The sequence below is a fragment of the Gadus macrocephalus genome, chromosome 8, assembly GCF_031168955.1.
Source record: "Gadus macrocephalus chromosome 8, ASM3116895v1".
Taxonomy (NCBI): domain Eukaryota; kingdom Metazoa; phylum Chordata; class Actinopteri; order Gadiformes; family Gadidae; genus Gadus; species Gadus macrocephalus.
In genome coordinates this window covers 22,931,672-23,075,850 of record NC_082389.1, presented here as the reverse complement: position 1 = coordinate 23,075,850, position 144,179 = coordinate 22,931,672, and the positions used below count along the sequence as shown (strand labels likewise).

Below are 144,179 nucleotides of genomic sequence, written 5' to 3'. Positions count from 1 at the left end.
TCCACAACAGTTTGCAGTAGACCACCACCACTGCCTCGGCAGCGGGGGACAATGGCGGTCAATCCCTTTCTCCTCCATGTAGCGGTTCATGTACCTCAGGGAGTCAAAGCCAAAGTTCCTTTCCCCAATTCCATCTCAACCTTGGCTGAGATAACTCCCACTACGAGTCTAGTTGTGTAAGTACCAGAGATGTCAGAGAACCTGACGTGTTATGCGCCATAACACCAACAGCAGAACGGTTATCCAAATAAGGTGTACAACACTTCCGTTACAGTGTGTGTATTCACACACGTGGCACCCTCACAGTCGTAGCTCGTTGGGCCAAGCAGTGAAAGAGGAGTTAACATATCCCCATATGATGACATACGGGGGAAAATTCCAAATGGTTCGCCTGAGCTTTGTTTTTTCAAAAGGCAGAGCAATTGCACGCTTTACACCTAAAGCCATTTCTAGCTATTGGGGGGAAAATAGGCAGGCTAGGGGAACTCATGTTAGAAAACCACTGTAGCACTTTGAGATCATTGAATTGATATAAAGTGCGTCATAAATAAAATGTTGTATTATTATTATTATAAAACCCAAAGGTGAAATTTTCATACCATGGGACCTTTAAAGGCCCACTATGCAGGATCAGCCATTTCTTCGCTGTTTTTTCGGTTTGCGCTCACACTTTAATCTACTCAGCTCCCCCTACAGCTTCTGAGTAGATATTTTACACTGTCCTAACAACTCATTGACACCCTTCCACACCCACTTCTACGCTAGCCATGTGCATTTGTTTTCAAAGAAGCCGGCGAATGCGTGGAGCCATGTCCAAGGTAGGTGTTCATAAAGAGACAAGGTTATACATTTTTTAATTGTGTATGTGTTGTGTTACATTAAACATAAACCCATCCTTTTTTATAGTTGACGGTGTGACGACCAGCACTCGAGTTGAGGGAGGATGGCATCCCCCTTTGGAATTAAAATAATCAAAATGATCCGCCTTCTGAAACAGCCATCCCCCCTTCCCATCCCCTGTTGTTTCATCAATTAATGTGGAAATATTACCGCTATTTCATTATAGCGGTTTCCTTTTTCAATTCGGCGCAGGGTTGCCGCGGTGTGGAGATTTTCACACAGAGTAATACACTCGTGTCAACACCGGTATTACAGAGTATAAACGGTATAAACTTTGAAACTATGTCAACCGCCATCTTCTCAGTCAACTCTCCTCTCACACTAGTGTTGGCTCGTTCGTTCGCGAACCGGTTCAAATTAACGAGTCTTTAGGACGAAAGAATCGAACCGGTTCACCCTTCGATTCACCGGAAACTCGACTGAACAAACGAACGAGTTTCCGGTAGCACTAACTGCACTGAGCCTGACTGACTCAGCTGAGAACCATGCAATGCCGTGCATTCCATGATGCGATTCACCGTTACCGGAAACTAGGCTGAATTGCGAACGACTCCTCCACGTTCAGTCGAGTTTCCGGTGAAATCATTCACCGGAAACTCGACTGAACTGGGAGGAGTCGTTCACGAATCGTATGTTTGTTCAACCTGGTTTTCGGTAGGGGTAAATCGCGTCATGGAATGGACCCCATTGCACGGTTCACAGCTGAGTCAGTCAGACTCAGTGGAGTTAGTGCTCCCGCCTCCCGGAAACTCGACTAAACGAACGAATGAACGATTCGCGAACGACTCCTCGTGGCGAACTGAATCACGCGAACTGGGTCACGCAAACAAATCATTAAATCCACCACTATCTCACACTCTGTGACAGCGTCTGGCAGCGTGCCAATTCTCGGTGACAGTGGCTGTGTCCCAAATCAGGGGACGCATCCTTCGAAGGGTGCATTCGAAGGGCGATTGCGTCCCAGCCGCTTCACACTCGGCCGCCAGCCGATCCAGTGAGTGCTGAAGGTCACAGGCCGATGATCCAATGAGGACCACATCATCTGCAAAAAGCAGTGACGAGATCCTCAGACCAACGAACTGCAACCCCTCCCCACCACGACTACGCCTCGATATCCTGTCCATGTATATCACAAACAGGATTGGTGACAAGGCGCAGCCCTGGCGGAGACCAGCACCCACTGAGAACGAAACTGACTGGCTGCCGAGGACGCGAACACAGCTCTCGCTTTGGGGGTACAGGGATTGGATGGCCCTGAGGATAGACCCCCTTACCCCATGCTCCCGCAGCACCTCCCACAGTTTCTCCCGGGGGACCCGGTCATACGCCTTCTCCAGATCCACAAAACACATGTAGACCGGATGGGCATACTCCCAGGCCCCCTCCAGGATCCTTGCGAGAGTGAAGAGCTGGTCCGTAGTTCCACGTCCGGGGCGAAAACCGCATTGTTCCTCTTCAATCTGAGGTTCGACGATCGGCCGAACCCTCCTTTCCAACACCTTGGAGTAGACTTTACCAGGGAGGCTGAGAAGTGTGATACCCCGGTAATTGGCACACACTCTCTGGTCCCCCTTTTTGAACAGGGGAACCACCACCCCGGTTTGCCACTCCTTTGGCACTGTACCCGACTCCCACGCGATGTTGAATTGGCGTGTCAACCATGACAGCCCCTCAACACCCAGAGCCTTTAGCATTTCTGGCTGGATCTCATCAATCCCTGGGGCTTTGCCACTGCGGAGATGTTTGACTACCTCAGTGACCTCCACCAGGGAAATTGACGACGAAACACCATCAACCTCGAGCTCTGCCTCCAACATAGAGGGCGTGTTATTCGGATTCAGGAGTTCCTCAAAGTGTTCCTTCCAACGTCCGACGACCTCCTCAGTTGAGGTCAACAGAGTCCCATCCTTACTGTACACAGCTTGGATGGTTCCCCGTTTCCCCCTCCTGAGGTGCCGGATAGTCTTCCAGAAACACTTTGGTGCCGACCGAAAGTCCTTCTCCATGGCCTCTCCGAACTTCTCCCACACCCGCTGCTTAGCCTCCGACACGGCAGCAGCTGCAGCCCTTCGGGCCTGTCGGTACCCTGCAACCGAGTCAGGAGTCCTCTAGGATATCATATCCCGGAAGGCCTCCTTCTTCAATCGGACGGCTTCCCTGACCACCGGTGTCCACCACGGTGTCCGAGGGTTACCGCCCCTTGAGGAGCCTAAGACCCGGAGGCCACAGCTAGCCACCGCAGCTTCAGCAATGGAGGCTTTGAACACCGCCCACTCCGGCTCAATGCCCCCAACCTCCACAGGAATGCCAGAAAAACTCAGCCGGAGGTGTGAGTTGAAGATACCTAGGACGGGGGCCTCCTCCAGACGTTCCCAGTTCACCCGCACTGCTCGTTTGGGCTTACCAGGTCCATCCGGAAATTTCCCCCATTCCCTGATCCAACTCACAACCAGATGGTGGTCGGTTGACAGATCCGCCCCTCTCTTTACCCGAGTGTCCAAAACATGCGGCCTCAGATCAGATGACACGATCACAAAATCGATCATTGATCTTCGGCCTAGGGTACTCTGGTACCAGGTACACTTATGAGCACCCTTATGTTCGAACATAGTGTTTGTTATGGATAATCCATGACTAGCAGAGAAGTCCAATAACAAACGACCGCTCGGGTTTAGATCAGGGAGGCCGTTCCTCCCCACCACGCCTCTCCATCGTTGCCCACGTGGGCGTTGAAGTCAACCAGCAGAACTACGGAGTCCCCTACTGGAGCCCCATACAGGACTCCATTCAGGGTCTCCAAGAAGGCCGAGTACTCTGAGCTGCTGTTTGGTGCATACGCACAAACAACAGTCAGAGTTTTCCCCCCTACAACCCTTAGGCGCAGGGAGGCAACCCTCTCGTCTACCGGGGTAAACTCCAACACCGCGGCGCTCAGCCGGGGATTTATGAGTATCCCCACACCCGCCCGGCGCCTCACGCCCTTGGCAACTCCGGAGAAGAATAGAGTCCAACCCTTATCCAGGAGTACGGTACCAGAGCTGAGACTGTGCGTGGAGGTAAGCCCCACCAGATCTAACTGATAGCGCTCCACCTCCCTCACAAGCTCCGGTTCCTTTCCCCACAGCGAGGTGACGTTCCACGTCCCCAGAGCCAGCTTCTGCCGCCCGGGTCTGGTCCGTCGAGACCCCTGACCTTCGCTGCCACCCATGTGGCTGCGCACCCGACCCCAACGGGTCTTCCCACAGGTGGTGGGCCCATGGGATGAAGAGAGGGGGGGTGCCACGTAGTTTGTTCGGGCTGTGCCCGACCGGGCTCCGTGGCAAACCCGGCCACCAGGCGCTCGCCATCGAGCCCTCCGTCTGGGCCTGGCTCCAGACGGGGGCCCCGGGCTTCCTCCGGGCCGGGTCACATCTCCTCTTCTTTCGTTGTTCATTGAGGATTTTTGAACCATTCTTAGGCCCAATCTCAATACTTCCCCTTACCCCTTATCTTCCCCCTTACCCTTGAAGTTGCGCGTTCATGTGAGAGCTAGTGGTGTCTCAATACCCAATTTGATCAAGATTAAGGGATAAGATTGAGTGCTATGTACCCCTTATTTTTAAGATGATTTGAGAGCTCACTTGCTCCTCCAAGGGCTATCCCAGAGCACATAGCGAAACCGGGAATTTTAAAAAAAACATGGCTGCTTGATGCGAGGAATATTTTACAGCTATCTACACAACTTTTTATATGTTTATAATGACTCGGTTTGATCTGAAATGTGCTACACGGACGATGCATAGTATTGTAGGTCTTAACTGAAGCTTTCAAACTGTAGTTTTAGGATACAATTAGCGTGTATACCACCACTCCATTGGCTTATATGGTAGCTTGCCAGCTAGATGCTAGGCCTGCTGCAGCGGATTCGAATTGTATCCGAATCCGTTCGGTTCGTTTACCACAGTTCGGAGCATTCTGGAGATCCGCGGATTTCGGTTTCATGAAGGCATTGCCTTATGTAGAGTATTTTGCCTACTGTAGCCTACGTCCGATACAAAAAGGGTGTTTAGGACCCAGCGGAATGCATTCTCTCCAGTGCTGCCCGAGCCAATGAGACTTTTCCCGCCCCTCCCTTCAGCCTGTCAGCGTTCAAAACAAACTGGGCTTTAAACTTCGTTGCGCTCGTCGCCAGAGTTCTAGAGTTATCCCTTACATGTTACAATCAGTGCACCATGTTTTCAAATGCATTTAGGGGAACATTTATTGCACAAAAAAGCCTTGCAAGTTGTCTGATTGCAGTCAATTAACACATTGCAAATAGCCTGTGGGTCTCATTCATTTTTGTGTTTCTCCCCCAAACCCTCCGTCAAAAAAAAGTCTGCCTTTTTACTATCACGGACATGATCCGAACCGTATCCGAAACCGAGGCCCAAAACGGTTATCTGAACCGAACCGTGGACACACTGATCCGTTTCACCACTATGCTACACACACCCTCAACTCTTCAACGATGGCGGCAGCATCTAAGATATATATATCGCTCTTCTTCTCTGGCTTTTATTGGCGTTTCGGCGCTCTGGTGACGGGGCAGCCAGCTGGCGACGATGAATAATGACGTACCCGAAACCGAGTGGCGTCTCATTTCATTGGGGAAAGATCTCAGCCCTTGGCCCTTACACTTGCAAGTGCTAGGGTTAAGACAAAGACAAAGACAAAGCAAAAGGGGCAAGGGGAAGAATCGAGATTCGGCCTTAGTCTGGCCCCTCACCTGAGACCACTCTGCCATGAGAGACCCTACCAGGAGCACAAGGCTCCAGACAACACAGCCCTCAGGTTCACAGGGACACGCAAACCTCTCCACCACGATAAGGTGACGGTTCCAGGAGAGGTATATAATTGTATTATACATAATATACTTATGTTATGTGTTCAAAGCACTGGTAGATTGTAGGTATATATGAATGAATGAATCAGATCAGTTAAATAATATATCCAAATAAATACATGTTTATCATCTCTTTCTTTGTCTTTTTCCCCCTGCATAATAGTAATCAACCGTACTTTAAATGTGATGTATGATTTAAGTTCTCAGACAATTTCACTTAGTTTTATAAAAATGTAATGGATTTTTTTTTTAATAAAGACGATTCGATCAACCGCAACAAAGCTTTTGTGACTTCCTCAACGAGGCTCCATGCAAAGGAGACATGACCGCATTCATAACAGACAAAAGTCAAATAAATATCGATCAGCTTGATTGCTGCCATGTTTTATTCATAAGCGCACATGTGTTTACAAGCGCAAACGCAGTATTAAAAAGCGGAAGCGCTTCCACACTAGCAAGTCGTTCCAAAGTCCGACCGCTAGGAAGCACTCGAGCTAGCACTCTAGTCTCATCTTCATAGGACGCGACTAGCAAGGTCGCGTCCTAGCAAGGCTGCAGACTTCACATTGGGAAACAGCCCGAATGTATCCTTCACGGCCCAACGTATCCCAAGATTCATTGCGCGTTGGATTTTTTTCAGTCAGAGAGAGCGGAAGCGGCAGTTGCAGCAAATTACATTATTCAATGACAAAACTATGTAAAACATTTTTTTTGTATTAAAATAAAGTTGGGACTATTTTAAATTTGTAACTTTATTGTCAAAGTTCAATTTCATTAACACAAGCCATATAACGTTAAACTAATTAACGTTATATTTTAAATAATTATTATATAACCGAATCAGAATCAGAAAACGTCATTGATCCCCGGGGGAAATTGTTTTGTTCCAGGTGCTCCGTACAAATAGAAATTACAAGCATAGAAGATACGATTATAAAAAATAGAAAATTATGAATAAAATACAATAAAATAAAAGTAAGAATATAGTAAGAAGTGGACATCTAAGTGAAAGTGGACATCTCTGAATGGGTTACATAAAACGGCTCCATATTTCTTCTCTGCCGTCCGGTTTGAACCGCAGCTGTCAGGGTTGCTAGGTGACAGGAGCGACGCGTCATCACGCAAGGTAAAGGGTGTTAACGGCTTGTTACGCAAACTTGAAATGCTCCGTAGGGCAGACCGTCTCATTTAAAAACGTTTGTTCGGCCTTCGGTCCGGCCTTCACGGTCTACGAAGGCCACACCTTCATGGACCGCGTCCTTCTAAGGATGCGTCCCCTGAATTGGGACACAGCCAGTGTCTTATAACGTTCTTTATACAACGGGTGGCTTGAATCCAGCGATCTGATTGGTTCCTAACTGTTGTATAATGAGCGTATACATAACTGCTATGACGCAAACTTTCACAAATCATTTTGTGAAAGTTTGCATATCACTCCGCGCCTGGAAGTAGAAACAGTTACGAAGTAAATAATATGTTGAATGATGGAGAGGGTGTAAATGTTGTTACTCTGGGAGTGAGCAAGGCGATGGAGAGACTAACGAAAGCTTAGGCACACGGCGAGTGAACTGCTCCATAGGATAAATTGCCGGCGAGCCTTCTCTCGGAGGGACGCTAAAGTGTGTTACATAGCGACCGTCGTGCATTTTGAAGGCAGCCAGGAGGGACTACTTTTTTGTATTCTTTAATAAAACAGCTACTTTGGCATTCTTGTTTTTTTTTTTAAATGTAGTGTGTCTATGACTTTCGTTTTGCCACACTAGTAACCGTTGTATAAAAGCAATAGATCACTTCAGTCAGTATTATGTGCTCATTATACCACTGTGAAGGGGGTCGCCGGCCCCTCCGCTGCGCGTCGGGCCGAACAATGCCCCTTAACAGTGGTATAATAGATAAGATAGATAGATAAATACTTTAATAATCCCAGAGGGAAATTATTTTTGTCACGAACTCCAGATATACATACACAAATAAATAAATATTAAGAATAAAATATAATATAAAATATAACGTATATATCCATATATATATATATACACACACACATATGCATGTATATATATACATATACATACAACATAAATACACATACACACACAAAAGATAAAAGATACAACCTAAGAAAAACAAATAACAAATTTAGGGACAATATAAATATATATACAACACCATATATACATACATATATTGTGGTAACCCGGTCCTCGGTTGGACCGGGTTCCACGGACAAACGACACTTTGGTGTGAAGTATAAGCCATTTCAGGCATTTATTAACACTCACTTCAAATCAGACAAACAATGAAGGAGACGCGGTCTCTAGGGCTGTTTCCCAAAGTGAAGGCTGCAGCCTTGCTAGGACGCGTCCTTGCTAGTCGCGTCCTATGGAGATGAGACTAGAGTGCTAGCTCGAGTGCTTCCTAGCCGTTTGTAACGTCTGACTTTGGGAACGACTTGGTAGTGTGGAAGCGCTTCCGCTTCCGCTTTTTAATACTGCGTGTCCGCTTGTAAACCATGTGTAAACACATGTGCGCTTATGAATAAAACATGGCAGCAATCAAGCTGATCGATATTTATTTGACTTGTGTCTGTTATGAATGCAGTCATGTCTCCTTCGCATGGAGCCTCTTTGGGGAAGTCACAAAAGCTTTGTTGTGGTTGATCGAATTGTCTTTATTAAAAGGAAAATCCATTCAATTTTTATAAAACTAAGTGAAATTGTCTGAGAACTTAATTCATGCATCACATTTACAGTGCGGTTGATTACTATTATGCAGGGGGAAAAAGACAAAGAAAGAGATGATAAACGTGTATTTATTTGGATATATTATTTAACTGATCTGATTCATTCATTCATATATGCCTACAATCTACCAGTGCTTTGAACACATAAGTATATCATATAAAATACAATTATATACGTTCATTAAAAATTACAAACATTGCAAATGATCGGTTGTGCATTAATTTTACAACATTGGATAGTGGCACTATCCCTTCCACCGGTAAACAAATGTTTGTGCGCCACCCTAAGGCGCACAAAAGCCTCCGTTTGCTGGGCTGACCCTAAAAAAAACGATTCAACACAAACATAGGTATACATAAATAATGTAATCTTGTGAGCGAGTAAATTGACATTGGTGACAGTGGTGTTTAACACCAGCTACGTCCATGCAAAATATAGCAACGTATCATTAAGTTGCAAAAACGTTTGAAAAGTGGCACAGGTCTTTAGGCTTGATTATTTGCATTAACATGATGAATCTATAAAAAGCAATACGGCACAAAATATTTCTGAAAACGAATATAACTTCACTTCATTTGAACGTGTAGGCCTACTGCTCTGCCATTTTCAAGAACCCGCCCAGTGAACGCAGAGGATTGTGGGTAGTTTTGGCTCGTCTAGGATGCAGCGATGCATCCTTGAAAAATCTCGGAATTCTCAAAAACAAAGGACGCAAAAATGGCGCGGCTTTCTAGTGTCCTCAACATTGGAACAGTGCTTGTCGGCGTTCTATGACGTAGCGTCCTTAAAAGGGCGGCCGTTGAGCATGCTTCCTTGACATTGGGAAACAGCCTAGGGCCTCCGTGGGCCTCTAGGCTCTCTCCTTGCCACGAGCCCTTCCTTCCTGCACCCGACCCGTGCTGTGCTGTGCTGTGCCTCCTTTTAAAATGGCTCCCGTGCTTTCAGCCAGGTGTCCCCCAATCACCCTGATTGGGGTACCGAAAGGGCTGCTCTCCATCGCCGGCTGGTGGGTGGGGGTGGTACACTCCGTCCTCCACGGTACCCCGGGCCCGTCCAGGCCGAGGACCACGTGGCGGGATGCCACAATATATATACATATACACACATACATACATATATACATACACATGTATATATACATATATATATACATACACATACATACATAAAAGACAGCACTGTACAAAAAGAATTGTACAGAATTGTAGGCCTACGGTATAAACGGTATAGAAGGTACACCATTTTGAATTTGCGCTACGGTATGGATTTTGACATTACCGTGAGACCGGTGTGACCGGTAGACAGTGTTGTGTATAACGCGTAACAAAGTTAGTAACGCGTTAATACAGTAACCTAACTACTTTTTCACGTAAAAAGTAAAGTTACGCGCAACTACTGAAAATATGAAACATAGTTCCTTTTTCAATTCGGCGCCACGTTATTTTTCCCAGGGACAGATTTGACAGCGCTACTGCCTTCTCAGGCAGTATGCTATTGCGCAAGCACGCAGGTGCGCAGCAAGCGCTCCTGCGTGCTTGCGCAATAGTCCCTTCACGAGCTCTCATTCCACAACGTACGAGACAGACGCTGATAGAGAAGCTGTCTCTGCAATCAGACATTGCTTCCGCCGGCATTTTGAAAGCCAGTACTTACGTCAAAATACCAGCGGTGGAACGAGATAACAAACGCTGTCACTGTTTACCTGTCAAAGGACATGGTTCCCTTTCAAAATGTCGATTGAAAGGACTTTAAAGAGATGGTCAAAACACTCGATCCCAGGTACGCGTTACATGCCCGCACACACTTCAGCCAAATTGAGATGCCAAAACTATACGGCAAGGTCCGCAAGCAAGTGGAAAAACTAATCCATACTATTAAACAAGTGTTTTTCAGAGATGGAAGTAACTTGAGAAAAGATTTTATTTACCCCTTCAGAGGCATTAATATCGAAATTTGAAGATAAAATTAACATACCGTGATATAATACCGTTACCTTCATACCGTGATATACATTTTAGTACATACCGTACAGCCCTAATTTGAAGGAACTATATTGTGTTAAATTCGAGGTAAGTCAAGCTTTTTGGAGCAAGAACAACAGCTATTTGTTTGCTTGATTCAACTAACATTAGCTACCGCTTTTTTGATGTGATATAATTTACAATAATATTGTATTTTTAGGACAGAGTCAACGCCGAGTATTGCACGAATGTAGACCTTGCATATAGTTAGTAAATTCTAACAACAACATAGGGCTATTTAGATAAATAATCTGGAAAGGGTGTTGTCCTAGGCTAATACACCAACAGCAAATTTCTGTATAATAAAGGGCTACATTTTTCGTCAAAATCTTTCAGTAGAAATCGTTCCATTGTATTGTGTTCTACAACCTCCATGATGAATATTCACACTAAACCCCGCCCGGGGTAGCTCAGAATTCGAGTAGCCGTATATCTCGAAACACCGTTCAGACCTTGGACCGATGATTTCCCCCCCCCCGACACTTGCAGCTTTTTTACTCTGAGGAGTTTGCAGGTCTGTTTATTAGGTAACCCATCTATTATTATATCTATCTATTATTATAAAAATAGTATTTTCTTAATTATAATTATATTATTAATTTCTGCAGATTTTTTTTTTTATTACTGGAACAATAAATAAATAATAACTATTTGTTGCTGGTGTGCAACTGTTGTCCTCAACATAGGTAATGCCGTATACCGCGGCAACCCTAGCGCAACGTTACTTTTCCCAGAGACAGATTTGACAGCGATATTGCATTCTCGGGCAGTATATGTGCCCGAGAAGGCACTATTGAAGGCACTTTTGCATAAGTACGCCTGTTGCCAAGCACACAGGCGTATTTACGCAATAGTGCCTTCACGAGCTCTCATCCCACACCGTACGAGACAGACGCTGGTAGTGTGAAGCTGTCTCTGCATCTCAGAGATCGCTTCCACAGGCAACTCTGTCCCCTTTTCTCCCTTTCATTCCAACCCGTGAGCAACGCTAGTCTCCCTACTCTGCAGAATGCATTTTTGAAAAAAAAGAATAAGAATCAATTTTAAAAAATCCTTTTTTAAAAAAATTTAAATTTTAAAAAATCCTTAAAAAATCCTTCAATTTTAAAAAATCCTTAAAACGATCCTCCGAATCGTTTTGGGGATCAAATAAGAGCGATGACATGACAGTAGTCATCGCTCTTATTTTATCCCCAAAAATATATAATGATAATAATAATAATAATAATTATTACACCGTTGGTCTTCCACCATATGCGCTGTCATCAGCACAAATGATCAGTCCCTAAAAGTTAAAATCCACCATCCCCCCTGGCTTTTTTTTACAACTCGACCACTTCTGACGACCCAGTTGGGTCTTTGACCCCGCCCCTGCTGTGTGTATGCCTGTGTTTCTCTCCCTGCTAATTAGGAGATTGTTGGCAGGTGTGGGATGGACCTAGCCTGGTCCTACCAGACCATCGTACTTAATTTCATTTGTACAGAAGGTCTGGAACTGCTCAATTGACAAACGTTCACTCACTTGGAGGCGGGTGTCTGTAGAAGTTTTTAAATGATTGGATCTGCCCAGTGCCACTCTAGATCTGCCATAACCAATCGCATAGCGTTTGGTCGAGACGTATATCATGCGACGGGACCGGCTCCTTCACCACTAACGGAGCCAGCTGGAAAATCAAACTTTTCCCGAACCCGGTGGGGAGAAGCGCCACAACATCATTGCCACCAACAAAACTCTGCAAAGCTTGTTCTTGCTCCGGCTTTAATTGATCGATTTTCGGCAGCGATCCCACAACAGACCGAATAGCTTCTCTCGTATCCTTCTCCATTGTCTTCCTCTGACTACAACTGAAACTGGCGCGCGACCTAGACGTCATCGTTCTCAGCCACTCCCTCTGTTCGATGATTGGACCGCCAGAAATCTGGTTTACATGGAATGCATTTACATTAAGCAGACAAGTATTGAAGTGAAATGAAAATTGAGCGGAAGTAGGTAGGTGGGCGGTGCCAGGCTAGGATGGACCTAGCCTAGAAATCTAGTCGCCCCTAGCGGCAGCAAATTTAATTTGCAGCCAGGGAGGTCTAGCCTTCTGTCGTCGTTTTTCGCTGCTGGAAACAGAAAATGGGACAGGCCAATCAGATCGTGAGGGGCGGTATCAAGCCGAATGACGACAGAGCTGCGACGGTTCCGTGTTAAAGGTAAACAATAATGGCTGCTGCTGCTGGCGAACAGCTGTCTTTCGGCTCGGCTTTGGCCGCGACTCTTCAAGACTTGAAGTTATCATTTTCTTTGAGAAGTGAACAAAGAACTGCACTGAAGTCTTTCCTGGAAAAGAAAGATGTATTCGGAGTTTTGCCGACCGGATACGGTAAAAAGTTTTGTCGTTGGTCTCCATTCTCTCAATCCACCGGGACTCTCTAAATCGACGCCACTTCGCCCGGGGCGAGACTTTACGTCCTACATCACTCGCTATGGGTGTGCATGTGTGCGCGTAGCCGTCACTCGCGATGGGTGTGCATGTGAGAAAGGTTTTGGCTTTTAGTGTCTATGGGTTGGTAATAACGATTCTGATGATTTTTATGATGGAAAAGTGTCTTTTATTTAGATAATCTTTGTTCAGTGAACGCATAAACCCGTTTGTTAGTTAGCAGTTGAACAAAATGCGATCTCTTTGTTTACAGTTACCAACGACCAACGTTTAAAGACTGATGATTGGGAGTTCGATTCCCTAGTGATGCAAGGTTTTTTCTTTCATTTTGGACTGTGTTGGGAAAAACGGTCTGTCTAGCTACTGGACCAGATAAAATGAGACGGAGAGGTAATAAAGTCTATCGGCACGAGGACCTTGGATTTATTAAGTAAAGTGGCAACGGTTATACAGAGTCATAAAGCGTGAGAAATCGAATATGTCTAAGTCCCTAATCAGCGCTGATGGTTCGTCTGGAGCTTCGCCTCCGTGGAAGGTCTGCTTCAGAAGAAGATGAAGAGTCCCTGTGTGATGCAGTCTTATGCTGTATCCTCCTCTCGATGAGGTGTGTGCGTTTGAGGTGTGTGCGGTTCGGTGTGTTTTGGCTCCCAGGCCCTGAGAGGGCTTCGTAACAGGGAGAGTTCCTCGTGTCTCCGGTGTGATAAATTAAAACGGGGAGTGCCCCCCTGAAATGTCTCGTGTGTGGTAATTTAATGTGGCTCTGAGGCCCTGGTATGGGCAGGTGTATCTCTTGGTTCCTCCTAACGGGGCAGAGCTCTCAAAATGTCTCCTGTGTGATAAATTAATGTGGCTCTCAGGCCCCTAGTATCTGCATGTGTTCCTTCTAGTGGGGGAGAGCTTCGAGGTGTCTCCTGTGTGATAAATTAATGTGGCTCTCCCGTTCTGGAGATGATACTGGTGCATTGTCTGAGTGTCCACCATCTGCCTGCCTGGGAGATGGGGCCTTCAGCTCCGGCCTTGACCTGACTATATATTATCATGTTTGTGTTATGTGTTCGTTGGGTTTAGAGCAAGAGTCGACTATATATTAATGTGCCTGCCATATGATGTGCTCATCAGGTTATTTTTCCCAACATATCCCCCTCAAGACGACTTTTACTCATTAGGGGTACGAGGGATAGGACTCCAGCGCGGGACTACCATTATAACACCATTAGAAATAACAGAAAGAAGGCAAAATGACCATAAAAACAAACAACCATGAGCATGGGACTAAAACAACTTGCTGGACCGGGCGTATGGGGAACCATGTGGGAGAAACGCTACCCATGCTTCAGACATGGGTATGCCATACACACCCCACCTAGGGGGTGGCATCCACCCCGGCCTTACATCGCGAGCAGACAATACCAACAATACTGGCAGCAGATGATACACAACAAAACCAACACCAAACCATAACAACAACAACAAAATGCAACAATAAAACTACCAGTAAACAATAACGATATAAACAAAAATGCAACAATCACACAAACACTACACAATAACAATCACAGGAAAGAAATGCAACCCTGAAACGTGTCCCTAAATAATAATAATAATATCAGAAAGACATGAGGTAAACAACGAATGGCAATCCCCCTCAACCCATCCCTAGATGACCACACACTAAGGATGTGAGGAGGAGTTAACTGGTCGTGTAACAATAAGCAATCACACGCATGGGGTATTCAGGGTAGGCCCGGGGCACGGGAATAACTGAAACCACGGAATAGTCCTGAGCGTCATCACGGGCAGGTGGTCGCAAGGCGCCACCTGTGCATTAGACCCTTTTATTCAACTGCGTTCAGGACCTCATCTGATAAACGGGCAATCAAGGCCCCTGGAATCTCGACCGTGTGTATCCCCGAGCTCCATCTAGTGGGACAGTGATATAGACAACAACATTTATGTTCCCGGCGTCGGTTGCGTAGACGCGGGCATAGATATGGGAGCGGCTAAAAACAGTGAAGCGTACAGAAGCGAATACAGCCAGGGGTGCCCTCAAGCCTTAAGGGAACGGGACGCAGCCCCTGGTACCGGAACGCAGATCCCTGGTCCGGGCGACGTGGGTGCATCAGGTGGGAGGGGGGTGGTGCCGTTGGCGGGGACGGGAATGGGGCAGCCCACCTGGAGAGGTTACTAGCACGTCACAGGCGGGGGGGAGGGGCGTGGTGGTGGGGTTTCAGCATACGGTGGTGGAAACAGGACGCCGGGGCCGTGCACCTGGAGAGGCCACTAGCACTCACGGGTAGATGTCCGGCTCGGCGGGGACGCAGTCGATGGCGGGGGTTGGGAGTGTGTAGGGGAGCTCATACTCAAAGTCAAAGGTTGCAGGGTGAGGGAGGCCATACTCACAGTCAAAGTTTGCAGGCGCTATCTGGTCGTCCAGGGGAAACTGGTCCGGGAAATCCAGCAGGGGCATGAGGGGGGCTGCTTCGGAGTAGGGAGGGGGCTGTTGTTTCTCCTTTTCGAGGGCCGTGGTGATGAGGCGCGAGCAGAGGGTGCGGGCGCAGGGGATGCAGCAACACCCGCAGCAGACCACAATCCCGACAAAGCAAGCCAGGGATGACAGGACGGCCATGAGAAGGCCCTTCCACTTGCCGAACATGTCAGTCATCCATTTCTCCATTGGGTTGTCGACCCCAGAGTCCTCTGCCATCTGGACGGAAAGAGCTCGAAGGCCGGCCAGGGCCTTTGTTACTGACCCGTCAGGGGCCGTGTTGTTGGGAATGAAGGTGCAGCACTGAGCCCCAAACATCGAACAGACCCCCCCTTTCTCGGCTAACAACATGTCCAGGGCTAGACGGTTTTGATACGCCATTAGAGAGGTGGCGGCCAGTTGTGAGGCCAGCCCTTCTACCGCGTCGCGAGTCAGGTTGGATAGGCGCTGGACGTTGTAGTGAATGTAATTAATGCGATCTACGTTTTTGTTGGGGGTGATTGGAAATATGGCAGAGATAAGGGGTATGTTCTCGAAACCCGCGGCTATCTGATCTGCTAACTTAAACTGGTTTGGAACGCCCCGGGGAATGCCTATGCTATCCATGTACGTGGGGGTGTTCTTGGTTAGGTCAAAGTGAGAGCGGTGAGAGCGGTGTCGCGGCAGTGTCGAGAGGTAGTTTGGTTATCGGGCCCGGGCGAACCCCGGGTAAAGAGCGTGACGGGCATAAGTAGGCGCACTATAATGCAGGTTCCGGACCATTGTGCCGGGAGTGTAAGTCTAAGGGTGAATTTGTCACAGGACCAGAATAGGTCTTGGCGTCCTAGGCCCGGTTTGGTCATGTTGGGCCAAAGCGTAACGTTCGTGATGGAGTGGCACCACGACGGTGGTACCGCCCCAACATTTACCGTACCGACCCTGGTGATGCAAGAGTGGGTGTACTCCCCAGGGGAGTACACCGGGGGAAGTGAGTTGTTAAGGCCGGGTGGAAACAGAGAGCTAAGGAGGCCGCAGCCGCCCGGTTTGCGGGTAACAAACAGAGCTAACATGCAATGAGAACCGATGGGGTCGCTGGTAAAATCGAACAGTACCGGGGTCGAGATGAGATGGGGGCGAGCTGACGCACAGGCTACGCAGTCGGACAGCCCCTGGAATCGGATCGTAGCAGCAATCCAGCTGAGCCATGCGTTATCGTCTGCGTAGCCGGTTGCGAGCGCGATGGAATCGTGGGTGGGGAGCCGCCCCACGGAATCTAAATCAAAAATCGTGACCGGGCCGTCGCGAGTCATTATGGGTCGGACGGGGGGTTTAGGAGTTGTCGTGTTGGCCCTGGAGGCTGGTGCGGTGAGTGTGGTGGGGGCCATTCTGAAATTTATTTTCAACAAGGCCAGCGTGTCCGGGCCGGAATGGGACACCCCGAACGCGAGATAGGCAGAGTCAGTGTCCACACCGCACACCCGAATCGACCCAAATTTGGGGTTACCCCATCCTTGGTACGGGTTGCTGGTAATGTTCCTGAGGGTAAGGGTGATTCTGCCGTTGCCTCCCGAGAGGAAGCCATTCGCCTGTAGTGCGGCCGTCGCGTCAGGCCTGTGGAGAGTCTGAGAGCGGTTAGTCACATAGTACCCCTGGTGCTTCCCTGTCATCCATAGTACATTCCCCCACCCACTACACCAGCGCTGGCTTATGCTGTTGTCCGGGGACATCATTACCCCGTTGCCCTGGACTCCCGCTAAGGAACCCTTGGGTTTATCGCAGATGTATGCATCGTATTTTTCCCAGGCTGCGGGTCCGCCTACGCACGAAACGACGTCGCATAGGAGGAAGGTATAGGCGGCGCTGGAACCGTAAGTATAGGTTAAGGATAGCCCACCGTATCGGCTGAGGCAGGGGTCGCTGGGGGACTTGACGGCTTGCAGGGGTGTCTGTCTCTTGTGGCGGTGTGGACCCTGGGTTGGGGGTCCCGATGAGGGTTGTATCGTCGTAGACGGGGGCTCGATGGTGGAGAACTTCCCCGGGATGGCTGTATGGAAGTCCATTCCCCACAGGATGAAGAAACCCATCATGACTCCGGTTATTCCTACCATGCCGATGATGCAACGTCTATTGGTCCGGGCCTCCTGTGGCGTCAGTGGTGGCCTCATGATGCAGCCGTGCGAGGTCGCGTTGAACGGTAGCCAGGGTGCGGTCATGTGGGTTGTCGGCCTTGCGGGTGGTAGACAGATGGTGCCAGCGGGCGCCGCTCTTTCCTGAAAGGGAGACAGAGAAGGGGGTGGCCAGAAGTACCTTATAGGGGCCTTCCCATCGGGGCTGAAGGCACTGTCTCTTGTGGACCCTGACCCAGACCCAATCCCCGGGATTAACGAGGACGGGGTTGGGATCTTCGGGGGTCGGGAGGGAGGTGACCTGTGTGTACAAGGCTCGGGAGGCGAGAGTCAGGGCCTGTACATATTCTAAGAGGGCTTCATCATAATGGTCTAGTACCGGGCCCCTGGGGGGAGAATGTGGCCCGGGCATGGGCCTACCTGTCACTAACTCGAAGGGGCTAAGCCCGCACCGGGAGCTAGGATGGGAGCGCACGCTGAACAATGCCAATGGGAGAGCCTCTATCCATATCCAGCTCATCTTTTTCTTAGAGGCGTAGCCCGCTAGCTCTTCCTGCAGCAATTGTTGCTGCTGGGGACCGGTGTCCCCAGGGTGAACTGCCTTCGCGATCACGCTTTTGAGAGTCCGGTTCGCCCTTTCCACCAGTCCCTGGCTCTGGGGATGGTAGACGGAGCCAAACCGGTGTGCTATTCCTAACGCGGCCTCTACCTCCTGCAATTTGGCGTTAGAGAAATGGGACCCGTTGTCTGAGCAGAGTAGCTTGGGGTAGCCCCAACGGGGAATGATGTCATTTAGCAAAATTTTGACCACGGACGCGCTGTCTTCACGTTTGGTGGGGAAGGCCTCTACCCATTTGGTAAATCTATCGACGATCACCAGGAGGTAGCGTTTCCCCTGGGTGCGGTTGTCCAGCCCCATGTCGGTATAGTCTATGTAGAGTTCTTGGAAGGGTAGTTGGGGAACAGGGAAAACTCCTCTAGGGGGTTTGTGGGCTGGGCGTGGGTTGTGTATTTGGCAGGCGTGACAGTCTCTGATCACTTCCTGGATGCTGGCCCTCATTTCGGGGTGCCACCAGTCTCGCCGGATTGTCTCCATTGTCGCGGTGGTGGACTGGTGGGTACGGGAGTGGGCGTGTTCTTGCATCTCGCCAAGGCATATCAGGAAGTCGCTCATGCTCCTCGGGTGTGGCCCCTCCCCTAGGGGGTTCATCAGGGACAGGACTAGCGGCGGTGTGTAGCCCCCCGCCTTCTTGGCGGCCGCATCGGCGGCGTTGTTACCGCGGGTGACCAGGGAGTCTCCTTTTGTGTGGCCCTGGCACTTGATGATGGCCACAGACTCTGGTAGCTGAATGGCGAGGAGCAGGCGGACGACGAGGTCCCTGTGCTTCAGGGGCGCCCCTGTAGAGGTCAACATACCCCGCCTTTCTGCTTGGGTAGCGTTCAGATGGCAGAGCTCATACACGTAGTTGCTGTCGGTGTAAAGGTCGAGGCGTAGGCCCTTCGCGGCTTCGAGGGCTACGACCATGGCCGTGAGTTCAGCCCTTTGGGCCGAGGGATACTCCGGGAGTATCCCTGAGTGTCTGGTGTGGCAGACCCCTGTCGTCCCCTGTTCCACCACCGCCCAAGAGGCGATGTTGGTTCCCAGGGCATCCTTGTAGCAGCAGCCGTCGGTGTACCACACTGTTTTGGGTGTTTCTAGGGGTGACCCTTGGAGGTCTGGTCGTGCTCGGAGTTCCGACAGGATGCGAGGCGTGCAGTTGTGGGGGGTGCCGTCCGTGTCTGCGGGATACTCTCCGGTCATATTCACTCCTTTCGTCGAGTAGCTCACCGAGGGATCCGTCAGGGCCTCGGTCAACCGGATCTGGGTGATGGCGGTCGACAGGGTGAAGAGTGAGCTCTCCACCGCAGCCTTAACTCCGTGGGTGGTGTGCACCACCGTGGGGTTGTTCATGGTGAGGAACTGTGTTTTTCGTAGGGCGATGGCGATGGCCATGAGATGTCTGGCGCAGTGAGGGAGTCCTAGGGCCGGAGTGGGTAGGGCCGAGCTGTGGTAGAGGAGGATCCTTCGGGTGCCGGCCTTTGCCTGCCAGAGGGTGGCCGCTACATTTCCGTTCCTCTGTGTGACGTCCAGATGGAAGGGGGTCGTATAGTCGGGGGCTTGGAGGGCGGCGGCTGAGTGGAGGGCCTGCTTCAGCTGATGGAAGGCGGTGTCTTTTCCTGGGTCCCATTCCAGCGGGGCCCGTAGGTGTCGGGCCCCGGCTGTGGTGACCATCTGGCGGAGTTCGGACGTCCGCTCTGTGAATTCCGGGAGGTACTGGCGGCTGTAATTGCACAAGCCCAGGAAGGCCAACATTTGCTGAACCGTGGCGGGTTTTGGGTAATTCAGGATGGTTTCTCGGGTGTCCTGGGTCATGTCTCTGGTATCTCCTCCGACCAACCTCCCCAGGAATCTCACCATGGGCTGGACAGCCTGTAGTTTGGGCCGCTTGACCTTGTACCCTGCTTTCCCTAGGGTCTCGAGCAGGGTCTTGGTAGCGTCCACACAGGCTTGTCTGGTAGGCGCAGCGAGCAGGATGTCGTCTACATACTGGACCATAACCACTCCGTCGGGAAGTACAGTGTCCTTGAGGTCCTTTCGCACACAGTCGTTGAATATGGTGGGGGTCTATCGGTACCCCTGCGGCATTCGGGTGTAGGTGAGTTTCTCTCCCTTCCAGGTAAAAGAGAAGATGTCTTGTGAGTCTTTGTTCAGGGGGATGCAGAAGAAGGCGTTGGCCAGGTCTATTGCAGAGAACCAGAGGTGTTCGGGGTTAACCACGTGGAGCGCCACCTGCGGGTTCGGCACCCTCTCTGGGGGTCCTTCTGTGGCGTCGTTCACTAGACAGAGATCGTGGGCCATCCTCCATGTGAGTCCGTCCACCTTTTTTACTGGGAGAATCGGGGTGTTCCAAAGGGACTGAGAGGGTCGGAGGACTCCTGCCTCTTTGAGTCCCTGTATGGTGGCTGTGATCCCTGCTTCTGCCTCGGGTCTGACCTTGTACTGGGGCTGGTGAATCGGGGTTTGGTCGGGTTTGAGAGGTATTTGGATGTTGTGCTGGGGGGTAAACCCCATGTCGTAGGCGCCGGTGGCCCAGAGCTCCGGAGGGAGGTCGTCTAGCATGATCTTTACGTCGGGATCTTCGGCTTCCAGGGGGCTGGGGGCGTTGACATCCTCGGGGGCGAGCGGTCGTTCGCGCTCCACTCGTTCTGCCACCCCCCAGGAGGCCGTCCGGGGGAAGGAGACTCGGATCAAGCCTTTGTCAGGGGCTAGGTGTATGTGGGGGTTGTCGGTGGGGGCCCACTCTCGTACTTGAGTCGCTCGGCAGATCATGGGCCCCAGCTTCATGGCCGTGTGGTGCTTGGCTACTGCCAGGGTCACGTGTGGTCGGGACTCGGGTTTAAGACGGTACCAGTATTCTTGATCCGGGGTGAGGAGGGTGGGGGCCGCCACCCCCTCAGGTCCGACGTACATTGCTTCGTAGAGGCATTTCTGGCCGGTTCCCTCCATGATGCGGCTCCATTGTTCGTCGTAGCTTTCGTCTGGGTCACGAAGGACATTGAGGGTCGTGTGGAGGGGGTCGTGCGGTGGGTAGAAGTCCCCCTGTTGCTGGATCCAGGGGGCCCACTCTTGATACGTTTCTTCTAGGGGCTTGAGTCCGTCCGTGGTAGTCATGTTCCGAATCCAATATACGTCTGACGGGGGGCTCAGGGGCGGGGGTTCATGCACCAGCATCATCTGGGGGGGTTGGTCGGCTTCTGTCGTCATTGAAGTTCCTTCGGGGGAACAGCTGATGTGGCAGTTGATCTTGCTCAGGATGTCTCTACCCATGAGGTTGGTGGGGCACTCGGGGGCATATAGGAGGGAGTGGTAGAAGGTTTGCCCCAGGATGGTGAGCGGCAAGGGGGTGGTGAGGGGGTTTGTCTTTTCTATTCCCGAGAACCCCATGGTAGTCAGGGTTCGAGTGGAGAGGGGTGGGATTTCATGGTTCAGGTCCCCGATGGTGGATACTGTGGCTCCGGTGTCAACCATGAACCGAATCGGGGTCTGGTTTACGAGTCCGTCCACCATTGGGGTTCCCGTTCCCAGGTTCACCACCTGGGTCCCTCTCGAGGCTCTCGGGTCCCGTCAGTATTGGCTGTCGTATCCCGGGTCCCTCCAGAGAGGGTACATCGGGGTTCCGGGGTTTGAGGCCTGCGTCGATCCATTTCCAGGGTTACCGTAGGGCGGACCGGGTCGCGGTTGACGATCATGTTGGTCGTGTTGCATCCCCGGCGGTCCCGACTGGGGGCATTCCCTCGACCAGTGTCCCACGAGCCCACAAATGAAGCAGGGGTAGGACCGGGTTGGGTTTGTGTTTGGGGTCCGGCCCCTCCCTCTCCATTTGGATCCGCCTCTATATCTGGACTGATGGTTCTGGTACATCCCGGGTCCCACCTGTGTTGCTGGGTTCGAGGGTGGGTATGGGTACGGGTACGGCGGGGGTTGGGGCCCCCACACTTGAGCGGGAGGGGCTTGCACCTGGGTCGGAGGAGGCCCGCCTGGCTGGACCAAGGGGTTGGGGGTAGGTGGCGGGGCCGGGGGCGGGGCCACTTCGAGGGGCATGATCTCGGAGGCGTGGTCTTTGTTGAGCTCCTTCTTGTCCCGGTTGTGTTCCTGGGTTGCTTTCTTCACGTCCATGCGCAAGAGTCGTTTCTTCAGGTCGCGGTCTTCTTTGACGTCTTCGTCTTCCCGGTCTTGCTCCAGGTTCACGTGGTGTGTAATGGCCTCCTCCCAGTCCATGGCGTTCATTCTTCCGAGTCCAATCACCGTCTTGAGGGCTTCGCGGATCTTGGTGCAGAGACCCGTCTCAACCGCGGTCCGGAACATGGCTTCGGTGGCGTCGGAGGCTCCTGGAAGGGTTCCAAATCCGTCTTTCCATCGTTCAGTGGCTCTTGTAAGGAATTCGCCCGCTGATTCACTGGGTTTTCTTTTCAGGCCGGTCATGCATGCTGCTGAATTCTGGGGGGGGTAGAGGCCCCTCAGGGCCTCCCACCATATGGGGCGGTAGGGGTCGAAGGGGGCGTTGTCCGGCTCTCTGGTGGTTCTGGCCACGTTTTCCACGTCGTTGACTGCTCGGGGTCCTTCTCCTCTCATGAGGACCGCTCGGATGTCCCCCATGGTGAGCCGGTCAGCTGTGGTCAGTCGCTCAAGGTTTCTGATCCACTTGCCCGCCCCCAGTTTGATCGAGGGAAGGTCTTCCAGTAGTCCCTTGAGGTCGCGGTGGGTCCAGGGAACGTACATTGCTTGTCCTGCAGGGGTGTCCATTAGTGGGTACATTGATTCTGGGCCTTCATTCTGGTCGCGGTCCATCCGGTGGCTGGGGGCTTGGTTCCTTTGGGACCCGGACTCTTGTGGAGTGCTAGTGGTGGCCGTGGTCGTGATCGGGGTTTCGATACTTCGGGCTTGTGATCTGCCCGGGCCAATTGTCCCGCGGATTGCGCCTCTTCCCCACCTCTGGTCTCTGCCTTCGTTCCTTTCCCGCAGCTGTCGAGACAGGAGATGGACTTCTGACTCGATGCTGTGGGTCATTCTTTCCAGCGCTTCTTCTTTCCATTTTGCTCCCAGTGGGTCCCATTCCAAGGTGTCTGCATCATCATCATCTGTTTCCTCGTGTCTTGCGTGTCTCCCTTGGGGAATTCCGGAGTGTCTTCTCATTTCTTCTGTTGCTCCTGCTACTTCTGCTTCTTCTTCTTTAGACGATAGGTTGATCAGGAAGGAGGCCAGGTCCAATGCGCTGGCGCCAGGGGCGCCGATCCGCGTCCGTATCCTTTCTGCTTTCGGCTGGGCTCGCTCTGGTGGTGGTAACCTGGTTTCGGGGGCCTGGGCTTGGCTGTAGTTTGAGGAGGGGGGTGTCGAGTTCTCAGCGCTGGGTGGTTCTTGCCCCAATGGCCCGGCTCTTCCTGGTATCATCGGCCATGGGGAGGAAGCCGTCGTCGGCTTCAGGCTATCCTTGCTTTGTGGATGGTTTCTCTTTGTGAAGTGGACCCCTTTTTTGGCTCGTTCCGGTTCCAGGGGGGCGGGGTTTTGCCAGGTCACCGTGACCGGGGACTGAGGTGTGGCGTGGGTTATTTCGATAACTGGGTACATGAGATGGGGGGGCGCAGGGACCTGGGGAGGACCCATCTCGGTGCCACTCACTCCATCTGCGGGTACCTGGGTGGGCAGGGGCGGGAAGTTGGTCGGGGCATAGGGGAGGGAGTGGGTGTACGGAGGTGGGCGGGCCTGTACGTCGGCCCTCGGTAGGGAGGGATAGAGCGGGGCTGTCGGGCTCGATTGGGTAGGTGCCGGATAGACTGGGGCGATCAGGTTCGGTTGGGCAGGGGTTGTAAGGTCCGCTAGGAAGGGATTCCTGGTGGAGGGGGCTATTTTTAGGGTGTGGGGCGGGAGGCAAGAGGCCAATGCATTTAATACTAAGATTCTCTTTTGTTTTATCCGGTCTTGGGCTTCGAGTGCATCCGCTCGTCCCGCCTTGGTTCCAGCGTTGTCGCGGCGGACCTTCGCCTGCTCATACTGGCTGCCAATGTGCGCGTGTATGGCGGTCCGGCCGGTCTGGTCGAGGGGTCCCATTCGGATCACGCCCTCTCTCTGCCAGGTTTTAATGTAGACATCACATCGGTCCTCCCATTTCTTCCGGTCTTGGCCTTTCAATATTTCCCCGGTTCAGCGTTGAGGCACAGCCAGCCCAGCGCTCTGGTTCGTTGCTCGTCCGACATGGTGGGCGTGTTTTTTTTTCGCTTCTTCTTACAGCAGCCTGGTATGGGGGTGGTCGGGGTTGTGGACGCCCTTGCACTGAAGGCAGGGTGCGGGGAGGTTTGTCTTTTTAGCTTTATTAGTAACTGGGATAATTCTTCTAGCAGGGGGTGATCGAGAGTCGGGGTTGGGTTGGTATTGACGCTGTTCAGTAGGGGGCGGTGTAGTTGGGGAAGGGCAGTGTTGGAGTGGTCCAGCAGGGGGCGGTGTAGTTGGGGAAGGGTAGGGTTGGAGTGGTCCAGCAGGGGGCGGTGTAGTTGGGGAAGGGTAGGGTTGGAGTGGTCCAGCAGGGGGCGGTGTGGGGAAGGGTAGGGTTGGAGTGGTCCAGCAGGGGGCGGTGTAGTTGGGGAAGGGTAGGGTTGGAGTGGTCCAGCAGGGGGCGGTGTAGTTGGGGAAGGGTAAGGTTGGAGTGGTCCAGCAGGGGGCGGTGTAGTTGGGGAAGGGTAAGGTTGGAGTGGTCCAGCAGGGGGCGGTGTAGTTGGGGAAGGGTAAGGTTGGAGTGGTCCAGCAGGGGGCGGTGTAGTTGGGGAAGGGTAAGGTTGGAGTGGTCCAGCAGGGGGCGGTGTAGTTGGGGAAGGGTAGGGTTGGAGTGGTCCAGCAGGGGGCGGTGTAGTTGGGGAAGGGTAGGGTTGGAGTGGTCCAGCAGGGGGCGGGGTGACTTGGGACTGAGTGAGAGAACTCAAAAAATGGCGGCCGTGATGCTATAACTCTGTGGGGCCTGTCTACCACACGAGAGCGGATGAGAGACTAGGGGGTAACTCTTGTCACTCTTGGAGGAGGAGAACGAGAAAGAAGGAGGGGGGGGGGGGGGGGGGGGCAAAAAACAACAACAGGGCCTAGAGACGTTATTCAATACATCCAGAAATTCCTCATAGCCTTAAGTCGTTATCCATCATTGTCAATTTATTTATTTCCGCAGGTTAAGCCATAGACCAAAACAATACGTCAGAGAGACATTATTCATCATTATCAATCTATCTATTCTTTCCTTTACCCGTTTTAACGGGTAAAGATATAGCGGACCACTGATTCACTCACAGATTCTCTCTTTCCCTCTATCCAGCTTTCTCTCACGCAAACGTACACACCCAAACGCATGTTGACGCATACTCGCTGGCACGCACGTACACACTGACGTACACACACATGCACGTATACGGTCTCACTCACTTTCTCTGTACTGTGTGTTAGTGTGTCTCTCTGTGCTGCCTTAATGGTGTGGGTCAACAAATGGGGGTGAAATGTGTTCTCTCTCTTTCATTCTTTCCTCCCCCTCTTGGGGTCAGGCTGCACTTAGGACCGTTAACAGATAAACCTGGAATGCAACATCCTGAACTATCCATCATGGAACAAGGCCTAATAACTATCTCTCACACACAAAAAGATCCTTCTGTCCCTTCATTCATAAATAACTTTTCACTTTATTATATATATAATAATAATAATAATACATTTTATTTATAATGCACTTCGTATTCAAGAATCTCAAAGTGCTTAGATATAAGCACTATATATCCGGATTAATTCCCGGATATATAACTTAATACTGCTCCCCCTTTCCAAATTTCTATATACACAAAACTACGAGGCTGACCACCGAAATTGGTACAGGCCTCGTCAGGCCGAACCAAAAACACTCTCACAGGTTCTAACTTCCATACAATTCTAGGGAGGGGAACTACAACATGATGTGGAGTAGAGGACTTCAAATATGGTGGACGGGGACCTCAAATGGGAGGACTACACATATGGAAAAGGGGATTACACTCTGGGCCTGAAAACCATACAGAGTCCCTTCTCGTGGTCCTGAAACCACCGTTCATTGTTAGAAAAACACGCACTCTATCGCTACCTCCAACTGTCTAGAGGGAAAATGGTCCCTCTCGATCGTCCTCCGACTTTAGCTCTCCTAGTCTATCTCTCTCGCTATCTCTCTTGCTCCCTCTCACACAAACACACACACACACACACACACCTAAACAGACCTTTCTCATTCTGTCTCCTCCAAACGCACACGCAGAAACATCACCTCTTGCGTACACGCGCACAGAGACGCACACAGCCTCTCTCACTCTGTCTCCTCTAAACGCACACACAGAAACATATCAACAGACTTCTCGTTCTGTCTCTCGCAGATGCACCCAGAAACATATCAACAGACTTTTCATTCTGTCTCTCACAGCCTCTTACACACACAGAAACATCACCTCTTGCGTACACGCGCACAGAGACGCACACAGCCTCTCTCACTCTGTCTCCTCTAAACGCACACACAGAAACATATCAACAGACTTCTCGTTCTGTCTCTCGCAGATGCACCCAGAAACATATCAACAGACTTTTCATTCTGTCTCTCACAGCCTCTTACACACACAGAAACATCACCTCTTGCGTACACGCGCACAGAGACGCACACAGCCTTTCTCTCACTCTCACGCGCATACACACTGTCTCTCTGTCTCTCTCTTTCACCCATGCTCTCCTATTCTTCCACCCACGCCGACTCTCGTTCTCGACTCCGTACACACGCACTTGCTCTCTGGTCGTGAAGGTGGGGGTGAGAGGTCTCTGCTATCCCTAGTCTGCGTCAGTTCAGGTGTCTGTCCGTCAGTCCCCGCATATGCAATGAATATATGGCCAAGAAATCGTTGTGCTTCCTCGGGCGCCTCAGATTCACTTTATCAAGGGCGGCGAGCCTTAGGCCTCGAGGGTGTTCTTTCACCACGCAACGAGCCTAGTTTTATCTTATTCTCTCTGTGTGTCACTCATGCCCTAGGCACCGTTTCCTCTGCAAAGGGACTCTAACCCTGATAAAGGACTCTAACCTTCTTACCACATAGAATTATTTAATACACATACAAAGAAGGGGACTCTAACCCCCCTTGAGACATGGGTGGGGACTCTAATCCCACCCGAGGGACCCTAACCCCCTTAAGACATAGTTGGGGACTCTAACCCCCTTACCACCGAAATTATTTAATACCTAAACAAAGAAGGGGACTCTAACCCCCCTTTAAGACATAGGTGGGGACTCTAATCCCACCCGAGGGACCCTAACCCCCTTAAAACATAGTTGGGGACTCTAACCCCCTTACCACCGAAATTATTTAATACCTAAACAAAGAAGGGGACTCTAACCCCCCTTTAAGACATAGTTGGGGACTCTAACCCCCTTACCACCGAAATTATTTAATACCTAAACAAAGAAGAGGACTCTAACCCCCCTTTAAGACATAGGTGTCTCCATTACACATCCATTACGTGGCCATCGGTAGTCTTGTATCACTATGCCCGATTCTTATAGGCCCTATGGTCTCGAGGGTATTCTTTCACCATGCAACGAGCCGATATTCGATGTGTCACGCGTTCAGGGTCAATCGGATTTAGGGGGAAATACTGGGATGCAGTCCTATTCGTCCCCACGAGATATCCCGTAGAGAACCGCTCTCACAGTCTCACCTCCTAATGATTCCTATATAACTATGCAGAGTTTGGATTTTATCAACAGGTTCTGCCTACCTTTTGTTGGGCGTGCACGAGGTGAGACTGCAGGAATCGGTCCGGTGCTCCGGGGTCCCGAGGTCGTGCCGCTCTCCGTCTCTCGTTTCCCAGTTGCGTGTTCAATTCAGAAAAAATCACGTCGTGGGTCACCAAATTGTTGGGAAAAACGGTCTGTCTAGCTACTGGACCAGATAAAATGAGACGGAGAGGTAATAAAGTCTATCGGCACGAGGACCTTGGATTTATTAAGTAAAGTGGCAACGGTTATACAGAGTCATAAAGCGTGAGAAATCGAATATGTCTAAGTCCCTAATCAGCGCTGATGGTTCGTCTGGAGCTTCGCCTCCGTGGAAGGTCTGCTTCAGAAGAAGATGAAGAGTCCCTGTGTGATGCAGTCTTATGCTGTATCCTCCTCTCGATGAGGTGTGTGCGTTTGAGGTGTGTGCGGTTCGGTGTGTTTTGGCTCCCAGGCCCTGAGAGGGCTTCGTAACAGGGAGAGTTCCTCGTGTCTCCGGTGTGATAAATTAAAACGGGGAGTGCCCCCCTGAAATGTCTCGTGTGTGGTAATTTAATGTGGCTCTGAGGCCCTGGTATGGGCAGGTGTATCTCTTGGTTCCTCCTAACGGGGCAGAGCTCTCAAAATGTCTCCTGTGTGATAAATTAATGTGGCTCTCAGGCCCCTAGTATCTGCATGTGTTCCTTCTAGTGGGGGAGAGCTTCGAGGTGTCTCCTGTGTGATAAATTAATGTGGCTCTCCCGTTCTGGAGATGATACTGGTGCATTGTCTGAGTGTCCACCATCTGCCTGCCTGGGAGATGGGGCCTTCAGCTCCGGCCTTGACCTGACTATATATTATCATGTTTGTGTTATGTGTTTGTTGGGTTTAGAGCAAGAGTCGACTATATATTAATGTGCCTGCCATATGATGTGCTCATCAGGTTATTTTTCCCAACAACTGCACACACATCGCGACAGATACGTGCACAATGTACACACATCACTGTCTTTACAATTTCTAGGCAACCGAAGTTTAAAGATTGTCAAGTGGTTAACTCTTGAATCACATGTACTAAGACCTGATGGGTTAGTGGTCAGGGAACAACTCATTAACGCGGGGATAAGGGGTTTGATTCCTTAATGAAGCTAGCTTTTTTCTTTCATATTGGACTGGATGTTTGCATGCCATTTTGCGGAACTTGTAGTTTATGATGAAGAAATGTTACTGTATGAAATGTCACCCACGGAAACGGCTACGCGCACACATGCACACCGATAGCGAGTGACGAAGGACGTATAGTCCCGCCCCGGGCGAAGTGGCGTCGATTTAGAGAGTCCCCAATCCACCATTCGCAACACTTCCCCATGGAAATTTCCGTCGCTCTGACTACGTCAACTTCTTCGTTGCTCTGATTGGTTGTAGCGCTATCCTATTGCGTGCCGAGGGAACTTGGAAGACAACCGTTTATCCCGCCCACACTGCCACCGTACGAGACCAGACCCAATATCTTTCCGATATGGTTCTGGCTTGCCAGGCTAGGATGGACCGGTACTGCAGTATAAAGAGCCTGCCACAACAGACCTAGGGTCTCATTTATAAAACTGTGAAAAAAACGGGACTGAAATTGGTGTACGTGACTTTCCACGCCAAGGTTGTGATCTATAAAAAACTAACTTGACGGGAGAATGTGCGCAGCCCTAAGCAAACTCTGACCCATGCGTACGCATGGTTTGGAGGAAAAGGAGAATTCGCGACACAGATGGTGTGGTGGTGAACTGAAGTCAGACAGAAGAATTGTAGAGTGAGAAGAACGATTATGTTTTATCATCGCCCTTCATAAATTTAATTTCAAGCCGTATCATGCGTTAAATCTATGTAATCAGAATAATTTAAGTCAACTGTGTTATTTCTCAGTTATAACTCCAGAAACATCTCCTTAGAATAGAAATGAAAAAAAAATCTATATTTAATCCCGTCACTCCATACTGTCCACTGACGGCGCGACTGCATGGAATAAAGCATCTGAACAACATGCGTCAATAACATAATATTTTTATGTGACACTGTAAACACATAATCAAATGTCAATTAAATCCCAAGTGTGGAAAACCAAGCCATATACTCCTCATCACAATCGTTATATTATTGTCCGTTCCTCTTGATGCTTTTCATGACAAATCAAGCATCAAAAAGGGGTTGTGTTCAAAAACATTTTGCGTGGGTGATTACAAACTGTTTATCCAAGGTGTTCTCGGTCAGTCTTAATACGTAACCCTATAAATACAGCGGTGAGCGCCGTGGTAATGCTGCACCATGGCACTGCTGGAGGTCATGCAAATGGCAGGATTCGGAGGGAGAGGGTCTTCAGGGACCATAACGATTTATTGGTGCATAAAAATATGTACCTTTATGTCAGACCACTTCTTTTTTAATCCTGGGACTGTGCGCTCCGTGCCACTGACAGAGTTCACTGCTGCAGCAACATGTTGCTACTCACTCTGCTTTTTGTTGTTAGTGATCCCAATCCTGTGACCGCCGAACAAAACTACTTTTCGGGCCTCCACCTCACCCACACGTGTCTGGGTGTGGGTATGGCCTTTTGCCATTGTTTCCGACAAGACATATTACTTGCATCTGAGTCTGTTTTATATGCAGACCACATTCATGAGGTTGTTTGCATTGACCATTTGGTGCCATGCCGTAATTCCGACGCCTCATTGTTCCGACGTCTCAATGTTCCGAAATATTTCCCATTAGATCGACATGCCACTATTCCGACGGTTCAATGTTCCGAAAACGAAACCCATTGGTCCGAAGGTCCGTTAGTCCGACTTTTCGAAAAGGAGGCGCATTAGGCCGACGGTTCAATATGCCGAATAGGAAAAATAGTTGTATACCTCGCTCGCTCCCTCTCCCTCTCTCTCTCACTCTCACTTTCACTCTCTCTCTGTCTCCAAAATACAACCTAGGCCTACATATCACGTTCACGATGAATTTTGGAGGGCAAAAAGACAACGCTTCACTTCATTTCGTGAAGAACCGTCGGCCTAATGCGCCTCCTATTTGAAAAGTCGGACTAACGGACCTTCGGACCAATGGGTTTCGTTTTCGGAACATTGAACCGTCGGAATAGTGGCATGTCGATCTAATGGGAAATATTTCGGAACATTGAGACTTCGGAACAATGAGGCGTCGGAATTACGGGCAGGCCCCGACCATTTATGGTTTAAAAAGGGGCGTATACAGGGCGGAACGTGAAGCTGATTCAGCTGCGCACACTTGTAGGCACTCTGTGATTTATAAAGCAAAGATTGCTTAGAGGTGTGCGTACGCAGGGTTTTATAAGTCAGAATATTTTTTGGCGCATGCAAAACTTGGCTTTTGGGCGTACGTACACCTTTAGTAACGATCCCAGGCACAGCTTTATAAATGAGACCCCAGGCATCTCCCTCCTCCCAGCATTTGATTGCCTTTGTTTGTAACACATGGACTGACATGAACTTTTTGGTTACTTACATTTATACTGACTTGCACCACACTTCTTATTGTTATATAATAATAAAAAACCCAGTTTATGTTGCATGCATAGAGCCAGCATGTCACATATGGGGGCTCATCCAGGATGGTTTCTGGAAGTTGGTCTTGTGGCCCTGCTTGCTGTCCCTTACAGCACCTATTAACCCCGGGCGGTCACCCATCAAAGTACTAACCAGCCCCGACACTGCTTAGCTTCTGAGATTAGACGACAGCGGGCGTGTTCAGCGTGGTATGGCTATATGGTTGCTTGTAACCAAATTGCTATGGGCACACCGAAGTTTAGAAGAAGTTAGGGCTGTGTTCTATACGGATCCAGTATCCTGCCATTATTCAAACCTGAAAAAAAAGTTTCAATGGCTTGTAAGTCTGGGTTTGAAAACTCAACACCTTGTAAAAAAGTTTTGCAACACTGAAAAAAGAGATTAGAGCCTGTAAAATAATTAAAAAATCTGCAAACATGATTTTGTGTTCTATTTTATCTTCATCATTTTCACCAACACATTTAGTAAGTAATTTTTTTTCCACTAACATATTTTCAAAGTTCAAACAATTTCACCAGCGCATTTGCAGAGCTTCAAATCTATGGAGCCAGTTTCCTGCCATAATTCAAACCAGTCCACCGCCCAGACTCCCCCATCCGCCAACACCCGCATGGGGATAAGGGAGGGACGAAGGATGTACATGTGCCGTTCACCGGGCTGTGCGTGATTGACAGTACTCTGCCGATGACAAGAATGTGATTGGAATGTACGTCAGCCGAGAGCAACCAATAGGTTTAGAGCTAAATGGTCCCGCCCCCAGGAATGTTTTTTTTTTCTTCAGACTTTGACTGTCAGGAGTTTAAAAACGAATGCGCGACAGAACACTGCCAATATTCACGTGACTCAAAGTTTGCGCCTGTGTGGTCAAATCTCTGAAAAGTCAGTGCCGAAAAGTCAGTTCTGAAAAAATACATTGCAATGGCGTAAACGTACGCCTTTACAAGTTTTTAAAAATAAATATTCAACCTTTCAAGACTTATTTCTCAATGTATGAACACCTGTTTGCAGAATCCCATTTACAAGGTTTCAAAACCGGGAAACAATGGATCTCTGCAAATGCGCTGGTGATATTGTTTGAACTTTGAAAACATGAACAAACAAAAACAATACTTTGAAAATGTGTTGGTGAAAATGATGGAGATAAAATAGAACACAAAATCATGTTTACAGATGTTTGAATTTTTGTTTGAATTTTTTTCAGGTTATAATCTCTTTTTTCAGTGTTGCAAAACCTTTTTTACAAGGTGTTGAGTTTTCAAACCCAGACTTACAAGCCTTACAAACTTTTTTTCAGGTTTGAATTATGGCAGGAAACTGGCTCCATACAAATCGGGCCCTGTTCTAACAGTGTATTTCATTGTTTCCCGGTTTTGAAACATTGTAAATGGGATTCTGCAAACAGGTCTTCATACATTGAGAAATAAGTTTTGAAAGGTTGAATATTTATTTTTAAAAACTTCTAAAGGTGTAGATTTACACCATTGCAATGTATTTTTTCAGAACCGACTTTTCAGCACTGATGCCTCGTTTCCACATACGTACATTCTCGTATGCGATCCAACCGTCTCAGACCGAAAGTCCATTCATTCCTATGTGATTCTCCGTAATGTCAGTTTTTCCTCCGAGACTCCTCCCCTCCGTAAAATTTCTGTCCGGTATGTCCATAATATACGTTCAAAAATGTTTACTTCGCTGTCGTTTTACGAAGATACCGTATGAAAGTTTGTATGTTTTTCGCAAAACATGTAAGTACCTGGCAGGCCAAAATCCTCACCGATCTCTTTCCAAGCCTGGTTGGTTTTGTTTTTATCTCTGTATATGTCGATCCTCATGTTCCAAAGTACCGGTCTCCTAAAAACGGCCATTATCCAGTGGTGGACGAAGTAAACCAATTGTGTACTTAAGTAAAAGTACAGTTACATTGCATTGAATATTACTCAAGTAAAAGTAAAAGTATTCACCTCATTTTTTTACTTGAGTAGAAGTACAAAAGTATCTGCCTTCAAAAATACTTAAGTATTAAAAGTAAAAGTTTTTTTTTTTTTTTTTACTGTCACATCAAAACCCCTACTTGAACAGGTGATCAATGCTTTACATTTGCCTAATCAAACAAACAAATAATATTAATGATCTCTCTCAATGACCACACCACCTTGTGCTTCCAGCTCCAGCGTGACTTTGCAATTCTACAATCAGGACGACACCTGAGGTGCGTTCAAGTTCAGCGAACATAGGCGAACGTTCGCAACGAACGCGTTGACATTAAACAATTAATTTTGAACGATTTTTGAACACTGTTCTAAACAAACTGTAAACGAAAAAAATGGATACGAAGGCCATGGTATTAGCGGCAGCCTCCATGTTAATGGAAGAGTTTACAGAAGAGGGTTTGCAAGTGGTCGACCTCGTTGAAAGCCTACTGCAGACAACCAGTACGGAAAATTCAAGAATAGAGGGCTACGTCACCGAAGTTGTACCCACTTACTGCGATATAACGTTCAAATCGCATTTTAGGATGCAAAAGACAACAGTTGAAGTAAGGGTGTAGATAGGCTATATGAAACGTTTTATCTATTGCTTTCTGTGTAGGAAAGGAGTAAATGATTTCAATATAGTTTAGTTTAATGCCATGGCAACGAATGTCACGTAGCCGAAGAGAGCACCGCGATCCATCTCTGTTTGTGGAGAACTACCTCTTCAGACAGTTTGCCTATGTTCGTAAACGTTTGCTTGCTTATGTTCGTTTAACGGAAAATGTTTAAAATCGTTCGCGAACGTTCGCCTATGTTTGCGATTCTGAACGCACCTCTGTTGTTAACTTCAGCAGATAATCGCGCGCTGGGCGCTGCCGCTGATTGGATATAGTAGCGATACACTTTGACCTTTTGGTATTTTATTAAAAATAAAAAAGGAACGAGTAAGGAACGAGTGTTTCTGTAAATGTAAAGAAGTGAAAAGTAATAATTTTCGCTTTAAATGTAGTGAAGTAAAAGTATAAAGTCTTACCAAATAAATGTACTTGAGTAAAGTACAGATACATGGAAATGTTACTTAAGTACAGTAACGAATTACATGTACTTCGTTACTGTCCACCACTGCCATTATCATACACTCCCCCATCTTTTGTCCGTAAATAAATTCATGTCCGTACGTAAAACACTAGCGACTCCTTCCGTCAATTTACGGAAGCACTGATACGAAAAACATACGTATGTGGAAACGAGGCGTGACTTTTCAGAGATATGACCAAACAGGCGCAAGCTTTGAGACATGTGATTATTGGCAGTGTTCTGTCGCGCATTCGTTTTGAAACTCCTGACAGTCAAAGGTCTGAAATGTCTGAAATCGTGAGAGGGGTCTGGCTCATGGACATATCATAAAATGACAACGGATTCCAAAATGGCGCACATTCATTCCTATGTAAACTGCTCAATGGCGGAGTAGGGTCTATCTCAAGCCCCCAGGAACAGTGCATACTTCCGCAATCCACCAGTGCTCAGCGGCCAAGCCTGGTATTGCAGCTGTTTAAGCTGGCTGTGGACGGGTCCCTCGATTCATAGAGCCCAGAAGTAGATATCTCCGTTCACTCCAATACAAGTGGGGAACAGAATGTGTCTCCGCAAAAAATGTCTGGATAACAATCAAAGGCTCATAATTATCTTTATGCCATGTCCTAAAACAATAGTTCAGTGCTCCGTTAACGTGTCCGATTTTGGTTCAGTTGCTGCTCAATAACTCTCACGGTCCTCTGCTTGCGATCATTGTGATTCACCATTGATCCATTTATTCAAAAGATTCAAAGACAAAGAACAGGTGCATTACGGTATCATTTTATATTATTGTTAATAGTCTAATTAACATATCAGTAGCGTTGGTATTAAATTTTTCATTTGCTTGTTTAGCTATGTATGACACATAACAATGTTGGTGTATTACAATGTGTGTAGGCCACTCCAACTTCGTTGCTGATTGAAATGTAACCATTTATTTGTACATAAGTTATTGACTGCATTTTTCGTAAATAGTTAGTTGGAAGCAGGGCTCTACACTAACTATTTTTTTCAGGAGCACTCGTGCCCCTAAGTTAAAAAATTTAGGAGCACAGGAAAAAAAAATGGGGGCACAATAGGTTTTTGTTTAGAACATTTATTAGCGTGCAGAAATTGCACACACCAACAGCACCAACTTACTAAAGCAAAATGAAGACAAATAAATAGACAAGATTACATTTAGGCTACACAAACCAGCACCAATTTCGGCTTCCACCGTACCAGGGTTATTGGGCTGGGTGCGATTTATATAGAAATCGGGACAGCGAGAATGCCTGGTTGACTCGATGTGTTTCACCACAGCATCGCGTTTCAGATTAGGGTTCCCCGTTATAAACAGAGAGGAGCCTGCCATTGCTGATGGGGCTCCCTTACAAAATGTACAGAACATTTTCATGTTCTTAGCATCATAAACTAGCCACCCGAAATCCTTCAACCAGTCGGGGGTTGAATTTGTAGACATTATCGACTACAGTAACAGCATTAACTTTCTCCAGTCTATTCATAAAATTGTAATGACCAAGGAAGAGGCAGTGAATGAAGTATTGATTAGACAGCGATTTAGATACCTAATAAACGTTGGAACACACAAGACTGGTAACCATAGCAATGTAGGTAAACAAACCCGCTAAACCCTCCCGCAGCGCTACGGCCATCCGGAGGTGCACAGAGCTTTTGGCCGTGATATTATATATACAATACAATTATATTAGATTATATACTATTCTATATAGAGCTCGGGGAGTCGCAAACTGCAAAAAATCACTTTCTCCTCCATGCTGCGGTTCACCCCGGACTGCACTGCAGGGAACGGTTGGCCGGTTGAAAACTGATTGGTTGTTACGTTACGCACGTCACTCAGTGGCGACGCTGTTGAACGCTGATTGGCTGTCATCACGCGAATGTCGCGGCAAAGTTGAAATATTTCAACTCGAGCAAAAGTGGCGTGCTGCAATCCACCTGAAATCCACGTGAACGCGCTCGCCCGTGCCGGGCAAAAGTGTCGCGCTGCAAATGGAATCGCTGCTTTCGCCCCTTCGCGTTTGGTGTGAACGCACAGTATAGTGCGCTGTGGAGAAGTCACTCGCACGCGTGCTCCTGTTTTGTTTTTCTCGTTCGCACGCCGAAATATTCACTCGCAAATGCGAGTGAAATGGGCGCACTGTAGAGCCCTGGTTGGAAGGAATCTGTTTCTTAAGCAGTGTGACAATTTGAGCTTGCATGACGGAGCACAAGTTGGCACAAAGCACTCAAAATAATTGTAATACACCAACATTGTTAACAGTCATACTACATAGCTAAACAAGCAAAAAATACCAACGCTACTGAAATGTTAATTAGACTATTAACAATAATATAAAATGATACCGTAATGCACCTGTTCTTTGTCTTTGGATCTTTTGCATATATGGTGAATCACAATGATCGCAAGCAGAGGACCGTGAGAGTTATTGAGCAGCAGGCAGCTAAACCAGTCTAAAAATCGGACGCGTTAAAGGAGCACTGAACTAGGCCCTCTCGGACGCCAGGTCGAAACAACATTTGTTTCTCTACGACTCCTTTCAGCTGCACACCCCTCCTTCTCCAGAATTTTTTTTTTTTAGAGAAAACGGCTAATAAAACGCTTGAGGTGGCGTTTTGAAAAGAAAAAACGTACATTTTTTTAGGACATGGCATAAAGATAATTATGAGCCTTTGATTGATATCCAGACATTTTTTGCGGAGACACATTCCTGTTCCCCACTTGTATTGGAGTGAACGGAGACATCTACTTCTGGGCCCCTTGAATCGAGGGACCCATCCACACCCCGCTTAAACAGCTGCAATAGCAGGCTTGGCCGCTGAGCACTGGTGGATTGTGGAAGTATGCACTGGTCCTGGGGGCTTGGTAGAGGCCCCAGCACCTCTGTGTTTGGGTGCGGCCCTCTTATTTACCCGTGTAGAACGTTGCTTCGCATTAGTTCCGTAAAATCAGTAATATCATAATTGTTTTAATTGGTCAGCATGGGGGGGGGGGGGGCAGGGACATGTCTAAAGGGGCAGGGGCCCCCGTAGGCCCCCTTGTAGAACCGCCATTGGTTACAACTAAAGCCCTCCACCTGCTAACATGACCCTATCCCCACCGCCTTTTTTAAAACTGTGTTTGTCTAGAGGTTTTCTAAGGTCTAAGTGTTAGCGATTGTAAATAACTCCCTACTGTATTTTCCCCATGCCACTAAAAACTATTATTGTGAAAGCTCTCCTTAAAGATCCCATGCCATGCTATTTTATGGATGCTTTAATATAGGTATTAGTGGGCCACAAACACAGTATTCAAAGACGTCCCCGAAATTCAGCCGTGGTGCAGAGTTACAGCCACTCCGAACCAGTCGCACATTGAGCTTCCCCCAAACGCGCTGTTTCGGTGGGCGTGTCAAGGCAGGTCAAGGAGGGGGGTGGGGGTGTGGCCCTGAGCAGCTTGTAGCCACAGTACCATGCGCTCTGTTTACGGTGGATGTATCGCAATGGCTCGTAGAAACCCATATTATACATAGATATCTATATCATATAATATATAATATATATTATCACCTGGCCCTGAGCAGCTTGTAGCCACGGTACCATGCACTCTGTTTACGGTGGATGTATCGCAATGGCTCTTAGAAACCCATATTATACATAGATATCTATATCATATAATATATAATATATATTATCACGGCCAAAAGCTGTGTGAGCCTCCAGACGATAGGCTATTATGAATCTCAAACGACCGCGTCTACTTCAGATTGATGTGGAAGTGGAAGAACCAGAGACGTCGGAGAACCCGACGAAGTCCTTTGTGATTCATTATATCGTCTGGACGTGCACACAGCTTTTGGCCGTGATAATATGTATTATTTGATATAGATATCTATGTATTATATGATATTATTTAGATATAGAGCTCCAGGACTGTAACGCAAGTGTTGTACACTTCCTTGTTATTTGGATAACCGTTCTGCTGTTGGTGTGATGGCGCATAACACGTCGGACTCTCGTCTCCCACTACGAGACTCGTAGTGGGGGTTATCTCAGCCATGGTTGAGAATGAATTCGGGGAAAGGAACTTTGGCTTTGACTCCCTGAAGTACATGAACCACGACATGGAGGAGAAAGGGATTGTTGGCCGCGAATGTATCCCGCTTGAGCCCTGCTTCCCGCCGCCTCGGCAGCGGTCAGCGCTAATCACCGCCTCCTGAAGCCAAGGCGGTGGTCCATCGGCAGCGAGGCTCCGGCGGGAGACGACCGCGGTCAACAATCGCTTTCTCCTCCATGTCGTGGTTCATGCCTACTTCAGGGAGTCAAAGCCAAAGTTTCTTTCCCCCAATTCATTCTCAACCATGGCTGAGATAACCCCCACTACGAGTCTCGTTGTGGAAATACCAGAGACGAGAGTCCGACGTGTTATGCGCCATCACACCAACAGCAGAACGGTTATCCAAATAACAAGGAAGTGTACAACACTTGCGTTACAGTCCTGGAGCTCTACATCTAAATAATATCATATAGCCTAATAGGCCTACATAGATATCTATATCAAATAATACATATTATCACGGCCAAAAGCTGTGTGCACCTCCAGACGATATAATGAATCACAAAGGACTTCGTCGGGTTCTCCGACGTCTCTGGTTCTTCCACTTCCAAATAAATCTGTAGTAGACAGAACCGCGCGCTGCCTGCTGCCTGCTGCCGGCGCGAAGCACCACCGCCCGGCTGCCCGCTGCCGGGCGGTGGTGCTTCGCGGCGGTGGTGCCTCGCGGCAACCGGCGGCAGGCAGCATGTCGCAGTTCATGTACTTCGATGTCGTTCTGCCATTGCATTCAAAATTCTGTAACTAGCCTGTTACTACGAACTTAGCAACTACCGTACACGTATTAGCATTTAGCACTAGCTCAATCACGACTCCTTCAGAATTTCTGTGGGTGGTTACTAGGGCTGTCAACGAATATTCGAAGTTCGAATATTTGTTCGAAATGAATCAAAAAACACGAATTCGAACGTGAAAATTAATATTCGAATGTGAAAAAACACTCCCGCGGTACAAGCGCCTCTATCTGCTTTGTGAATGAGCCTCTGTCTGTTCGCGATGTCCCTCATAATATTCGAATTCGAAAACACTCCCGCGGTACAAGTGTAACAGACTAGTATTGTGAAGAGCGAATGTATTTTATCCCCTCGGGGTTTCCGTACTTGGATATAGGTATTCCAGCTCTCACGCTGTGACTGGGTGACTTCTGATATGTACTAAGTAAACGAGACTATTTTCCCTTCCACGCTTGTGTCATTCTTGTCATATAAATATCTAAGTGCCAACGCTCGGTTACACAAGCGCCTATCTGCTTTGTGAGTGAGCCTCTGTCTGTTCGCGATGTCCCTCATAATATTTGAATGTGAAAAAACACTCCCGCGGTACAAGCGCCTAACTGCTTTGTGAATGAGCCTCCGTCTGTTCGCGATGTCCCTCGTTTTAAAGTAAGGAAATGCCCAGCAGGAAGCCGCCGCCCACCAGCACTCTCAACGAGACGTATATATATATATATATATATATATATATCCCACTAATTTGAACCATGGTTTTGTCGCATTATTGACATATTGACGGCAACTGCGTAAAATAGGCAACCAGATATTCGAATAGTTCGAATTCGTGATTTTTTTCCAAACGAACATTCGAATGTCATTTTTGAGCAATTTTGACAGCCCTAGTGGTTACGAACCAACCAACCAAGTGGGGCAGGGCCATGAATAATAATTTGACAACGCTACGTAGCAGTGTCACCTTATCCAGATCGGCTCATTTCTTCTGCCTTTTTCCTTTCATTGGCTATTGCATACAGCAGACAAACTGCATAGATTTCAAACTTACCACAGGTCACAAACTTATTCTGACCTATGTTATTTAACAAACAATAGGAAAAATGTGATTTTAATGGCATGGGCTCTTTAAGAAAAGTTACCTGGATTCTTCAGCGCTACACAATTTTAGGTCAATTGCAAACCTTGTTTTTTAAGTAAAATCCTTGAGAAACTAGTATACAAACAGCTCAACGATTATTTACATCACAACTGATGACAAGAAACTCAAAATATTAGTACTTTTAGACTTAAAGGAACACTCCACCCATTTGCATTAAGCTTTGCATTGTTAGAAACCCAGTCATACTTTTGAATGGTCATGCAACACTCTGTATTTACCACTTACACTTCCTTCTGGCAATGACGCCAAAATCGTTGTTTTGCGTCATTGCTAGAAGGAAATAAAAGAGGGGGGATTTCTATTGAGACTACAAGCACTAGTCCCCCCCCTTTCAAACCTGCCCATAGGGGGTGGGACCCAATGCGCTAACAGATCTATCACAGGTCAGTGCCAGTGCATTAGACTTCACCTGCAGAAAACATGGCCGAAGGTACTGAATACGCAGACAGACACAATATGGAGGATTGGGATTTTGAAGAAATTATGGTAGAAACTGATGTTCTTGGCTACCTTTATGAGCCCCAATATAGCATTGAGAAGCTGAGGACTATGGAGGAACTGCGGAAGGCTGAAGCTGCCGCCGCTACAGCCGAGGCAAACGAACTGCCTGTCGCAGACGAGGAGCCCGCAATGGCTTGAGCTGGGGCGGATTGGTGGTGCCTGTGCTCTCACTGTGCGCCAATGGACACAGAACAAGAGTCTGTCTGCTGCCGTGAATTCCAGCAGTGCCAATTTCTTCCGGACGAATTCACGGAATCGGAAGATGACACAGACGTGTGGTTGTCGATCACCCGAGTTTCGCACCCCAGGCTTTACGCCTCATCTGAACAGGGTATTGGATACATATTTCCAGACCCAGAAAGTGTACTGGAAATGCCAGGCAAAGCCCGCCAGGAGAAACAGACGTCTGAGCATAGAGTAAGTGTTTGTTTTTTTACCAACACATTGGCTACAATAGTTATGAGTCCCGGGGAACGTGACAATGTAGCTATCTGAAAGTAGCCGATCTTATTGCCAGATCATAGGCTACGTTACGTTAGCTTGTAAGTCTGTGTAATGCTGGATAGGCTACTCAAGGCATAATTTATCTTGCTTTGCTAATGTTGTTCTCTTTCTTTCTTAGACAGTATCAGCTTCCTCTGTTGTCCAGGCCATCAGAGCTCATTACCCAGTACAAGACGGGCAGTACCGTGGTTACCAGGAGACAGTAGATGCTCAAGATGAGCTGTGACTATTTTGACTCTAGCAAACACACACTACACGTTTTTTTTTTGTGTAATGTTTTTATGCTGTACAGCATGGGCGAGACTAGCACCTTTTTAGGGGTGCTGAAGCACCTCTAATAGGGGGCTCAGCACCCCTAAAACTTGGACTAAGGAATGTTGTTATTCTAAAAAATGTGTTTGTCTTTGACAATGTCCAAAACATACTCTGTTGTTTGTTGTTTAAAATGTATATGTTAAGGACGAAAATGAAAACAGCCCGGCTTAGCAAATGGTATTGTAGCTACCCTGGGACATTTAAAGAGTTTGTGTATTATGTGTTGCTTTGTATTTAGTGGGTGGGGGCTTGCGTTGAAGGGACCGGGTTGGGGGTCGGGCGTTGCCCGGGTAACCGGTTGTTGTTGGTGTGGATTTTTGCTGTTGGTTACGGGTTTTCAGTAACCAGGTTTGTGACATTAAAGTTCCTACAAGTACTTGTATGACTGGACATTGTTATGTCGCTGGCGAGGTCGCTACAGTATCATCCTCTTCTCACACGCTCCTTCTCCTCTGTACCTGCACCGCTCCGCAGCCCGCCCGTCGTCCAGCGCGACTCACGCAGAGTGAGATCCATTTAGTTGTAATGTTGCGAATCAACTAAGTAACTTGCTCCAAAGCTGTGCCTCACACTTCTTTCCTTTACCTAGAGTTGTTTAGATTCCGATACCATATCGGTGAGTGCTGGAGTCCAGGCACCGTTTACCAGTTAGCTCCGTTAGCCTGGTTAGCTCCATTAGCACCGCTACAGTCGAACTGGAGCGATCCGTTTATTCAGCAAAAACAGCAGAGCCACAAATACCTGTGTAGTGCGTACGTGTGTCTCTGTTGTTAAAGTTTATCGTTACTTTGAGACTCATTTTAACAATCGGGAGTCATGTCAACATGACGTCAGGCGCGTCTTTTCTGGTCCGTCGTCATGGAAACATGACGCCATGCCAGTGGTGCGGCGTTTGAACCAGAGTGAAAACAAACGTGTGTACGAGCTGAAAAACGAAACGACATATAGCACCAGTATGTGTGAAAACACTCACTGTGGCATTTTTAATTAATTGTTATTTTTTCCTCTCTTTCTTTTTTTATATCTTTAATTTCTAAGTATTTTCAAGATCTTTGGACTTTTTGGGTTTACCTCCTTTTTTTTTTTTTTTTGCTCTTGATGTGAAGCTTGTTTTATCATTAATTATTGATGATTTATATTGGTTTATAAAAGTTCAGACAGGTGTGCAACCAAGTAGATTAGAGATTCCCATTTGTAAATAATTGACAGAAGATGACTTGCATTTTGTTGTCCAAGTACCTGTTACTTAGTTCTATGACAATAAAGTTTAATCTAATCAAATCGAATGACTGTTGATACAAAAGGAGGCACATGAAGCTAACGGTCAGGAAAACCAGCTGAGTGAAGAAGGTTTTGTGTTTGTTACAGGGGGCTGTCTGTGTGAACTGTCACAATAAAGCTGGTGTTCTGGAAAGGGCTCCAAAAAAAAAATCAGGATTTTGGAGTTAGTTGAACCAATGTTAAAATGCTAAAGTTATTTTTCAATAGATATCATTTTTGTTTTTGTGTGAAAAAAAGGGTGGGTGGTGGCTTGTTTTGCAAAACGGCGTTGGAAACACCAGGGTATTGGCTCGGGATATGTAATAGGCCTACTAATACACACAGGACCAAGAACAGTGTTGGCAATTTAACACTTATCTTGACATCAACAAAGTTGACCAGATAAACAATGCCAGACTGTAAAGGGGGTACGAAATGAAACGAGGTACTGAGCATCAGCCTTTTGAAGACGAGCAAGGGCTGCTGGTAGCATATGTTCTGCTGCATTCAAAAAAACAAGCGCCCAGAGGATAATTGCATCTGCCAAATCCTGACCACCAGTAAACACTTGCGAAGGACCAATGTAGACTTCACTCGTTGCAACATCATAAGCAAATTGCCCGCAAATAAAATCCCCTACAGTTTAGGATAAGCACACAGGTTATGCAAGAACATATTTATGTCAGGATAGGCCTACCAGGCTGCAGGCTCCAAGTCGTCACATATCTCAATCAGACAAAACAACTATAAACGCATTGGCATAGCAATCGCACCGTGTGTAGCTGCTACTAGCTGCAATCTATACAATGCATACTAGCTGGAGCACCACCCAGAATCAGATCACAATCGCTTAGGACCGTGGATAACCTTTGGCCAGGTCATCACGAGCAAACAGAACCAGCAGCAAAGTTTACGTAAACCAATTCCTTACCTTATGTGGCCCTCCACATGCAGGCTAGATGATGTATCCATATCGTGTCACAAACATGCTTTTTACAGGAAGCAAAAGGACCGGCTATTTTCTGAATAAAAATGTCAATTTTGGCTGTCTATCTTGAAACATCGTTCACAGCAAACGTGACGGGGCAACAAGATCCCATACAAAGTGAACGTATAGACGGGTATCGGACAGATTTTTTTGATTTGTTTTGATTTGTCGCGCCACACTTTCGCCGTGCACCGACAAATTCGCTCGAGATGAAATATTTCAACTTTGACACGAATTTCGCGTAATGACAGCCAATCAGCGTTCAACAGCGTGGCCACTGACTGACATGTGTAACGTAACAGCCAATCAGCGTTCAACCGTCAAACTCAGTGCAGTGCAGTCCGGGGTGAACTGCAGCATGGAGGAGAAAGTGATTGTTGCCGTTTGCGACTCTCGGAGCTCTATATATAATAGTATATAATATAATATAATTGTATATATAATATCACGGCCAAAAGCTCTGTGCGCCTCCGGATGGCCGTAGCGCGGGGAGCTCATAGGGATTGGGCTTCTCGGGAGTCGGGGTTTGTTTACCGGCGTTGCTATGGGTTCCGGTCTTGTGTGTTCCAACGGTTTATTAGGTAGGTCTATCTAATAAATGATGTCTTCGTGCGCGCCTATCGCATGATTTTAGACTCGACGATTTCGGTTGAGTATGTGGGAATTTTTTCAGTCGCAATTGGTTTGCAAATTTTTAAAAGTGGTGGGGACAAAATTCGTATTTCAAAGAGTGGGGGGGACATGTCCCCCCCGTCCCCCCGTAATCGACGCCTATGCCTGCTGTACAGTAATATAAAAATGATACGTTTGAAAAAACGAGGGCAGAAGTCTTAACTAGTCAACGTATCACGGGGATATGTTTACTAGGGCTGTAACGATACGCGTATCAAACCGAAAATCGCGATACTCAAAGCCACGAACCTGTCTCGCGGTGTGAGAAGGCAGAAGCGCGATATGCCCTTTCTAACTCTTCGGTCAAATTGTCCGATTGAAATTTGCTAATAATTTGTCTAAATAATAGTCTGCTGACAGCGCCCCCTCCTATCGATGCCGTAAATATGTGACGAGATGCCCTCTCTGTGATCACAGCTCTCCGTGGCTACGGAGGATTGCATTTCTACACAGCGGTCGAAGTCCTCATATGCGATATGAACGACATTTATCCGAGTGGGCCAAGCGCGAAAAAAATTGCCTGTGTGATCCTGTCTCTATTGTTTTGTGTGATTTGACTGGCAGTTTGTCTGCTTATAGGTCGGAATGAAGCGGCCACCGATTATTGACAGGATGGGTACTTTATTCTACCGGACTCGTTCGCTTCTTCACTAGACACACGCGCTACCGCTCGCTCTCCTCGCTCGTCCACTCACTCGCTGACGTCACTCACACACGCATACGCACACTGCCATTCTCCCGCACACACATATGCTACTCGTAACACTATGCCTCGTTATTGCGACGTTCATGTTTTTCCTCATCTATTGAAAGTTAGGCTATTAAACATGTTGCATTCTATACGGCCTGATTATGTCATTATTTAAGCTACATAGCCTAATAAGAAGCGCTAATAAGGATATTTGAATAAACCAACCAAACAGTTAAAGGGGCTCTATTATGCCTACCAGCAAAAAGCATCCTCCAACTGCAATCTTTGGTTATTTCTTTATTAATTTAGCGATACTTTAATAGTATTCTTTCGGTTCAAATCTGTTCAGTGTTCCAAATTATTTGTTATTAAATGTTACATTAAGATAATTGGTATTTAAGTGTTGTTTAAATAAAATGCTTTTTAAATTTAAAAGAATCGTGGGATGTATCGAACCGTGGGTAAAAAATCGTGATACAAACCGAATCGTGAATTTGTGCATCGTTACAGCCCTAATGTTTACACAAAGTTTGCTCGCGCTAGCACTCGCGCTAGGACTCATGTAGGACCATGGGTCCTTTCCCCTCCAAACTGAAACAGGCGGGCGGTGCAACGAGCGCAATGCACTGTGGTAGTTGGAGGATTTCTTACTTTTGAGCCAGAAAGACAGTTTCTGCCTTTTATCAGGCTAGGATGAACTGATTTTTTTTTACATTTTTATTTATAATGCATATGATTATTTACTTCATATAACCTTCAAAATCTCCACCAGTGAAGTATCCCTTTAAACTGTGATTCTGAAGAAACAATAAATGATATCGAAATTCCGTTTAGATATTATTGAAGAAACAAGTGTGTAGATTTGTGTCATTTTTTGAAAGAAGGTAAACGGTTGAAAAATGATTTAGTTACGAACAGAAGCGGCCCGTACTATTAGGCAAATCAGGAATTTGCCTGGAGCCCCGGGCCCCATAGAAGTCCTTAGGGGCCCCCAAAATGCCCTCTCTATATTTTTTCCCCGTATTTATAGTTTTTATAAAAATGTATTCACAATAGTAGCATCGGGATGTCTATTACCCTAATTATTTACTGTTTTGAAGGTCTTTCCGTGTACACCCCCTTCAGTCTGCACTACATGGACTATTCCATGTTACGCGCATCACGCGTATGCGGAAATTATGTAAAATTCAAACAGTAAATAGCGATCAGAGAGAGAGAGAGAGAGAGAGAGAGAGAGAGAGAGAGAGAGAGAGAGAGAGAGAGAGAGAGAGAGAGAGAGAGAGAGAGAGAGAGAGAGAGAGGCAAAGAAACAGTGAGACTGAATGCTGATATCTTAGGTTAACAGTCAGTGTAATATGTGTCCCCAATATATCTTATTGTTTTGTATGCTTTTTTATTTTTTGCAGGTGACACAAAATAGACCACAATGCCCTGTCCAACCCCCTGCTGTGACCTACTGGAAACCTAAGGTAAATAAATAATGAACAGTTTATGAAAGAAGGGTAGAGACTTTTGCTCATCCCTTGTATGGAGTATCATATATATCAGTATCATATAGTATCAAAGCTCCATCAGATTGGAACAACCTTCCCTCCTCACTTAGGTCTATTACTTCTTTCCATATCTTCAAATCATCTTTAGTTTTGCATTATAAAACATCCTGCTCTTGTTTCTGATCTATCTTACCTTTTCTCTCTAGGACTCATTCTACTCATACCTGCTTTCCTTTTGTCCACTATACTATTTACATGTGTGTATCTGGGTTCAAATATGTACTGTATATTCTACTTGTGCATGCAAGAAAATGTATTTATTGTATGTAATGTATATAAATATATTTGATTGTACTCTGTGTAATACTGGCTGGTAGGGGGTGGGAGGGGGGGGGGGGGGGGGGTAGCTATGGGGAGCATTGTTGGAGTGTGTGTGGGTGTGTGAGTGTGCGTGCGTGCGTTTGTCCTGTGTGTTTGAATTTATGTTTATAACTTACTTTTCACTTTCATTGTATTGTCATTATTGTAAGGACCCCCTCGAAAATGAGATGATACATCTCAAGGGGCTATCCTTGAAATAAAGAAAGAATAAATATCAGGAACTAGGGATCGACCGATTATCGGCGCTGATATTCGGCATTTTGACGCATGTCGGCATCTGCCTTTTTTTTTATCTGACGGCCGATAGGAGATCAATTAAAAACGTGGTTATTTTGGCTCTGATGCAGCCACGCCTCTCTGTCTGCTGTCACTACGCTGTCTCCAGCATTGTCCCACCAACAGCACCATCTGAATGGTTACACTCTGGTTACACGCAGAGCCACGACGGGTAACAGCCAATCAAGCAGTGAAAGCTGTGCATGCAGAGTGCTCTCACACACACGGCGGAGAGTTGAAAAGGTTTTGTCTGGTTTGGTTTCGAGGTAAGTTTAGGCAGCAGACTCTCGCGAAATTGTAATAAACATCCCAGTCCTCTACAACTCACAACTACTAGTAACATTACTGTGAGCTAGGGCTGGGCGATATGACGATATATATCGTGTGATGATATAAAAATGTCTATCATATTATCCTCTATCGTTTATATCGTCTTGTCGCAAATCACACTCTTTACGGTAATATTTTACGTCATTTGGACGACGCTTTACATTCTTCCACACGGCACATGAATGCAACACAAACAAACATGGAGGAGAGTGAACGAGACAATTCTGAATAGGAGAAGGACTCCCACGACCAGCCAAGACAAAGTGAGCTCGTACCTAAAAGAGGGGCTACGAAATAGGCCTTTCCATGTGGTCACTTTATATAAACTACCGTAATTTTTGGACTATAAGACGCGCCTTTCTTTTTCTTTTTTTCGATTCTGCGGCTTATATAACGGTGCGGCAGAGGACAGCTGATTTGGAACGGAACAACAGCTGTTCGCTTTCACGGGGAAAAACTAAGGAACTTCAACGTACTTAGGCCTACTAATTAACCTTCAAAAGCTATTAAATCTTCAACAAAATATGCAGATACTGTCAAAATCCGTTCCAGGGAGTATATAGGGATTATTAATGTTGTTTATGATGGTGTTTTTTTCTGGAACGAGTATTCGAATATTCGCTCGGAAAAACCAACGAGTATTCGAAGCCTGAAAAATGGCATTTGGGCAAGCCCTAATGGTAATTAAACATTAAAACACCTGCGGTTTTGTTAGGGGGTACGGAACGTGGAGACCCAAGCGCAGACACAGGCAGAGACGAGGTAAGGGGAACGGGGTTTATTGGAATGTAGACGAGTCGGACAGGCGGGGAGTCAGGAACCAGGAGGAGCGTCGGAACAGGCGGAGAGTCGGGAACCAGGAGGAGCGTCAGAACAGGCGGGGAATCAGGAACCAGGAGGAGCGTCAGAACAGGCGGGGGATCAGGAACCGGGAGGAGAGTCAGGCAAGCAGGAGTTCGGCGACCGGGAGTACTGAGAGAGGAGGGAGAGTGTTACCACGGGGACAGATTGCAGGAAAACTTGAGAATACTAGTAGGACCGATACTGACTGTGCAGAAGTAACGACGAACTGGCGCTAACTGGCAGGAGATCTCCAACTGAAGAAGGAACTGGTGATGAGCTGATAGCACACAGGTGTGGAAGGAGAAGAACCACCGGCGCCAAGTGGCCACTAGGTGGAGGTAGTGGACCGCGTAGCAGGACGCTGCGTGACAGTACCCCCCCCTCTACGGACGCCTCTCGGCGGACGCCCAACGCCAGCAGGATGACCTCGGTGGAAGTCCCGGACGAGCGAGGCATCCAGGATATTCTTCCGGGGAACCCAAGAGCGCTCCTCGGGACCGTACCCCTCCCAGTCGACGAGGTATTGAAGGCCCCGCCCGCGGCGCCGAACCTCCAGGAGGCGACGGACCGTCCACGCCGGATGGTTGTCAATAACCCGGGGTGGAGGTGGGGGCGGGGCAGGAGGAGACAGCGGGCTGGAGGAGACGGGCTTGACCTGGGACACATGGAAGGTCGGATGTATACGGAGGGATGGGGGTAGCCGGAGACGAACGGCACAGGGGTTGATGATAGCCTCAATCTCGAAAGGTCCAATGAACCGGGGGGAGATTTTGGGAGAGATTCCCTTCAAGGGTAGATCCTTCGCCCGAAGCCAAACCCTCTGGCCGGGGGCGTACAGGGGTGCAGGTAGGCGGCGCCTATTGGCCTGTAGTTGGGAGCGGGAGGATGCGCGGACCAGCGCAGCGCAAGTACGCTTCCAAGTACGCCGGCACCTGCGCATGTGGGCCTGGACAGACGGGACCGAAATCTCCTCCTCCAGCTCGGGGAACAGGGTTGGTTGATAACCAAGCGAGGCCATGAACGGGGATAAACCGGAGGATGCGTTGACCAGCGTGTTGTGGGCGTACTCGACCCAGGGGAGCTGAGAGTTCCAGGATGAGGGGTTGGCGTGAGAGATACAGCGGAGAGCTGCCTCCATCTCCTGGTTGACTCGCTCTGACTGTCCGTTGGACTGGGGGTGGAATCCGGAGGAAAGGCTGGTTGTGGCCCCTAGCGCAGCGCAAAACGCGCGCCACACCTGAGAGGTGAACTGAGGACCCCTGTCCGAGACGATGTCCACCGGAATGCCGTGAAGGCGGAAAACGTGCTGGACCAGGAGGTCCGCGGTCTCCCTAGAAGAGGGGAGCTTGGGGAGCGCGATGAAGTGTGCGCCCTTGGAGAAGCGGTCAATCACGGTGAGGATGGTGGTGTTACCCTCGGACGTGGGCAGACCGGTGACGAAGTCCAGGGCGATGTGAGACCACGGTCGACTAGGAATGGGTAGAGGTCGCAGCAGGCCGGAGCGGGAACGAGTAGACGTCTTATTCCGGGCGCAGGTTGCGCATGCTGCAATGAACGCGCGAACGTCCGCATCCATGGACGACCACCAAAAACGCCGGCGTATGAAGTCCAGTGTGCGGGTGATTCCTGGGTGACAGGTAAGCCTGGAGGAGTGAGCCCAGAGCAGAACCCTGGACCGTACGGCGTCTGGAACGAACAAGCGATTCGGAGGACCGGTACCGGGGTCTGGGTGCTGATCCTGTGCCCGGCGCACCGTGGACTCAATCTCCCAGGTAAGAGTAGCGACCAGGCAAGCGGGGGGCAGGATGTTCTCGGGGTCAGAACAGCGATCCTCGGGGGAGTGCAGGCGGGACAGGGCATCCGGCTTCCCATTCTGGGAACCGGGACGGTAGGTGAGGGAGAAATTGAATCGCCCAAAGAACAAGGCCCACCTGGCCTGCCGGGAATTCAGTCTCTTGGCCGACTGAATGTACGCCAAGTTACGGTGGTCGGTCCAAACAATAAAGGGCTGGTCCGCGCCCTCCAGCCAATGCCGCCACTCCTCCAACGCGAGCTTGACGGCCAGAAGCTCACGGTTCCCAACATCATAGTTCCTCTCAGACGGAGACAACCGGCGGGAGAAGAAGGCGCAGGGGTGGAGCTTGTGGTCAGGGGGGGAACGCTGGGAGAGGACCGCGCCCACTCCGGTGTCAGAAGCGTCGGCCTCCAGCACGAACTGAAGAGCGGGATCAGGCTGCACCTGGATGGGCGCAGAAACGAAGCGGAGCTTGAGGCTCCGAAATGCGGTCTCCGCCTCCGGAGGCCACGAAAAGGGGATCTTAATGGAGGTCAAGGCCGTAAGTGGTGCCGCGACCTGACTATAGCCTCGTATGAACCGACGATAAAAGTTGGCGAATCCCAAGAACTGCTGCAATCTCTTGCGGGTTGGGGGGGAGGGCCACTCGGCCACCGCAGAGACCTTGGAGGGGTCCATGCTGATTCGGCCCTGACCGATTATATATCCCAGGAAGGCGACGGATGGCACGTGGAAGACGCACTTCTCCGCCTTGACATATAGCCGGTTCTCCAGCAGTCGCTGTAGGACCTGCCGGACGTGGACCCGGTGCTCCTCCACAGACCTCGAGAAGATCAAGATGTCGTCTATGTACACGAACACGGAGCGGTTCAGCATGTCCCGGAGGACATCGTTAACTAGGGACTGAAAAACAGCGGGGGCGTTGGAAAGACCGAAGGGCATGACCAGGTACTCAAAGTGACCCAAAGGAGTGTTGAACGCGGTCTTCCATTCATCTCCCTCCCGGATGCGAACCAAATGGTAAGCGTTGCGAAGATCTAGCTTCGTGAAGACCATGGCACCGTGGAGGGGGACGAAGGCGGAACTAATGAGGGGCAAGGGGTACCTGTTCTTCACCGTGATGTTGTTCAACCCCCGGTAGTCAATGCAGGGACGAAGTGTGCCATCCTTCTTCCCCACAAAGAAGAACCCTGCTCCAACCGGTGAAGAGGATGGGCGGATGATCCCAGCAGAAAGAGATTCCCCAATGTACTTCTCCATCGACTCACGCTCGGGCCGAGAGAGATTGAACAGACGACTCCCTGGGAGGGGAGCCCCGGAAAGGAGGTCAATGGGGCAGTCATAAGGGCGGTGGGGGGGCAGGGACAAGGCGTGGGACTTGCTAAACACCTCCCCGAGGTCGTGATATTCCTCCGGAACAGGGAATAGGTTAGGAGGCGTGGGGGCCGGCTCGAGCTCTGGTGCTCGAGGTGACTGAGCGGACCGTAAACACTGGGACATGCAGTGGGTACTCCAGGACATCACGCGACCTGTTCGCCAATCGATCCGGGGGTTGTGAGTCCTCAGCCAGGGGTAACCCAAAACGATCGGGGAGAAGGGGCTGGTAATCACCATAAAGGAAATGGACTCGTGGTGATTCCCGGAAACGAGTAGGTCTACCGGGACGGTACGGTGCTCCAGTGTCCTCCCGTCTAGTGCCTGGGTCTCGATGGGGGAATCCAGCGGAACCGTGTCGATCTTCCATCGCAGGACCAACTCCCGATCAATGAAACTCTCGTCGGCCCCAGAGTCCAGGAGGATAGAGAGCGGGAGGACCTGATCCTGCCACAGGAGAGCAGCCTCCAGGAGGGGACGGGAGACCGAGGGGTTACGGGAGCGGCTCGCCAGGATCCCTCGGCTTACTGGCAAGCCCGATCTTTTCCCGAAAGCGAGGGACAGCCTGACCGGAGGTGGCCCGAAAGACCACAGTAGAGGCAGGAACCGGAGCGCAAACGGCGTTCCCTCTCCGCGGGGGAGAGATTTGTGCGTCCGATCTGCATAGGCTCGGGGGAGTGTCCCCGCTCGCGGCGAGGTGGAGCGGAGAACGAAGCGGAAGGTCGAGGTGTTGCGTGCGGCTCGAACCCGTGCGAGACTGGGCGTGAACCTCTCTCCCTGCGGCGTTCGCTCAACCGGTTGTCGAGCCGAATAGAGAGAGCGATCAGCTCGTCCAGATCCGAGGGTCCCTCCCGGGAGGCAAGCTGGTCCTTGATCTCATCGGATAGCGCGTTCAGGAAAACCCCCTGCAGGGCCTCCCCGTTCCAGCCGCTCTCAGCTGCCAGGGTGCGGAATTCCACAGCGAAGGAGGCGACGCTGCGGGATCCCTGACGGAGATGTAGAAGGCGCTGAGACGCCTCCCTTCCCCGGACCGGGTGGTCGAAAACCATCCGCATCTCCGCGGTAAAGGCGGAATAGTCTCTACAAACCGCGGAACCACGTTCCCACACGGCAGTAGCCCAAGCGAGCGCCTCGCCTCGCAGGGAACCGATGAGGAAGGCGATCCGTGACCCGTCGGAGGGGTAGGTCAGAGGCTGTAGTTCGAAGACCAACGAACACTGGAGAAGGAAGGACCGGCAGGATCCCAGGTCCCCCGCATAGCGTTCTGGTGCAGGAATGTACGGCTCCCGGGGCGAAGCCGATGAACCCGGAACAGCGACGGATGGATCCGGCGAGGGGGCGCTCAGTGACTGTATAGCCACGGCCATCTCACGAAAGTTGGAGGTCATCTCCTTCAGGGTGTGTGCGTGCTGACCCAGGAGATGTCCTTGATGGGAGACACTCTGGCGGAGTGACTCTGCGTCCGCTGGGTCCATGTCTTGGCCAGTTCGTACTGTTAGGGGGTACGGAACGTGGAGACCCAAGCGCAGACACAGGCAGAGACGAGGTAAGGGGAACGGGGTTTATTGGAATGTAGACGAGTCGGACAGGCGGGGAGTCAGGAACCAGGAGGAGCGTCGGAACAGGCGGAGAGTCGGGAACCAGGAGGAGCGTCAGAACAGGCGGGGAATCAGGAACCAGGAGGAGCGTCAGAACAGGCGGGGGATCAGGAACCGGGAGGAGAGTCAGGCAAGCAGGAGTTCGGCGACCGGGAGTACTGAGAGAGGAGGGAGAGTGTTACCACGGGGACAGATTGCAGGAAAACTTGAGAATACTAGTAGGACCGATACTGACTGTGCAGAAGTAACGACGAACTGGCGCTGACTGGCAGGAGATCTCCAACTGAAGAAGGAACTGGTGATGAGCTGATAGCACACAGGTGTGGAAGGAGAAGAACCACCGGCGCCAAGTGGCCACTAGGTGGAGGTAGTGGACCGCGTAGCAGGACGCTGCGTGACAGGTTTATAGTCCAGTGCGGCTTATATATGTACACATCATTCAATTTAGCTGCTGCGGCACTCTGGTGCGCCTTATAGTGCGGAAAATACAGTACTTATTCATTGAATTTACAGTAAATGTGCTATATCGTGATGTAGATCGTTATCGGGATATGAATGACCTATATCGGGATATGATATTTTGGTCATATCGCCCAGCCCTACTGTGAGCCCATTAACGTTATCAAAACATGCTCTGGACTGAATTGAGTTTATTAGGTTTTTACTCTCTCCCTCACACACAGACTCCTACTATCACAGATTATTTCCATATGGAAATATTCTGTGATAGTCTGCTCGCTCGCAGTCCGTTAATCACTCGAAACAAGGTTGCTGATAATATCGATATGGAAATAGTCTGTGATAGTAGAAGTCTGTGTGTGAGGGAGAGAGTAAAAACCTAATAAACTCAATTCAGTCCAGTTTTATTGCAGGGAAGCACGTTAAGCAGTGGTTATACTTCTACAACTGTGTAATGCGCTATCCAACTGCGTAACCATGGAGCCCCTCGAACCCGGCTTTAAGGTGAAGGCTGATTAGCTTTTAGCGTAACGTTAGCCCAGCGGTCCGCTTTCTCCTTCTCTGGCTCTAGACGCTCAGCAGACTGTAGCAAAACTCTACAATTCACGACTACTAACGTTACTGTGAGGCCCAATACGTTAGCAGCAGCTGTCTGTTCCTATGATAAACACTGATTATTAAAGTGAAGATGCTGTAGGCTATTTAGTGTTTTTAAACGGTTTAATCACTTGAAACAAGGTTCCTGATAATATTGATAGGGAAATAGTCAGTCATACAAGTAAGAAGTCTGTGTCTGTGTCAGTAGCGGTTCCTGGCCGAGCTCACCAGGGAGGCAAACATGAACGCGCATTCATGAACGCGCGCAGTGCACCCGCACATGCATGTCTTTTCTACACAACTTTAAAAAAAAATAACATACTCGCGTGACGCGTCGTTTGGAGGCGTCGTTAGAGAGGATAATAACAAAAATTAACTAGACACTTAGCAGTGTATCAGCAGAGTACAATGCTTCTAAACTTTTAATTAAACGTGCAGACAAAGTTCAACTTCATAAAGTTAAGTTCATTCATGGTGCGAGCGTGCTGCTTAAATGCAATGCATGGCATGGCAGCCTACAGGGTCAACGACACGTATCTTCCAATCACATAAATAAAATATTGTGGAAATTGCATTAAATGGAAAGAGACAATTCCTCACGTTTGGCACATGAATGCGTGACTCGTTTATTTCGTTAGAAAACCAAAACAGTAAACTAACATTTAATGGGACAGCCATCCCTGAACAACCAAGACAGAGTAAACGATATGCATACAACAGTGTAGATTATATTAATTTCTCCTCCGGATTGTACTTTCTTAATGTTCCCGTTACAACTTCAGTTAAAGCCGCGGCATCTCTTTCTGCACTGACATCCTCAAATCCTAAGAATCGTTCGCACGCATTCCCTTTCTCATTCACATTATCTAAGGATGACAGAGATCTTACACTGGCAGGACACATCAGTTGTATCGTCAGCTTGCACGGCGATGAATGGAGCTGCACTAATTTCGCGATCGATGTCTGCCTTAATCACCATTGCTATGCTATGAATTATGTCGTTCTTTATGGCTTTTGATGTCCCTTTGAAAACTGTGGCTGATTCTAGATGTTGAGCTAGCAGGATCTACCTCACAGTAAGACTCCACCAATTCAACGTAATTCCCCTTATTAAGGCTATTCAGCTGACGCATTGTGCCCACGGAAGGCCTGCTCTTGCTTCCCAAGATATACCACTGCAATAATCATTTTACGTAGTATCTCCCGATTTCTTCTCACAAGTCCATTGTGGCGCTGGGTAGCGATGCTAGCTGCCTGGCTGAAGGCTTCATCAATCTGCACACGTCCAAACAGTTTCAACTTTAAGTTGGAATTAATGTGGCTCTTTGACTTGCCATGTCTCTCCATGGCTCTTTGAAAGTTCTTCTTTAAGTCATCAAATCCAATGCTAATCCATGGGTTAGGTGTAGGTGATTCATCAAACAAAATGCAAGGCCAGCAGAATAATTTCCGATCAGAGCCAGCTATCCATTCCGTCCGAGCGTAGTTCTCCTCCTTGAAGCTTCGTGAGCCACCTGCTTTTGTGGTCTGGATCAAGTTCAGTCTCGGTGTTGTTCTTCCATTCTCTTTGTGCTCAAACTGTAGCCTCGAAAATTGTGTTCTTGTAGATATTGAATTATATTCTCCTCCATGTTGATATCGTTGTTAGTCGTAATCTTTCTCAGCCGCGGCAACTGACTAGAAAGAACGAATTTGCTCAGAACATTATTTAAAAAAATACTGATTTGTGATTGGTTGCAAGGAGTAGATGAGGCTGGCCTCCCTTCCTATGTTTAACATGGTATAGATGATTTACCTCGCAACAGTGAAACTGAATTGTGATTGGTTATTTTTTATTCTCAAAGGCGGCAAAAGTGAGTTTTGGCCTCTTTGCCTCTGTCACGTTAAAATTGTACAGGGGGCGAAAATTGTACCGGCCTACGTCATCGTTTGTTTACATCCTGACAACCTGACAACCTGCCCGGCAACAGACGACGCGATGCAGAAAACATGTTTCCAAACGACGAAATAACATAATACAGATAGCGGATCGCTATCTGTATTATGATAGATAGCGATAACACTTGTTTTTACTTTATATTTGTATTGTATTTAATTGTTTAATCGAAACAATAAAAAAAAATTCCCGCGAAACGGGCGATCGCGTCAAATGACAAATGTTTTGCCCGTGAAACTGGCGATCGCGTCAAATGACGTAGGAGGGTTCTTGAAACATAATACAGATAACGGATCGCTAGATAACACTTGTTTTTACTTCATATTTGTATTGTATTGAATTGTTTAATCGAATTTAGCTAGTAAACTGAGTGTTTTAAGCAGGTTTCATAGTCTAGAATGTTCAAGAACCTTCCTACGTGATTTGACGCGTCATTTGACGCGATCGCCCGATTTGCGGGCAATTTTTTTTATTGTTTCGATTAAACAATTAAATACAATACAAATATAAAGTAAAAACAAGTGTTATCGCTATCTATCATAATACAGATAGCGATCCGCTATCTGTATTATGTTATTTCGTCGTTTGGAAACATGTTTTCTGCATCGCGTCGTCTGTTGCCGGGCAGGTTGTCAGGATGTAAACAAACGATGACGTAGGCCGGTACAATTTTCGCCCCCGGTACAATTTTAACGTGACACCTCCGCTCCCTTCAGTGGTCAACCCTGGACACAACAACAACATGCTGAGAGTAACGTCGGCCAGCCTCCGCGCTTGCAAAGGCACTTCGCAGTTGTTTTTTAACATTTTCAAAATGTCATAAACACACATTGCACAGTGTTTCCCATACATAGACCATTGTGTGGCGCGGCGCCACAGAATCAACCTCGAGCGCCACGAATTGATTCTGTCTTTTTTTATTTTATTAATAATATTACTATTATTTATTTATTTATAACGCGATTTGGAAATCTAAAAATCGTACCGTCCATTCATCTCCGCATAGCACTCGTTCTCCCTGTCATTCTCGTACACACACACACACGGAGCGAGAGCGACGATACGCTAACACATGAACCCACCGATGTCACCCGTCGCTTAGCAACCGGACACGCTGGGGTTGATAAGTTACTGGACTACTGTAACTACTACGGAGTGGTAATAACTAAGACGTGAATCAGGCAATAAATCCAATTTCCTTGACAGCGGTAAAGTTCGGTGTGCATTAAAGTACAGACGGAGTGGACCAATTGCGAACTACTGCAGCTGCTCTAAGTTAAACCCCAAACTAATCTGAATAAGTGTTTATAGCGGACTACACCACCTCTTCTATTCCACATTGAATTCTATTCCGAACCGATTGAGGCGTATATATATCAGGGCTCTAAAGTGCGACCAATTTGGTCGCACATGCGACCTAATTTCTCAATGGTGCGACTAAAAAAAATCAGAGGTCGCACCGGTGCAACCAGCTGTTCAAAAAGAAAAAACCTCCAAGATAACCACCATTGCATGTCTTTACCTTTTGTGGAAGAGGGAGGGACAGTTTATTCATAATATTGTAATGACCACAGAAGAGGCAGTGAATGAAGTATTGAATAGACAGAGATTTATTAGATAGGCCTACCTAATAAACCGTTCGAACACACAAGACCGGAAACATAGCAACGCTGGTAAACAAACCCCGAGAAGCCCAATCCCTACGAGAGCTCCCCGCGCGACGGCCACCCGGAGGCGCACAGAGCTTTTGGCCATGATATTATATATACAAATATTATATTATATACTATTATATTATATATAGAGCTCCGGGAGTCGCAAACGGTAACATTCACTTTATCCTCCATGCTGCAGTTCACCCCGGACTGAACTGCACTGAGTTTGACGGTTGAACGCTGATTGGCTGTTACGTTACACATGTGACTCAGTGGCCACGCTGTTGAACGCGGATTGGCTGTCATCACGCGAAATTTGCGTCAAAGTTCAAATATTTCAACTCGAGCGAATTTGTTGCACCACAAATCCTCGTGAACGCGCTCGCCTGTGCACGGCGAAAGTGTTGCGCGATAAATCAAAACTTGTCGCCGGTTTTCTCTCGCGAAAAATTCGCCCGATACGCGTCTATACGTTCACTTTGTATGGGATCCTGTTGCCCCGTCGGGTTTGGTGTGAATGTGAACACACAGTTTAGACAGAGAGAGTGGATGTGGAGGAGGGTGACCAGACATCCCCGTTTTGGGTGACCTGTCCCCGGTCAAAGTCCCTGCTCATAAATGGTATGTTGTGTATGAACTTATTTATCGTGTGTGTGTGTGTGTGTGTGTGTGTGTGTGTGTGTGTAGTAACGTTAAAGTAAGTTGTTTATCTGAACTGAAGACCTAACGTAACGTTATAAAAGTCAGTGGACGTTAACATTATGAAAATGTTTTCATATCTGTCATTAGTGACGCTGTAACGTTAACGTTAGCATGAGATTACCAGATGATGACATTGTATGTGGCTCTGTTTTGGAAGAGGGGGAGGTGGAAGACTGCTTTGGTAACATATGATTTTCCTGTAGGCATAGGAACATGAGACTGTTAAAAATAATAAATTAATTAATAATAAATCAATGGTTGATAGTTGTGTGTGTTAGGCTAACTTCTGTATTTTGTGTCGGGCTGTGTGGGTAACTAATGACTGTAGTAGTTATAAATGCAGACCATCTGATTAGCTGATGCCCTGAGTCATGTAGCCTATAATATTAATATACTCATATGTTTTGACTTGGTCATTATTATTAATTACATCTTGATGATATTTACGATATTTATTTATGATAATATTTAATGATTTTTCACAGCGTGTTTTACGGCATGTGACTGCAATTGAGGATAGTCCATAAGACATAGAGCCATGAGATGTTCAGTTTGAAGTTTCAGTTTAAAACACTTGCACTTTTAATTTAGATTTTCTTTTTATTTCATTTATCTTGAGATGTTTTTAGTTAGATTTCAGCTCAGTGAAGCACTTTAAGCACCAACATTTTTCAGTGAAATTACCTTTCTTGTGCAAACATTCAAATAAAGAACTTTATGTTGACCAGATTCTTAGTTCATTTACTAGTCAATAATGCCCATATGGGCAGCTATTTAAAAAACGTGAACCTGTGAAACTGCAGTGTTGAATGCGATAGGTCGAAAATTTGGGTGCACCTAACATTTGTGCTGGTGCACCTAAGAAAAAAAGTTAGGCGCACCAGTGCAACCAGTGAAAAAAGTTAGTTTAGAGCCCTGTATATGATACTTTTCTATTCCGATTGAGCTGTTCTTCCACATCTATGCGGATCAGATGTGTCCGCATGTAAACGCAGAGTTACATGCACACTCACTGACGGCTGATTCGCCCGCTCCTCCTGTCCACGCGCAATGCTTGAGGTCAATGGAAAAATATATTTGGCACAGAGAAGACGGTCTGCGACATTTGCAGTTTACCAAAGGTTAGTATGATATACTGTGGTCTAACACACCTGCCCAAATTTTTTGTTAACTCAGAAAAGGTAATATTAGCTTTATGAACTCAACGTTATTGATATTGAACATCCCGCACCCGTCATCATAGACAACGTCGTTGGTAACGCAGCGAACACTGCGATTAAGATGAAATACGGTTATAGTTTAGATAGGCCTATACGGTGCCCATATCAAAAAGAATAGAAAACATTTATTACATTCTATTCTTAATATTATTTTATTCTGACTCTGAATGTTTGTTGCTTTAATCCAGATGAGTATTGAAAAGTTTTTTCTGCACCAAAAAAGGCCTCGTCCAGACGACGCGGAGCAGCTTGAGGAGGTAGTTAGCTTAGTCTGAAATCAAGTTGAACAGTCAAATGGCTGTGGCTAGTAAGTGTTTATTAAATATATAATAAATTCATTTCGAATGTTCCTAGGCATCAAACAGTGCTGAACAACCCAGTGCTTCTCAGGGGCCGGGCTGTTCAGGAGAGATACTGATTAATATAGGCCAGGAGGACAGCAGACAAAATGTTGCTGAGAGGTGGAAACAGATTAGTGTAGATTTTAACTTTAAAAAAATAAGAGTAGGGAAAGTAATTTCGATCCTTCTGTTCCTGGTAGAGAAAATTTGCTGATCTGTTCATTGTAGGTCATCCAACCCTACATTACTGGCCTGGAGACCGAACTGAAAAGGAGGTTCCAGGAGCTGGACATCCTAGGAGCCTTCCAAGTCCTTATGTAACCGGTCTGGCTCTGCGTTGTGTGTTGTGAAATGGAGTAGGACACAGGGACTTGGTGTGTCACTTTAGCCGAACTGTAGCGACAGTGGCGTATTTATTTCTGAATTAAATAAATGCACAAATAATGCAGCAGCATTAGTACACAGGACACTGCAGCACGTCAATCTCCTCACAGCATTAAAACAACAAGTGAGCTTGGCCAGAAGTGCCTTACAATACATATATTCAAATATATGAAGTCACAAAAGTTCACAATACAGACATACATTCAAATCCACCTGAAAACTATACACCACCGGCTAATTAATATTTTATATTAAAATAAAGTACAACATGGGAGCAACATTAACATACCTGAATGAAATAAATGCACAAATAATGCAGCAGCATTAGTACACAGGACACTGCAGCACGTCAATCTGAAATGGCGGGAAACGAACAATGAACAGGCTGCCGTCACTGTGTGTGTATCCTCAAGTGCTGCTAAACAGTGCGCTAGCTAAATAGTTCGCTAAAACACTCAAAACTCTTGCTAAACAAATACACAGGAACACATGAACAACACCAACAAGCACAGAATCACACCATAACTCTATCTCACCGTTTACACTGGTTATTTTCTCATTAACAATTTTAGAACAGAAAGCTGCACAGAGCAGAGGAAAAACACTCACCTCCTCACAGCATTAAAACAACAAGTGAGGAATGGCGAGCGCAACGGAAGAAAATGACGTCACGATCGAAACTTCAAAATAAAATAACAAAAGCTCCCAAACGATCTATTTACAGAGAATATCACGAAATAAAAGTAATAAATAAAACGAGGGAATTTTGGTGGAATGCATACATACATCTTATGTACCTGCTACACTTAGACCTCAGTCGGCTGCCCTCCCTGACAATATGTGCATTGCATTCATTATTTTAGTTAGTTGCCTTGTTGTACCTAGTAGTATATTGTTACTATTTATTTTATTTTTCCTAAAAAAGTTAAATATTGATTCAGGTAGGTCTTGAGATAATTTGTACTTGAAATAAAAACCTCCAGCTTTAGTTGTCTGTTGCAATTCATTCCTTGAATGTCACAGAATCAAAAGTTCTGGTAAAAACTAAACTTGTGGGCTGACGCCGCCGCGTCGCCGTGCCGTGCCGCGCAGCCCGCCCGCCCCAACCCCCCCCACCCACCCCCGCACCACACATTGGTCCTTGGTCTGTGGGAAACGCAGGATAATTTTGAAAAATAAATATTTTTTAATAATAATTTATTTTAATTTTTTTACAAAAATCACGAGGAGGCGTTGCCTCCTCTAAGGAACCGCCACTGGTGTGTGTGTGTGTGTGTGAGAGAGAGAGTAAAATTCAGTTAGTTTTATTACAGGGAAGCACGATGAGGGGATGGCTAGAGAATTGTGTGTGTGTGTGTGTGTGACTGTGTGTGTGTGTGTGTGTGTGTGTGTGTGTGTGTGTGTGTGTGTGTGTGTGTGTGTGTGTGTGTGTGTGTGTGTGTGTGTGTGTGTGTGTGTGTGTGTGCGCGCCACATGAGAAACTAACAGCAAAGCACTGTCTGTCTGAGAGAAAACTGTCTGGCAATAATGGCTGTTTAACTAGGGAACTATTTATTTATTTAAATTTTCAGTTGTAAAAGATTAACATCTCAGTTCAGGAAAATTTTAGGGAGCCATTTATTTGTTTAAATGGTGTTATGTTGCAAATCTGATAAGCTTTTGTGTTTATTAAACATATGCTTAAAGGTTAAGTGGTTAACCTTAAAGGTTAAGGTTAAGTTAAGTGTTGGAGTTTGTATTATTCAAAAGTTTGACACCAATATTTTCCCTTTCTCTGTAAATTAATATCGGCTCAGAATATCGGTTATCGGCCCCCTTGACTACTAATCATAGGCGTCGATTACGGGGGGGACATGTCCCCCCCATTATTTGAAATACGAATTTTGTCCCCACCACTTTTAAAAATGTGCAAACCAATTGCGACTGAAAAAATCCCCACATACTCAACCGAAATCGTCGAGTCTAAAATCATGCGATAGGCGCGCACGAAGACATCATTTATTAGATAGACCTACCTAATAAACCGTTGGAACACACAAGACCGGAACCCATAGCAACGCCGGTAAACAAACCCCGACTCCCGAGAAGCCCAATCCCTATGAACTCCCCGCACTACGACCATCCGGAGGCGCACAGAGCTTTTGGCGGTGATATTATATATACAATTATATTATATTATATACTATTATATATAGAGCTCCGAGAGTCACAAACGGCAACAATCACTTTCTCCTCCATGCTGCAGTTCACCCCGGACTGCACTGCACTGAGTTTGACGGTTGAACGCTGATTGGCTGTTACGTTACACATGTCACTCAGTGGCCACAAAGTTGAAATATTTCAACTCGAGCGAATTTGTCGCGCCACAAATCCTCGTGAACGCGCTCGCCTGTGCACGGCGAAAGTGTGGCGCGACAAATCAAAACAAATCAAAAAAATTCGCCCGTCTATACGTTCGTATGGGATCTTGTTGCCTCGTCGCGTTTGGTGTGAACACACTAGAGAAGTTTCAAGATAGACAGCCAAAATTGACATTTTTATTCAGAAAATAGCCGGTCCTTTTGCTTCCTGTAAAAGGCATGTTTGTGACACGATATGGATACATCATCTAGCCTGCATGTGGAGGGCCACATAAGGTAAGAAATTGGTTTACGTAAACGTTGCTGCTGGTTCTGTTTGCTCCTGATGACCTGGCCAAAGGTTATCCACGGTCCTAAGCGATTGTGATCTGATTCTGGTTGGTGCTCCAGCTAGTATGCATTGTATAGATTGCAGCTAGTAGCAGCTACACACGGTGCGATTGCTATGCCAATGTGGTTATAGTTGTTTTGTCTGATTGAGATATGTGACGACTTGGAGCCTGGTAGGCCTATCCGGACATAAATATGTTCTCGCATAACCTGTGTGATTATCCTAAACTGTAAGGGATTTTATTTGCGGGCAATTTGCTTATGTTGTTGCAACGAGTGAAGTCTACATTGGTCCTTCGCAAGTGTTTACTGGTGGTCAGGATTTGGCAGATGCAATTCTCCTCCGGGCGCTTTCTTTTTTCTTATATATTTTTTTAATGCAGCATCACATATGCTACCAGCAGCCCTTGCTCGTCTTCAAAAGGCTGATGCTCAGTACCTCGTTTCATTTCGTACCCCCTTTACAGTCTGGCATTGTTTGTCTGGTAAACCTTTTTGATGTCAAGATAAGTGTTAAATTGCCAACACTGTTCTTTGTCCTGTGTGTATTAGTATTACTTATCCCGAGCCAATATCCTGGTGTTTCCAACGCCGTTTTGCAAAACAAGCCAAAACACAAACTGTGTATTCAACTTATTGTTCGAATAGGATTTTCAACACCTGACTATACACTGAGCATATTGTAATGCAGCGTTGAATGGATGAATAGCTTACATAAGGGTACCCAGCACTTTTCAAACCACACTCAAGCTTATGGTTATTGTCCCCACCACTTCTAAAAACAAACTGACGCCCTTGCTACTAATCATCGGTATCGGCCCTGAAAAACCATATCGGTCTATCTCTATTAGGTACATTAGACCGGTAGATGCAGGGGCCCCAAAATTACTGTTCGCCTGGAGCTCCCAAAGGCCTAAATTCGCCACTGGTTACGAATGTCTTAAGTGTCAGAGGTGGGCCAGACGGCTTCAATGGGCTAACTCGAAACGCAGCCGATATTAAACTAAAACTGTTATTCTGAATAAAAATCTGTTTATGGTTCGTTCTTTGAATATTCCGATTTAAAACAAAATCAGAAAAAACAATTAACAGTCGTTTTTTGGTTTTTATGATTTGGTTTTGAAGCCAAAAAAAGGCAAAAGGAATATACAAATAAACTGTATTTTTCTGTTTTTTAAATCAAAACGGGAAAACTGAATAATCCAGTTTCTTGTTTTGTTTGCGTGATATTTAGATAAAACCGCAATGAATGCCAGGAAAAGGGCCCGCGGATTTAAAGAAAATACATATAAAGACTGTAGGAGCCATATATATGTTTTGTTCATACTTCGTATTGGTTTGGTTTCACATATTGGAAGCAATAGGTATTGGACGTTTAATTTGTATTGATTATTTCTAGTTGGAACAGTGTGTGGTCACGTGAGTGTGTATGCCCCCCTGTAGGTCAAGGGGAGCATAAAGGTGTGCCAAACCAGGAGAAGGAGTGCCCGGTGCTTGCGCATACCATCATTGACGACAACGAAACCAGAAACACAAACACTTAGAACCACAGTTTATCGTACTTTTTACTGCTTGATTGTTCAACAAAATACATCATCAACCCGATCAATAAACGTCTCTTGGTTTTCGAGTCAAGATAACAAGGCACCGGTACACCTCGGAAGTGGTGAGAAAGATATCAGAAGCTGTGTTAATAGGAACAGTCGAAAAACATCTTGTTAGCCACTACAAAGACGTTTCAAACGTTCCATCGAGTCTCTCGCATTCTACAATGGCCAGCTTTATTGTGTTCCGTGGGAGCCGGCGACTTAATAATAATAATAATAATACATTTAATTTAGAGGCGCCTTTCAAGACACCCAAGGTCACCTTACAGAGCATATAGTCATCATTCAAAACTATGTAAAACGAATAAAAGGAAAACAGAGGTTAAACATGAATAATAATAATAATTAATAACACTCAAAGACGCCTAAAGTGAAGGGGGGACCTCACTAACCACCACCAATATGTAGCACCCACTTGGGTGATGCACGGCAGCCAATCGGTGCCAGAACGCTCACTACACACCAGCTTGAGGTGGAGAGTTAGGGATGAGGTGGAGAGTGAGTGAAAAGAACATATTTAAACACTATCGACCATATTTAAACACTGTCGATCACATTTAAACAATATCGACCACATGTAAACACTATCGACCACATTTAAACACTATCGACCATATTTAAACACTATGGACCACATGTAAACCCTATCGACCACATGTAAACACTATCGCCCACATTTAAACACTATCACCCACATTTAAACACTATGGACCACACGTAAACCCTATCGACCACATTTAAACACTATCGCCCACATTTAAACACTATCGCCCACATTTAAACACTATGGACCACATTTAAACACTATGGACCACATGTAAACCCTATCGACCACATGTAAACCCTATCGACCATATATAAACACTATCGACCACATTTAAACATGTAAACCCTATCGACCACAATTAAACACTATCGACCACAATTAAACACTCGACCACATTTAAACATGTAAACCCTATCGACCACATTTAAACACTATCGACCACATCCAAACACCATCGACCACATTTAAACACTCTCGCCCACACCTACACACTATCGACCACATGTAAACACTAGCGACCACACTCAAACACTATCGACCACATTTAAACATGTAAACCCCTCTCGACCACATTTAAACCCTATCGACCACATTTAAACCCTATCGACCATATTCAAACACTATCGACCACATTTAAACTATCGACCATATTTAAACCCTATCGACCACATTTAAACACTATCGACCATATTTAAACACTATCGACCACATTTAAACCCTATCGACCACATTTAAACCCTATCAACCATATTTAAACACTATCGACCACATTCAAACACTATCGACCACATTTAAACACTATCGCCCACATTTAAACACTATAGACCATATTTAAACACTATCAACCATATTTAAACACTATTGACCACATTTAAACACTATCGACCACATTCAAACACTATCGACCATATTTAAACACTATCAACCATATTTACACGCTATCGACCACATTCAAACACTATCGACCACATTTAAACCCTATCGCCCACATTTAAACACTATCGACCACATTTAAACCCTATCGCCCACATTTAAACACTATCGACCACACCCAAACACTATCGACCATATTCAAACACTATCGACCACATCATGTAAACACTAGCGACCATATTTAAACACTCACACAATTTGATACATATCACCATATAGATATAGATTTGTGCTGATTATATTATTACGATCTATCCTTGTATTTAAATTGCGGATCCCCATAAAGGGTATAAATTGCCATCCCCGTATTGGGTTCCAATAGGTTGACTGACTCTCCGTCCATCCTTCGTATCATCTGCTGTTCCAGCGCCAGACAAACGGCGGTGACACTACCGACGGAAAAAGCCGTTACGTCCCATTGTTTGGAGTGAAAGCAGTTTCTCCCTATCCATATAATATATATATATATAGATCTACACATATAAATAGTTTATAAAAGAGTTAAAAGTTTACAAAAACACACTTAAATTACTTAAATTACTAAAAACAACGCAACACGCACGGAGCTACTGGATAAGCGTCCTACTCGCGTCGGCGCCATGGCAACCGACGCGAGTCTGCGAGTGGACGATCTGAAACTAAATCTGAAACTAGATTTCTTCTTCGAAGGTCGTGCTCCACACAGAACCTCCTCACCGTCATAACGGAGCACTTCGGGGCACCAGATTGCTTTAGAGCGGTACTGATCGCGTCGTGTGTCATTCCAGTGTCAAATAGTTCACGAATAAAATCACCATAAGGTTCAAGTGCGGCCATAACTACACTCTAAAAAGTATATTTTTGAAAAGTTGAAGTAAAGCAGTTTTGAATAAGTTTGATTCAGATTTCTGCTTTAGCGACGGCACTGTACTTTTGTGTATTATATCAAATTGAAATTGTACTTTATTACATTGACCTGCTTTTCTTATGCAAATGAAAGCGCTTAAATTAGGTTTCCCTGTCTAACGTCATGACGTAGACGTTTATTTGTTGAACGTCAACGTCTTTTCCAGCCAGATTTCTGTAGCTGAAGCTGACATTTTTTCTCCTCGTCAATCTCATCATCCACGCGGTCAAGGTCACTCTGAAAAACGGTACGTTTAATGTAGACAAAGTCATGTTTTACCAATTTTATTTGTCAGATAACAAATGTTCTGCCTGTATGGGTCAAAAAATGTACGTCTTAAGGGTTAACTTTAGTTAACGAACTGGACCGGACCAGCTTGTTAAGGTGCCATGCCTTAATTCCGACGACTCATTGTTCCGACGTCTCAATGGTCCGAAATATTTCCCATTAGATCGACATGCCACTAATGCCGACGGTTCAATTTTACGAAAACTTAACCCATTGTTCCGAAGGGCCGTTTGTCCGATAAGTCAAACAAGAGTGTGACGACCCCGCCTACTTATTGACTACCTATCTTCATTAAGGTGATCAGCTGATGACATCAGCTGGATCTGGAGCACCTGGGACCGGTGCTCCAGCCGAATAAAAGAGCAGCTGATTGCCTGTTGTGGGCGCTACTCCTTGGCTCCTTGCAGGCGTCCACACCTTTTGGGGTTTTCGTTGGCAGTTTTGTTTAGTTATGTTTTGTACGGAAATAAACCTTTATTTTATATTGGTAAATGCACCGTCTCTCCCGTTTTTGTCATCGCCGTTGAGCCGGGTTGTGACAAATGGGGGCTCGTCCATTCGGTTTGCGCAATAGTTGAGTGTAGATTTTGTTTGGCCTTTGTTTGTTTGCCTTAAGGGTAAAACGGTTGTTGCTCATTTTGCGAGTGTTTTTCCGTAATTAAGGGGAGAGTTCATGGTGCATATGGGCTGACGGATCAGGGTGAGTATCTGGGTCGCTCATTTAATTTATGCCATTAACAAAAGCCGGTTGACAAGTGTTGTCCTCAGCGTGTGGGTCTTAGTGCGGTGCGGAGTTTTCCCTGGTAGGCATAGCGGCGTTCCCCTTTGGGTTCGTTGCGGGGGTCGTGGTAGTGTTGTGGCGGCATAGTGGTTAAAGCATTGTCTTGGGAGCATGTCCGTGATTTCGGGGGAGTTGCTGGCTTGCTAGTCGCTTTCCCGGGTCAGCGGTCTCTAGTGCATAAGTACCCGCCACTGCCCGCTGCATGAAGACTAGCCGGGAGTTTAGTTAGGGGGTTGATGTTTAGTTAGCGGGGAAACTCCAAACTGGCATCCTCTTAGTGCGCACGGGGACACTTCGCTGTCTTGCTGGTCCGGTTCGGGCATAACGGTGTGTTTTGCTTGGTCCTAGTGGGTGGTTTTGAGATGGCTGAATGTGAAGCGTTTTTGAGCGTGTTTCCGCGGCGAGGGGTTGGTCTGATGAGGACTGTGCTCTGCTGCTCCAGTGCGTCCTCACGGGTAAGGCGCAGGGGGCATATTCGTCTATGAGCGCGGCTGATGGCAGTAGTTACGTTAAAATAAAATCTGCAGTGCTGAAGGCTTATGAGCTTGTGACTGAAGCATATCGCCAACGTTTTCGGGCTTGGGAAAGGGAAAGTGGCCAGACCAATGTTGAATTTGTTCGGGATTTAACTACCCATTTTAAACGTTGGTTGGCTGCGCTTGATATATCTGCTTTTGATGAGTTGTGTGAGTTAGTAATTTTGGAGCAGTTTAAGAATACGCTACCTGGTTTGATTGCGACCTACATTAGTGAACGGAAGGTTGCCTCTGCTGCAGAAGCGGCTGTGTCAGCAGATGAGTACGTGCTGCTCCATAAGGGCGATGTGAGAGCGCACACCCGGCCGCAATGATTCTGGCTGGGGTGGAAACAGGCGAGGTGTTGCGGCGGCTGACCAGATGCGTTCCGGGGGCTGACCAGATGCGTTCCGGGAAGTCTGGCATGCTTAGATCCGAGTCTCACTCACGGAGCAGTTTTGACAGCAGTAGAAGCTGTAACTATTGTCACGAGGAGGGACATTGGAAGGCAGATTGCCCTGCATTAAAGGCTAGGCACCAGGTATTGTGAAGAGTTGGTTGGTATGGAAAAGGGATGGTTGGTCGGTATGGAGATGAGTTGGTTGGTATGGAGATGAGTTGGTTGGTATGGAGATGAGTTGGTTGGTATGGAGATGAGTTGGTTGGTATGGAGATGAGTTGGTCGGTATGTGGGAGGAGGTGCGGCCCTTGTGGTTTACACAGATCATAATCTTCTGACCTTTTTAAGGTCATTGCGGTGTCCGAATCAGGGGTTGATGAGATGGGTTTAGTTTCTGCAGGGATATGATCTTGATATTTGGCATATCAAAGGGGTGGATAATGTCATTGCCGACGCGCTGTCAAGTGCTCCTTTGCCATGAGTGAATGTGACTAGTGGTGCCATTTCATGCTGTTTGTGTTGTGTTCTTCTGTCCGGTCTGGCACATTATAGGCCGACGGTTCAATATGCCGAATAGGCCTACATAACCGTCGGCCTAATGCGCCTTTCCAATGGGAAATATTTCGGACCATTGAGACGTCGGAGCAATGAGTTGTCGGAATTACGGGCAGGCCCCCTAGTTAAGTCATGCTAACTTTAGGTTAGCTTAACATGTTCGATGCATTTAACGGATTTTGTGAAATGTGTTAACCATATGTTCAAACCACTGGTGTGCTAAAGGTAATGTGGCATTAAAAATTATAGTGATCGTTTTGCTATTAAAAGATCAGTAGCAGCAGCGCTCTGCTGCTATTTCATTTAGCATTTTTCTAAATTAATGACATGTGCAAGTAACTTCCACGCGGGGCTCTCCTGGTGTAATATTGTTACTGAAAGTAGTCTTAAGTTTATGTATGTCATACTGTGTACTGGTTAAGCTGCTTATTTGCACATTAACACAGATACATTTAGGCTTACATGTGTTTGCAACTGTGCTGCGCAGTTCTGTTAAGATGTGTGTGGGGGTGGGTGTTTTATTGCCGCCATCGTCTCCGTTAACGTATTTAGTGAGACACAGGCGACGAGAGAGGGTGCATTTCGTTCTCATGAAGCACAGTGGTGAATCCGGCCGCTAATTAAACAACACCACTGCTCTGCTGCTATTCCTTTTAGCATTTTTGTCAGTTTGCTAGCGGAGAGTTGGAGTAAACCTTTGGTTAGTAACCTTGTGCGAGGTAGTCTTGTGGTGTAATACCGTTACTGAAAGTAAACGCACACAAGTCATGTAGTTTACTGGTTATGCTGCTTATTTGCACATCAGCGTGGATACTTAAAGGCATTTATTTTACGGTCAATGTGGTTAACCCCTATAAGGGACGTCGGACTTGTGGGCTAGCATCGGAGAAATGACATGAATCGAATTTCTCACTCGGACAATTGCAGTTGTCCAATTGAGGAGCAGAGTCGAACTATGGCTGTAATCGGATTAAAATGTGCATGTTAACGTACTGAATGACGAAGCCCTGAAGCAGAGCTTCGGGCCAACTACATTGGCTGGCTGCTCATGTTGCATTGTTTTCTCCCTCTTTCCCACATTTGCGGAAATTAACCTGATTGTCAAGCTCAACACTGAATTGAAACATCACCACTCCCTTAATATTAATTCATTTTCTATTTGCTCTTCATGATTCTTTCCCTGATTGGTGGTGGTTACATCAGCCCTGGACACAACTCATCAAACTACCCAAAGGTAAGTTAAACTGCAGAATTAGAGTGCTAAAGACAGTGATTTTTTTATGGCTTTAATGTCATGAAATGTTTGGTCATACCATCTGAACCGAAATCAATTTCAACAGTTAAGGTGGAGTGCAAATTACTTCCAATGGGCATGTGTGTATTTCCCTTAAGCCAGACTTGATAACTGTATCCCTTAAGGCACAGTTTCTCAATCCTCTTAAAAAAAACAATTCAGCATCATGAATACAGAGATATGTTATTGCCAAAAAACTATTGAAATATGTTCTGTAATATTTAAACAATACCTGCATGTTGTGGAATTTATTGTCATTTATATTAAGGTGAATGGTAGGCTATTACAAACTACATTTACACTGTTGCTGTCTTTGATGCCTCAGTCAGATAGGAATGCAGTTTCATATTTATCATACCATTTACAACGATCACCTTTTACGCAGTCCGTGTGAATAAATATTAATTTGCATGAAGGACATTGTTGATCTGGTCGTCAGTCCCATTCAAACCCAGGACTCCATTGCATATCTTGATTTTAAGATCTCTGAGCACAGAATTAGATTCCAAGAGGTTTTCCCAGACTGTCACCTTAAACCAAAACACAATTTCTTAGAGCATTACCCATATTTGATCCAACAGTTTGGTCCACTAGTTTCCCTATGGACGATGCGTTTTGAAGCAAAGCATAGCTTTTTTAAAAGAGTTGCCAGGAATATCAGGTGCTTCAAAAATGTGCTACTTTCCCTTTCAGAGAGACATCAGTATCAGATTGCCCATCATTTGCATGCATGTAGCTTTACCAGACCTCTATTGGAAGTGACAAATGTTTCCACTGTACACATCGATGTTCTTAACAAGGACATTTCAAATGCTCTGAGACGGATGTCTTCAGATATGGACACAGTGGGCTTGGCCAAAAGCGTGACATATGATGGACTAAACTACAAGTGTGGAATGATCTTGATCCAAGGCTCACTAGGAGGACTGCCAGAGTTTGGTGAAATCATCCAAATGGTGATACTGCAGGACAAGTTGATCTTCATTGTGAAGAAGCTCATTGGATGGTATATTGAACACTATAGAGCTTTTGATCTCAAACCATCCCCAGTCGAGAAAGTGGATCTTATTGAGCCACAAGAACTACATGATACATACCCACTGGCAGACTACAAAATTGGAGGGATGCGTCTTGTCACATTGAAAAGATATATCCATGTTTAAAGGATGAGCCCTCTCCATGTAATCTTGTTTTATTTTGTTCTCAATACATTTTATTTTTCATACCGAAAGCCAAATGTGGTCCACTTACAGAAGGTAAATTACAGGACATCAATTATAAAAAAATGTATTGATTAAAAAGGGATAGTTCAGTATTTTTTTATTTGCCTCACACCTTATTGTGCTTTTGCTCTCTTTTCAGACTGCCATGGCTCATTCCACAACTGCCAGACTTAAAGTGATTTTGGGGGACAACAACATTGAAAAACTGACACTTCCCAATGGAATACCAGAGTCACTAGATGACCTCATCGGCACGATAAAGAGTACGTTCGGATTAAAGTGCAGCTTGAAACTGCAGTACATGGACCAAGATTTTGGCAATGACTTTTTCAATCTGAACTCTACTGCTGAACTCCAGGATTTGGGGACAATCAAGGTCATCCAGCAAACAACGTTGATCAGTGCCACTGCAGCCTCTGCTTCTGTTTCTTCCGAGTCGGATGACTGTGTTTCACTGGCATCAAACGACACTATACTGCTTTCATCCCCTGAGTCTCTGTCATCTCGAACCAAGCAGTGGCCAGAGGAATTTCCAATTCCTCAATTTTCCTACGACACAGAGTTGCAGTTAGTGAAAGGTAATTCTGAGTGCCAGGTTGGAAACAAGTTTTTGACCTTGAGCTCCCGAATAAAATCTGATATCTTGAATAGAGTAGTTGAAGAAATTTACCGATATAAGGCCTACCCGGAGGATGCACATTTCTGCACAGTTGCAGAGGCCTTAATCAAAAAGCACCCTTGTTTAAAAGAGCCTGGCTCATTCAATGGCTGCTACGGCTGGAAACAGCGACTGAAGTACAAAATGGGAAACTACCGGACTCAACTCAAAGTGCTGGGGTGTCCAGAGCTGTCAGTAAATTCCCTGAGATCGAAATCAACGATGGATGCTTTCCCTGCTAAAAAGGTGAAGAGGCCAAAACGAGCCAAAGCCAACTTCTATCCATCCTTCCCTACTGGAGAAACTCAGGACAGCATGGAAAAAGAGAGAATAGAACTTCTGACAGATGTCAAGATAAGGAACAATGAAAGGGTAATCACGGACAAAATGGCTTGCACGTTTGCCTACAGACGACAAGAGGTGGTCAACCAAGAACCCAGCATTCAAGACATTAAAGACCGGTGGTCTGCCTTGTTCCATCAGAAAGAGGTATGGTAACAATGGAACTGAAATGACTCTTGAATTGAACATTGTTTATTGACAGAATTTACATATTCAGTTAAACTTTTCGGTGCATTGACATTTTGCCTGTTGTGTATGCAGGCTTCAGTGTTTACGTTGTTAAAACTGAGATTGTATGTGAGGTAATTTGCATTTCCTTTTTATTTATTCACTGTCATTTGTTTTAGATCAATGCAGAGTTCCTGAGGCTCATGGCTGTTCCTCTTGAGGATAAGTTCTTCGCCCAGTTAGACATCCACTCAAGTCAGCTAATCAGAGTCATCCGTGCCAAAGGTGGATCAACACGCCAAAAGAATGCTGACATCATGGACATTTTGGACCAGGTACATCTAGAGCATCAAAAGTAACAAGTTTCCTTGGTTGCTTAGAGGGTGTCACAGTACCCCTATCTATTAAAGATGCATCATCCGGATTAGCTTAGCGCCGGTAGCTAAGGGGAGCAATAAGCGTGCCTCCGCTGGCAGCAAAGAAGATGAACTAAACTAATCACTACACGCTCCTGTTGTTTATTTACCAAGTTATGTTATGCTCGTTATTTCTGGCACGTGTTATTTTAGAACCAAATGCATACCAGTAGGAAACCGCATGGGATGTAAACAAGACGTCAGTGACTATAAGGAGCAGAAGAGAGGTTGCTGTGAAGATCCAGAACCGTTTAGATTTATACATTTTCAGTTAGGGGCCACAGTGCTCCTAGTGAAAAAAGTTAGTCTGGAGCCCTGACCTGTCTTCAGAGATTTTGAAGATTAAATTAATCAAGATTTTATTGTCCTAGACTGAGGACATTCATCTTCGAAGGGAGTGTGTCCTGAAAGCCCTCATCATCTTCCTCGGCGAGGATGCAGATGACCTGATCAAGGAATATCGTGTACGTTTCTACAGCAATTTGCATTTCAGCTCATCTCATCATTTTTATCCTGTAAAACATAGACAATTTTGTCAACTATAATTACTGAAACCTGTTTGGATTGACTACATGTTGTATTTATAATATATGTAGTGATTCTTGCGTAGAGCTACTGGTGAAAAGGTCGGAGTCCTGCAAAACATCAAGACACAAAGTACTTGACCCTGTCATGATACCAGGCTTGGCCAATAATGAGATGTGTGGCTGAGCCTATAAAGGGCTCCAATCCATAAAGCACTATTCAGTGAAATGAAGTCGATGTGATTTTGCAGTTGTCTTTTACTGCGAGGCGTGAATAAAAGTGCAAAGTGATGACAGTGATGTTTTGTGTCATGTACTTCAGGACTCTGGACCAGAGGACATTCAAAGGGATCTGGAGAATCTCACTGTGGCAGTGTTTGTCATTCGAAAGGACGGGGAAGGACCGCAGGAGCCACCTGAAGACATAGGCATTGTCATCGAGGGCGTGAAGGTGTTGCATGGACTGACTTCAGTTGCCTCAGCTTGTGCCCTGCTTCTAGGTTTGCTATATGCACTTAACCTTGCTTATCCCAAACCCCTTCGTTTTACTTTCGAAGTGCTCCAGAAAATCATCATGCACCTTGAGCAACACAAGATGTCTCCCAAAGTCCAAAATCTGTATGGCAGACTTCAAAGCTCGCAGTAATGACACACATCACAATTGATTCCTTTTCTGGACCCAAAAATGGCCTAGGGAAGAACAATGTTAAAGGATAAATCCGGTGTAAAATGGATCTGGGATATGTTTAATATGATAACGAGATGGTATGTTCGTTTGGGTGAAAAAACGCATGTAGACGCATTCTTAAGTTGGCTGTTTTCAGCCGATTCTACCATCGGTAGAATCCACGCTATAAACTTGGAATCATGGGGGCATCGTCTCATGGTAAAAATGAAATCGCTATTTTAAACCACTTAAAAGGCTAGAGGTAGCCCGACACTTCTTTGGTAGTATAATAAGGGTCTTAAAATATAAAACAAGGCACTGATAACTTTGTAAGTGTACAGATTGTTTATTAAAAATGACATTTTATACACACAATACCATCAGTAGTTCATCTTTCGACGCCATTTTGTATTTAAGACTAAGTATCTTGGCGAACATGGAGCATGCGTATTGTTCACGGATGTCACAAGCTCTGTGTTCGTCAATCGACCTATCGAGTCTTAAATACAAAATGGCGTCGACGGGTGAACTACTGATGGTATTAAGTGTGTATAAAATGTCATTTTTAATAAACAAACTGTACACTTACAAAGTTATCAATGCCTCTTTTTATATTTTAAGACCCTTATAATACTACCAAAGAAGTGTCGGGCTACTTCTAGCCTTTTAAATAGCGATTTCGTTTTTACCATGAGACGATCCCCCCATGATTCCAAGTTTATAGCGTGGGCTAAAAACTTAAGAATGCGTCTAGATGCGCTATTTTGCTCCCAAACGGACATACCATCTCGTTATCATATTAAACATCCCAGATCCATTTTACACCAGATTTATCCTTTAAGACATGGGGCCTGTGAAACTCGAGCCTCTTATGGTTTTTTTGCCTTTGTGTTTAAAGAGACAAATATTCTTCAAACCAAAAGATGATACACATTGATTTTGTTGCAGGTTTATCGTAGAAGAGTTTTCTTCATTTTCTGTTCATGTTTCCATGTGTTTTCAAAATAACAAAAAATACAATCTGTTAATGCTTAGAGCTCAAATACCTTACTGAGGTGTTACTGTTAGTGTCATCCATCATTCAAATGTATTTTCAAAATATATGATAAAATTGCGTTATAATAACTATAATAGGATTATTTTTTTGGTGTTCTATAGAGGTGTTCTATATGGTTAAGCTAACCCAATGCATGCAGTTACAGGAATGGTTAAGCAATTGAAAATGACAAAAATATTTTTGTAGTATAAACTGTAAATTTTACCTGTATGCATTTAATGTGAAATGTGTTGGAAGATATCGGCATGTTGTGTTTTATACTTTCATATAATAAAGTATTTAAAAAAAAAAAAAGAATTGAAAATGTGATCTTTTTTTGAAAGCCAACTTAAAATTTTAATTGTAAGAAAGTATTTCAATTATGTTGAGTAAACTTACATTTTACATTAAGGTTACTTTAAAAATATTCTTAACCTCAAGTCAGAATATTGGGTTCTAAGGAAGCAGTATCTTACTTTAGGATATAGCAAATAATTGAGTTGGAAAAAAAGGAAATTTTAATTTGTTGTGCATTAATTTTAAGTTTGATTGATGCAAATTGTTTATTTGAAAACTAACATTTTAGTCATTTGATCCGACTTAAAACAATTGGGTTAGTCGAACTTGCTATTTTTATTTGAATAAACTTAATTCATTTACGTGTTACCAATTGAAGTAATTCAATTAAGTTGATCCAACTATTTTCTTTTTACAGTGTAAGGCTAAATATAATTAGACAGTCTATTGCTGGTTTAGGTGGTTGGCTCTTTTTTCTTCGCTGCGTTCTGCCTTCTGGTGTAGCCTATAACTATAAATGTATCTATTTTTGTTTTTCTGTTTCGGGTTTAAAAAACCAACACACAAAACACAAATAAAATGCTGATTTTTTGTTTATTCCTTTTGCCCTGAAAACGATATCATTTTTTTTGTTCTGACTTTATTCTCAAAATTCTGACTTTTTTCTCAGATTTCGGACTTTTATCTCAGAATTCTGAGAGAATAAATCAGAATTCTGAGATTAATGTCAGAATTCTGAGAAAAGTCAGAATTCTTAGTATGTTAGAACAAAAAAAATTATACTATAGTTTTACTATTATTTTATTAGAATTGTACTGCTGTATTTTTCTAACTGTACAGTTAAGCACCTTGTATTGCAACTTTGCACAAAAGGTGCTATATAAATAAAGTTTGTATTGTATTTGTCAGACACAATTGGCGTCACACGTTAAACAATTGTTAAGATTGAGATTTTTCTGTTTGAAATGTTTTCTCATCCTTAAAATTAAGCATGTTTATACCATATCTTTGTATAATTGTATCGTTCATTGTACGTAACTACCCAAATTTGTATGTTCCAATACTTGAAATACCTTGCCAACCAATGTTTACTCTTTGTCCCGTCCATTACCATTTACTTTTAGGACATTTAGCAGACGCTGTATTTTCTATCATTGCAATAAAAAGATGATATTGACTCTTTCGCCCATTCAAATTGTGGTTGGGTGCAAGCAAGGATTTTGCAAGGGGCAAACAAGGTTAAGAAAGGTTAAAAGCCATATAAGCTTACAAATACATTTTATTTTCTACAAAAAGGAGCCTGTTAACAATATAGATCATAGGAAGATAAACCGAAGATTGTTCTGGTGAAATAACGCCTTTTGTCAGCAGAAAAAAAAAGTCATGGCTGGTGAGTAATGAGTGACTTAGTTCATCATGTCACAATTTAGAGACGTCTTATCTTTATACAATATATATTAATAATATATACACCTTTATATTTATGAAAAATTCTGCTGATACACCGTTGTCGGATTATGAATGTGTGTATAAATGAGAGGCAATAATTGTAAAGCCCTTTCGGTGGCCGCTTGTCTAAAAAGCGCTATATAATGCAGTCACTACCATTATCCTCTACAGTATTGACAGCTAAAGACTGGTAAATACTTAGCTGAAAGTTTGGCTATGGTCAGGAAATAGACAAAACAAGATGTGATGTAACGGTTTCAACACAACACGTTTGCATTTAGTTCCCCAACATACTTCCCCCTCAAGGGTTTTTCAGTGCTCTTTTAACAATTGTTGTTGAAATGAACAAGTTTTTTCATGCCGACAATCGGCTAGTTACTATTTAAGGAAATGTTTGTTTGAATCACATACAAACATATCGCCTTGAACAAACTTCCTTATTCATAAATACATGAGCCAACAAACGAAGGCCAGAGAACAAAAACACCTAAGCACTTATGTTTATGTGTTGAATAACACCAATCTAAAATAAAACATGCACAGCATTGTTTTGCTAGAAACACCTGTTCATTATTATAATCCGCCATCAGCAGCCTCTTGATGCTGTATGAGTGAGCTATTTCCCGCTAACAACACAGAATGTATTTTCACCTTCAGAGCTGTAGTCACCCAGTACTCACATAAAGTATCCCTATTTCATTGTGGACAAAGTAATGTTTACACTCTTGTCTGTCCTACTTTTCTCCTTGTGAAGAATAAAAAGCCTACTCAACAGTTTATTTTTGAAACAAACAAATGCACACACACGAGCGCAAAAATGCAGACTTGCACACACTAAATGGAGTTGTCAGGCAAAGGCTCCCTTGCATGGATATGTATTGAAAAAGTAAGGTCTACAAAGGAGAGCCAGTTTGGCTGCCGTGCAATACATCCTCCCTAGAAACCCAGAGGTCCTCTGCTTAACCAGGGGGTCTGTCGCTACCTTCCACAGATCATAGATGTCCTCTATGTGACCATGGGACGTCATCATTTGATCGTAGATGCACACGTGATAGGGTGCCTTGCCTTCCCCTGAGAAGTACAAATGTTCCTGTGGGGAAACGCCCATGGAGTGGGCGCATATCCCCATGAACACGTCATCTATGTAGATGGTGGCATTGAGTTTGAGAGTGGCCTGATAGATCTTCTCCGCCACATCCCTGGAGACCACATACCCGGCCCCTGCTGTGTAGTCTGGGTAGGTGGGCCACGGGTACATCTCGTAGGGCACATAGTACTTGCTATCCTTGTCACGAATCGGCGGGGCCCCCCGGTGCACGCGGCCGATCCAAAAGTCTTTGACCTCTTTTCTTGCCTTTTCCTGCAGGTAGCCTACCAGGTTGGGCATGTGAACGAAGATGTCGTCGTCGGCAGTCATGACGAACCGGGCTTGGGCGCAGCGGGTGTGCGCCCAGTGAAACTGCTGGATGAGCTTCAGGGTCAGATTGTGAAATGTGTCTGCGAAGTCTTGCTGGATCAAATCTCCATTGAGTCTGTCCTCTTTGACGAGCTTGTCCTGGACTATGGCTTTGTGGCTTTTGGTCGCGAAAGACCCCGCTTCTTTGGTCCCAAAAGACCCTCCTAGGGTGGTCCCGGGGGCCCCTAGCACAAAGACCACCTTCACGTCAGCCCCGAGGGTTTGGAAGATGTAGCTCTCGTTGCCCCAGGTGGAACGGATTGCCTTGCGCCTCTTGGTGTTCTCCGGAGAGGTTTTGACAAACAGCAGGAGGAGGACATCCTGGTTGGCGCACTTATCCTGGTGGTCCAGCAGGTAGCGGTAGTTGCTAAAGCTCAGAGCCTCCTCCTGGGGAATGGTGAAGCTGTCTTTGATGAAGGTGAAACGGTTGTCCAGGAAGCGGTATGAGTAGGACTTGACGTGGCTCACCAGACTTTGGTCCAGCTGTTCCCAGCACACCATCATAAGGGATAGCACCAGGCACATGGTCAACAACTGCACACGCTGGCACCTGCGCATCTTACGAAAGTTCATGAACATCCTGGAATATTTTGGGTTTTCCTCTCACTCACTCTGCATAGGTCTTGTCAGGTCCTGGAGGCAGCATTAGGGATGATGACCCCGGTGACGCGTGAATCGCGGCGTGTGCGTTGCCGATTGTGGTGAATCGGCCTGCTCTCTGAGTATTCCATCATAAGTTTGGCACATGCGGCAGTAGATGGTTGTTGGTTTACACTCCGATGGGGGTGCATCTTGAATTAATTAGCCTCCGTTTCCATGGCTCTGAAATTGAACACAGAGTGCATGTTTAGTGGGGATTAAATTTAAAAGTGGAAACAGCTATATCTTATCAGGCTGTATCAATAGCCAGACAAGCCACACTTCAACTGTCATAGTGGAAGTGACTTCAAATCAGTCATTTGAATTCATCTCACCATTTCAATTAATAAGTAATCAATAAAGGCTGAAAACTATTTCAACACAACTTCATAAAAACGCACATTAGTGAATCAGCCGTACCGATAACAATAATTCCAAAAAATCAGCTTAAGAGTGGAGGTTAAACAATGCGACCCGAGACCCGCCACTCGTAGGGCGTTACACCGTGACACAGCCGCAGCATAAGCTGAGAGAGCCAAAAGTCAGGGGGAGCAGTGAATGCAACAGCCAACACAGCAGGGGCAGGCCATAATAGAGGGCTTTAAAGGTACGCAGCCCATGAAATCGCTGAGAGCTATGGAAAGCTTTTGGACTCAATGGAGGATGGCAGAATAGCTCCGGGGGCCACAGTACAATGAGAATAGCCTGCTTCCGCCCAGGCCCTAGGCTAAAAACTAGGGGGGTGTGGACCTGGTGCCTAGGACTCCCAGCGCACCCTGAGTGGCTTGGCACTAATGGGGTCATTGGCTTAGAATGTCTCTTTCTCTCTTTCCGTCTTTTTCCATCCTACTCCCCTTCCTCTCGCCATCTCTCTCTCTCTCTCTCTTTTTTCTGTATCCAGCCCTCCATTTCTCTCTGCTCAGCTTCGTAATGAGATCAAGATAGGTTGCCTACTAACCTTTGCTTCACATCATCACTCATAAGCAGAGTAATCCACAGTCGGCCCCGCTGTAGGTTGAAATCACTCATTTGTTCTCACAAACGATGACACTCTTGCACAATACTGCTGATATACATAACGATAGACCAACCATCGACACCAGTCAGACTGGGACCAAAGCAGTGTGGATGTTCTTGTCTTTGACCAGTGTGGATCTCAGAAGCTGTAAATGGGTGTATAGGCAACATGGTAGATAACAGCCGACTATACTATTGGATAGTCAAGACACATCAGTGCTACATGCTCCAATACATGCAGGTGATTCCATCAATGCTATCCTTTCATGATGGGCAGAATGTTGTTCAGCCAATATTCATCATGGTACGGATATAAAGTGGTAGCACGAAAGCAAATTGTAAAGCACTTAAAAACTTTAAATAATTAACAGCATGAGTTAAAAAGTGTCTTGGACTTTAGGTTGAAGCTTGAGTCGACAATGATCGAGTTTGTTTACTTTGCCTTCAAGAGAAGATAGGGATGACGAGATTGGTTGGTTAGCCACCATACCACCCTGTTGATCCTATACCATCTTCATGTTAACTCGTTGGATCAGCCTGGGTTGGAGGCCAAGGTTGAAATCTATTTTAAAGCGTGTACGTTTTTAGAGCTGTTTGGGCAATTGGTTTAAGGGGGAAAGATGGTGATCGCATCACCTCACGAAACAGGTGCTAACGGTCAACTGACACCAATGTTAAACATGTCATTTGACCCTCCCTTGTTCTACTCTGAAGCGCAACACTTTCCATAGGGTCAAATGTTTCATATTTAACGCTTCACCGCTGATGACGCGAAGTAGGTAATATACATTTCTGAAAATGTGACCCTGATATTCTCTTGAAGGAATTAACTCCTGACTGTTACTCACCGAGAGGCAGGCTACTTTCAACACTGAACTTCAACTTAACATTCGCTTCGGTAGAAGCACACGTAGAACTGAACTGAATTTAGCGCTATGCTATCATTTCTTCTTTCCAATTGGGTCACAATTTAAAAGGTTTCCTTGTATAAAGGGTACAGGCTATATGAGCGCAGGGTGCTGTGTGGTCCCAGAAACTGGTTGGATCAGTCCCATTACTTTTAAACAAACAATCAATACCTCCAACCTGAAAAGCCTTCTAGTGTATATTGTACCAACCCCCCATCCCTTCCTAGCCTTTTAAAGTAAAGAGGAACGATCCCCAATCGCATAGCATTTTTCCAAAGTCACAAGTCAACTTGTATGCCTAGACGGGCGAGAATGGAGAACGGGGAGCGGAGAGAGGACAGGAGAGAGGAAAGGGAGGAGGAGAGAGGGGGGTTAAGACTTCGATCACTCACCCGTTAACCTGTTGTCTGTGGTCCGGGGATCCGAGCGTCAGGGAGAGGAGAGCCTGTGGGATGAACGGTCTTCTTAGTCTTCGTCCAATCTGCGGTCTTGATGAGGCGGAGATCAATATCAATTATTCCTTGTTTGTCTGTAAAGATGGCATGTTTGTGAGTGGTTTCGAAAGTTTGTCGGCAAGTGTAGGCCTACTTGCAATGCCCTGAGTTTGCGTATGGGCATATGTGTGTGCGTTGGGAACGAGAACTTGCTTCCAAATGACTTTTCCCTGTCTCTCTCTCTCTCTCTCTCTCTCTCTCTCTCTCTCTCTCTCTCTCTGTCTGTCTGTCTGTCTGTCTTTTTCTCGTCAGGAAGGGAGGAGGAAGCAGGGGCGTGGAAAGGGAAGGGGCTGGGTTGCTCATTGTTTAGTCACCAGTGCCGTGTTCTGATATCCATATTTCCATGAGTACACTTAAACGAAGTACACTATCCGCATTCACTAAGTGCGCTAATTTTCAGATGTCAGTGCTGTTCGAAATCGAATATTCCGCGGTGCACTAACCGGAAATTACGATCACGACTGCCGCCGCGGCTCCTCCCCCTCAATAAACATCCGGCTTCGAATGGTGAACTCTCTACGCCTAGCAGCTATACAAAGCTATAACAACTACAAAAGGACTCAATTAATGCAGGCTATTGGAAAATGCGCCGACTTTGGCTCAGCCTGGCTCCGCCCTCTTCCGCTACGTAGCTGAGTGGCTGCCGTTGAGTACGAAAAGTGTACATCGCCATATGTCCATGATCGCCACCAAGCCCCAAGCATGGACCCCAAGCCACCAGGAACAGTGCATACTTCCGCAATCCACCAGCAGTGTTGCCAACTCTTCAGTAAGAAAATTATCTATTGAGTTCCTGCGCCTGTCGTCATAGTTGCTGGTCACGTGCCGAAAAACGATAGGCGTAGCCATTTTGGCAGTAATCGCGTCAGTTATCTGGCAGGCACTGGGTGTGTTCGAAACCGCCTACTTGCTTACTGCTTACTACCTACAAAATATTTGGCTTACTTCTCGAATCCTTAAATAATGATTGAGTAATCCATTTGAGTAATCGACGTTCAGAAGACCGTCCTTACTTAACCACCTCAGATGACGTGAATCAAATGACGTGTCAATAACCTACCGACCGGGCGCCGTTAATAAACATTATAAATAAATATATAAACGTCACATTTAACGTTACAGTACACCTTCAACCTAAGGATTTGCGGTGATATGTTAAAACAATTGTTAAACAATTATTAAAAGCACTGCTGCTGCGGCTCCCCGTTTAGCGCCATTGCTTCCACTGTTCTTTTGAATAGACGCAGTGCATTCTGGGGCAGTTTAGTACGTCTAGTAAGCTAGCGATGCTTACTCAAAATCTTTCCGGAAGTAGAAGACATTCGGATACTACTCGCTTACCTAAACTCGCTTACTAAGTTCTCGCTTACTCAATTTGACGTCATAGTTAGTAGGAGTAGTAAGCAAGTACGCGGTTTCGAACACACCCACTGACTGGCTGTCACGGTGACACAGTGACACTTGACAGGATGGTTGACAACTGTTGTGCACCAGGTTGCCGAAACAGACGAGGGAAGAAGAAGGGATGTTCGTTTTATCGCATCCCAAAAGATGCAGCGAGGAGGGAAATGTGGTTAAGTGCTATTAAAAGAGCCAGGAGCCAACAGAACAACAGTGAAAGGTGGGACCCGCCGGCCGTTGGATTTCGGTTGTGCAGCGAACACTTCATATCAGGTGGGTGACGAATACAGTACAATGTTACAAAAAGTTTCTGGTCAGTTTAATTTTACCTAAGTACTTGAATCATACCATCCAGTTATTATAACTAGCGGACATAGTGACGTCCCTTTTTCAAGATATGGTTCTGGCGCAGCCTACCCAGTTAGCAAATTAGCTTGTAGTAAGCTAGTGGTAAACAAACCCGTGTTGACATTCCTTTTTATTTTGTAGGGAGAAAGAGTGACAACCCTTTATGTCCAGACTTTGTGCCATCGCTTTTTAGCTATCTTCCGTCTCCAGAGAAGAGGAGACGGAAAGCTAGACTGGAGGTGTTCAACAGGAGGCAGAAGGCGAAATTGCAGAAAATAGAGCAGGCAAAGCTATGTGCAGAAGCCACCCGTCTAAGGTGGGTAAAACTAGTTGTTAGATCAAGCCCCCGTCTGATTGATTATTTTCATGTTGGGTCTACTTGTGATCGGTGTTCAAATAGGTAACTGCCATGATATGGTTATAAACAAAAACATCACACCAGTCATTTAATGAAGGATAATGTCATGTGATTTCCATGAAACATCCCAAACTGTAAACGTGTAAACATGTCATTGTCATCAGTATTGTATGCATGATAACTTCATTTGCTGCTTCTGTGTTTTCATCAGGGCATCAACTGATTGTCCCCAAAACAATGCAGCAACAGAAGACCAAACCACAGAGCCCTCCATCACAGAAGACCAAGTCATAGAGCCCCCCATCACAGATCCTTTGGAAGACTCAGGTGATGAAGATCCTGTCCAGCCTGATCCAGCAACACCACCATGCACCTCTGAAACCTGTAGTAAGCGCATCAAGTCTCTTGAGCTAGAATGCCAAGCTCTAAGAACTGAAAATATGTTGTTAAGGGACAAAATAAGTAGGAAGACCCTGACAGAGATAAGTTTGCAAAATGATGATAAAAAGGTGAATGTCCTCACTGGGTTAGCAACCTATACATGTCTGATGACCATCTTTCAATATTTGACTCCATTTCTCAAACTTAAGGCATCGATAACATGTTTTCAACAATACATGTTGACTTTGATGAAGCTGCGAATGAACTTGACATTTGACTTTTTAGGTTTTTATTTTGGCATTGACCCAACTACTGTCTCCAGACACTTCAAACACTGTGTTAATTTGATTTATTGTAGACTGGTGCCAAGTCTAGTGGTGTGGCCTGAAAGAGAATCTCTAAGAACATCTCTTCCATATGTATTTAGAAATGGCGGCTACGAGAAGACTGTATCATAGATTGTTTTGAAATATTTCTAGAGAAACCAAGTAGATTGCGACCCAGTGCACAGTGTTACTCAAAATACAAATCACATCACACCATGAAATATTTAATTGCCTTTTGCCCTCAAGGTACAATTTCTTTCATTTCTACTGGATGGGGAGGTCGCACCAGTGATAAGTTCATTACAGAACACAGTAATTTTTTACCCAATATTCTCCCAGGAGATGTTGTTTTGGCAGACAGGGGGTTTCTGGTGAAAGAGTCTGTTGAAAGGTGTCAGGCTGAATTAAAAATTCCAGCATTTACTCGTGGGAAAATACAGTTAGATCCTGTTGACATAGAGAATACAAGATCTCTAGCCTCTTTAAGAATTCACATTGAAAGAGTCATAGGAGTACTTCGTCAGAAATATACTATCTTACAAAACACTGTGCCAATAACTTTCACAGATATAGAGACAGAAAATGATGTTACTTATCTTGATAAAATTGTGAGTATGTTGTGGACTAACAAATGTACCAGATTCTGTGGTGCCCTTTGAGTGATGAATTTGTGTGCCAACAGAAAATAAACCTTTTTGATTGCTTCTCACTTGTTTGTTGTGACTACTTTTCTCACTCACTAGATTTGAATGATCTATCCATGTTTTATGATCGCTACAGATACTACTACAGACAGTCAGACACAGAAGAGAACAACATTGGCTTAACAGTTTTTATTAACCAATTAAATATTTACATTGCATCAGCTAGTTCATATTCACACATTGTGTAATTAAGTAAGACTAAATAATTAAGGTTTTTTTTTGGGCATTGATTAGTTTCCTACAGCTTGGACACACCCACTGTTTCGGTACCCTTTTCATCCGAAGGCAGGTTTGGTGGAACTTCTCCACGGCACAGAACCCTGAGGCACAAACAAGCATGTTCCCTGCCGCAGGTGCGCGGCAGTAGCACCACTGTTGCTGGGGATTGGTGTTTGCAGTTGCTTGTTTTGGTGCAGAAAACCATTTGCCTAACAACTCTGGGATTATACATTTTATAAAGAAGGTACGAGCAAGTTCAAGTTCTTTTTGGAAGAATTCTGAGTCGAATGTAATGCGTTCCACAAAGAGTGAATCATCTTTTTCTGTCCACAGAATAAAATCACAGTAATCACATTTCGTAACAAATAGCTGCATCTGGACTTGGTGGAAGTATGCTTAACTGGTCTCGCTTAACTTTAATTTTTCCTTGGGAATCTTGTTCCAGGCAAAAGTGTCCAACAGACTGTACAGCTTCACTGATAGAAAGGTCCTTTGCTGAAAATGGACACTTAATTTCTATAACCCCTGTACCACAGCAGCTGCAGGAAACATACCCATCCGGTGAGGCCCCAATAAATGGGTGGAGAGTTGATATTTTAAATCCGGCTGGTCTAATCAGGACATCTCTGTGTGATAGACGATGTTGCATTTCGTAGTATTTTCTGGCTAGTTCTTCATTCTTGCATCCCCAACTGAAGAAAGAATGTAAATATTAGGTTTTGACAATAGTAATGCCCCCCACATTACTACTTCCCTGCCCTTAACAAAATGTTTACTGCTGTACTTGGTTTACCCTTCTGCTCTTTTTTTTTTAAAGAATAGCCTAGTACTTACTGCATTTACCCTCTCTGTTCATTCACCTCACAACTTCTCTATGCTCATGAATACCTGGTAGCCTCACTGCTGAAAACATGGGACTTTGGGTCACATATCTGTCTTATGAGAGACACTGCTGGCTTTCTTGGTTCTGTTCTTGTTGCTGCTCTGAAGGTAGATCCTGTCACCCTACCACTCCTCTGATCAAACCAAATTCTGGACTTGGACTGGGCTTGCGTCTCCTCCTCTACAATATCACTCTGAAGAAAACATGCCAATCCAGTTACTCAGTTACTCATTTACATTGCAAATTAGCAGCACACACAGAACATGTGCACATAACATGGTAGATCTTAGATTTCAGTCAATAGTAAAAAGAATATGTTCTCTACCTGTTGTTCAGTGACAGTCAAGTCATCAAATATTCCTTCTGCACGCTCTTGTAATTCAGCCAGGCTCAGGTCTCTTGCCTTCTTGTCGTACAAACTGGTAAGGGGTTCAGGTAAATCAAGCTTGACAGCCTTTGGTACATAGGTTGTGGCATACCCGGGAACAACTGACAGAACAGCAGGTCTGCAGGACTTCCCATCTTGAGTCCGGCACTGAGAGAGGTTTTGGTAGAACTGCGCTTGCTCAGCAGCAGTCAGGGGTGGGAAAGATGGGGGCGCAGATGTACCCTTGGTGGAATTCCCCTTTTTATTTTGTTGACTACTGTTGAATATGATGTCCTTTCCCTGTTGGTACTCCACATTCTTCCCAGCATCCTCACTGGGAGAGGTCCACTTGCATTTTTTGGACGTGCAGCTGATCTCCTCATGCCTTGCATTGTTTTTTTCCCACAGTCTGAAGAGCACAGCTGACACATGAGAACAACTCTCCCCAAGTCCTGCTGTGCAGTTACAGTGGGCTCCCATCACTACACCGTCGTTCCTCACCACCACCCATGGCTTCAGTTGACTGTCATTCAGCCGTTGGGAGTGATTAACCTATGTATGAAATTCAAAAAATATAAATTAAGGTTGAAAATGACAGCCACTTAGGTTGGGTACGTTCAAAAACACAAACTAGCAAGTTACAGATGCACTGCAGTAGCTACCCAAGATAATAAACAAACATGCTAACGTGAAACTGCCGTACCTAGTCAAGCTAATAAACAAACAATGCTAACGTGACACTGTATCAAACTGGGATAATTTAATACTTACCCTTGCAGTGATGATACCGAAGTCTTTGGATGCAAGAAAAAAAAGCACCCCAGGAGCGTTATATGGGTCACTTATATTTAAGCGATGTAATTTTCCAGTATAAAAACGAATTTCATCTAAACTAAAATGGCACGTATACTCGCTCGGTAGGAACTCTTGAAGGCTGCTGGCGCTGGTCGTCATGTTTACTGCCAAAATGGCGTCCGACAACCAAAAGTCACGTGACGCAGGAGCTCAATTGGCTCTCCTAAAAGTCGCTAGAAGACGCTAGATGACGTCTTCGCATAATTTGCATAACTGGAAGTAAAAATCCCATTCATTTTCTCCATAGCATAGCCATTATAAAACATTATTAGCCCTAATTTCATCACCATCCAAGGGAGACTTAAAAGACTTGATATAAGGCCCTGTACATGACACAGTTTGCAAAACATAGTTTATGGCACAGAAATCTACCTTGCAATAGTGACAGTATGCTTGTGTGTCGTCTCCAATAAACGGCTTTAACCAGCCCTTAAAAGCTTGCTTCCCACTCTTTTCTATATTTGTGTTGGTACAGTTTTGACTGCGACATGGTAAAGACAGTTTGTGTAGCCTATTTGTCACAGAAAGGCACACACACACACACACAGTGGACGAGGTGAGGTGAGTAATGCCGCTTTTCCACTGCATGGTACCAGCTCGACACGACTCGACTCAGCTCGCATTTTTTGCGTTTCCACCGCGGTACCATGGTATCTGGTACCTGAAGTGGCTGCTTTTTCTAGTACCTACTCGTTCTAGGTTCCAAGCGAGCTGAGCCGATGCTAAAAGGTGACGTCGGCAGACGGCCGGCGACTGATTGGCCAGAGAGTGTGACGAAGTCACGAGAGCGACATGGCAACCATGCTGGTAACATCCATAGCAGCGCCGCAGCCAACATGTTCCACTTCTCCAACTTCTTCAACATGCCAGCTAATAATAGTAATGCGATCGATGTCCTCCATTGTTGTTATGTGGGTTCTGTCCATGTGTGGGTTGCGTATGTGTTGTTTGCGTCGCGTACACAAATACGTCACGGCCCTTTCGCGCAGCCGACCCCGCCCACGTCCAGGAGGTACTATTTGCGGTGGAAAAGCACCCGTGCTGCTACCGTGTCGAGTCGTGTCGTGTCGAGTCGTGTCGAGTCGAGCTACATGTGCGGTGGAAAAGCGGCATAAGTGACTGAGCCAGTGTGAGTCAAACTGTGACACAGTGATTTATTTAGTGCAGTGATTTATTATTTTATTTAAACAAAGAAAATATGACATTATCCTGCCCTGACTGTACGTCAGGGGGCGGGATCAGTCGGCGGCGGCTTGCTGGCCGGGACGAGGATTCATATGCAGCCCGTATGCCGAGGCGTGAACGTCTCCTGTTAGCTCCTGCTAACAGAGCAGCTGGGAGGGACTGCTGCGCGAGGACTGGGCCGCCTGTAAGTGCTTTGAGAGGGGGAGGGGCCGCGCAGGCAACCGCTGCTCGTTGTGAAGAGATAATAGCGATACGTGCTTTCACCTCAAAAAGTCGCCAAAAGTCACTAAAACCAGAAAAACAAGCTAGATTTGTCGCTTTAAAAAAAAAAAAAAAGTCGCCAAAGGGGGCTGAAAAGTCGCTAAATATAGCGACAAAATCGCTGAGTTGACAACACTGTCCACCAGTGCTCAGCGGCCAAGCCTGGTATTGCAGCTGTTTAAGCGGGCTGTGGGCTGTGGACGGGTCCCTCAAATCATAGAGCCAGAAGTAGATATCTCCGTTCACTTCAATACAAGCGGGGAACAGGAATGTGTCTCCGCAAAAAATGTCTGGATAACAATCAAAGGCTCATAATTATCTTTATGCCATGTCCTAAAACAATGCAAGTTTTTTCTTTTCAAAACGCCACCTCAAGCGTTTTATTAGCCGTTTACTCTAGGATACTTGCACAAGCACTTCCTGATTCGCCGTAATACAGCTCCACAGCTTCCGGTTCCAAGATGGCAACGTTATACACCCGTGTTTACAAGAGCTGCCGACAATAAATATCACTGATGTACATCGTTTATGTAGGGAAACAAAAACTCTGACAAGCAAATTGGAGAAGGGGTTTAGGCTGTATGCTGTGACCTATATTCACAGCTACGAAGGTAAGAAAACTACGTCTAACAGACGCTAGCTACTGTCAAAGTCTAATCTGTCAGTTAACTGTCACTTTCTAACGTGTATTACGATGCAGAAACAGGAAATTCCAACAAGATTTCTTAACCAGTGTTTTATATCAGCCCTGATGTTTGCCTGTTATGTTGAGTAATAATAGTTTAAGTATAGCCACGGTTTTGCGTGTATAAAAGTAACATTACTTAGCCACCTAACGTTTCTTTCCATGTAGTAACATGTTATAGATGTGATGATGCGAGTAACCCAGTACAAATGAAGCTTAATGAATTATGTTATTTCATTCAGTGTCCAATAAAGACAAGCTGACAGTGCAGGTCAGCGTGAGAGCCTTGTGCTACAGGTCGATGGGGAAGAGCGAGGCTCCACAGTTTGAGTCTAGGCAGGAAGCTGTGTTCATCCCTGTTCAGTGGTGTTTGTTCGGTTAAGCAGTAGCTAAGTGTAGTCCTCAAGGGCCACCAACTTGAATGTTTTTCATGTCTCCCTGTTTTTCCACACACAATTTAATATAGTCAAGGTAATGAGTACAAGACTATAACTTTTCAATATTCAAGATATTTATTGTCGTTTGCACAGCAGAAGTACAGGTACATTGGAATAATTGTGTGATTCTTGGAGTCCGCTTTAAAAAAAAAACACATCTTTATTTTAAGAGGGAGAGAATATATAACACGAAGCATTCAGGATGGTAGGCTTTTTCTAGCACAGTTTAAGTACTTACCTTCATAAGAACCAAGTTGTTTTTTAAACCCATGATGCTGAGGTTATATTTCTAAGGATTTACCCTTTCTCTTAGATCAAGCTTTGTGATTCATCACCAGTGATGAAAAAAGAAAGTTAATCTATGGGCTGGAGCAGCTGTCTCAGAGGAAAAGAAAAAAGTATAGCTCAAAAACAACAAATACAAATGCAATGGCATCACGTATAATTACATCTGTAACTACTTATAAAGTACTGTTGATGCACGTGCAGTTGCGACAACTTCTTTTTTCTGGGCAGCTGATTTGGCTCTGGAAACACGGACCATCTTGTAGAGACAAGGCTGAATCAAAGACCAAAAAGGTATCAGATGGTTGTAGCTGGCAAATCTATTCACAAAAGACATCACATAAACATTTTCCATTAGAAGTGTACATCAAAAGTATACCTTGTTACCAAAATAATGTCAACAGTAACTACTAAGATTAAGATTTTATCGTGTATATATATATATATACACATATACATATATATATATATATATATCAGAGCTGTCAGTTAAACGCGTTATTAACGGCGTTAACGCAAACCAATTTTAACAGCGTTAAAAAAATTATTATAACGTCGTGCAAGCGAAGAGAAGGAAGGAAGAAATCACAACGACACGTCGGTAACACTCTTAGCCGGCGCGGTGTTTGGATTTCGCTACGCAAAGGTATTAACTTACAAACTGCTTTTATAGCGGTCGAGGGAGAGGCACTGCTCTCAGAGCCAGCGACAAAGCAGAGTACAAACAGTGAAGTGGAGCAGAGCACATCTTTAAAAAAAAAATCGCGCAATTAACGCAATTCTTTTATAAAAAAAAAAAAGTTTATTTTTTTATTTTTTGGCTCAAAACAAAGAAGCAGTAGCCTGACTGCTATGTTCAAATGACATTTGTTCAAAGCAGTCGTTTAATTGCACTATAGAATCTTTTTTTATATCGTCCTGTTTTGATCAGTATATGCCAATGTTGTTATCAATAAAAAATCATTTGCACAAGGCAAGCCGATGCACTACACCATGTTGATAAGAGAATTAAAATGAAAATAATTATGGGACAAAGAAATCAAGGGATATTTAGCATAGAAAAATAATTTGCGATTAATCGTGAGTTAACTATGACGTTAATGCGATGAAATATTTTAATCGCTTGACAGCTCTAATATATATATATATATATATATATATATATATATATATATATATATATATATATATATACACACACACACACACACATACATACATATACATATTAAGGCTGGGGGTAAACGATTATTTATCAAACGATTAATCGGGCGATTATTTTATCGATTAGTCGACTAATCTAATGACCAATTGGACGTTTTTTTTTTTTTTTCTGTTGCTCGATTAATACAAACCATAATGTATCTCAAATAAATACCAAAAAATTCTTAATAATATACTTTATTTAATACGGAACCCGTAAAGGGACATGAAAAAAATGTGCTTGCGCTCCGCCTCCAACTACGAGATGGTTAGTTACATCTTTCCTGCTGTCGGCTCCCAGACCGAGGAGCACAGGTGATACGTTCCCTCCAGGTCCGATGCGCTCTCGGGGGCATGACCCTTCACTTTGACCGACAGTGAGTCTGCTTATAGGTCGGAATATGATGGAATGAAGCGGCCACCGATTCTTGACAGGCTGGGTATTTTATTCTTACACACAACCGGACTCGTTCATGACTTCACTAGACTGACACGCACGCTATCGCTCGCTCGTCCACCTACTCGCTGACGACACACACACACACACACACACACACACACACACACACACACACACACACACACACACACACACACACACACACACACACACACACACACACACACACACACACACACACACACACACACACAGCCAGTGATAGGCGCACGATGTTTCCCCATGCTCATGAGATACTTTCTCGTGCGCACGAGATACTTTCTAATGCGCACGAGATACTTTCTCGTTTGAGATGCTCCAACATTGCTGTCGTGCTCTTGTGATATGCCAACTCCATTTGGCAAAGAGTGCAAATCACAACACCTTTCCGTTTAGGACTTAACTTGAAGTATTTCCATACCTTTGATGATTTCGTGCGCGGACATTTTCCTTTATTGTGACTTTCGTCCATTTCTCAGTCGAAAATCGTCGACCGAGAAATTTGACGTCGACGAATTTTTGACGTTGACGCGTCAACGTCATCGACGCATCGCTACAGCTCTAATACATATACATATATATACATATATATATATATATATATACATATACATATACATATATATATATATATATATATATATATATATGTAGCAGGGTGACCTGTATTTCTCCCATATACCTGTTTCAGCCTCAGACACAGAGCCTCAGACTCCCTTTTACCTGTATTGTGACTTGTGCCACTACGCAACGGTTGCTCTACCGGATGGCGTCGTACTCGTAACTAATCCCTGGCACTCAGCTGACAGGTTTGTTTAGTTTCAGGGGTTGACATTAAGGTTTCAAAAGCACTTGCCCATCGGGCAAGTACAGGTCAGGTTCGACTTGCCCGAATGTGATGTTCACTTGCCCAAATTATAATCAGAATCTTGAACAGGCCTCTTTTTGCCAGGCATGCGGCCTGGTTTTGGGGGGGCTCAGAAAAATCATCCAAGCTCAGACTGAAGCTGAATGTTAGCTTCAACACATGTTGTGTTTAAAAAATAACAAAATTCCCTTTGTTTACTTATGTATCGAGCGGTCACATTGTGCCATGAAGTGATTTCAGTCCACCGTTGCAACCTATTAAAGCTATCGCCAAGTTATATGCAGGGCTCCAGAGTGCGCCTAATTTGGGCGCACATGCGCCTCGAATTCGGGGTAGTAAGACCAAATATTTTATTTGGGCGCACCGGTGCGACTGAAAATGTATCTGGTATAATTATTATTATTTATTTTTTTACAGAGGAGTCTATTCATAATATTGTAATAACCACGGAAGAGGCAGTGAATGAAGTATTGATTAGACAGTGATTTATTAGACACCTAATAAACCGTTGGAACACGCAAGACCGGTAACAATAGAAACGCCGGGAAACAAACCCGCGAAGCCCAATCCAGGGGCCTGTACTACGAAGCTCGATTAGAGGGTTAGCGAGGTATGTTGAGCTGAAAGCCTGGGTTAGCTGTACCATGAAAGTCGATCTCTTTAAGCGTCGCTGTATCACCATGGTGACTTAAGGTACGGCCACACCAAACGCGTCACCTGCGTACCACGCGTATAAAATCGGCAATTTTTCCATAGGGAAGCATTGGTGTACGCGCGTATGAGGTGCGTACAGCGTATCATGCGTACCAAGCAACATTTTACTCGCTGTAGGGGCGTATGAGGCGCGTACATATACGCGCGTATATATACGCGCGCACATATACGCGCGCACATATACGCGCGTACATGTACGCGCGTATATATACGCGCGCACATATACGCGCGTACATGTACGCGCGCACATATACGCGCGTACATGTACGCGAGGAGTTCAAAAAATTGAACTTTTTATGCTCATACGCGCCGCAATAGCCAATCAGCGTTGAGCTTGACCCGACGTCACTGGCAGAGAGTAGTGAGCTTGGACAGAAGCATACGGCCGACATCTTTCTTTATTCTGTGTGGAAATAGTAACATAGTTACGCCATTAAATGCTTTTATGGAAACATTTCTAGCGAGAAATGTGCATTTTACTTTCATAATGTTCGCTCGGTGAATGTGAAGGATGTTTGGTTTGATAGTTATGACGAAGAGGGAACGCTCCGTTCACTTGCATGGACAGAGTCTCTGGTTACTAAAGCAACCTCAACGTCTTGGCGGACTATATATCTGCTGATCAACACTACGAATGCTGGAAACACACCAGACACACCATGTGAAGTTATTTAACCCGATTATTGTTATTTATATCCGAGATTACTTAATCTAACCCGATCTAAACTCTATCACCCAAACACGGCGACGTTTGGGTTTCCTACCTCGGACTCCAGAGCAGCCATGTCCATGGCAGCCACGGCCGGCAACTTTCTTTATTCTGAGTGGAAATAGTAACATAGTTACGCCATTAAATGCGTTTATGGAAACATTTCTAGCGAGAAATGTGCATTTTACTCTCATAATGTTCGCTCGGTGAATGTGAAGGATGTTTGGTTTGATAGTTATGACGAAGAGTGAACGCTCCGTTCACTTGCATGGACAGAGTCTCTGATTGCTAAGCAACCTCAACGTCTTGGCGGACTATTTCTCTGCTGATCAACACTACGAATGCTGGAAACACACCAGACACACCATGTGAAGTTATTTAACCCGATTATTGTTATTTATATCCGAGATTATTTAATCTAACCCGATCCAAGCTCTATCATCCATCCAAACACGGCGGCGTTTGGGTTTCCTTCCTCGGACTCCTTAATCCTCGGACTCCTTAAATGGTCAGATACGCGTGTATCTGACCATTTTTGACACAAAATGGTCAAGCAACATTTTCGCTGCGTTACGCACGTACATGGTACGCGAGGTACGCGCTTGGTGTGTTCGCACCTTTACGCTCGCAACCAAACCTGGTCGGGAGCAGCTTTTCAGCGAGTCTACCCGGAGATCGGCTACTTATATTGGCGTGCGCAGCTTCCTAGCCCCTCCTCCGATAATGGCGTCACCATTTGTGGGTGTTCCCATGGACCTCGACGCACTTATCGTACAGGCGTCTCTCCGGAGACAGAGGGTTTTTCGGGACAGAACCTTTCCCTTGGCATTGTCTGACGATATTCTTTATGAGAGATACAGATTCGGCATTTATTTAAGGAATTTATTTAATGGTCAAGATATTATTAATCAATGGCGTAAATATCGACGGTGCAACCGGTTGGTGCAGCTGCCCGGGTTGCCCCCCCCCCCCCCCTCAACAACTCAAAACTTGGGTGCACCATAAATACGTGCTGGTGCACCCAAATAAAAAATTTAGGCGCACCAGTGCACCCAAGGAAAAAGTTAGTCTGGAGCCCTGATATGTAGACCTGCATGATTTCATGCAAATGTACTTAACTAAATGTCAGAGGTAGTAGCAAAGATATGTTTTTTTTAACTTTCACGTTTCTTGTAGCTCTAACTGAATAATCACAATCGCGTTTTTAGTAGTGTTGTCAGTCACGATACTGGATTTTCTAACTTTGACACTATACCTGGAAAAATATCGATATTCTATACCATTTTCGATATCAGGGGAAAAGTTTTTTTCAGGAAAGAACATACCCAAAGTAAATAGAGTATATCTCCACAACTGCAAGGGCGATAATGTCATCTTTGTGCCATAAGAAAGATTGTTGTGCAAGTGAAATATTCAATGGGGATGATACTTGGTTAAAGTGAATAAAGCCATGGAACACAGCATAAGTGGAAGATAACATTTCCACCTGAAATAATTATCAGTTGGTCGTTATCATTTGGGAGCGATGTCTTACTACAGGGTGTCCGCGGAGGTCTTAAAAGTCTTAAAAAGTCTTAAATTAATTTTTCTAAATTTAAGGCCTTAAAAAGTCTTAAATTCGTCAAAAATGTCATATGCTGGTCTTAAATTTATAACTCGGAGGTCTTAAATTTGTCGGGGCAGGGTTATTTATTTTTTTATTTTTCTCGCGGGACTTTTCGGGAAGGAGATGTATGAGAGGCTACTTTCTTGCTAGCTGCATATATAAACGGATGTCTGCGCGCTTGCTAGCTAGTCTGCAACAATGGGTAAATGCAAGTTCAACGTCAGTTGGCTGGAAGACGTCCGTTTCCGAGGTTGGCTAGCGTCCGTTGCCAACCCAGAACAGGCCAGATGCATTCCGTGCAAAAGTAGCCTACATTCAAGCTCGGCACCATGGGGATTAAGGCTGTCGTCAGCCATATGCAGAGCCAAAAACATAAAACCTCTGCCAGGAGCCACACACAGACCCCAGCCATTTCTACGTTTTGCATCTCTGCCCCGGCGCCACCGCCGCAGACGGTCCGCGCTGCTAGCACTGACCTGAGGGTAGCATTTGGTGCGACACCAACACTGAAAGCGGAGGTGTTGTGGATTCTAAACACAGTGGTCAAGCACCAGTCCTACAACTCGAATGAGGGGATAGGAGATCTCTTCGGTTTGATGTTCCCTGACTCTCAAATCTCGAGCACCTTTACTGCTGGAAGGGACAAAACGGCGTATATAACTCGCTTCGGACCAGCGCCTTTCATCCGAAACGAGCTAATCTGCAGCGTCAACAAGGCTGATTTTGTTTTGATATGAGACGTTGAACCACGCCACCAAAAGCAAGCAACTTGACGTGCACGTCCGATATTGGGTCGGAGATCGAGTGCATTCCCGGTACTTGGGCTCGCAATTCATGGGGCCCCACATATATCAGGGTAAAAGGGATGATGATACATAATATTTTTTGGACAATATGCAGAATCTTTTCACTTACGAATTAACACGGTCGGCTATTTTTGCCAGCACGCCACCCCAGCCATATTATGGGCAACCGTGTTCCCCTTGGCTGTGATTTGAACTTTGAATTCCTCGTAGGAGTTCATAATAATACATTGCTCGCCTTGGATGAAATACACCACTCTTGCGCGATTTATTTTGCATAAGGGTGAGTCAAATAACGCGAGAAACGCCCCTTTTATGTGAACGCGCATTGAACCTAAAGCGGAAAACCTGGTTCAACTAATTGAATCTAAAGTGAGCGTCGTGGTACCATTTAATTGTGATTGCGATTTGCGGCTCTGTCGAGCCAGGTTTTCCCAAGAAACCCTGGGTATGTTCAACGAGGTTCCTGGTATACCCCCCAGGTCTTACTGAAGGCATTTATTTAATGGGGAAAATATTATTAATCAATGGCGTAAATATCGATGGTGCAACCGGTGCAGCTGCCCGGGGGCCCAGACGCTGTCACCCCCCTCTAAACAACTCACAACTTGGGTGCACCATAAATACGTGCTGGTGCACCCAAATTAAAAATTTAGGCGCACCAGTGCACCCAAGGAAAAAGTTAGTCTGGAGCCCTGGAGTATCACTTTATGTTCAATAAACAGACAGAAAGTAAACTTGAATGAGTCTCATTGAGTGACACACATGCTATGCTTGGGTTGTAATACAGCGGGATCCCCCCCACCATCGCAGGTTTAAGGTCTTAAATTTCATTCAAGGTGGTATTAAAAAGGTCTTAAAAAGTCTTAAATTTGACTTGCTGAAACCTGCAGATACCCTGTACTATGAGACACAAATAAAGGTAGATATCTTACAATTTTGACACTTGACCCCTCTTTAAATTTCAGGGCAAATATATTCGAATGCACCAAGCCAAACACTCGCAAATTAACATATGGCCACTAGATTGCGCTGAAGAATATGTTTTCTGATTGAAGGCAATTTACCTATTTCCTAAGAAACCTTCTCTTATTCATTGATTGAAAATTTGGCCCAGACACTGGGTTATCTGTTTATGGTGGTTTTATTCGACCAGAATCAACTTTGTGGACAAAAATCACAAAGGTTTTCATTTTTGGTTGTTAAAAGAAAAGGGGACGTTTCTTCTTAAGTTGTTATTTGCGAGTTTTAGTCACAGAATGATATGTTTTGGACTGTTGGAATAAGTGGAGGCTCAGCTTTCATGTAATATATAGTTTGTGAGGGTCCAATTTCGTGAAAAAGATCGCTATTGCTGTGCATGTGCACAGTTATGAACCCCAAAACCGTGTTCTTGCATATGACTTTCCTTGGTAATTTGCCTCAATCCAAAGTACTTCCAAACTGCACTCCTCCATCACTACTCCATTTTCCTTCTACCTAAACCGTTTGCGGAGGCGCTGCACTTGCGATGCTAGCTTTGTTGGCTAACCTTTAGCCAACACCTTCGAATCCATGGACATATTAACCCTTTAGCCAACACCTTCGAATCACGGCCAGAGAACGCACTGCGAGTGACAGAAGGCGGGGCTATATTCGCACTGAAGCGATGCGTGTCTGTTAACTCGCTTTCCGAGAGAAGAGAAGACGGCGCGCTGAACAATTGCAAATACTTATATTTTGTGTTATTTTGCGGCAAAAAAGTTTGTTCTGCAGTTTCTAAAAACATTTGAATAAACAGCCTTTATATTAACATCCACCCAAAATCCACTTGCCCGTTCGGGCAACCAGAAATCAATCTCAACTTGCCCAAATAGGACTTTTGGTTGCCCCGGGCAACCGTTAATGTCGAGGCCTGAGTTTCCTCTTTGGGTGCAGTTCAATATCTGCCCCAACTTCCTGTAAGACAACCTGATGTGCCTGGATATCCAATGCCCTAATGTGGTCTCTGTGCTTTCTTTTTAGAGTAGTGTTCCTGTCCGGGCCGTACCTTTGGGAGGCGCGGTTCGGTGGTTTGCCGTGACACTTGCATGTAGATAAGTCGGGTGTTACCTGCTCAATTCATATATTTTTACAATTGTTTATTAATTGTATTTTGTTCTAGGACCAACATTGGTGGAGTTGGAGACGGTCACATTCTGGCGCTGTCGCTTCAGTGCTCCTATTTTCCTCTCCTAGAATAATAACATGACTTTTTTCAACCATTTAAAAATAAACTTTTGTAGACTTGAACTGGAAACACGTCTCTGTAAGTCTTTACACAAATCTGTATTATAAATGTTGTTTGTTTTTGTACTATTGGTGCGGTCACATTCATATATATAAATTCTGATAAGACATGGACATCCCCAACTCCAATTACACCATCTCTCAACATGCCACTACTTGTGTGCTATTAATCATTCACATAGACCTATTAAGAAATAAATTGGTACAGTACTATAAATTAATCTGTAACGTAAAGCTATTTTCTAACAAACAATGTCCCTGACTGACACACATCCCCGTCACGTAGGGACTAGGCTAATAACAGAGTAATACAAAAAATGTGACTGTGAAAAAGTGACTTCCCTTGTGTAAATTCGGATGTCCGCGTCGCAGCCAGCAAACCGCTGCAGTCCAAACTCTCGCTGGAGACGTAACTCCTGTAGCTCCTTTCTCAGCTCCTGTACTTCATTTTAGACGCTTTCAGCAGCGGAAGCGGCCATATCCATGGCAGCCAGTTCAGGGACAGAGCAGTAGTCTTGATCGTTGAATAGGAGATCAACTTCATCTTCCGGAGGGGCAGTTTCGACGAACCGATCAACTCTCTCCCACACGCCGCGCCTTGGGGTTTCGACTGTATACTTGTTCCACTCAAAAAGGGTCGCTACGGCACCTTTTGTAAATCTCCTTCGACCCTGAAGAGTATTTGGCTCGATCATCTTGTCAGAACTAAAGTGTCTGCAACAGACCTGTGAGTGGTGATGACATATTGATCCCGGCGTATGTTTACAATCCATTGACTCCTCACGTCAGTTTGCCTCGGAAAGCCATGGAAACTTAATACCCCTTTGGATTTGGCTGATGCTGTACAGTGAGGGACACAGCAGTGCTCGGCGTAGGTTTCTCCTGCCTATAAAAAGGAATCGTTTTTAAATGTTTGCGGCCTTGATTCATGTCTAAAGTGTATAAACGTCAGCTGGCTAGCGCGATAAACACACAGACCAGAAGCGGCCGAGCTGTATTATTTGAAACAGGAAGTACGTCACACAGCTTAGCGCATGCTGGAGAAGGAGGGGTGTGCAGCTGAAAGGAGTCGTAGTGAAACAAAAGTTGTTTCGACCTGGCATCCGTGAGGGCCTAGTTCAGTGCTCCGTTCACCGTCTTATTTTTGTACGCTTTATAAAAATCTCATGCTTAAGACTTTTCAGACTATTTATATCTAGAAAATAAATAAAAGTAAACCAGTGGCAACAGAGAATCAGTACTTGGACCATTATTATTGTATTGAAAAGCTCCCAATAAATCAAAAAATGTTTGTGTCGTAAACCACAACTCGTACATTGTGATGATACATATTGGCTAAAGGTGAAGACAGCAGATTGCACTAGAGACTTTACATGCAGTAGCATCATGTTCTCACCTCCAAATATTGGCATAAACCTTAGAATATAAAAAGCTCCATAACAAAAGTATTTTAATTATTAAACCCTGTACCAATAAATGACTTAATGGTTGGTTAAATGAGAGATGTGTCTTCTTTGAAGCTGAAGACATCTTTGTCCATGGTAACTCCACTGCCCTAAATGGATACACAAATTCACATAAGTACAGCTCTGGTGGACATTGTCTTTGTATGCAATTAACTTTATACTAACAGTCTCCTTAGAAGGAAAGCGGTAAGGCCTCTTATTGTAAGCATGGTCTTCGTCAGAGTCCAATGGCATCTGTAAACCAAGCATCATTATTGCGCCATTATGTTTAATATGCAAAGGTTTACCACTTGAAAAAGCGATCCAGGTTGGATTCAGAATGACACAGTACCAAACTAAACCTACTGCAGGAGCCATAAAGATACATGAAGTTCTTAGCACTGACCACTGTGCAGTTGAAAGTATCCTTTTTCGTTTCGTTTTCTGAAGACAGGTGGGACATTGTCTCGGAGGGTTGATTTTCCTTCCTCAGTAAAGTGGGCGAACTTCCTCCCATACCTGTAATTAAAACACCAGAGCATTAGATTTATTACCAGGTCTTATCCCAAATTCCTCTTGATAATACATAAACAAATATTATGTTTGTAGCACCGCAGCATCCAGCCCAAGGTCTTCCACCAGGACAACACACCACCACCGTCTCGGGAAAGACATGTCATGCTGAAAGATGTTAGTCAAAATGCAATCATTTCCTTATAGTATATTTACGGATTCTGTGTTTCATAATAAAAACAGCTAGTGTTGTGATAACCCTACTTAGTGCATACACTCTGAATACTCACTATTTTTGATTTAAAAAAGCTTTCCTGTTAGCTGTTTGAAAAATACAACATTTTACTACAAAGTTTGTTTATTCAACATTTTCTGGTATAAATCTGCATAGAGACTGCCTCTACAGTCCTTCTGATTTTTTCAGATGGCCTATGGTGTTTATGTGCCTTATTACATAGGAATGGCTCAGCATACTATATGTTGGTGACAGGTATAGGCAGACTGACAGGTCACGTGGTGTTGGGGCTACGTCAGTCAGGATCAGTGGTAAAAGTCAGCTGTTCACGCGCGGGTGGCTTGAATGAAATGTTTGAGATGAGAGGGGGTGGACGGGGGAAGTCCAACTTTGCTGACCGCACAATCTATTAACATTTAACGCACTTTAGCACCGATCACTTTAGGACTATGCTACTATGGAACGTTTTTAACTTATCTCTAATAAAACCAACAAAACGCAGTACCCATTCTTAAGTGATTCTTGGAACAAGCAGCGCGTCTGGCAAAAACATATTTTCCCGATCTAGCCTCTCGGTGACTAAATAAGTGGTTCGATAGTCGCCATACACTATACATCATTCATTCATTCATTTGATCGAGTCTCCTCGGGAGTAACTCGGGAGTAACGGTGGGTCACCATCAGGGGCGGAGTGGGGCACTAATAGCCACCGGGAGAATCCTCCCCGGTCCGGCCCCACCCCCCTGCAACACCGTTTATTTATATATTTTTTCAGTAATAAAAAAAAAAAATGTAAAAATGAATGATATAATTATAATTAAGAAATTAAAAATGGGTAAAATAGGTCACAGTTCTGCTCTGTGCGGAAGAGAATTGGCGCTCCGAGAATTGGCGCACTTCCTTACAAGACCAGTAACCATAGCAACGCCGGTAAACAAAAGCACTCCGGATGGCCGTAGTGCTCCCCGCACTACAGCCATCCGGAGGCGCAGAGCTTTTGGCCGTGATATTATCTATAAAATTATATTATACTATTATATAATATAGAACGTTATAAGACGCTGTCACCTAGTGTGAGAGGAGAGTTGACGGAGTGACCTAGTTTAAAAGTTTATACCATTTATGCTCGGTAATACCGGTGTAACGTGTTGAGACGACTACTACTACATGTTCCAAATCTGTTAACGTATTCTCCATCCATTAAAAGAGAAAGATCAGTTAAGTCATTAATTCGTCTGAAATATACCAGCCTGCACATACACATTTGACTAGCAGCTTGTGCTAGCTCCCGCCTAGCAATAACGTCAATGGTGGAGCTCTGGCTAATTCACCTGCACAACTCTTTAATGCCTGATTTCAGCACTTAGATGCATCCCCCTCCAGCATCCGCTTCTTCTTTATTCTGGCCTTTTCAGCCCCTCCTTTCTCTTTTCTCTTCTTGCCTTCCATGAGTGCCACAACAAGCAAAAGCAAGCAACCACGAACTTGCTCGCCTTCTCTGTCTGACGCGTCTTTAGGGCTATCCCCCTACATTTCCGAAAATGGACTTGACCTGCAAGCTGTTTATTGGATAAACGCATTTCCCAATCCAGGAGTCTTTGCTCCATTACGTCAATTCAAGAACAAACATATTAAAGTAAACTGTAGTTCGTATTATTTATTCATGGCCATGAAAGTTCTGTAACGCCTGAATAATGAAGAATTAAATGAAATAAAAAAAAATAATATAAAAAAAAAAACATGAATGAGACATAGAGAGTAAGCAAGTGGTATAAATATTGGTTGGATGTTCTTGAGACATATATTGTTTATTTCGGGGATTTTCACGGCGTCTTGGCGGGGAATAAATTATGCTCAGGGCCGGCTTGCAGACGCCTCGCGACCGCTCACAACTGTGGGCCGGTCCAACTGACTTCGCAGGCTGCTACACAATTGTGGGCCGGTCCACCTGAACTCGCTGGCCGGCCGACCGGGAAATCTCCCGATCGTCCCGACGGCCACTCCGCCTCTGGTCACCATCGTCATTCCTTTTGATAGCTTATACAGACAGGGGGGACGCCACACCTCTCTGCCCAGAGCAGTCAGGGTGAGGCGTCTCGCTCAGGGACGCCTCGACACTCAGCTAGGAGGAGCCGGGAACTAGCAACCTTCCGGTCACCAGCCAACCCGCTCTACCTCCTGAGCTACTGCCGCCCTCGTACACTATACATAGTAGTTCGTATTAAGTGTCCCCGTTGTTAGGATTCTTATTCTTAACTCCATTGTTTATAATATACGTGTCATTCATCATTTCCACGGCTGATGTCAACTTAATTCAGGGCTCTCAAGTTTTGAACTGAGTTCAGAGTGAGATTTTGTCTGCGGCGGCAGCGGGGGGGATAGTAAGCATTATTGGCCCTTAACACTAATATTCGGAAACAACACTGCCTCAAAAGGATATTGGCCTGAGCAACACCAGAGGCTATACTTTTCCCGGAACTTTTAAACGTTGCAAACGTGCAAAACCATAATTATATATTTATGTGGCATTCATTAGGCCAATGCTTTGGTAAAGTTTGTAAGTATGACCAAGTGTTTCTTTCTGTTCAATAGATAGAACTTTATCAATCCCCTGTAGGAGAAATTTGTTAATGTTTGTCCCTATAAAACAACGATGGCAAAAAAAAAATACTAAACATGACGGTAACTCTAAAGTCAAACCGTCCAATCTGAAGGCTCTACTTAACCACTCCCCCTACTCACTTCCAGCATTGCAAAGCGAACAGAACTGAGTAGGGGACGATTTTGAAATTCTGCCCGGACACATTCTTTTTAAAAGTGTCTCAAAAGAGGACATGTCTGGGCAAAAGAGGACGTCTGGTCACTCTTCGTAAGGGGAACCCATTTCATTCCTACCTGTTCCACTTTTAAATAGTGGCACAAGTTGGTGGGCGCTATCCTGGTAATTTCTCTGCGTGAGAAATACGAAGTGTGGCGTGTGAGCGTGTGCATGGGTCGAATTGCGTGTGTCTCACGCCGAATGTGTGAGACTTGAGAGCCCTGTTAATTTGAATGAATCAAAGTGCGGGAGGCAAAAAAAACCAGCTAAGGTAAACGGGTAATGTAGTAAGATAAATGTAGTAAGGCTAATGTAGTAGGCTAAGGTAAACAGGTAATGTAGTCACGATCTTGAGAAAGCCTAAAAAGAAAGGTCTAATTTACAGTCAAGTGAAATTGTTCTTACCTCCATTGTTAATTTCCACTGAATATCAGCGGCGGCCATATTAGTTCTGTAGCGTTAAGCACGCGCACGAGCTATGGGCGTGTCTGGCAGAGCAATGGGCGTGTCTGGCAGAGCAATGGGCGTGTTTGGCAGAACAATGGGCGTGTTTGGCAAGTGGCTCCGGCTGCAGATAGACCCTACTCCTGCGCCATTGAGCAGTTAACTTAACATAGGAATAAATGGGCGCCATTTTGGAATCCGTTGTCCATTTTATAATATGTCAATGCCAAGCCCCCAGGAACAGTGCATACTTCCGCAATCCACCAGTGCTCAGTGGCCAAGCCTGGTATTGCAGCTGTTTAAGCGGGCTGTGGACGGGTCCCTCGATTCAAGGGGCCCAGAAGTAGATATCTCCGTTCACTCCAATACAAGTGGGGAACAGGAATGTGTCTCCGCAAAAAATGTCTGGATATCAATTAAAGGCTCATAATTATCTTTATGCCATGTCCTAAAAAAAATTACGTTTTTTCTTTTCAAAACGCCACCTCAAGCGTTTTATTAGCCTTTTTCTCTGATTATTTTTTTCTGGAGAAGGAGGGGTGTGCAGCTGAAAGGAGTCGTAGTGAAACAAATGTTGTTTCGACCTGGCATCCGTGAGGGCCTAGTTCAGTGCTCCGTTAACGTGTCAGATTTTTGGAATGGTTAATCTGCTGCTCAATAACTCTCACGGTCCTCTGCTTGCGATCATTGTGATTCACCATATATTGATCCATTTATTCAAAAGATCCAAAGACAAAGAACAGGTGCATTACGGTATCATTTTATATTATTGTTAATAGTTTAATTAACATTTCAGTAGCGTTGGTATTTAGCTTGTTTAGCTATGTATGACAGTTAACAATGTTGGTGTATTACAATTATTTATGTGTGTAGGCCACTCCAACTTCGTTGCTAGTTGAAATGTAACCATTTATTTGTACATAAGTTATTGATTTTATCTTCCGTAAATAGTTAGTTGGAATGAATCGGTTTCTTAAAGGGACACTGTGTAATATTTTAACTCATTTATTACCTCAAATCAACGTATTCATTCATAATTAAGTCCTCATTGGTGTAAAATAATCTCTGCCAAAAATCTCACTTATCCTCCTGAGCGAAGAATAATTAATATGTAGTTACATAGGACGGGTAAGCTTCATGGAGGCTTTCATGTTCTTCCGGTCTATGAACTGCCGAGAGGGACAAAAAGCACTACGTGGTACAGGAAATGCAAACGCGTTTTCACTCTGAGCCAGCGTGAATGATGACTGAAATAATTCACTATCTTGCTCGAGGAATAATTACTCATACACAGTGGCGGCTGGTAAATTTTATTATACGGGGGGCAGAAAGTTTGTAAACCAAACCCCTGTAGGGGGGTCTGGGGCCCTCCTCCCCCCGAAGATTTTTTTGGGTTTTTCATATAAAAACGAAGCATTCTGGTGCATTCTGACAAAATAATAAAGACAAAATAGAACATTTCCTTACAAAGACAAATGGAGCCGGGGAACTACGTTTTTACTTAATTTATTTGCCTTGTAGAGTTCAGCAAGATTAAAAGTGCAAATACATCAATAATAATTTGGAATTACCGGTATACACAAGTTAACATTCTCTCTCTGTCTCTATCTGTATGTGTGTTTGTGAGAGAGTGAGAGTGAGAGAATGTGATTCTAAAAGGGTGAGTGTGTTACGGACAATCTATTGTGTTGGTAACTTCACTCATAAATCTATCTACAGTTTAGTATGCATTTAGACAAATACGATAAAATATCAATATAATATGTGCAACCTTTTATGTGTGGTTGTTCAAGACACACTGAAGGCATGATGCCACCATAGGTTTGCAGAGAACTATATACAATATGCACACTGAAGGCATGATGCCACCATAGGTTTGCAGAGAACTATATACAATATACACACTGAAGGCATGAGGCCACCATAGGTTTGCAGAGAACTATATACAATATACACACTGAAGGCATGATGCCACCATAGGTTTGCAGAGAACTATATACAATATACACACTGAAGGCATGATGCCACCATAGGTTTGCAGAGAACTATATACAATATACACACTGAAGGCATGATGCCACCATAGGTTTGCAGAGAACTGTATACAATATATTTCATTTCCAATTTTTCTGAATTGGATCGTCGACTAAAAGGAACTTCTTTGAGAGACGAAACGGAATTGCTCACATTTGCAGCCATGTTGAAATCAGCAAGTGACTTGATCGAAGATATCCCTTCACGCTCTTTGCTCAGTTACGTATGACGCAAGCACGTTAGGGCGAGTCCCAACTCCCCATTGAAAATGCATTGAAGGCTCAATTTCCGAAAAAAATACTTTAACATTAGAGTCAACGGAGAAGGCTTGGGCGATTTTCCACGTCGATGAATTCGCCCATAGAGGCGGGACCATTTGAAACGCGACATTTGAAACGCTGATTGGACAATCTGTCATTGTCCAATCAGAATCTGACGATTCTGATTGGACAATGACAGATAATAGGTCTAGAACACTGAAAACTACTTTTGCCTTGATAGAATAAAAAAAAAAAATAATCCTCTTTCTCCCAGTTGGTAGTGCGTCGCCCAATTCAACCCTATACACCATCCACCCCTGCTCATACATCATTAGCTTAATAATAATCATAATAATAATACATTTAATTTAGAGGCGCCTTTCAAGACACCCAAGGTCACTACACTAATGATTTAATCATTACACTAATCATTTCGCTTACACTAATGATTAAATGCAGTTTGAAATTTGTTTGAAATAACGAACCTCATCATCACTCGAATGACTCGATGAGGTAGTATTGGATGTCATGACACAGCTTCTTGGCACATACTGCCCACCGTACAGGGCTGGACTGGGACCAAAAAATGGCCCTTGCATTTTTGGCCATGGCAGCCCACTATGATTATTTATTCGACATGCGGAGGCACACAACATACCAGAGGATATATCCGCATATTGTGCTGTTTCAACAATTAAAATAAAGCGCAGTAGCCTACATGGAAGAGAGTAACCAACTTCAGAGTATATTTTATCTTAAGTTAGAAAATCTTTTTTGTTTCCTCATCAGATCCCAGTCCATCATGCTCCTCTACTTGTCTGCCGTGCCACTATCATGGCTCATTAGGGGTGTAAATCTCTGGTTTCATCACGATACGATATTATATCGATTCATTGGACAACGATACGATATTTGCCGATATCAAAAGTCTGCCGCGATACGATTTCGATTCAGGGGCATGCGATCGATATGAGACGATATCATATGCCCATTTAACACAACCTCTTACAATCACATCAACTCACATCAACTTAATTATAATTTCATCATTTTATTTCTTTGCTCTTCCGGATATTTAAAACAAAAAAAATCAATTTTTAATACAAATAATAAAGTGCCACATAATTGCATTTAAGTGCCAAAGGTTTTTTATGGCTTAAATTAAAGAGCCTGTAATGATCTTTCATTTTGAACGTAGACCATTCCCAACCTATCTGTGTGGATAGTTTTCTTCTAAAAACAAAACATCCCTCGGAATCATCTTGGCTGTTAAGATAAGCCGTCCGTGTTGCCAGATTGGGCACATTTTTCAGCCCGATTTGGCTACTTTTAATCACGTTAGGCTGGAAAAACGGGACATCTGGCAACACAAACCAACACAAACTCGCTGTTGCCTCGTTTAACCGGTGAATGGATACGAGCGGCTTGGCGCTTTGCGCAGAAATAGTTTCACAAACACCCGCGAAAGGAGATATATAATAATAAAAGGGTGTAATACTGCGATATGCATCGATGTTTGGCCGTTGCATCGATGCAGTTGGATCGTTCGCCAATCAATCGATGTATCGATCTACATCGATGTATCGTTACACCCCTATGGCTCATGCATCACCTCTCAGCGCCCTGCCCAGCTGCATCTTATTCCGTTACTCCAGCTCTTTCACAAAAGTGACAAACACACTCTCCACCCAATTGTTTTTAATCTTTTATTAATTATACATGTAAGGTGTGCTTAAAGGTTGGGTATGGGATTTGCGAAACGCCAGCAGATTTTGAAAATACACAACTCAAATGGTCCTACCGCCTCTCCTTCAACGCTGACTCTGACTCCACCCATTCCAAGGTCATGGACGCGCAATCATGCACGAGCGAACACAGATGCGCGAGAGAGAGCCATTAGCTAGTTAGCTAGCTCCAGTAGCTACCGCAGGATAACAACAAACAGAAGCTTGCTCTGGGTCACGAGCTTTGAGTACGTGCACAAAGGGGTTGCTCGGGGAGCGGGAGGGGGAGGGGGAGTGCAGTACGACCGTTTAATTGACATACTTACTGTCCAATGTCACTCGGTGGGTCTGGAAATCATTGGCTGGAGTTTTTCGAGCCCTGCCCGTTCCACAGATGATTGACTTGTTTAATTTTAATTTCAGTACTTCTAACTCAGTGGCTGTAAGTGGGTTTTGATAAGGATTTCAAGTAATTTTGCAAAGATGGCCAAAAAAGAGAATTCCATACCCAACCTTTAAGTGTACACCTGCCATTTACAGTTATCATCTATACTATCCTAGACATCTTTAATATTATTTACATAGGCCTACAGTAGGCCTGGTTTCCTCTGAATGTTTAAATAAAAAAATCCCCTGTCCATGTCAGATCCCTGTCCATCATACTCCTGGGGCCCTATTTTAACGGTCTGAAACGCAAGTGGGAAGCGCAAAGCGCAAGTAGCTTTGTGGGCGGTTCTACGGCGCTATCGCTATTTTACAGGCGGATAAATGACACTTGCGTCGCGGCGCAAGTGTCAAAAGGGTTGGTCTGAAGCAGCCTAGTTACCCGTAGGTGTGGTTTGGGCGTAACGTCCAACAAACCAATGAGAGTGCCAGCTCCCATCTCCTTTAAGAGCCATGAGCGCATTTGAATCGGACGAGTTGATATTTTGACAGCGCGTCTGCAGTCTCCGATGAGACAAATGCACATGAATTTCAAACTGCAAATGGCTCAGTTTATTGCCAAATAATCTGGCCTAATTCACACATGGAATAAGGGGTTTTCTTCCACAACTTCAGAAATACTGAGTCCTCAAATAAATTTCGGCAAAGAAAACGTATATGATATAACATGTGATATGCGGTAACTGTGGTTCTATTTAATGATATACGCAATACATTATAAACATTGTTTCTTATCAGTATTGTATGCTATCCTAATATGCATGTGTCCCCGCGGTAATAGACATTGCCATTGATTGTATTATGCGTTACGTGTTTAGTTTGCGTGTGTTTAAACAGAGCACACACGCGCGCATTCATTCATTCTTTACACTCACTCGCGGTAAAACAATGTTTTTCACGATCAAATACTCATCAATCCTAAAAGTTATGGGCATGTAGGCCTACACGATGTCTCTGTCAAGAAAATATGTGTTTGCTGTACGGTGTTTGCAGATGCATTGATTTAAAAGCTGTTAAAATTTAAATCAGCTGTTCTTTCCCAAACAATTTACCAAGAATGTGCGGCTAGGTAGATGGGAGAAGCAAAGTGTATGCGGGAGGTGCACAAGCAATCCGTATGCATCGCATGCGCATGTATGCATGCGCCCTTAAAATAGCATCTGAACAACGCGCCACTGACTTTAAACCAGGTATTTCCTGGTCAGTAGGGCAATGGTATTCAGAAACGGCAAAATACCGTTTGCGCCAGAACACGCCTCCTCCTTCCGCCGAACCGCCCCTTGGGGCGCATGATCAATCCCTAATTTACCGGCGAGTGGCGGTGGTGGGAAAAGAACGCTCTGCGCCAGTTGTAAACTAGCAACGACACATGCGCCAGTGACTAAGTCACTTGCGCCGGATGCAAGATAGGGCCCCTGGTGTTGTCCTTCTGCACACCTGACTGCCTCCTCCATCGATTGCGGCCACAGCCCTCTCCCTGTACAATATTTAATGTTAAATACATTTCAGGATCAAGTTTGAGATTCAGTTTCAGTTTTACTTATTTTTGAAACCTGACGTGGGGCTGGCACCATCATATCTGTCTTATTTATTGCACCCACACATAGTAGGTCCATGGTACCATGTGGGGTCATTTCAGACCCCTTTGCTTCCTAACACCTTTTGAGTTCCCTGGGTACACCAGCTGATGGGTCTGTGTATATATTGGGCATTTGATTCTCGTTTCAGAAACAGAAATATATTAAAAAATGAGCGGTAATTATGATTTGTTTTAACATTCAAAAAGGTATATACAAGGTGCTTTTCTTATAAAGTCATAAAGGGGCAAACTAATCTAAAATAATTGTTGGATAGAGAATCATCGGGGGATTAGTAACTTATACTTCCATGGTCGGTAAACAATGCGACTGCGATCGCTCAGACCTCTCGCTTAGTATGCTACAATGCTAACAATGCTAAAAAACAAGAATATTTCTGCATCCGGTACGTCATGAAGTAGGGCGTGGCTAGGCTCCCAAGATGCGGAAGCATCTCTCTCCTTGATGTTGCACTGCGCCATTGAGCAGTTTACATAGGAATGAATGGGCGCCATTTTGGAATCCGTTGTCCATTTTATAATATGTCCATTGCCGTGTTCCAATATCCATACTATCCGTACTTACTAGCCTAAGGTTGAGTACGTAATATAATACATTTAATTTAGAGGCGCCTTTCAAGACACCCAAGGTCACCTTACAGAGCATATAGTCATCATTCAAAACTATGTAAAACAGACAATAAAAGGAAAACAGAGGTTAAACATGAAGAATAATAATAATTAATAACACTCAAAGACGCCTAAAGTGAAGGGGGGATCCTCACTAACCACCACTAGGGCATTCCGATTCAAATCGGGCAAAAATAAGTGTACTGAAAGAACCCGGATGGTGTACTCAAAACGGTCAAATCGCGAAGTGTGTGGCGAAGTACACTTTTCGTACTCAACGGCAGCCATCTTAGCTACGTAGCGGAAGAGGGCAGGGCCAGACTGAGCCAACGTTGGCGGATTTTCCACATAGCCTACACATCAATAGAGTCATTTTGTAGTTTTTACAGCTTTTTATAGCTGCTAGGCGTAAAGAGTTCACCGTTCAAAGCGGGATGTTTATTGCGGGGGAGGAGCCGCGGCGGCAGTCGTGATCGTTATTTCCGGTTAGTGCACCACGGAGTATTCGATTTGGAAAAACACTGACATCTGAAGATTAGCGCACTTAGTGAGTGTGGATAGTGTACTTCGTTTAAGTGTACTGATAGAAAGTATGGATATTGGAACACGGCACATGATTGCCACGCACTTCGCGATTTGACCATTTTGAGTACACCATCCGGGTCCTTTCAGTACACTTATTTTCGCCCGATCTGATTCGGAACTGATTCGGTGTCCCCTTTTTAAACGCCCCTTTTTAAATGTGTTTGTCTTCCGCTTTGTGTTGAAACTTCCGGTCGGCTAGTTACAGCTAGATAGCTACATTGAAATACCCAGCGAATTAAGATGGAGAGGCTAACTTGGGTAGAGACATAAAACATGTCAAAAGTTTGGATGGAGGGATTGTACTTCGTCACCCGAGGTTAATGAACTCCACCGAGTGGGTGGATGACATGCGGCGGTGGCCTCAGGTGTCATATGGATATTTTTAATTATTTAGTGCTGTCGGTGGGCGTCGATGGGTCGGCCATGAAAAATGTCAAGAACACCGAGGCGTATCAATATTTAAATAGTGAAAAGGTCAGTCGTGATTTGCATTCAAAGAACGAGAAGGAGGAATATCTCTTTTTGAACAACACAGTCTCACTCCGAGAACGTCAAATACCGACTGTTGGCAAAGGCCCTTTAGCGTCGGTGACTGACGTGAAAGGTACCCTTTTTAGTCGGTCGGTGACGGTAAAGGTACCCTTCGGCGTCTTCTGCATACGGAATGGGGGGTGCCTCACTACGTCTCTAATAGACGCTGTGAGCATCTTTCCTATTGGATAGTTTTTAGGATATTCTTCTGTGAAAATGGCGGACATACTTTTTATCCTGGGTGGAAAATATGATATTTTAGCATAGTTAAACCATTAAAAGTGTTTATGTAAAAAAATGTAGCGAGAAATGTGCATTTTACTTTCATAATCGTCGTTCGGCGAATGTGAAGGATGTTTGGTTTGATAGATATGACGAAGAATATTTCATCGGGCGATAATGGCCGGCGTACAGGCATCCCGGGCTCACGAAAATAGGTGACACTGTCACGTTATTTAATCTATTGAAACGTGATCAGGTACACGTATTTTCTAAATGTTCGTGTCAAAAAGCACAATTTTCAAACTCATGCATATCAATTGGAAGTATTTGTCGTGATTTAAGCACAACTTCCATCTAAGGTTCTGTCCGGGAGCTTTCTCCCTATTGTCCCTTAAGGAGCAATAGGGAGATATGCGCACAGATCGCACGGTTTGACACTTTCAAAATGCGTGCAGTACATACGCCAAATGACCATTTCGTGTGCATACGATACACACACACACACACACACACACACACACACACACACACACACACACACACACACACACACACACACACACACACACACACACACACACACACACACACACACACACTGCATTTCACTGCCAAATAAATAAATACTAAGGCAGAATAAAGAATAAATTAATTCATTATCATTCAACTTCAACATGCGTTATTACAGTATAGTGGTGGAGGGATGACGTGTGTTGGCCAACCCGGAAGTGAGCGTCGCACTGGGTTCCCTTGACAAAATGCCAACGGGTTTTTCCATTTGATTTTGGATTATTGCAGAAAAATTTGCATCTTTGAAGCACCTCCTCAAAAACTGATAATAAATAAAAATAACTGTGCTCCAAAGAAAGAAATGTGAACCAATGCATTCCGAATGGGAGTGTTTCTCCGATTTTTCCATGCTACACAGAACGAAATGTAAACCCATGCAAATAAAGACTTCATGGTCATAATCATTTAAATATCATTAATCTCCTGAGGGTGGTATTCTATTTTTTTCAACGGGGCTGAATCCAGTCACTTGACCGTCATGGTTGCTATGGTGGTTGCTATCCACCAGCCCCTCTAATCCTTGCTCGTGGATTCGTGCGCGTGCGCGAAAGCTGCAGGCTGCCGGTTACGTTGCTCCAGCCTTTGAGTTCGCTTTTTTTTAACTTTCTTAACTTTTAATACTTTTGTTCGTTCTAGTTTGTTTCACTTCTAACCCGGTGAAGTCCTACTCTCTCTAACGAGGCTGCTTTTGAGGGTTTTAGTGCTTTTTTAGTGATTGTTTTTTATGCCGCAGCAACAAGCTGCCTTTGTTTACTCCGGGGAACAGCTGTTTGCGCTAATGCCGACCGGCATAGTGGACAGACCAGCTGATATCCCACCTGAACTCTGGAGGAAAGCTCACCGGGGATGCAGAGGAGGGAAACAATGTCGTGGGATGAGAGGAGGGTCGAGACGGGAAGGGCTTATGGATAGGAGAAGATTTAAGCCGTGTCTCCCCTCGGTTGTTATGGGAAATGTGCGGTCTCTTAGCAACAAAATGGACGAGCTGACAGCGCTGACGCGGAGTCACCGGGAGTACCGGGAGTGCAGCCTGATGTGTTTTACTGAGACATGGCTGCACAGGGACATTACGGACCATATAGTCTCTGTGGATGGCTTCCACACCATCCGAGCTGACCGGGATTGTATTGAGAGCGGTAAGCGGAATGGAGGGGGGGTTGCCGTTTTTGTAAACAGCAGTTGGTGCAATCCTGGTCACATCACCATTAAAGAACAGCTCTGTAGCCCGGATGCTGAACTGCTCGCCGTTGGACTTCGTCCATACCATCTGCCTAGAGAGATCCCGCATGTTATCATTGTTGTACTGTACATCCCTCCCTCTGCAAACCCAACATCTGCCAGCAGCATCGTCCACACCACCATCTCCAAACTCCAGACTCAACACCCCAGTGCCCTCATCATCATTTCGGGAGACTTTAACCACGTCACCTTGGATAGAGTTCTGCCAACCTTCAAGCAATATGTGAGCTGTCCTACCAGAGAGGAGAGGACCCTGGACCTGATGTATGCTAACATTAAGGATGCATACATCTCCTCTTCTCTCCCCCCTCTGGGCAGGTCAGATCATAACCTGGTTCACCTCAAACCCTGCTATGTGCCGCTGGTGAAGAGGAAGCCTACGACCACAAGGACTGTGAGGAGGTGGTCGGGGGAGGCTTATGAGGCACTGCAGGGCTGCTTTGAGGTGACTGACTGGCCTGCACTCTGTGAGCCCCACGGGGAGGACATTGATGGGCTTACAGAGTGCATCACGGACTATATCAACTTCTGTGTGGACTGCAATGTCCCTGCTCGGACTGTTACCTGTTATGCCAACAATAAGCCGTGGATCACAAAGGACATTAAGGCCATCCTGAATGAAAAGAAGAGGGCGTTCAGAGATGGCAACCGTGATGAGGTGAGGAGAGTACAGGTGGTACTCAAACTTGCAATCAAGGAGGCAAAAGGCAGATACAGGAGAAAGCTGGAGAATAAACTCCAGCAAAACAACATGAGGGATGTGTGGAGTGGTATGAGAAACATCACTGGGTTCCAGAAGACTGGTGGCATGGGGTTGGAGGGCTGTGTGGACCGGGCCAATGAACTGAACCTATTTTTCAATAGGTTTGATACAGCGGCCCCTCCCCCACAAGACTCTTCTGCTTGCTGCCAAACACCTACTGCCACTCCACCTCCCCCTACTCCTTCTCCTTACAGACCTCTTGTCTGCCCCTTGACACCTCAATTCACTCCTACCTACTCCACCCCTCCTCCCTGCTCTGCATCATGTCCTCTACAACCTGAGGACCTCACCCCTCCCCCAACTGTCACCTCTACAGTGTCCTTCACGCCTGACCTGGTGAGAAGACAGCTAACAAGACTCCACTCCGGCAAAGCTGCAGGCCCCGATGGTGTGTTGCCCAGGGTGCTTAAAGCCTGTGCCCATCAGCTGTGTGGAGTACTGAGTCTGGTCTTCAGCCTGAGCCTGCACCTCCAGAGGGTCCCCGTGCTGTGGAAGACGTCCTGCCTCGTTCCTGTACCTAAGAAGCCGCGTCCCAACGGCCCTCAGGAATACAGACCGGTGGCCCTGACGTCCTATGTCATGAAGACCCTGGAGAGGCTCATCCTGGAGCAGCTAAGGCCTATGGTCAGGCCCTTCACTGATCCACTACAGTTCGCCTACCAGCCCCGCCTGGGAGTTGAGGACGGCATCATCTACCTGCTGAACAGAGTCTACTCTCATCTGGACAAGCCGGCAAGCACTGTGAGAGTCATGTTCTTTGATTTCTCCAGTGCCTTCAACACCATCCGTCCGGCTCTACTGGGTGAGAAGATGACTGCGATGGAGGTGGAGGCCCCCATCGTGTCCTGGATTGTTGATTACCTGACGGGCAGACCACAGTACGTACGCCTACAGAACTGTGTGTCTGACAAGGTGGTCAGCAACACTGGGGCCCCACAGGGGACTGTCCTCTCTCCCTTCCTCTTCACCCTTTTCACCTCAGACTTTATCTATTGCACTGAGTCCTGCCACCTTCAGAAGTTTTCTGATGACTCAGCAATAGTTGGCTGCATTGAAAAGGGGGATGACCGTGAATACAGGACTGTTGTGGACAACTTTGTCACTTGGAGTGAGCTGAATCACCTGCAACTCAACGTGACAAAGACGAAGGAGCTCATTGTGGATCTGAGGAGGGAGAAAACAGCAGCTGTGACCCCTGTTTCCATACAGGGGGTCCCAGTGGACACTGTTGAGGAGTACAAGTACCTGGGGGTGTACTTTAATAACAAGTTGGACTGGTCTAGAAATGCAGAGGCTGTCTACAAAAAAGGCCAAAGCCGACTCTTTTGCCTCAGGAGGCTGAGGTCCTTTAACATCTGCCGGACGATGCTGAGGATGTTTTACGAGTCTGTTGTAGCCAGTGCAATCTTCTTCGCTGTCACATGCTGGGGCAGTGGGATGAGGGTTGCAGACACCAACAGACTTGAAAGACTGATTAGGAGGGCCGGTGATGTTGTGGGGGAGGAACTGGACACCCTGACGACCGTGGCAGAGAGGAGGATGCTGTCCAGGTTTCAGTCCATCTTGGACAATGTCTCACACCCTCTCTATGACACACTGGCCCTGCAGAGGAGCACCTTCAGCAGGAGATTCCTCTCACCCAGATGCACCACAGAGCGCCACAGGAAATCTTTCCTGCCTGTGGCCATAAAAATGTACAACGCCTCCCTTAGAATGTCAGACACCGTCCCTCTCTGTAATCTCTGACCTCAAACAAGGACTATAATTCTTGCACCTTTTGCACAATACTGTACAATTCTTTTTGTACAGTGCTGTCTTTTGTGTATGTATGCATGTATGTATGTATGTATGTATATATATGTATATGTATATATATGTGTATATGTATGTATGTATGTATATATGTGTATATATGTATGTATGTATGTATATATATGTATATGTATGTATATATATGTATGTGTATATATGGTGTTGTATATATATTTATATTGTCCTTAAAAAAATTGTATTTGTATATTTTTGTTTTTCTTAGGTTTTATCTTTTGTGCATGTATGTGTATTTGTGTTGTATGTATGTGTATATATATGTGTGTATGTATGTGTATATATATATATATATGTATATATATATGTATGTGTATATATGTATGTGTATATGTATGTATGTATATATATATATATATGTGTGTGTGTATGGATATATATGGATATATATATGTTATATTTTATTCTTAATATTTATTTATTTATTTATTTGTGTATTTGTGTATGTATATCTGGAGTTCGTGACAAAAATAATTTCCCTCTGGGATTATTAAAGTATTTATCTATCTATCTATCTATCTATCTTACATGGCTCTAAAAACCACGCGGCAAATGAGCTACCGTAAATTGTGTTGTTTTTGTCGTAAACTAGTGTCCGATGGTTAAAAAATAGACGGATATTCCAAGGTATCCTTAAAAGGCAGCTTGGATGTTTTTATTTTCTGCAGTTTAGACTTCTTCTATAACCTATTTTTGAAAGCAAAACACCAAGCTCATTGATTTAACGAGGCAGGGTTATTTGAAACAATTTATTAAATAAATATTTATGAGAGGTCATTCCTTCTCCTGAGTTTTCTTCCTATTTATGTCTAGTGTACAACCCTACTGTCCACAAGCATCACCCCCCCCTCCCCATATGGATTTGGAGAATTGTTGCCACGTCCCAGTGGTGGAGGTATCATATATATGAAAGAGGGCATTCAATTATACTACAATGATCAATTAGGAGGCCGAAGCCCTAAAGGAAGTGATGCAATAGGTGACTGGGTCGACGACATTTAAGTAAGCTTTACTTTGAGGTCTCTTATATATCAAAGGGGGTCTCAAAGGACGCATACGCTTCAACCCGTGGCTCCAGCCCCACAGGAAATGACTCAGCAAGTGCTCCATCTCGTTGCACCTGCACCCAGCGGCTCGCTTGCAAGATTTTGGCCTGAAGTTATTCCCAGACCTACACCGTAGCCATCCAACCTGCATATCTGAGAATCAGGCCTCTCTTTAATAATGACAAAATGTATGAGAGAAATACACATTAACTTTTGACTCATAAGCGGCGTGGTGCCGGCTCCTTTTGACCTTTTGACCCCAGACTTCTGGGGGAATAGCTGAATCAATTCATTAGTCAATCAAAAGCATGTAAATATCTTCCCGGTGGCGTAAGAGGGAGAACAAGGTGTCCTTCAACATCTACGCTTCCAGGCGATTGCAACGGTGCCACACATGAGCATAATCGAACATGTTTAATGGTAGTAATTAGCTGTCGAAATTGGAGGCCTTAATCAATAATGAGCAGCTATTGGTTTGCTTCCCGATAGAAATTTGTGACAAATGACATGTTATTTAGCCTCTACACGTTGAGTTGAGTCCAATGACACCAAGCATGACACTCTAGAAAATGGTAACATGTATTTTACATGGTACACCTAGGTCTAGGACATGATCTCGGTGTAGCAAGAGGGCGAGCTTGATCTCATTGGACTCAGCTTAACGTGTAGATGCTAAATAACATGTAATTTGTCAAAAATCTCCATCGGGAAGCAAATCTATAGCTGGTCATTATTGATAAAGGCCTCCAAAATCGACAGCTAATTACTACCCCGAAACATATTCAAATATGATCATGTGTGGCACTGTTGCAATCGCCTCGAAACCTAGATGTCAAAGGACACCTTGTTTGCCCCGTTACGTAACCGGGAAGATATTTTACTTCTAATTAATTGATTCATATTTTAAGGTTCTCGGAGTGAGACTTTAAGCGGCTGCAGCAGAAGTGTTGAGACGAAAGATGATATCAAGACATTTGTAGAATATTCACATTCACATTATGATTCTTCGTCATAACATCCGACCAAACATCCTTTACAGTCACCAAGCGAGGATTATGAAAGTCCAGGCCCCCCCTTCCGGCACTCGGGGTCCGACTGGGCCAAGTTTAGGACAGGAAGGGCCCCCCATTTCCGGCCCTCGGGGTCCGACCGGGCCAAGTTTCGGTGCGGGGGTCCCAGTTAGGCCTTAGAATAAGGTATTCAAATTTCAGGGCGGTAGGACCTTCCTATCTCAAAAACTGTTTTTCCACCACATTCTGAACCATAAGGTCTTGCAGGTAACACTTCTGAGGGGCTTTGTCCAAATGACAGTCCATTTGGGAAAACTTTTTTTCTCTAAGGGCTAGAACTCCAAATCTCGGATATGTCGTTCTCGGGGCCCCGGGAAATGTGTGTAAACATTTTAGCATCCCTAGCTATCTCGAAAAGGCCGGAAAAGGGGCGTGACCTCTCACAGTACAGTAAATGTACATAAGACAGAGGTTAGTTTCTAGTCCCCATTTTTTGTGGGATGGAGGTGTACATTTGTGGCTTAAGGTGTGTAGTCACAGCTGGCCTGTGGCCATGTTTTTGAAGTCTGGGGTCAAAAGGTCAAAAGGAGCCGGCACCACGCCGCTTATGAGATAACAAAAAGTGAATGTGTATTTCTCCAATAGCTTTTTGTCATTATTAAAGAGAAGCCTGATTCTAAGATATGCGTGTTGGATGGCTAGGGTGTAGGTCTGGGAAGAACTTCAGGCCAAATTCTTGCAAGCGAGCCGCTGGGTGCAGGTGCAACGAGATGGAGCACTTGCTGAGTCATTTCCTGTAGGGCTGGAGCCACAGGTTGAAGCGTATGCGTCCTTTGAGACCCCCTTTGATATATATAAGAGACCTCAAAGTAAAGCATACTTAAATGTTGTCGACCCAGTCACCTATTGCATCACTTCCTTTAGGGCTTCGGCCTTAAGGACAAAGCCCCTCAGAAGTGTTACCTGCAAGACCTAATGGTTCAGAATGTGGTGGAAAAAGTTTTTGAGATAGGAAGGTCCTACCGCCCTGATTTGAATACCTTATTCTAAGGCCTGACTGGGACCCCCGCACCGAAACTTGGCCCGGTCGGACCCCGAGGGCCGGAATGGGGGGCCCTTCCTGTCCTAAACTTGGCCCAGTCGGACCCCGAGTGCCGGAAGGGGGGGCCTGGACTTTCATAATCCTCGCTTGGTGACTGTAAAGGATGTTTGGTCGGATGTTATGACGAAGAATCATAATGTGTATGGGAATATTCTATAAATGTCTTGATATCATCTTTCGTCTCAACACTTCTGCTGCAGCCGCTTAAAGTCTCACTCCGAGAACCTTAAAATATGAATCAATTCATTAGAAGTAAAATATCTTCCCGGTTACGTAACGGGGCAAACAAGGTGTCCTTTGACATCTACGTTTCGAGGCGATTGCAACAGTGCCACACATGATCATATTTGAATATGTTTCGGGGTAGTAATTAGCTGTCGATTTTGGAGGCCTTTATCAATAATAACCAGCTATAGATTTGCTTCCCGATGGAGATTTTTGACAAATTACATGTTATTTAGCATCTACACGTTAAGCTGAGTCCAATGAGATCAAGCTCGCCCTCTTGCTACACCGAGATCATGTCCTAGACCTAGGTGTACCATGTAAAATACATGTTACCATTTTCTAGAGTGTCATGCTTGGTGTCATTGGACTCAACTCAACGTGTAGAGGCTAAATAACATGTCATTTGTCACAAATTTCTATCGGGAAGCAAATCAATAGCTGCTCATTATTGATTAAGTCCTCCAATTTCGACAGCTAATTACTACCATTAAACATGTTCGAATATGCTCATGTGTGGCACCGTTGCAATCGCCTGGAAGCGTAGATGTTGAAGGACACCTTGTCCTCCCTCTTACGCCACCGGGAAGATATTTACATGCTTTTGATTGACTAATGAATTGATTCAGCTATTCCCCCAGAAGTCTGGGGTCAAAAGGAGCCGGCACCACGCCGCTTATGAGTCAAAAGTTAATGTGTATTTCTCTCATACATTTTGTCATTATTAAAGAGAGGCCTGATTCTCAGATATGCAGGTTGGATGGCTACGGTGTAGGTCTGGGAATAACTTCAGGCCAAAATCTTGCAAGCGAGCCGCTGGGTGCAGATGCAACGAGATGGAGCATTTGCTGAGTCATTTCCTGTAGGGCTGGAGCCACAGGTTGAAGCGTATGCGTCCTTTGAGACCCCCTTTGATATATAAGAGACCTCAAAGTAAAGCTTACTTAAATGTCGTCGACCCAGTCACCTATTGCATCACTTCCTTTAGGGCTTCGGCCTCCTAATTGATCATTGTAGTATAATTGAATGCCCTCTTTCATATATATGATACCTCCACCACTGGGACGTGGCAACAATTCTCCAAATCCATATGGGGAGGGGGGGGTGATGCTTGTGGACAGTAGGGTTGTACACTAGACATAAATAGGAAGAAAACTCAGGAGAAGGAATGACCTCTCATAAATATTTATTTAATAAATTGTTTCAAATAACCCTGCCTCGTTAAATCAATGAGCTTGGTGTTTTGCTTTCAAAAATAGGTTATAGAAGAAGTCTAAACTGCAGAAAATAAAAACATCCAAGCTGCCTTTTAAGGATACCTTGGAATATCCGTCTATTTTTTAACCATCGGACACTAGTTTACGACAAAAACAACACAATTTACGGCAGCTCATTTGCCGCGTGGTTTTTAGAGCCATGTAAGGATTAGAGGGGCTGGTGGATAGCAACCACCATAGCAACCATGACGGTCAAGTGACTAGATTCAGCCCCGTTGAAAAAAATAGAATACCACCCTCAGGAGATTAATGATATTTAAATGATTATGACCATGAAGTCTTTATTTGCATGGGTTTACATTTCGTTCTGTGTAGGATGGAAAAATCGGAGAAACACTCCCATTTGGAATGCATTGGTTCACATTTCTTTCTTTGGAGCACAGTTATTTTTATTTATTTTCAGTTTTTGAGGAGGTGCTTCAAAGATGCTAATTTTTCTGCAATAATCCAAAATCAAATGGAAAAACCCGTTGGCTTTTTGTCAAGGGAACCCAGGGCGACGCTCACTTCCGGGTTGGCCAACACACGTCATCCCTCCACCACTATACTGTAATGACGCATGTTGAAGTTGAATGATAATGAATTAATTTATTCTTTATTCTGCCTTAGTATTTATTTATTTGGCAGCGAAATGCAGTGTGTGTGTGTGTGTGTGTGTGTGTGTGTGTGTGTGTGTGTGTGTGTGTGTGTGTGTGTGTGTGTATCGTATGCACACGAAATGGTCATTTGGCGTATGTACTGCACGCATTTTGAAAGTGTCAAACCGTGCGATCTGTGCGCACATTGGTGAGACTGGAAAAGTTGTCATATTCTTAGTTATCACAGACAATTTTTAACAATAAATGTTCTGTACGGAGCTCCTTAAGGGACAATAGGGAGAAAGCTCCCGGACAGAACCTTAGATGGAAGTCGTGCTTAAATCACGACAAATACTTCCAATTGATATGCATGAGTTTACGCCGGCCATTATCGCCTGATGAAATATTCTTCGTCATATCTATCAAACCAAACATCCTTCACATTCGCCGAACGACGATTATGAAAGTAAAATGCACATTTCTCGCTACATTTTTTTACGTAAACACTTTTAATGGTTTAACTATGCTAAAATATCATATTTTCCACCCAGGATAAAAAGTATGTCCGCCATTTTCACAGAAGAATATCCTAAAAACTATCCAATAGGAAAGATGCTCACAGCGTCTATTAGAGACGTAGTGAGGCACCCCCCATTCCGTATGCAGAAGACGCCGAAGGGTACCTTTACCGTCACCGACCGACTAAAAAGGGTACCTTTCACGTCAGTCACCGACGCTAAAGGGCCTTTGCCAACAGTCGGTATTTGACGTTCTCGGAGTGAGACTGTTGTTTTGAAAGCTGCAGTCCACCCCAGTCAGACCAGCACACCAAGACTAAGAACATTCTATCTCAGAGACATGCTTCCTTTTGTTTCAGACGAGTATAATGAAGGTCGCCTGTTGCTCTGTGAGGGTTATGCTGTTATGCCAATGCTTACTTTATGCTACTTAACTACTTGTACATATTTTAACTACTATTTGTATATATTATTGGCGTTTTTAGTATTATGTCAAAGCATTAACTCAATCATTAAAGGAGCATTTCACCGGTGGAGGCATGAATATGTATTGAAATTGTTGTCCCATATGCAGTCCAATAATAAAATAAAATTCTAATTTTGTGCCATCTTGACAGAGAAAAGGCAGAACGTGACTTTTTGGCGCTTGTGGATTGAAGACAACAACTCCCACCATGCACCACGATGCACAGCTTCGCTGGCCACTCCCGCTGATCTAGATCTCCGCCTATCGGACACCTCGCTGTTCCATCTACCAAGCTGATACCGCAAGACTGCTTGAAAATCATTTCACACAACATTTCTAAAGAAGATCCAGTACCTTCCGCCATTGTACTTCAGTTTTATCAACAGCCTCTGTTAGCTTAGCTTCAGACGCTGTGGATGTTAGTTTCTGCTGGTGAAGTCCCAGTGGGTCGACTAGTGCTTGTAGTCTTACGAGAATCCTCCCCTCTTACACTTCCTATTGAATGATGCACGACCAATCAAAAATATGAGTGGGTTTCTAACGATACAAAGCTTAATGGAAATGGGTGAAGTTTCCCTTTAAGTCAAACAATAATACCATAGAGCACTCGTTCATTTAATGTTGAATGAATTCAAGACAGGTACGATACAGGATGAAGAGGAGACGCGGGTCAACTGTAGAGGATAAAAACGTTATAACGTCATAAACCCATAACCCACCTTTAATATAAATGGGTGATGTTTCCCTTTAAAGGATTTAGCAAATGCCTCACGTGTTAAGTTTATTTTATTGACCCTCTCTGACAAAGACATCACGTTTGTGTATAAAAATACAGATATAAGTTTAAGTTTGGTATATATTTGTAAAAATGAACAATAGAAATAATAGAAACAACATTTTAACCTTTACAACTGAACTTAACATCTGATTGAACATCTTATTCCACATCTTCTTGTATAATGTCCCCACGAAGATTACCTGCAGACTTTCAGAATCTTGTCAAATTTCGGGGCAAGGTTAATTGGCACTGTTTAAGAGACTATTCTGTAGAGATAGACGATATGTTTTTTTCAGGGCCGATACCGATTATTATTAGTTAAGGGGGCCGATAACCGATATTCTGAGCCGATATTAATTTACAGAAAAAGGGAAAATATTTGCGTTTTAATAATACAAACTCCAACTTCATTTAAATGCCTTTAAGCATATGTTTAATGAACACAAAAGCTTATCAGATTTGCAACATAACACAATTTAAACAAATAAATGGCTCCCTAAAATTTTCCTGAACTGAGATGTTAATCTTTTGCAACTGAAAATTTAAATAAATAAATAGTTCCCTAGTTAAACAGCCATTATTACCAGACAGTTTTCTCTCAGACAGACAGTGCTTTGCTGTCAGTTTCTCATGTGTCTCACACACACACACACACACACACACACACACACACACACACACACACACACACACACACACACACACACACACACACACACACACACACACACACACACACACACACACACACACACACACACACACACACACACACACACACACACACACACACACACACACACTATTCTCTAGCCATCCCCTCATCGTGCTTCCCTGTAATAAAACTAACTGAATTTTACTCTCTCTTTCACACACACACACACACACACACACACACACACACACACACACACACACACACACACACACACACACACACACACACACACACACACACACACACACACACTTCTTACTTGGATCACTGACTATTTCCCTTTCAATATTATCAGGAACCTTGTTTCAAGTGATTAAACCGTTTAAAAACAGCATATTCACTTTAATAATCAGTGTTTATCATAGGAACAGACAGCTGCTGCTAACGTATTGGGCCTCACAGTAACGTTACTTAGTAGTCGTGAGTTGTAGAGTTTTGCAACAGTCTGCTGAGCGTCTAGAGCCAGAGAAGGAGAAAGCGGACCGCTGGGCTAACGTTACGCTAAAAGCTAATCAGCCTTCACCTTAAAGCCGGGTTCGAGGGGCTCCATGGTTACGCAGTTGGATAGCGCATTACACAGTTGTAGAAGTATAACCACTGCTTAACGTGCTTCCCTGCAATAAAACTGGACTGAATTGAGTTTATTAGATTTTTACTCTCTCCCTCACACACAGACTTCTACTATCACAGACAATTTCCATATCGATATTATCAGCAACCTTGTTTCGAGTGATTAACGGACTGCGAGCGAGCAGACTATCACAGACTATTTCCATATCGATATGGAAATAGTCTGTGATAGTAGAAGTCTGTGTGTGAGGGAGAGAGTAAAAACCTAATAAACTCAATTCAGTCCAGAGCATTTTTCGATAACGTTAATGGGCTCACAGTAATGTTACTAGTAGTTGTGAGTTGTAGAGGACTGGGATGTTTATTACAATTTCGCGAGAGTCTGCTGCCTAAACTTACCTCGAAACCAAACCAGACAAAACCTTTTCTCCTCTCCGCCGTGTGTGTGAGAGCACTCTGCATGCACAGCTTTCACTGCTGATTGGCTGTTACCCGTCGTGGCTCTGCGTGTAACCAGAGTGTGTAACCAATCAGATGGTGCTGTGGGTGGGACAATGCTGGAGACAGCGTAGTAATAATAATAATAATACATTTAATTTAGAGGCGCCTTTCAAGACACCCAAGGTCACCTTACAGAGCATATAGTCATCATTCAAAACTATGTAAAACAGACTAGGAATAAAAGGAAAACAGAGGTTAAACATGAAGAATAATAATAATTAATAACACTCAAAGACGCCTAAAGTGAAGGGGGGACCTCACTAACCACCACCAATATGTAGCACCCACTTGGGTGATGCACGGCAGCCAATCGGTGCCAGAACGCTCACTACACACCAGCTTGAGGTGGAGAGTTAGGGATGAGGTGGAGAGTGAGGGAAAAGAACATTTAAACACTATCGACCATATTTAAACACTATCGATCACATTTAAACAATATCGACCACATGTAAACACTATCGACCACATTTAAACACTATCGACCATATTTAAACACTATGGACCACATGTAAACCCTATCGACCACATGTAAACACTATCGCCCACATTTAAAGACTATCACCCACATTTAAACACTATGGACCACACGTAAACCCTATCGACCACATTTAAACACTATCGCCCACATTTAAACACTATCGCCCACATTTAAACACTATGGACCACATTTTAACACTATGGACCACATGTAAACCCTATCGACCACATGTAAACCCTATCGACCACATGTAAACCCTATCGACCATATATAAACACTATCGACCACATTTAAACATGTAAACCCTATCGACCACATTTAAACACTGTGACAGCAGACAGAGAGGCGCGGCTGCATCAGAGCCAAAATAACCCCGTTTTAAATTGATCTCTTATCAGCCATCGGATCAAAAAAAGAGGCCGATGGCGATATGCGTCAAAATGCCGAATATCGGCACTACTATTCTGTAGTTCAGTGGTCATCAACCTTTTTAAGATCTCTGACCTCAACCTGTGTGAAAGGCAAGATCTACCTATTGAAGACTTGAGAAAAAACAGACAGCACAGAATGTATTTCCAATTAAAGGTCTTTTATTGTCTAATTGTAAGAATTACATGTAATTCTTTCCTCAGCTATTTTTTTAATGCAATCAATCAAAGCTAACTGAAAACAAAAAAGAAACCATGTGCCCTATTTCCCATTTATAAAATTGTACAACTGTACAACAACACACACATAACACAGCAAACACAACACAACAAAGGGGAAAAAATCTACACACTTGCAGTGGACAGATATTGAAGTGCAATTAGCTGTTTTGCTTACCCAATAACCACATGTAAGTTAACAAATGTATGATTCACATTTTAGCAAGTGGAACTGTGATGTGTATCAATACAATTCTCAGTGCAATTAAGTAAGCGCCATGTCCCATCTAAAGCAGCATCACCTCTAGGGATGGGAATTGATAAGAATTTCACGATTCCGATTCCGATTCTGCTTATCGATCCGATTCCTTATCGATTCTCTTATTGATTCTCATTGGGTGAGAAAATAATTACAAATGTGTTTGTTTGTATTAAATCTCTTTAATATCTGATCAGAAGTGCGGCTAGTATTAGGAATTTGTAGATTTTCAAATCAATTGGTCTAGACAAAAAAATATATGTTTGGCTTTTTAAGCCCAAATGCCATCATTATGTGCCATAAAACTAAAAACACAGACTGAAAACAGTCAAGTAAGAGCTTGTGCCTTTTGGAATGCTAACAGTGCTCATTTGCATTCAATTTGTAACAAAATTCAACTGACATAAATAAAATGAAGTAAGATTAGACAGAGATTTATTAGATGGGCCTACCTAATAAACCGTTGGAACACACAAGACTGGAAACCATAGCAACGCCGGTAAATTAACCCAGAGAAGCCCAATCCCTATGAGAGTTCCCCACGCTACGGCCATCCGGAGGCGCACAGAGCTGTTGGCCATGATATTATATATACAATTATATTATATTATATACTATTATATATAGAGCTCCGGGAGTCGCAAACGGCAACAATCACTTTCTCCTCCATGCTGCAGTTCACCCCGGACTGCACTGCACTGAGTTTGACGGTTGAACGCTGATTGGCTGTTACGTTACACATGTCACTCAGTTGTCACGCTGTTGAACGCTGATTGGCTGTCATCAGGACAAAAACTTGTCGGCGGTTTCTTCTCGCGAAAAATTCGCCCGATACGCGTCTCTACGTTCACTTTGTATGGGATCTTGTCGCCCCGTCGCATTTGGTGTGAACGCACAATGCGCTTCTTCCTCGGCGGCGCCGATGCAAGACCAAAGACGGCTTTCGCCATCGGCCAAGGGCTCTGGCAGTTCAGGGTGATGCCCTTTGGTCTCTGCAATGCTCCCGCCACGCTCAAGAGACTTATGGAGAGGGTTCTGGCTCACATCCACGGAAAACAGTGCATGGTCTACCTTGATGACCTTCTGGTCCACGCCAGGGACTTCAAGCTGGCCCTGCAGAACCTCCGCCAGGTCTTCCAAACCATTCGGGGGGAGGCCTGCGCCTACACCCCAAAAAGTGCAACCTATTGCAGCGCGAGACCAGGTTCCTGGGCCATGTGGTGGGGCCAGAAGTCGTGGCTACGGACCCTGACAAGGTGGAGGCGGTGAGGAATTGGCCCATCCCCCGAAATGTCGGTGAGGTGCGCAGCTTCCTGGGGCTCGCCTCATACTATCGACGGTTCGTCCGTGAATTTGCATCAATTGCCGCCCCCCTGCACCGTCTCACGGACAAGGGGAGGGAGTTCAAGTGGGAGGACAACTGTGCAGCCGCCTTCACCCAGCTCCGTGCTGCTCTGACAACCGCACCCATCCTGGCCCTTCCTGACCCTGGCCGCAGCTTCATAGTGGACACGGATGCCAGTGACGTGGGACTGGGGGCAGTCCTGTCACAAGGGGGAGCAGGGGGCGAGAGGGTGGTGGCTTACTACAGTCGCTCCTTGTCTCGCCCCGAGCACAACTACTGCGTCACCCAACGTGAGCTCCTGGCGGTGGTTCAAGGCCTTCAAACACTTTCGCTCTTACCTCTACGGCCAGCGGTTCCTTCTCCGGACGGACCACGCGTCCCTGACCTGGTTGCTTAGCTTCAAGGAGCCTGAGGGTCAGGTGGCCCGGCGGATCGAGGCCCTACAGGACTATGATTTTGAAGTCCAACACCGAGCTGGGGGTCTGCACAGCAATGCAGATGCCCTGTCCCGACGCCCGTGTGAGGACTGCAGACACTGTGAAAGCCAGGAGGAGCAAGATGGAGCTACTCTCCAGGTAGCTGCCACGGGACAGGTCGGGCCAGGTGAAGGTTGGCTGACTGCAATGGAAGACCAGGAGTGGCAGGTGGCACAGGACAGTGACCCAACCCTGGCAAGGGTGGGACAGTGGGTTGACAACCAGGCACCCCCCAGCAGGCTGTCTCTGCCTTGTCATCGGAAACCAAGACCTACTACTCAGAGTGGGCCACCCTGGCACGGCGTGATGGACTGCTTTACAGGGTCTGGCGTGCACCAGGTTGGGGGAGAGATGTGTGGCAGTTACTGGTGCCCAAGGACTGGCACCAACAGGGTGCTACATGCGGTCCACGGTTCGTTGGGGGCAGGACACTACGGGGTGGCCAAGACCCTCAACAAGCTGCGCCAGCGTTTCTACTGGCCTGGTTGCAGGAAGGACACAGAGCTTTTTGTTCACTGCTGTGACTCCTGCACTGCTAAGAAGGGGCCGACTGGACGTTCCCATGCCCCTTTGCAGCAATATCAGGTGGGGGCCCCCATGGAGCGGGTTGGGGTGGACATCCTGGGCCCATTCCACATCACAGACAGAGGGAACCGCTACGTCCTCGTGGCCATGGACTATTTCACTCAGTGGCCGGAGGCGTATGCTGTCCCCGACCAGAGTGCGGTGACCACAGCCGAGCGTCTGGTGTGTGAGATGTTCTGTCGGTTCGGGGCACCTCAAGAACTGCACAGCGATCAGGGGCGGAACTTTGAGGCTCAAATCTTTGCTGAGGTGTGCAAACACATGGGGGTAAGCAAGAACCAGGACGACGCCCCTCCACCCCCAGAGCGACGGGCTAGTGGAGCGGTTCAACCGCACGCAACTGGCCATCGTCACCTCACGACACCAGCGAGACTGGGCCCGCCACCTACCCCTTGTCCTTTGGGCTTATCGCTCAGCGGTGCAAGAGAGCACGGGGTGCACGCCAGCCACACTTATGTTCGGCAGAGAGCTGCGGACGCCTGTGGACCTAGCCATCGGCGCCCCCCCCCCCGACACTGATCTCCCCAAGATACCGGGCTTCGAGTACCTGCGGGACATCCAGCAGCGTCTGGCAGAGGCTCACGATTTTGCCAGGCAGCGTCAGGAACAGGCGAGGGCACGACAAAAGCGGGAGTATGACCTCCGTTGCCAGGGCCGTCGCTATCAGGACTTTGTTGTCAGCTGAGGACAGGGGACATTCTGGTGGGGGGCAATGTAGCGCCGGGGTTATGTTTGTTGTTTTGTTATACCACTGCTATTGGTTGATGTGTTCCCATCATGCTTTGCTGTGCGGAAGGGGAGGAGTTAAAAAGACGTTGAGCTTTGTTGTGGTTACGGGGGCTCGTTGAGCTTTGTTGTTGTTACGGGGTGCTCATTGAGCTTTGTTGTGGTTACGGTGGACTTGGGATTTTTCAATAAAGTCACTGAAAGAATATAGCACGCCTCTGCTTTTGATATTCGCCACAATATGGACACCTGCAAGTAGTCCCAGTCAAATTGTCTGTTTCACCATTCAAAACGAGAGCTGGTAAATTGTGAAAAATGCATTAAACCGTGGTTACCATGGTCACTGCTCATGCGGTTGACCGGTCGGCACGTAGAGCAGCTTTTTTCCTTGTTTTTTGTCTCTTACCCTACTTTTTGTCTCTTACCCTACTTCACGCATTGTGTAAAGAAATACTGTACGATTTTTTCCATTTGCCTGTACGGTGCGTACTTTGTATCACTGTAAACATCATTGTAATCATCATTGTAAACAGTGATACTTTGTATCACTGTTTGTTTGTTTTTGAATCGCTACCTGGCCGAGGATAAGCTCCCTGGACTAACTGTTTTTCCGCCATGGATATCCGCGCATTCATATGGACTATTCTTCAAATGTGACTATTCTTCAAATGTGGATTATCTGTGAGTCTGTTTCTGCAAATCGGAACAATATTCCCAATGGCAAAATCACCTACACAAGAGACTTTTTGCTGCAGCTCGGACTCTCATCTCATCTCACCTGCACCACGGATACTTTTCCCGATGAAATAATCCGCAAAAATTCATCCAGCGCACACAATCAAAAAAAGGTAACTAGAAGGGGCAAGAAAAAAATAAAAGGAGGAATTAAAGCTAGGCTTAAACGGGAGAAATTTAAACAACGGCCACTTTCGTCTATCATCTTGGCCAATGTGCGCTCCCTCCGCAACAAAATGGATGAGTTACAAGCCAACGTTAACCACATGCATGAATACAGAAGTGCCTCTATTCTTGCTTTCACCGAAACGTGGTTAAATAAGAACGATGAAGAAAGCACAACGCATATTGATGGCTTCGCACCCCCTCTCAGACTCGACCGGGACAGTGAGCGCACCGGTAAACAACATGGTGGCGGTGTGTGTCTCTATGTTAACACCCGCTGGTGCTCCACAGTTGTAGTGAGAGAGAAACTGTGCACCCCTGACATCGAGCTCCTGGCTGTCTCCCTACGACCCTTTTACCTCCCCAGGGAGTTTCCTCAACTTTTTATTATCCTGGCTTACATACACCCCAGAGCAAACGCAGTTACTGCCACTGAGCACATCACAAGCTCATTAAATAGACTAGAACACATCTCACCAGACTCCCCAAAATTCATCCTGGGTGATTTTAACCACTGCTCTCCTGATAAATCACTCAAAGGCTTTCAACAATATGTAACATGCACCACTCGCCGTGGGAGGACACTGGATAAATGCTATGGCTCTGTACCAGATGCTTTCAGGTCCATAGCCCTCCCCCCTCTTGGCACTGCTGACCACGACACCATCCTGCTTGCTCCAGCTTACATACCTGTCATAAGGAGGGCAAAGAAGGTTATTAAAAACATCAAGCAGTGGACTAACGACAGCATCCAAGCGCTGCAAGGATGCTTTGAATCCACAGACTGGAATAACCTCCTAACCCCTTCAAACGACATGGAGGAGCAAGTGGACACCGTCTCATCTTACATCAACTTCTGTGTGGACAACATCATCCCCTCCAAAACGGTCACCATCTTCCCAAACAATAAGCCCTGGATTACAAAAGAACTGAAGGAAATTCTTAACAAGAAAAAAAGGTTTTTCTTCACTGGCTCAGAGTCTGAAAAGAAGGAGGTCAACAGGGAAGTTAAGCGCGCCATAAAAACTGCTAAGCTGAAGTACAAGAACAAGGTTGAGGAAAAATTCATCCAGGGGAACCTCCGCTCAGCCTGGCAGGGCCTCAAAACCATGGCTGCTGTTAACACCGTTGCTACCAACCACAAAACCATCCAGGTGGCGGGTAGTAGCTCTACATCTCTCCCTAACGACCTCAACTCCTTTTTCACCAGGTTTGAGACTGACAACTCCACCCAACTGGCAGATACATTAACAACACTGAAACCTGGTGACTCCACACTCACCTTTAAAACAGAGGAGGTGGTCAGAGCCCTCAGGAAGACCAGGGAGAACAGCTCTCCTGGCCCAGACAACATCAGTGGCCGCGTCCTGAGGTTCTGTGCTGAGCAGCTGGCTCGAGTGTTCCAAACCCTGTTTCAGAGATCCATGGACACCAGCACAGTCCCCCAGCTGTGGAAACACTCTATAGTCATCCCCATCCCAAAGAAAAGCACCATCAACACTCTGAACGACCTCAGGCCTGTGGCCCTCACATCCCTGGTGATGAAGGCCATGGAGAGGGTTGTTAAAAAACACATCCTCACTGTAACTGACACCCTGATGGACTCACTACAGTATGCTTACCGCGCAGGCAGAGGTGTGGACGACGCAAAAGCATTCATCATTGACACTGTACACAAACATCTAGAGCGGCCCAACACATCAGCCAGACTCTTGTTTATAGACTTCTCCTCTGCATTCAATACACTACAGCCCCACATCCTGGCGAACAAACTCACCTCCTACTTCCATCTAGACGACCAGCTCATCCGGTGGATAATGGACTTTCTAACCGACAGGTCACAGAGAGTCCGGGTCAACAACACCTTCTCCGACCTCCGACACACCTCGACGGGCTCCCCTCAGGGCTGTGTGCTCTCACCTCTGCTCTTCATCCTCTATACAGATGACTGCAGATCCACACAGCCTCAGTGTCACCTGGTGAAGTACGCAGACGACACAGTTCTCCTGTCCCTGCTCTCAGGTCCTTCACAGCAGCATGGATCAGCTCTCCAGGAGTTTGTGGAGTGGTGCGACAGCTCATGCCTTGAGATGAACGTGAGTAAGACCAAAGAGATGGTGGTGACCTTTTCTAAGAGGCAGAGAGAGCTGGCCGCAGCATCCATCATCTCAATCCACGGGAGGCCGGTGGAGCTGGTGGAGGAGTATAAATACCTGGGCACCATCTTCGACAGCCAGTTGAAATTCTCCTCCAACACTGAAGACATCCTTAGGAAGTGTCATCAGCGGAAGTATCTCTTAAGGAAACTAAATTCCTTTGGAGTCAGCAAAAACATACTGCTTACTTTCTATTACTCCTTCATTGAAAGCATCTGTACATTTTCTATAACTTCCTGGTTCCACTCCATCACCCTCCAGAACAGAAACCGCCTGGAGAGTACGGCCAGAGTTTGCTCTAAAATAATTGGACTTTCAATAAGAACTCTCTCCTCCATCCATGACCAGCAAACACTCCGGTTAGCCAAAAGAATTATGCAGGACCCCTCACACGCTCTACACCCCACCTTTGAGTGGCTCCCCTCAGGGCGCCGACTACGCTGCCTCGGCTGTAGGACACAGAGGAGAAAAGCAACCTTTGTTCCCAAGGCTGTTCACCTCCTCAACTCCTCCTAAACCCCCCACCCGGGCTTGTGCCCTCCCCACATGGACTGGTGAAGCCGTGTTTGTTTTTGTTGGTTTTTTTTGTTTGGACATGGCCCTGTCCTTTGTAATGCTGCTGCTATGTGCCCTCAATTGCCCCCTGGGGACAAATAAAGTTTTTTTGAATTTTGAATTTAAACTGTAATCAGAAATTGTGGTTATATGCTATAGACCAGGGGCCTGTACTACGAAGCTCGATTAGAGGGTTAGTGAGGTATGTTGAGCTGAAAGCTTGGGTTAGCTGTACCACGAAAGTCGATCTCACCATGGTGACTTATGCTCGCAACCAAACCTGGTCGGGAGCAGCTTTTCAGCTTAGTCTAGTCTTCCTAGCCCCTCCTCCGACAATGGCGTCACCATTTTTGGGTGTTCCCGTGGACCACGGCGCACTTATCGTACAGGCGTCTCTCCGGATTCAGAGGGTTTTTCGGGACAGAACCGATCCCTTGGCATTGTCTGACGATATTCTTTATGAGAGATACAGATTCTCATCAGAGGGTATTCGTTATTTGATCGTCCTTGTTGGACCGTATGTTGGCAATGCTACACAAAGAAGCGGTGCACTTACTGTTGCGCAGTGTGTCTGTTTTTCAAGTTCGAAAGTGGCCCCGCACGTTCCACGTACATTAACCTATAGTCAAGTGCCGTGTTGTCCATTATCCCTTATATAACCGCTATGTAGGCCTAGGCATTTTTTATTCTACAAATTCATATTATAGCTGTGAGAATTGTTAAAAAAAATCACCTCCATAGTCGCCTTGGATTCACAGGGCGACAGAGTCTCCTGCAAGAATCAGGGAAACCTAGACATTCTTTCCAAAAATTAAACATTTAGAAGAATACGTGATACTTTGCTTTGATAGTTATATACCTCTGATTGGAGATTGATTGTCGGCGGCTCCTCCAAAATAATGTTACCTTCAACTAAAAATGACACAATTATTTTACCCTCAATCATTTCACATTTGATTAGCAAGACAATTATTTATGTCCATTGCCAATACATGAATGCTCATTACAAACGCCTTGGATGTCGAGGCAGTGGGGTCAGAGGACATCCACCCTTCCACCATCATCGGCCGACCTTCGATATTGGCGAGAGCCAGCTCCTCCGAAGTGGTGAAGGGCGGTGGAGCGGTATTAATTTGGGTTTTATTTTTATTTTCTCCAGGTAATCAACATGAGATTAAAGGTTGGAGCCTAGGCCATTGCAAATCATAGGCTAGATTCACCTAAAATTATCCAAATGGATGCTTACAACTTACCACATTGAATAATATTTTTATATTTATTTTTGACTTGGCCCCATGTTCGTAGGAGCGTGCTGGCACCACATGTAATAAAACACGGAATGTCCAGACATAGGTAAGTTGTTACTTCTGACTTTATCCAGGAGCTCTCGGGTTCATGTTCACAGCATACCGGATGAAGACTCACGTGAAAGCCCCTCCCACTGCCGTAACACCCACTAGAGTAAACATCAACAGCTACGTTACGACAGCCGTAAAGCAGAGTACCGTAAACACTCTAATACTCTGACATCTCCCCTTTTTAGTTCTACTTTCCTCAATAAAGTAAACAGATAAACATTCTGTAAAGAACAATGCTATTCTGTAGCAATAAGCAGGACCACATTAAACATCCTGTGAAATGTAAACAATGACATTCTTCATTAAATATCAATAAACGACATTCAACCCTTGGTCTGTCTTCTGTAGTACTTATATTCACCTGCAAAGCTCTCCACAACCTAGCCCCCAGTTACCTCTGCGACCTCCTCCAAGAATACACTCCCTCCCGCTCCCTCCGCTCAACCTCTGCTGGACTACTATGTATCCCCACATCACGACTCACTTCAATGGGCACCCAGGCTCTGGAACTCCCTCCCCCCACACATAAAACAGTCAGACACCATTACAACCTTCAAGTCACAACTCAAAACTCACCTGTTCAAACTCGCACACAACGTCTAGCTGATCACTGTTTTGATTGTTTTTTAGTTTTGTCCTGTTTTTGTTTTATTTATTTCTTATTGCTTATGTTTATTTATTTATCTTTTTCCACAATGTCTTGTTTTTTAAAAAATTGTATGATGACTATATGCTCTGTAAGGTGACCTTGGGTGTTTTGAAAGGCGCCTCTAAATTAAATGTATTATTATTATTATTATTATATTCAATAAACCTTTAGATTATCAAACGATTATCAAATTACTTTTCACTATAAGATAACAGTTTGCATTCCTGAACTCTTTTGATATTAAAACACATCAGTTTATAACATTCTATGGAACTCTTTTTCTTTTTATGTGGCTTTACCACCTGGAACTCTTTTATGTGGTTTAAAGGTTACCACACCTGGAACTCTTTTCCCTTCTTCCCCCCCAAAGGCCATGAGTGCGAGGACATGTTAACTCACAAGTCCAGTCTGATGACTGGCTTAGAGATCCGTCCAGACCTGGTCTGTGACAGACTTTCAGCACCAGCATGCATGCTGACACTGGAGTCCCCCTGCTGTCGATTGATGTCCGGATTGTCCGTGCAAACAGGTAAGACAGGTGCTTTGCCTCCAGGCGGCTGTGGAGCAGGCATCTCCTGCAGGTGGCGCCGGTTGCGCCTGAGTCTTGCCCCCTGCTGCGTCTGGATGATGTAAGAGCGTGGCGTGACACTCTCAGCGGTCACAACTGCAGGAGCTGTCCAGGATTTCTGGTGGTCCAGCTTGGTGAGGACGTTACCACCAGGCTGAAGTGGGGGTAGGGGTCTGGCCCCATGGCGTCTGTTGTAGTAGAAGGCTTGCTTCTTCTTCTCTGCCTCGTCCTTCTGCCTGATGCGCTGTGTCGTGACAATTTCTGTATCAGATATTGCGTCTAAGCAGATGAGATATTTAGATGCAAAAATCACACAATACTGTTGACAATTAGTGGTTAGATATATTTGTAATAAAAGTACGAACAAAGATACATCACAACATGCATCAACAAACAACATAACAGGCATACATTACAATAATCGGAGGCCTCAGATGGGAGCTCCTCTTTGCGTGTCACTTCATTCTCTGAAGGTACGCTCAGACAAGTCCGCTGAGAAGCTAAAGTCAGGAGCTTTTATACACTTAGATCGGATCCTTGAGGGCAGTTGGCCTCCAATAAACCAAAAGCCTTTGTTAACCAGATGTTAATCTACCTTTGAAGTTTCTTCAGAGGTTAAGAAGGTGGTTGAGGCTGTTCCTTATCACCCTTTGCTTCTCTACGCTCCCCAGGGGGTCAAGTAAAACAGGCCCAAACCAAACTACATACAACACGGAAACGGAATGTGAAACCAGATTACATCACATGAAACACTAAGAATTACATTTTAGAAGACCCTGCAGAATAGCAAGATTCCAAGAATGGAATGTGAAACCAGATTACATAACATGAAACACTAAGAATTACATTTTAGAAGACCCTGCAGAATAGCAAGATTCCAAGAATGGAATGTGAAACCAGATTACATCACACGAAACACTAAGATGTACTTTTTAGAAGAACCTGAACGTAACATACTTGAACGATTTTCCATCACAGCTGCCCGTCGGGCCATGAGGGCTGCAGGTTTCTCTCGAGGGTAGGCAGTGTCGTTCGAATCTTCCGGCCCATTAGTAGTTCAGCTGGGCTGGCTCCAGTTGTGCTGCATGGTGTTGACCTGTAGCACATGAGTGCGATGAGAGGGTCGTTCTGTTTCAATATTCGCTTTGCGGTCTGCACCGCCCTCTCTGCGTGACCGTTGCCTTGTGCGTTGTGTGGGCTTGAGGTGACGTGTTCAAAGTCAAGCTCACGGGCGAGGTCTTGAAACTCTGTGCTTGTGAACTGCGGCCCGTTGTCGCTGACGACCACATCTGGAATGCCGTAACGGGCGCATATAGCTTTCAGCTTCAGAGAGACATGAGCACTTGTTGTTGTTTTCATTTGCAATATCTCGATGTATCTCGAGTAGTAGTCTGAGATGATTAAGTAGTTCTGTTTATTATGTTCGCATAGGTCCAGAGCTATGCGCTGCCATGGTCTGTCGGGGAGCGGGGTAGAGATCAACGGCTCCTTCTGCTGTGCTCTTCTCAACTCACAGCAGGACTGACATGACAACACCTTGTGTTTCAGTTGTGAGGAGATGCCGGGCCACCAGACAGCGGCGTTTGCCCTGTCCCGACACTTTGAGAGCCCTTGATGTCCGTCGTGGATTCTCTCAAGGATGTCTGCCCTCAGCGTCCCTGGTATCACGATGCGGCTTCCTCTCACGACCATCCCGCCATACTCTGAAAGTTCATCTCTCATAGAGAAGTACTCACGTATGTTGCTTGGTACTTGGCATGCGTGTTCTGGCCAGCCGGACCCAATGTACCTGATCACTGTCTGCAGCTTCTCATCAGCTGCAGTAGCTGCTCTGATGTTGTTCATCTTCTGTGGGGTAGCTGGCACGCTGTCCATGACTGCTGCAATGTAGCACTCAACATCAGAGTGTGTGTCTCTCCCGTCCTCCGCGTTGCTCAGAGGGCTCCGTGACAGTGTGTCTGCCACAACAAGGGTCTTCCCCGGCGCATACGCAGCCACTGGCTTAAAGCGCATGAGCCGCATAAGAAGTCTCTGGCACCTTAATGGAACGTTGTCTAAGTCCTTACTGTTCATTAGTGGGACCAGGGGCTTGTGGTCTGTCACAAGTTCAAAACTCTCCAGGCCGTAGAGGTATTTTTCAAACCGTTCACAGGCCCAGACACTCGCCAGGCACTCTTTCTCAATCTGCGCGTATCTGGTCTCTGCGTCTGTCAGCCTCCTTGAGCAGTATGCGACTGGTTTCCAGTTTTGTCCATGGAGCTGCAACAGCACGCCACGAGCCCATAGCTGCTTGCATCAGCTGAGACAGCGGTGGGTCTGTTGACGTCATAAAACACTAACACTGGCGATGTCATCAGTAGCTCTTATAGCTTCTCAAAAGCTGTGTGTTGTGCGGGACCCCAGGTCAAGCTGTCTTGGACCGGAGCAGCTCGTACAGTGGCTGGCCCACTGTGGACAGGTTCGGCACATATTTACCGAGATAGTTCACCATGCCCAGGATACGTTTTAGCTCGTGGACGTTCTCTGGTGCAGCGAGCTCCCAGATTGCTTGCACCTTTGCTGGATCCGGCCGCACGCTTGTGGCATCGACCACCTGGCCCAGGAAGTTGAGCTGCTCTTGTCTGAGCTTACACTTTTCCTTATTGAGCTTGAGCCCAGCAGACTTGACTCTCTCCAGGACCTTCTGGAGATGGAAGTCGTGCTCTTCCATGTCCTTTCCATACACAACAATGTCATCCATGTAAACTGAGACGCCCTGTAGGCCTTGAAGTGTCTCCAACATTTTCCTTTGGAAAATTTCTGGGGCGCTCGTTATCCCGAATGGTAAGCGCCGGAAACAGTACCTGCCAAATGGCGTAATGAATGTGGTGAGTAGGCTACTCTCACTGTGCAGAGGAATCTGGAAGAACCCAGAGGCTGCATCAAGGCTGGAGAACACCGTTGCTCCACACAGCTCCGCTGTAATCTCCTCTGGTGTAGGTAAGATGAATCTCTCTCTCTTTACCAGTTCATTTAGTTTCTTAAGATCCACACATATACAAACCTTTCCGTTCTTTTTGAGCACGGGCACCATGGGGGCGCACCAATCGGTTGGCTGGGTTACCTCCTCTATGATGCCGTACTCCTCCATGCGGCGCAGCTCCTCCCTGACCTTGGACGTCAGTGGTATTGGGACCCTGCGCGCAGTCCGCACCGCGTACGGGGTGGCGTTGTCCTTGAGCTGTATCCTCACAGGCTCCGTCTTGAGCGTGCCATGCTCTCCAAAGGCACCATGGACCTCCTCGATCCGTTTCACGAGGCCCATCTCAGCTGCAGTGGATCTACTGAGTAAGTTGTTGACAGACTTTCCTCTAATAACATACACTGGGAATGAGTATGAGTTCTTCTTGTATGTGGTGTTAACTTGAAATTGTCCTTTACAGTCTAATTGACCCCCTGGGCTGGTCAAAAATACACTAGTCTGCTTCAGTTCTCTCTCTGGAATGAGCATATTGAAAGTCTCTTCACACATTACACTAGCATCAGCCCCAGTATCGATCTTAAACTTAACAGGAGTTGCACCCAGCAGAAGTTGCACTGTCCACTCATCACTCGCGTTTGCATTCACTGATCCCAGGAAGTATTCACTCTGCTCATCTGCCTCTGTTACTTCCCTCACCGCTTTGGTTTTGCACTGGCTCTGCCAATGTCCGTTCCTGCCGCATTTGTTGCAAGCTGAATTGCGAGCGGGGCATCTCTCTGGATCCTTGTGCTCTGTTTTCCCACACCGGCTGCACTTCCTCCCGTGCTCCGTCTTTCCCGCTCTCTCGGCGTTGCGCTGCCATTTTATATTCGTCTTCCGCGCGCCCCGCACCTCTTGTACGGATGCCGTGGCTGCCATGGCCTCTGCTGCCTGCGCACTGATCTGCATGTTCACTGTCTCTGACTGGCGAACAGACTGTATTGTCTGCGCCAGTGTAAGATCCGCCATGAGCTGCAATTTACGAGACTGCTCTTTATCTTGAATCCCCACCACGATTCGGTCCCGAATATTTTCATCTCTACCCTCCCCGAACTCGCAGTGTTCTGATAAATCATAGAGAGCCCTGATGAAAGTCTCTGCCGGCTCGCCAGGCCGCTGCACGCGCTGGTGGAAAACAGCACGCTCATGGATTACATTCCGCCGCGGGAAAAAGTAGTCGTCGAACTTCTCCATCACTATATTGTAATTATTCTGGTGTCCTGGGTCAGTAAAAGTAAACGACTTGAAAATATTTTCCGCTTCACTCCCCATTGCGTACACCAGGGAACACACTTGTACTTCACCCGACTTCTTGTTGAGCTCCGTAGCCGTCCGATATCTCTCGAACCGCCTTTTCCAGTCGGTCCACTCCGTCGGTTTATCAAAGCTAAAACTCTCCGGTGGGTTGAACTTCGCCATGATTTACACTCTTTGCAAAACCACTGGCCACTTCTGACACCATGTAATAAAACACGGAATGTCCAGACATAGGTAAGTTGTTACTTCTGACTTTATCCAGGAGCTCTCGGGTTCATGTTCACAGCATACCGGATGAAGACTCACGTGAAAGCCCCTCCCACTGCCGTAACACCCACTAGAGTAAACATCAACAGCTACGTTACGACAGCCGTAAAGCAGAGTACCGTAAACACTCTAATACTCTGACACCACATATGGCGGTAAAACGCATGATAATACATGATATTTTTTAGGCAATATGCAGAATCATTTCACTTACGAATTAACACAGTCGGCTATTTTTTGCCAGCACGCCACCCTAGCCATATTATGGGCAACCGTGTTCCCCTTGGCTGTGATTTGAACTTTGAATTCCTCATAGGAGTTCATAATAATTCACTGCTCGCCTTGGGTGAAATGCACCGCTCTCGCTCGATTCATTTTGCGTAAGGGTGAGTCAAATGACGCGATAAACGCCCCTTTTATGTGACCGTGCATTGAACCTAAAGCCAAAAACCTGGTTCAACTAATTGAATCTAAAGTGAGCGTCGTGGTACCATTTAACTCTGATTGCGAGTTGCGGCTCTGTCGAGCCAGGTTTTCCCAAGAAAGCCTGGGTATGTTCAGCGAGGTTCGTGGTGTACCCCCCAGGGGTGTCAAACTAATTTTGTTTCAGGGGCCACATACAGCCCATCTAATCTCAAGTGGGACGGACCAGTAAAATAATGGCAAAATAACCTACGTCAACTCCAAATCTTTAGCTTTGTTTTTCAGTACTACGCTTCATACGCCTAGTAACGGGGACGCTGGCGAGTCTAACGCCGCTCTGTATGGCTTGTTTTTATTCAGTATTTTCAATATTTCTCACGATTGCATTGAACATTTTGTCGTTTTTTTTTGGTCTTTAGTAGTTTAGCTAAGTTTACTAGTTATATATAGTCACTTTTCGCTATTGTAAGTGCGCCAGTTTTCTTTATTTTTACGTGTTTTATACATGGAGTCGTACAGTTGGTGGACGCTGTTGCCTTTTGAACGCTGCTGCTGCTCACCGGAACGTCATTCTGAACATTATTTTTTCGCGATTTTCTTTTTCTTTTTCTTACTAGTCTTTTAACTTTTTATCAGTTTTCTTTTGCTTACTTTCAACACCTTCTGTCTGAAACCCTTCTGGACCTCGGATTGGACTACAAAGTTAAGTTAAGTAACTGCGTCAGTTTTCTTGATTTATGACTGCAGCTGTTGGTGGATGACGTGCAGCTGTTGGTGGATGACACCTGCTGGCCGGCTAGACTGCTGCTAACCCCCGGCGCCGTCCAACTGGCTTCCCCGTCTCCAGCGTAGCTACAACCGGCTTGCTCCACTCCTCTGCCTCCGCTGTGCTGGCTCTGTGGCTTCACCATAATCGCCTGGATCTACCGCTGGCTTCTTCCGACTTCACAACCTGTGGATTTTTAACCTGTTCCTCTGGATTGCGCTATGTTTGACTCTCACGTAACGAGCGCATCTCTGCCGCTCCGTTACACGGTAACGGAGATGTTACGTCTACGGATCTTCTCAAGGACCCCCCCACCTCAGCTTGCATCCCACCACGACATTCTCAAATGACCAAAATACATCCACCGAGGCTCTGGACGGAATTTTCAGTACACTCACACCAGCAACAAAAACATCCGCTCCTTCTGGTCCACTGGGCCCCGCCCCCCTCCTCGCACAGCCCGTACAGTCAGTCCCGTCAATCACAGTGTACTGTCCCCTCTGCTCAAAGCAACCTGCTACACTCCACTCACCTGTCTGAAACTCTGTCTGCTGAACACCAGATCCCTCAGTAATAAGGCCCTTTTGATAAATGACTTTATTGTTGACCAGAGCCTAGACATTCTCTGCCTCACTGAGACCTGGCAACAACCAAATGACTTCTCCCATCTAAATGAGGCTGTCCCACCAGGTTTTTCTTTTATTAGTAAACCCCAGGTTAATGGGAGGGGGGGTGGCCTCGCTCTCCTCCATCGTGATAACATCAAAGTCACCACTGTCACAGTCCCCCTTCACTCCTCCTTTGAATGTCTAGCTGTAAAACTCTCAGGCCCCAAACCCACTATCATTGTCACCATTTACAGACCACCAAAACCCTCCGCCGTTTTCCTCAATGAATTCTCATCACTACTTACATCTGTATGTGCAATGTCCCCCACTGTTATCCTCCTTGGTGATTTCAACATCCACATTGACAACCCATCCTGTACTTTTGCTAATGACTTCACATCACTTCTGGACTGTCTTGGCATCACACAACATGTCAACCTCCCAACCCATAACAAAGGTCACATTCTGGATTTAATCTGCTGCACTGACATCACTCCCACTAACCTTGATGTCATTGATTTCCCCATCTCCGACCACAAAGCTGTACTTTTTGACATTCATACCCAACTACACAAAACCAAGGAACAACGGACC

General features: G+C 45.5%; 2 protein-coding genes and 5 long non-coding RNA genes across 9 annotated transcripts; 4 read left to right on the top strand and 3 right to left on the bottom strand.

The window, feature by feature from the left end:
* Window positions 1-33,748: 33,748 nt before the first annotated feature.
* Window positions 33,749-40,241, bottom strand: LOC132463652 (uncharacterized). The gene is made up of 2 exons (XR_009527095.1): window positions 40,149-40,241; window positions 33,749-34,259 (listed from the first exon to the last, which is right to left on the bottom strand). It is a non-coding gene; the product is annotated as an uncharacterized LOC132463652 (long non-coding RNA).
* Window positions 40,242-57,356: 17,115 nt separating this feature from the next.
* Window positions 57,357-61,888, top strand: LOC132463651 (uncharacterized). The gene is made up of 3 exons (XR_009527094.1): window positions 57,357-57,882; window positions 59,786-60,750; window positions 61,628-61,888. It is a non-coding gene; the product is annotated as an uncharacterized LOC132463651 (long non-coding RNA).
* A 5,686-nt stretch (window positions 61,889-67,574) lies between these two features.
* On the top strand, window positions 67,575-72,781 carry LOC132463650 (uncharacterized). Its single transcript, XR_009527093.1, has 3 exons — window positions 67,575-67,727; window positions 71,223-71,253; window positions 72,676-72,781. It is a non-coding gene; the product is annotated as an uncharacterized LOC132463650 (long non-coding RNA).
* Window positions 72,782-72,980: 199 nt separating this feature from the next.
* On the top strand, window positions 72,981-75,714 carry LOC132463649 (uncharacterized). Its single transcript, XR_009527092.1, has 3 exons — window positions 72,981-73,683; window positions 73,884-74,039; window positions 74,492-75,714. It is a non-coding gene; the product is annotated as an uncharacterized LOC132463649 (long non-coding RNA).
* A 2,191-nt stretch (window positions 75,715-77,905) lies between these two features.
* Window positions 77,906-82,792, bottom strand: b3gnt5b (UDP-GlcNAc:betaGal beta-1,3-N-acetylglucosaminyltransferase 5b). Of its 2 annotated transcripts, none has more exons than XM_060059947.1 (2): window positions 82,506-82,792; window positions 77,906-80,371 (listed from the first exon to the last, which is right to left on the bottom strand). In XM_060059947.1, exon 2 carries the CDS (start codon window positions 80,126-80,128, stop codon window positions 78,941-78,943), a length of 1,188 nt encoding a protein of 395 aa, XP_059915930.1. In that variant the 5' UTR covers window positions 80,129-80,371; window positions 82,506-82,792; the 3' UTR covers window positions 77,906-78,940. The 2 variants fall into 2 exon arrangements, with proteins under 2 accessions (XP_059915930.1, XP_059915929.1); XM_060059946.1 differs by having other exon boundaries at window positions 77,906-80,369; window positions 82,502-82,791.
* Window positions 82,793-83,162: 370 nt separating this feature from the next.
* Window positions 83,163-86,130, top strand: LOC132463647 (uncharacterized). Of its 2 annotated transcripts, XM_060059948.1 has the most exons (4): window positions 83,163-83,376; window positions 84,102-84,281; window positions 84,498-84,672; window positions 84,926-86,130. In XM_060059948.1, the coding sequence occupies exons 1-4, from the start codon at window positions 83,310-83,312 to the stop codon at window positions 85,551-85,553; spliced, it is 1,050 nt and encodes a 349-aa protein (XP_059915931.1). In that variant the 5' UTR covers window positions 83,163-83,309; the 3' UTR covers window positions 85,554-86,130. The 2 variants fall into 2 exon arrangements, 1 of the variants encoding a protein (XP_059915931.1); XR_009527090.1 differs by lacking the exon at window positions 83,163-83,376 and having other exon boundaries at window positions 83,735-84,281; window positions 84,550-84,672.
* A 52-nt stretch (window positions 86,131-86,182) lies between these two features.
* Window positions 86,183-88,999, bottom strand: LOC132463648 (uncharacterized). The gene is made up of 3 exons (XR_009527091.1): window positions 88,366-88,999; window positions 87,553-88,146; window positions 86,183-87,036 (listed from the first exon to the last, which is right to left on the bottom strand). It is a non-coding gene; the product is annotated as an uncharacterized LOC132463648 (long non-coding RNA).
* Between the last annotated feature and the right edge of the window lie 55,180 nt (window positions 89,000-144,179).

Bases quoted from the DNA above. Each gene is read 5' to 3' on its own strand.
- b3gnt5b (XM_060059947.1), bottom strand. From the start codon at position 80,128: ATGTTCATGAACTTTCGTAAGATGCGCAGGTGCCAGCGTGTGCAGTTG.
- LOC132463647 (XM_060059948.1), top strand. From the start codon at position 83,310: ATGGACCCCAAGCCACCAGGAACAGTGCATACTTCCGCAATCCACCAG. The intron at 84,282-84,497 runs GTGGGTGACGAA...TTTATTTTGTAG, and splicing joins CAGCGAACACTTCATATCAG to GGAGAAAGAGTGACAACCCT. The intron at 84,673-84,925 runs GTGGGTAAAACT...TGTTTTCATCAG, and splicing joins GCAGAAGCCACCCGTCTAAG to GGCATCAACTGATTGTCCCC.